The 106,579-nt window shown below is 32.9% G+C and overlaps 5 protein-coding genes across 7 annotated transcripts; 2 read left to right on the forward strand and 3 right to left on the reverse strand.

The window, feature by feature from the left end:
- Positions 1 to 6,940: 6,940 nt before the first annotated feature.
- LOC139511207 (pantetheinase-like) lies at positions 6,941 to 13,207 on the forward strand. The gene is made up of 2 exons (XM_071297784.1): positions 6,941 to 7,248; positions 11,188 to 13,207. The coding sequence occupies exons 1-2, from the start codon at positions 7,048 to 7,050 to the stop codon at positions 12,553 to 12,555; spliced, it is 1,569 nt and encodes a 522-aa protein (XP_071153885.1). The 5' UTR covers positions 6,941 to 7,047; the 3' UTR covers positions 12,556 to 13,207.
- Positions 13,208 to 20,016: 6,809 nt separating this feature from the next.
- Positions 20,017 to 45,654, reverse strand: LOC139511208 (uncharacterized). Of its 3 annotated transcripts, XM_071297785.1 has the most exons (22): positions 45,416 to 45,536; positions 44,894 to 44,915; positions 43,383 to 43,598; positions 41,842 to 41,994; positions 37,181 to 37,351; positions 35,756 to 35,926; positions 34,952 to 35,122; positions 33,978 to 34,148; positions 32,820 to 32,990; positions 31,902 to 32,072; positions 30,038 to 30,208; positions 29,385 to 29,558; positions 28,561 to 28,746; positions 27,748 to 27,951; positions 27,020 to 27,199; positions 25,701 to 25,880; positions 24,294 to 24,482; positions 23,886 to 24,074; positions 23,214 to 23,393; positions 21,976 to 22,149; positions 20,791 to 20,955; positions 20,017 to 20,117 (listed from the first exon to the last, which is right to left on the reverse strand). In XM_071297785.1, the coding sequence occupies exons 1-21, from the start codon at positions 45,458 to 45,460 to the stop codon at positions 20,792 to 20,794; spliced, it is 3,453 nt and encodes a 1,150-aa protein (XP_071153886.1). In that variant the 5' UTR covers positions 45,461 to 45,536; the 3' UTR covers positions 20,017 to 20,117; position 20,791. The 3 variants fall into 3 exon arrangements, with proteins under 3 accessions (XP_071153886.1, XP_071153887.1, XP_071153888.1); XM_071297786.1 differs by lacking the exon at positions 44,894 to 44,915 and having other exon boundaries at positions 45,397 to 45,654; XM_071297787.1 differs by lacking the exon at positions 44,894 to 44,915 and having other exon boundaries at positions 45,404 to 45,600.
- Positions 38,040 to 41,043, forward strand: LOC139511209 (E3 ubiquitin-protein ligase TRIM71-like). The gene is made up of 2 exons (XM_071297788.1): positions 38,040 to 38,116; positions 39,203 to 41,043. Exon 2 carries the CDS (start codon positions 39,204 to 39,206, stop codon positions 40,893 to 40,895), a length of 1,692 nt encoding a protein of 563 aa, XP_071153889.1. The 5' UTR covers positions 38,040 to 38,116; position 39,203; the 3' UTR covers positions 40,896 to 41,043.
- Positions 45,655 to 50,586: 4,932 nt separating the features above from the next.
- Positions 50,587 to 62,143, reverse strand: LOC139511211 (uncharacterized). Its single transcript, XM_071297789.1, has 2 exons — positions 61,914 to 62,143; positions 50,587 to 51,340 (listed from the first exon to the last, which is right to left on the reverse strand). The coding sequence occupies exons 1-2, from the start codon at positions 62,038 to 62,040 to the stop codon at positions 50,904 to 50,906; spliced, it is 564 nt and encodes a 187-aa protein (XP_071153890.1). The 5' UTR covers positions 62,041 to 62,143; the 3' UTR covers positions 50,587 to 50,903.
- A 1,750-nt stretch (positions 62,144 to 63,893) lies between these two features.
- Positions 63,894 to 80,095, reverse strand: LOC139510056 (uncharacterized). The gene is made up of 4 exons (XM_071296276.1): positions 79,948 to 80,095; positions 68,684 to 68,855; positions 64,774 to 64,890; positions 63,894 to 64,106 (listed from the first exon to the last, which is right to left on the reverse strand). Exons 1-4 carry the CDS (start codon positions 79,948 to 79,950, stop codon positions 63,973 to 63,975), a joined length of 426 nt encoding a protein of 141 aa, XP_071152377.1. The 5' UTR covers positions 79,951 to 80,095; the 3' UTR covers positions 63,894 to 63,972.
- Between the last annotated feature and the right edge of the window lie 26,484 nt (positions 80,096 to 106,579).

Here is a 106,579-nt window from a genome sequence, read left to right on the forward strand (position 1 = left end):
AACACTCAGAGCTTACTTGATCTTTAACTTGTCATGGTGTAAACTACATATCATATATCGAGTCAATATCTTCAAGCGTGATGAAAAATATGTTGAAAACTGATTATTTGTCTGAAAATTCTGAAGACCATAACACTACAAAAATCATCCTAACTGAACAAAACTTGATCTGTAACTTATTATGGTTAAACTATATAGCAAATATCAAATCAATATCTTTAAGCATGACGAAAAAAGGTGCGGACAAACTGAATATTAAATCAATATCTTCAAGCACAAAGAAAAAAGTGGAAAACTGATTTACCGGACTGACAGATGGAGAGACAGAGTACAAACCGAAAGTCCCCTTCAACTTCGTCAGTAGGGAACAAAAAATGACCAAATGTCGAAGAAAAAAGGCAATCATGATCACCGTACAGCCTACAATAAAAAGCAAAACCAAAACTGCATGGAAACTAAGTTATAAAAGCCTTTTGTGACATTTACCCTTGTGTTTCTTCGTGGGATTTTGAGGGATAGGAGCTCCGTTTCTACAAACAAATTAAAACATAATTCACTTCTTTTTTTTTGTTACTTGCACACATTCTGTTTGGCGGCATTTGGTTCAAGATTTACATCGTTATATCGTGCATATGGCAGCATTTAGTTTTAGGATATAGTTGCCTTTCTGAAATTGTTTATTATCTCACTCCCTTTTTAGCTTTTCTCATTACTTGGCGTCTGTCGTCCGTCGTCGTTAACCTTTACAAAAATCTTCCCCTCTGAAACTACACGGCCAAATTTAACTAAACTTGACTACACTCATCATTGAGGTATTTCGTTTGAAAAATGTGTCCGGTGACCTGGCCAACCAGCCAAGATGGCCGTTATGGCTAAAAAGAGAACATAGGGGTAAAATGTAGATTTTGGTTTATATCTCTGAAACCAAAGCATTTAAAGCAAATCTGACAGAGTAAAATTGTTTATCAGGTCAAGATTCATCTGCCCTGAAATTTCAAATGAATCGGACAACCCGTTGTTGGGTTACAGTCCTTGAATTGGTAATTTTAAGGAAATTTTGCTGTTTTTTGTTATTATCTTGAATACTATTATATATAGAGATAAACTGTAGACAGCAATAATGTTCAAGATAATAACAAATACAAATTAGTCAACATGAGCAAAATGTTTAGTTGACCCCTGAGGGATTTATTGCCCTTTATAGACAAATTTAACAATTTTTCGTAAATTTTTGTAATCTTTTACAAAGTTCTTCTCATCTGAAACTACTGAAACAAATTTAAATAAACTTGTTCACAATCATAATTAGGGTATTTAGATTTTAAAATGTGTCCGATGACCAAGCCCGCATATCAAGATGGCCGACATAGCTAAAATTAGTACATAAGGTAAATTGCAGTTTTTGGCTTATATCTTTGAAACTAAAGCATTATGGGTAAATAGTTATCAAAGGTACCAGGATTATAATTTAATACGACAGACGCGCGTTTCGTCTACATAAGACTCATCAGTGACACTCAGTTCAAAATAGTTATAAAGCATATTTAGATATTTAGGGTATTTAGATTTTAAAATGTGTCCGATGACCAAGCCCGCAAATCAAGATGGCTGACATAGCTAAAATTAGTACATAGGGTAAAATGCAGTTTTTGGCTTATATCTCTGAAACCAAAGCATTATGGGTAAATAGTTATCAAAGGTACCAGGATTATAATTTAATACGCCAGACGCGCGTTTCGTCTACATAAGACTCATCAGTGACGCTCAGTTCAAAATAGTTATAAAGCAAAACAAGTATAAAGTTGAAGAGCATTGAGGACCATGATTCCAAAAGGTTGTGTCAAATACGGCTAAGGTAATCTATTTGTGGGATAAGAAAACCCTTAGTTTTTCGAAAAATTTAAAGTTTTGTCAACAGGAAAGTCATTAAGATGACCATATAATTGATATCTATGTCAACACCGAAGTCCTGACTTCTGGTCTGATGATACCCTCGGGAACGTCTACCAGCAGTCGTATCGAACCAGTGGAGATTGAAATTGTTCTTTATGTCAAGATCTATCTGCCCTGAAATTTTCAATTACTTGAACTCTTAATGAGTTATTGCCCTTTATAGTCAATTTTAAACAATTTTCATCAATTTGAAAAATTTGTAAATTTTTACAACATATTTTCCTCTGTAACTACTGGGCCAAGTTCATTATAGATAGAGATAATTGTAAGCAGCAATAATGTTCAGTAAAATAAGGTCTACAAACACATCAACATCACCAAAACACAATGTTGTCATGAATCCATCTGTGTCCTTTGTTCAATATGCACATTGACCATCGTGAATGACATAGGCTCTTAAAAGCCTCTAGTTTATTGACATGTATTTACATTGTGTCATTTCAATTGATATTTTATAGTGTATCTATCTATGTTGTTTTAGGTAAGGGTGACGGTATATACTTATTAAACATTTAAACCCGCTGCAATTGATTGCAACGGTCTTTAGTAAGGAACCTGATGTTCAGTGGTTGTCGTTTGTTGATGTAGTTCATCAATGTTTCTCATTTTTTATATAGATTAGACCGTTGGTTTTCCCGTTTGAATGGTTTTACACTATAGTAATTTTTTGGGGCATTTTATAGCTTTCTGTTCGGTGTGAGCCAAAACACCGTGTCGAAGGTCGTATTTTGACCTACAGTGGTTTCTTTTACAAATTGTGACTTGGATGGAGAGTTGTCGCAATGACATTCATACCACATCTTCTCATCTCTAAGTATAACTGATTGACATAAATGAAACAAATGAATATCAAAAAAATAGTAAAAACACAAAAATACTGAACTCCGAGGAAAATTCAAAAAGGAAAATCAAAAATCAAAAGGCAAAATCAAAAGTCCAAACACATCAAACGAATGGATAACAACTGTCATATTCCTGACTTGGTACAGGCATTTTCTAATGTAGAAAATGGTGGATTGAACCTGGTTTTATAGATAGCTAAACCTCTCACTTGTATGACAGTCGCATCAAATTCCATTACATTGTCAACGATGCATGAACAAAACAAATAAAGGCAACAGTAGTATACCGCTGTTCAAAACTCATAAATCCATGGACAAAAAACAAAATCGGGGTAACAAACTAAAACCGAGGGAAACGCATTAAATATAAGAGGAGAACAACGACACAACACCGAAACGCAACACACACAGAAACGGACCAAGCAACAGACAAAACACCACGAGAATAACAAATATAACATCAAAACCAAATACATGAATTTGGGATAGACAAGTACCGTGCCACGTCTTATCTCAAAAATAAGAGAAAACACAAACGACTCAACGTTAAAATGCAACACACACAGAAACGAACAATATTATAACAATGGCCATCTTCCTGACTTGGTACAGGACACTTTTAAAGGGGAATAAAAGTGGTGGGTTGAACCTGGTTTTATGGCATGCCAAACCTCGCACTTTAATGGCAAAGTGAAATATAACATTGAAATGACAACATAATATTACAGGACTACAATACAAATAAAAAGGAGACCATATTAGACAAAGAAAAGCATGATTAATAGATAACAAAAAGCATCAGGTTTAAAATTCAATACGCCAAAAACGCGTCTTGTCCACACAAGACTCACTAGTGACGCCCAGATATAAAAGATCGAAAGTGAAAAAAGTACAAAGTTGTACAGCACTGAAGATCAAAAGTTGAAAAGGTTTTGCCAAATACGGCATTGTTTGTATGTCCGGGATAAGAACATTCTTATTATATAGAACAATTCATGCTATTGCAAACAGTAAATTTTAACAAATGAATATGAAAGAGATATACATAATGAAACTGAAGTATACTCAAAGAGTAAAAATGTCAAAAATAGGGGTACAACAGTCAATTTTGTGTTATCATCTTAATATCACTACATAAACAACAAATGTAACAAAGTAGCACAAAAAGGCATACATCAAATTTAACATTCTCATTTTGCTTTTCTTATACGGCTGAATTTATCTATGTAAAGTCTACCCATAAATGAAAGAAGGTTTTCATTACTGGTGTAAAATTGCGCGTTTGAAATTCGCACAGGTAGACATAAAAATAATTTTGTCGTATGACAGCATACATAAATGCAGACTCACGTAAAGTAGATATAACAAAAAACAGACTTACAGTAAAAATAATAAATAAAATAATGGTGTGGTTCAAAGTATGACGGGACACATAAGTACAGTTTCATGTCAAATACGGCTGAATTTATCTATGTAAAGTCTACCCATAAATGATAGAAGGTTTTCATTACTGGTGTAAAATTGCGCGTTTGAAATTCGCACAGGTAGACATAAAAATAATTTTGTCGTATGACGGCATACATAAATGCAGACTCTCGTAAAGTAGATATAACAAAAACCAGATTTAACAGTAAAAGTAATAATAATAAATAAAATAATGGTGTGGTTCAAAGTATGACGGGATACATAAGTACAGTTTCACGTCAAATGTATATCATAAAAAACAGACTAAACAGAAAAAGGAGTCTTATTGAATAAAATAGTTTAGTCATTCATAGTATGTCAAGATCCTTAAGTAAAAGTAATATCAATAAATGAAATAATTTTGCCGTTCAAAGTATGTGGTTTTACGTAACCACAGAGTCACTTCAAATGAATATCTAAAAAAGACATATAAAAGAATACTATAATACGTAATTAAGATGATAACAAACGTCAGTACGCAAAATCTATACTTCAAGACCATCTTGTATTATTTGTGAAGTTGATACGGAATATTTATCAACAAGTTCTGGGTATCTTCCGATGAACTTTTTTAGAAAAAGGACGAGACGTTCTTTGACATACCCCTGGTTCATCAATTTTCTGCTCAGACAATGGTGACGTTTTACAAAGTCTGAATAGGAGCTGCAAGCTCTTGAATACCTAATAAGTTGGGAAATGTATATTCCATATGCTGGTGAAGTTGGTATATTACTACTAAGGTGGGGGAAATTGATAATTTCAAAATTAAAATCGTCTCGTTTGTCATAGATTCTGGTACTGAGATGACTGTGTATGTCAAATTCGAGGTATAAGTCTAAAAATGAGGCAGAGGAAGCCGTGTCTGTGGTCTCTTTAATTTCTAGTTCTGGTGGGTATATTGGCAAAATGGCATACTTTTTACCATGTGTTCAATTCAGGCTCTTGGTAACCTATTATTTTGTAACTCTTTTGCTGTACATTACGTTAATTATTGTGTCCCGCTTAATGCTCTTCAAGTTCGTATCTATTCGGTCGTTTTATATATTTTTTTATTCGAGCGTCACTGATAAGTCTTTTGTTGACGAACCGCGGGTCTGGGGCAAATACAAAATTCAATCCTGGTATCGATGATGAGTATATTTAACGCGTTAAAAAATACCGGGCATTCTTCCTTCACTTACGTGTATGATTTAAATTTTACTAAACATTTTAAACAACATTATCATAGGTTTATATCAGCAATGTCGTGAACAAGTCCGAACATCAGACGCCTTTCAATTATTTCTAATAGAGTTATTAACTTTGGAAACATAAATTAGATGGAAAATTGCATCTTAAATGCTCCGGTGTGTACAATTCTAACCAGCTTTTAAGAACTTATATAATATATTTATATTCGAAATGTCTTGGAACTGTTCAGTTCGAAATTGAGTACCGATCAATTAATTATAATACAGTTAAAAAATTATAAATTGTACGCAAAGTGCATTGTTAGCGCTCTCATGTGTACAATTCCTGTCAGATTTAAATAAAACGTATATAAAAATTTATATAAGCAATATACTGAACGAGTTTCAGTGCTGATCAATTAATTTTCTAAAAGAGTTATGTCATAGGTAACATTACATTCATTGAAAGTTGTATCGTCAGCGATCTCATGTGTTCAAATTCTTGCCAGTGTTTTATGCAATGTTTATCATAGGTTTATATCAGCAATGTCTTGAAATAATTCAAAAATCAATGTCGATCAATTATTTTAAAAAGAGTTATGCCCCTATAAACCATACGGACAATTGCATAGAAAGCGCTTTTAAAAGTACAACACTTGTTAGAATTAAATGAAATTTGAATCATAGATATATAGCTTAGCAATGTCTTGCACGACATAATTAATCATTGATCAATTGATCATTAATGTAAAAACAAGTTATGCCACTTGAAAATTTCAATCATAATGGAAATCACATTGCATTTGCTGTGAAGCCTTCAGTCTTCCTCATATAGTTATTAAAAAGTTTTAAAGAAAAGAAAGTGTTTTATTAGTTATTGCCCTTGTACCATAGATAGATATAATACATGCATCGCGGGGAACATGTGAACTCTGTTCTTTTTCTTACTTAGTAAAATAAAAGACTTCTTTAAAAGAGTACATAAGTACTCATTCTATAAATATCATACATTTAACAAGATAGAACAAATGACACATATTTCTGAGAATGATTTTGTTTGTGAGATGCGCTGTCTATTACTTAACGTTGAAATTTTCCCTTGATACATAAATACATATCCACACGATAGCTTTCAAAAATAAGTGCAACTAGAGAAGAAATCAAAACGAAAGTCGGTACGAAAAAAATATTACCGACCCTTTGACATGTTTGACACAAAATAAAATATGTCACATAAAAGAGGGACGCAAGATACCAAAGGGACAGTCAAACTCATAAATCTAAAACAAACTGACAAAGCCATGGCTAAAAATGAAAAGGACAAACAAACAACAGCACACACGACACAACATAGAAAGCTAAAGAATAAACAACACGAACCCCACGAATAAGTAAGTATACTGCGACCCTTTTTTCAGTAAACAAATTATATACAGTGACGATTGTAATGCATTCACCTTATCATAATCATATACCATTTTGTGTAGGAGTCATCAGCCAATAAAAAGACTTATTGTAAGTAGAAATTTAAGAACACATAGTAAACTTCCAAAATTCATAAACTGATGTATCGCTAGTCTGACTGAGTCAAACTTTTGATTTTTTATTGACACGTTTTGATGGGGTGTATTTGCATTTACTTATTTGTGTTTGTTTTTTATCTTGTCGATGCTCAAAAATCAACCTTTAAAGCGGCAGTTTATGAACATGCGGTTATTATTCCTACCGATAAGGGACCGGCTAACAGGTCAACTGCATTAAAACATATGATGAAAAATATTGAAATTTACAAGGAACAAGCTACAAAAGCAGGCAAACAGGTATGTCATACATATTATTGAAAAATATTTGTAAAAAAAGTTGTAAAAGTAAACCAATGTGCTTAGTCTGTAGTTTTCTATTTGTGTCGTATGTACTATTATTTGTATGTTTGTCTTAATTTTAGTCAGGGCTTTGTCAGTTTATTTTCTATCTATGAATTTAAACGTTCCTTTCGTATCTTTCGCCCTTTTTTCAAAGTACGGCCTTCAACAGGGATCCTTGGCTCACACCGAAAAGCAAGCCATAAAGGGCCTCTAAAATAATTAGTGTAAAACATTCAAACAGAAAAACCAACGGTCTAATCTATATAAAATATTAGAAATGAGAAACACTTATGAAGCACATAAACAAACGACTGAACATCATGATCAGGTTATTCATTCCAAGATTGTTGGAATCCCAGTTCATTTTCTGTATTGAAGATAAGACGCATGTTCACTTTGTGGTCGATTAAAGTATCATGTAAAAGCAATTTCAAACAAACTTGTATATTAAGACACCAGAGGTAAGATTTTGTGTGTTTTAAACGTTTAAAATATATATTGTAACACAGTGTGATGTGTAACAGCAATCAATTACCGATATATTATTTTAGTTAACATTTACAAAAAATATATTATATATTATCATTGATATGGTCATAATTATAAATTTACTGTTTACAAAACTTCGGAATACTTAATTAGACTTTTCTACTTCATGATTAGATAACCATAGCTGTATTTGGCAAAACGTTTTGGAATTTTTGGTCCTTAATGCTCGTCAACTTTGTACTTTTTGGGGCATTTTTACAAATTTTGATTCGAGCGTCACTGATGAGGCTTTTAAAGACGAAACGCGTGTCTTGTGCAAATTTGAAATTTCTATCCTGAGGTGGTGTTCTCTAAAGTATTTTAAAATTTGTCCGAAGTCACACCCTTAGACCAATTTTAGGACTTAGCATGAATTTATGACACTCTTGAAGTGTCTCTCGAAGCTATCTCAGACGCATCTTATATTAGAACGTCCTTAACATATCCTAAGTGCGAAATTTTAAATCGTAAAAGTAATATTTTGATAAAACATTTATTAATGACGACAAAAATAAATAAAATTGTTTACGAATAATTAATTTTATAATTAAATAAATGATTTCAAATGTAACTATCATAATTATAGTTTTGCACTTTAAATTGAAAAGAGAATTGAATTTGAAGTGTCATTGTATAGTGAAACAAGGCAGTTCAAAGTTTAAAATCATGTACACCTCCTTTATACACGAGTAAACAACCGATGGTGCGTTTTATTTAATGTTCATTTTCACGTTAAATAATGAATAAAAAGCAAAATCCAAATAAGTAGGTATAAAGATAGGATGGTCTTAAGACAACTAATTAGGTGTCCTAAAGTTAAGACCACAATGTGATATACCTTAATCTAAGAGAGCATCGAGAACATGACTTAGGACAAAGACTTGTCCTAATATGGTCTTAGTACACGTCCTAATCCTAAGATAGATTCGAGAATACCACCCCTGGTATCAAGATGAGTTTATTTACTAACATTTATGCAAGAACCTATTCAATTTATTTAACATTAAATCACAAAAATACCGAACTCCCAAGAAAAATTCAAAACGGAAAGTCCCTATGTTCAAATAACACATTAAAAAGCTCAAACACATCAGAACGAACTATAAAAATCAGTTTGAAAAGGCTTAACTCATCGGATGGATACAAATAAAAATACATCTAAAATGTTTGATTTCTGTGTGCATGTACAAAAAAGCCGCTGCTAAGGTAGATCGTGTGCCATCTAAGATTTGTATCATATGTAAAGCTTATGTGTATTATAAGGCATATTTACGATTACAAATTCACCTTATCTCTTTGGTGATTTATTTTTTTATTTTTTAAGAAGATTCAGAAGAATTTCCATTGATAAAGATTTTTTTTGTGAATTAATCTAGTTTATTTGTTAGCAAGGAAACGAGTCCCGTTCCCCAATTAATTTCGTTCGTATTATGTTATGGAGATGTCAGCATCGACTCGTCGTACATTGCAAATTTGGTAGCCGGCAATAACTTTAATAAAAGTGTTTGAATCTCAATGCAATTTTGACACAAAGTTTTATATTACAATAAGAAGGCTGGTATTGATTTCAGGATTGTTGTTGTAGCTATTACTAGAGGCAAAAAAGGGGACTATATTGTCTGTTTCACAGATACTAACTCGTCTATACATTATAGAAAATAGGTTCCAAACCACAAAAGGAAATATAAAAAAGAAGATGTGGTATTATTGCCAATGAGACAACTATCCACAAAAGACCAAAATGACACAGACATTAACAACTATAGGTCATCGTACGGCCTTCAACAATGAGCAAAGTTCATACCGCATAGTGAGCTATAAAAGGCCCCGATAAGACAATGTAAAAAAATTCAAACGAGAAAACTAACGGCCTTATTTATGTAGAAAAATGAACGAAAAACAAATATGTTAAACATAAACAAACGACAACCACTAAATTACAGATTGATTTTGAGAGTTGTCGTCGCTGTTTATAAATAATGGACTTTTACTTATTTGAAAAGCTCGGCAAGCCTCGTGCTTAAGTATCAAAATTTACTTGAACCGTCTGGAGTGGAGAAATATCATAACACACTTGTTGCAGCGGTTGAATTTATATATAACCAACATTTTGTGAGAAAAAAAAATATTTGTTAAAAAAATTAATGGTTTACTCGATTTTACTAAATTTTCCTAAAAACCAAAATAAGTGCTATTTTGGGACTTCATGAATAGCACGCAAGTACGAATATTATCAACAAAAAGACATATGTTATAACTAGTTCTTGTATTAGCATTCATTTGTGGTGATATTAGTCAATACATTTGATTTGAAATTGTTTATATAGCTAGATATAAGGGTTATTTTAAATTAAGGCCTTATCGAACATTCTTCTTTAAAGTTGCCAGTCTCCATTACTCTTTTTATTGGAAATAAAAAAAAAATCAATTGTTCCCTTGGTAGACATTTTCAAATTTACAGATTCTAGCAATTCGTCACAATTATTCTCATCTTTGCTAGTTAAAAATTACGATCCACTTCCCTCCTCTCCACCGTTGGCAGATTAAGCCAACATTTGTGATAACAATGTTGTGCCATCTATCGGTAAATTAAACTCACAGCCATTCCGAATACATTATTCCTGACCAATGGTAGCACTTTAACTCTTCATTTTGGAGGTAAAAACACGGTGGCGGCTAGATTCTACACACTTGGTAAAGCAGGAAACGAAAATATAAGTTGACATTCATGCATTTGTGCAAGAAACGTACACAGGAACTTCTATTAATTGATCAAACATATTCAAATTCCCACTAAATGTAGTCGTATGCTTAGGGATGTAAAGACTTGTTGCACAATAAGCAAGTGGCAATTGTTTATATACACTTTCTACATTGACACGTGATCATGTTATAGGCGCGTTTTGATTGGATGCAGCGAGTTTCGACTGCAACCAATGAAAATTATTACCTTGTGTCTCCGAAATTCTATCTCAATCCGCCAAGGGTGGATAAGAGGGACGTGGATCGTAACCCTTATCTAGCGAAGAGGAATTATGCTGGGTTATGTACTTAATAGCAATTACAGCCTGGATATAATCATTATAATTTCATGTTTTATATATTGATAATATATATTATAACCATGACAAGAAATCCTCGCTAACAAATCCGATGGACCTCCTACGCACCCATTAGTAGTTAAAGATTTGATTTCATTCAGCAAATTAATTAGTGAACAGCATGTACGTGTAGCTAATATCACAGCCATATGCCAAATGGTCAATATTAATCATCCATGTAATTTGCTCTATGGGATGGTTGCAAAATTTCAACGGAGGCAATTTCATGATTACATTACGTATTTTTTTTTATCTATGATTTCAGAACGTGGAGATCATGGTTTTTCCTGAATATGGAATTTATGGTACTATGAAAATATCACGAGAAGGTATAGCATCATATCTAGAGTATATTCCTGATCCAGAAGAAAACTGGAATGCATGTCAACATCCAGACAAGTATGAAGACACAGATATACAAAGACATATAAGTTGTCTTGCAAAAGACACGTCAATGTATCTTGTGGTTAACTTTGGTGATCGCCAGCCATGTGATATTGGAGAGGATCCGAACTGTCCCAAAGACGGACACTATCAATTCAATACCAACGTTGTTTATAACCCTAAGGGTGATCTGATTGCAAAATACCATAAAATACAATTATACAACGAGAAACATTTTGACATACCGCCAGTAACAAAACTGGTGACATTTGAAACACCATTTGGTAAATTTGCTGTCTTTACCTGTTTTGATATTCTTTTCAAAACACCTGCAGTCGATGTATTGAAGTTAGATGGTGTTGGGAATGTTGTTTTTCCTACAGCTTGGATGGATGCTCTCCCTTTACTTGCTGGCATTCAGTTTCATTCTGCGTTTGCGGCTGGCGCGAAGGTTAATCTTCTAGCAGCAAACATAAACCTGCCAAAGTACAGATTTCATGGAAGTGGTATATATTCCCCAACAGGCTATAAAGCTTTCCACTACAGCGAATCCCACGGAGGAAAGCTTTTAATTGCTGATTTACCTGTTGTAAAGACAAACGCATTTACGACCAAATTTCAAAGACCAGATATTAAAATAGAAAGGTCTTCGGCTAGTCCCGGACAGTTCAAATCTGAAGTTCGACACGATCCATTTATGTTTGTTCCTATACAGAACAATAAGGGAAATGTGAGTGTGTGTGATGGGAAATTGTGCTGCTTTCTGTCTTATGAACGAGTTGGTAGTGACTCAGAATATTTTGCGTTTGGAGCATTCGATGGTCTTCACAAGTCGAGAGTACAACCATACTACTTGAAAGTGTGCACACTTTTAAAATGTAAAACAGCAAATAGAACTAGCTGTGGAGATCGAAATGTTAAAGAATCACTGACCAATTTCACGAGTATCAAATTAAAGGGGACGTTTGAAACTCGGTATGTATTTCCTGAAGTTCTTTTGGCAGATAATGGTCTACTAAAACTTTCTTCTGGAGACTTTTGGACATACGCAGATGGAACATTAGAATCGAAAAATGGTTTTGAACACCCTGTCTTATCCGTTTCATTGCTTTCAAGAGACTACGAAAGAGATAATGGAGACGTAATAGACGAAAGAGATCAAGGAAATAAAACAAATGATGGAAACTGTATCTATTCAAATCTCTTTCTTATAACAGTTGTTGCTATCGCTACATTTTGTATTGAGTAAAAGCCAGCTAAGAAAAATGCATAGAAGCATGTCACGTCAAACATAGATCCCTTTTCTTTTAATGTTTTTTGTTGTTTTATTTTTGATGATTTTTAGACGCCCGTTTACGGGACGTATTATGGTAAACTATTGTCTGTCTGTCTGTCCGTTGTCAACATGTTGGACATAACCTTTACAAACGTTTGAACCAATTTGCATTAAACTTTGGTGATTTGTTTATTTCTATTGGCGTGAGCTAGATTAAGTTTTTTATAAATTTTAGATTTTACGTTTCAGAGGGATTTTATTCATTAAAAATGGGGATCGCCAGTTTTCGAACAATTACTCAAGAATGCTTTCACCAACAGGCAAGAAGTTTTGTGGTAAATTGTTTATATCTATTGATAACATCGTAATGTGTCCTTTGTGTCTCAAGATTTTTGTTGTCAAACTTACAACTTCTACTTCGGTCTTAGTTATTCCATTTTAAAGTTATTTGAAATAATGTATCAGGAGGGTAACTGGAAATCATTGCACCGTGTTGAAATTTATCCTTTATCACTAAAGGTTAAATCACTTAACCACTGGCGATATATGAAATTGTCATATCATCAGCAAGAAACTTTATGATTTTAGTTTTAGTTTTTAATAAAAAAATGTTTTTATCTACAAATTTGTACTTAGTTTTCCCAGTATGTTGAAATATCTGGACACTCTAACGATCATCTAAAAATGGACACAAACTTAATTAACCACTTTGGAAAAAGTTGAAACATCCGCTTGATTTTTGAATCATACCGTACACGTGGGAAGCAATTTGAAAGGTCATGAATTGATTTCAAGTGGTATTTTCGTTTTGAAAATTTAAAGTATTCCAAGAACTATATTACACATGCAAGTATATTTCAATGTAAAATATTCTCGGTACACTACAAAATATGATAATGTGTCTTATTTATTAATCATTTTACAAAGTATGATAACGTGTTTTATTTAGAGTTTGTTTTAAATACCAGATAAACTATTTATTACATCAGCCACCTAGTGTGTCGTTCCGATTTTCTTTCCGCCAGTTTTCTAACTCAAATTACATACGCTTTTCTTCTCAATATAATATAACAAAAGAGAATAACACAATGTTGATATGACTGTTGTGCCCCTATTTAAAAAAATCCATAATATGTCTGTTGGTTTTTTTCGCACATTGTTGTCATTGTGGTGGAATTTATGCCACTGTCATACAAGTGAGAGGTTAAGGTAGCTTGAAAACCAGGTTTTTCTACATATGAAAATGTCAGATAGATCTGTGTTTTACTTGGTCGGATACTAGTAATAATAACTATATTTTAGTAACTATTTTCTATTCTCAAAACTACATATGTACAGTTATGCTACAAATCTACAACTCTCTGTCTATGGCTACACGTGCTGAACTTATCTTTCTTCATGCATTTTCATAACATAACAGTACTAAGTTGGGAATTTTACAGTTGTTACCCATGCTTTTGGTGTGTTTTACACTTTGATTTCCATTTTAAATTTTCCTCGGAGTTCGACATTTTCTAATTGACTTTTGATTTAATTATAAGACAACTAAACCAAAGAAATCAGTTGTTCAAAGCAAATCACTAAATTCATTTAACTGTTCATTCTGATGTGCAAAAAAATTGTTTCAAACATAACATGATTGATTGGAATGTGAAAAAAAGTTTCGCATATGGAAATATGTCACCTTTGTTAATTCTAAAATAATAAAAAAAAAAAACACTGCATACATTGTGAATATTGAGTTATATATTAATTTACAAAAATTACCATCTGAATGTTTCCTTTAGCAAGCTATAAAACTAGGTTTGATCCGCCAGGAAAATGCCTGTACTAAGTCAGGAATATGACAGTTGTCGTCCATTCGTTTGATGTGTTGCAGCTTTTAATTTTGCCATTTGATTAAGACCCTTCCTTTTGAATTTTTCCTCGGAGTATTTTTGTGATTTAACTTCTGTCTGAAGAATGTTTTATCCAACATTCTTCTCTGGTCTTAGTTATTCCATTTAAAAGCTATTTGAAATTTGAAAAAAAACTATCAGGAGGACAACTGGAACTCATTGTGCCGTCTTGAAATTTATCCTTTACCACAAAAAGTAAAATTGGATTGGCGATATACTTAACTATTTAATGTCATCAGCAAGACACTTTATGCTATTTAGTTTTAGTTCTTAATAAAGTTATACTTAAATTTAACCCAAAGTTTCTTTACAAACAAGTACGTAGATTTCTCAATAGTTTGAATATCTGGGATCTTTAACAATCATCTTGAAATGGATGAAAACTTAAGTAACCACTTTAATACAAGTTGAAACATCCGATTTTTTAATTGTAAAGCAATTATTAAAAAGTTCTTGAATAGACTTAAAGTTGTATTTTCGATTTGGATTTTGAAGTATTTTAATATCTGTATGGCATATCTAGGTATATTTCAATATGAAATTTCCTAAGTATTTTCAAAGTATGATAACGTGTCTTATTTAGAGGTTTTTTTAAGTATTAAATCACATTTTATCACATCAAGCACTTGGCTCGTCGTCCATCTTTCTTTGCGCCTGCGAATAAAAAAAATCATAATTTGATAATTTCCTTTTTCTGAAACAATCGTATAAGCACATGGACAAAACAAAAGTCCCTTAACCGTAACCAAATTGTCAAATTACGACACTTGATACAATGTTACGTAGTGTGATTGAAACAACAATAACTTTCCTCCAACATTTTTTAATGAGACCAAAACACCATTAATGATTAGGGGTCCTCTTACGGACTGACAACTTGATATTTACCTGTAATTCAGCTGTTCTTAACGACAATAGTGTTAGAATAAGGGTATATTTTGTAAAGATATTTATTAAAGCATTAACAATTTTACAATAATTGGTTTTGATTATTAAGATTTTAAAGTCGATATAATCTAGCACAGTTATTTAAATGTTTGTATTACTTTGTTTTCTTATTTGTTTCACTCTACTTTCCATAACAATGTATTATTGATGATACTGTTGCGATCTTGCATAAACATCAATATTTTATCTTACGAGAGCTATTATGAATTAAATTGAGAATGGAAATGGGGATGTGTCAAAGAGACCATAGAGCAGACAACAACAGAAGGTCACCAACAGGTCTTCAATGCAGCGAGAAATTCCCGAACCCGGAGGCGTCCTTCAGCTGGCCCTTTAGCAAATGTATATACTAGTTCAGTGATAATGAACGCCATACTAAACTCCAAATTTTACACAAGAAACTAAAATTAAAAATATTACAAGACTAACAAAGGCCAGAGGCTCCTGACTTTGGACAGGCGCAACAATGCGGAGGGGTTAAACATGTTTATGAGATCTCAACCCTCCCCCTTTACCTCTGTCCAATGCAGAAAAGTAAACGCATAACAATACATACATTAAAATTCAGTTCAAGAGAAGTATTTTGAATGATGATATATTTGTATTGATGATGAATAAATATGTTTAAACTAAGAGAAGTCCGAGTCTGATGTCAGAAGATGTAACCAAAGAAAATAAACAAAATGACAAATATACATAAATAACATATATATATAGAATATATGATAAGAGCTAGTCATTAAGTTTAAATGAAATATTAGTATATTTAAATTTCTCAAACGCTTAAGTGACAAATCGAGAATACTTGTAGCTCACAGTTCACCCAGCCATTTTCCCACGGTTAGACACTCTATAGTTATAACAGCTAGATGTACCCAATTTGTAGTTTTCCTTTTTGGTGTAAAACGTGGACAGAAGTACAACTAATTCTTCCATCTGCTTTGACAGCATACCAAGACACAACGAATACTATATCAAGTAATAGAATAAATTCCTGAATTAGAGTACAGACAGTGAACATTACGATGTTTCATGTTATTTTGAATAAAAAATCATATCAAAAAATAAATTAGGTTATATCCTAAATAAATTATGAAACTTTCAATATGATTTGAAATTTCCTTGCTTATTCAAGCAGTTTTTGAGAACTTACTTATCTTGTAATTCAAGTATAGATAAAAGTAATTACGTAAAAGAGAGGCGAAAGATACCGTATCCATAGTTACAGTATACGACAAAACAATATATATAAAAAAACAGTTATTGTAAAGAAAAAAGGTTTGTTAATATTCTAAATAAACTCATCATAGATACCAGGATTAAAATTTGTATTTACGCCAGACGCGCGTTTCGTCTAAAAAAGACTAATCAGTGATGCTCGAATCCTTAATAGTTTTTTTTTAAAAAGCCAACTAAAGCACGATGTTGAAGAGCAATGAGGACCAAAATTTTTCAAAGTTTTGCAAAATACAGCTAAGGTAACTATTCCTGAGGTAGAAAAGCCTTAGTTTTTCTTAAATTCAAATGTTTTGTAAACAGTTAATTTCACATTTATGACCATATCAATGATAACTACGGGGCTTGTGATATCCTCGATGAATTCAAACTCCACCTGCAGTGGTTGTAAATAAACTCATCATAGAAACCAGGATTAAATTTTGTATTTACGCCACACGCGCGTTTCGTCTACAAAAGACTCTAAACTATATCCATTGTTACATTTTTTAGCATATATCTTAATCTAGTTATGAACTAATTAAGTATAACAGGTAAATATCAAGATGCAAGTCCTTATGAGGACCCCTTAATGTTGTTTTTGTTATCAAATGTTATAGAAACGTGTCTAACCCAACCCAAATAGTTTCACTTTTCTTAATTGTAAAGTAAGTACACAAAGATAAAGATCGTACAAATAAAAGTATTATCGTGTATATACATAAGATAATTTTAACTCACACTGTTCACGGTAATTAATAATTTATCTGTTTGTGTAAACTGACGGAGATATTTGAAGCCTTTTGATCTAAATAAACATAAATTTATTGATGTTTTTATGTTTGTTGATAAGCTATTCCATAGAAGTGTACAACTCTGTGCAAAATATTTCATCTTTATATTTGAATAAAGGCAATTCATATCATCATTTCGCACAATTGTTCAGAGTTGAGTCCCTTTGACTCTAAATGATTAATTTTCGTTTGTCTACTGGTACAAGTGTGGACACAGAGGAGTGTGGATAGTTATATTATAACATTCAATTTTTTGTTTCATAATGTAATTTATTAGGTGTCATCATGATAGTATTACGATTATTGTGTCTCTTGATATTAATCAACAACAGAACACGTATATAAGAGTTGTGTTTCAGATATTCAATTTATTTTTTAAAGGTGTTGAGAAATTTCTTGATTTGTTCAATCAATCTGAGAAACGACAAAATAAAAAATTTCCATGTAACTGTAAGTAATTTCTTTTCTTTTATTTTCGGTTAATGCAAACTATATTTAGCTACAAACTTGAGCAACAAGACGGGTCAAACATGTGAAGCAAGATCTGCTTACCCTTTTAGAGCACCTGTTATCACCCCCAGTTTTCGGTGGGGTTCGTGTTGCTTAGTATTTATTTGTCTATGTTGTGTCATGTGTACTATTGGTTGTCTGCTTGTCTTTTTCTTTTGTAGCCATGACGTTATCAGTTTATTTTCGATTTATGAGATTGAATTTTCTCCTTGTATCTTTCGCCCCTCTATTGTAAATAGTTACTTAAAAATAAATTTTGTTTAGATAGTCACATTAGGTGTCTACATTTGGAGATATGGTTATCAAGAGTAAATGCCAATGAAAATAATGTGAGAAACATTATCTGTAAAACACTTATCAATCAAGTTAGTAGTTGTTTTCAAAATTTCCTTCAAAGAAGTAGTGGTATATGCTTGATTCAATTTTTTTTAATTTGACATTTGTAACAATGATTTTTGCATACAAAAAACAAGACTTGTCTGCCAAGATAACAATATGTCATCATTGAAATACAATAATGCATTATAACCACAGGTGTATATACGTCGTAGATTTTACTGTTCTTCTGAAATCATGACAACTTTGATTTATTCAGATAACATGACTATTGTCAGTTTATCAAATCGTAATTCTATTAAGCTGTTTTTGTGTACTGTCCTAAATTAGTTATTAGTCTGTAGTTAACATGTCGAAATGTACTATTATATTATTTTTTTAAGTAATTCTCTGTCTTGGGTGTTCTGACATTTATTTGTACTGTATTCCCGTCCTGTAATGTTGTAATTTTAGCGGTATATTTAACGTTACCATAAAGCGTGGAGGTTTGGCTTGCCATTATAACCAGGTTCAACTCACCATTTTGTTCTTCAAGCTAGGGATATGACAGTTGTTCCCTTATAGTTCGTTTCTATGTATTTTGCATTGTCGTGTTTTGTTGTTTTTTGTTTATTTACCTCAGTGTTCTGTTGTTTCGTGGTTTTCCTCTTATAGTGTATGTATTTTCCTCGGTTTTAGTTTGTAACCCGGATTTGTTTTCTCTCAATCGATTTATGACTTTTCAGTGATAATATGAGCAGTATGACTATATTTTTATAAGGATGATGAACAAAGCAATCGAGAAGTTAAATTTTTTTTAATTCTTCAGGAAAGACACAGATTTTATATCGCTATCCGAAAGTCAAAAACCAATTGAGATAAAACAAATCCGGGTTACAAACTAAAACCAAAAGCAATTCTCGCTACATTGAAGACCTGTTGGTGACCTTCTGCTGTTGTTTTTTTCTATGGTCGGGTTGTTGTCTGTTTGACACAATCCCCATTTCCATTCTCAATTTTATTCTAATATGTTCCTGTAAACACAACTTTTGAGTTTCGGTAGTACTTATACGCTCATATGAATGACACTTTTGAATGCAACAACATTTAATATGGTGAAGGAATATGATATGACAGTTGTAATTTTTAAAGTAATCAGGTATCATTTCCGCGAAAATTTTGGAAATTATTTGAAATATTAATTGCATGTAACCTCATATTAGCGGATTTAACATTAATAAAATTACGTGTTGTACTTATCTCTGTACGTAGTTAGTACATGACTGAATAGCAACCAATTTTTACTTTGAAAATTTGAACCAATTTTGGAAGTGTTGTCGGCTTTCTTTTTATATTTAATTGAGATTTGAAACCGGTTTAAAAAACCAGTAAAGTTCGAAACTAGAACATTTTCGCATTAAACTACGTCATCTGAACTAAATTTTTCTCATTGGCAATTAAACACATCTGCTTATTTCTATATCAATACAAATGATTAAAAAAAAAGCTGTTCTCAAGACAAGTTTGTCTTTAGAAGGGTTAAGCTTTTACTTCTCAAACACTTTGGGTTTTTTGCTCGTTTGTGATATTTTAGCCAATTTCTCTCTGTTCAAATTGTTTGATCTATGCTTTTCTGAGAAAAGGCAAATAAAGGGGGGAAATGTAGTTTTGTAGATTATTGCTATCCTCTTGTAGCAGCCGGTTTTGTTCAGCTTAGGATAGTTCAAGATTATGACTAATTAATTTACACAATGTTGATAATGCAGAATTTATTCTATGAATTAATATAATGATAAAAGTCTTTGAAGTAGATCGTGTCGTAAGGGTAGATGAGCCTTTCGTTTTCCATATTGATCTGAAAAATATAGTGTTACAAAATGTTCAATTAAATCCTATTTTTCTCCAGCCTTTGTTAACCGTTAATTATATGAAATCGTTCGGTTTCATTTAGGCAAGCTATTCATTCAAACATGTTTAGAGATGGAGGATACTGTATATATAAAGGAGGGGAAATTAGTGTATAACTTCATCTTACTTAAGCAATTACATGGTCATTTTTATTAATGATGAACAAAAAGACAACCTTCACATACAACTGGTAAACACACATTAAGGTAACGAATTCGTACATATATATAATGTCATGTTTTTAAAACTATTTTGTTGATTTCAGTGCTGTGAATGTTTCCTCCACAGTAGTTAGCATGGCGTTGCAATGAATTATCATTGATACGGTATTTATAAATTAAATGTTTAAATATTGTAAACTTTGTGCACTGTTGTGTTATGAACCTTTTTATTCGAGCGTTATAAGCCTGGTATCTTTAATGCCCTTCTTTTTAATTGCGCCAATACAGTAAATAAAATTAAACAACGATTTCATGGAACATATCGGTACTAAAGGTGAAATGACCGGGGGGATAAAGCGGCGAGGTTGTTTCTGAAGGGTCAATTGTATTCAATCGACATCATTTTTCCGTCTACGGCGTAAACGTTTATTGCTATAGTCTGATAGTATTGACACTTACCTTAAGCTTTGCACTTTTTCTCACATGCTGCCTTGTCAGGAAATCGATTATTGTTTCCTCCAGTTCCCTTGTAAGCAAATCGATAACATTCTTTGAGGTTTTTGTGATAGTAGTATTGTATAAGATAACCGTCACCTGTTCCTCTATCGAATTCTGACTCACAATCTGTAGAGAGAAATAAAAGATGATTATTAATACTCCCCGACCGAATTCTAATCAACAATAGTTTAAAAGAAACATTCAAAACCATTAAAACACATCTTATTGAATAGTTATCAAAGATACCGGGATTATAAATTTGTACACCAGACGCGCGTTTCGTCTACACAAGACTCATTAGTGACTGAACACTGATTCACAATCTTCTATCGAATTCTGACTCACAATCTGTAGAGAGAAATATTAGATAACTATTGATAGTCCCCTACCAAACTCTGATCTACACTTTTTGTTAAGGAACATTCAAACTCAGTGACATACATCATATTGAACGCTGACTCGCAATCTTTAAAATCATAATAAAAATTCTATGAAACAATCTAAGAACTATTCAATAATCACTGACAGTACCCCTATCAACCTTGAATTATAACCTGTCTTCAAATCACCTTATTGTTATTCTTTTACTTTTCTACATTGGCTAGAGGTATAGGGGGAGGGTTGAGATCTCATAAACATGTTTAACCCCGCCGCAATTTTGCGCCTGTCCCAAGTCAGGAGCCTCTGGCCTTTGTTAGTCTTGTATGATTTTAAATTTTAGTTTCTTGTGTATAATTCGGAGTTTAGTATGACGTCCATTATCACTGTACTATTATGCATATTTTAGGGGCCAGCTGAAGGACACCTACGGGTGCGGGAATTCTCGCTACATTGAAGACCCATTGGTTGCCTTCGGCTGTTGTTTGCTCTATGGTCGGGTGGTTGTCGCTTTGACATATTCACCATTTCCTTTCTCAATTTTATTATTATCACTGGTCGTCCCTTTATCAAATTACTAGAGATAATTGAGAAAAGTATTCAATAATTTGCGACAGTTCTCCCTGCAACCGGTAACTCACATTCGTTTGAGAAAAACTTTTTCAATTATTGTCGACAGTCACCATAACAAACGTCAAAATAAAAAAATAATTTTATACATTGAAAATATGCATATGAAAGTTTACAAAAAGCATGGTTTAAACTCACCGCTATAGTCGGTATGAACACAGGTGTTAAAACAGTCATTATAAGTGCCGAATCTATTCCCGTTTCCTCCCTGACCAGTGTAATCGAATATTTCACAACTCTTGGTCACTTTGTTGTAATAGAAAAGTCGTTGATAATAATACCCATTTCCTGCGTCTTTTTGGAGATCACAAACTGAAAAAAAGATGGTATTTCTGATTTCAATTTGCATCATTTTTTTTTTATCTTACCTTTTTTTATTTTTGTCGTCAACACAATTGTCTGTAATAACCTTGTATTGCATAATTATTACTTGTTGGACGCTTATATGTTAAAAGTTATCAACTTCAGTTTCGTTTCAGTACGTTGATATCAAGCATTTTATTGGCATCAGTGCATTAGCCTCACTACATTAACAACGGTTCCTAGACACGATACTTTTTACGTCTAACAACAAAGCAAAATACAGACACTTACTTCACATTATAGTTCATACTTTTGAGAGAAGAAAAAATAAAAAATAAAAATTTCTGTTGTTTTAATATAACATCTCTGACAAAAGGTAGACTCTGTTATTGCTTCTTTATTAGTTCTTGTTATATATTGTTCATACTTTAAACCAATCTCCGGCACATAGGTGATATTCGTTCCATACCTGCTTCGCAATACTTCTCTGAAAATGATCTCGTCATATTGAGTGTAGTTCTACGTATTATAGAACGGAATGGATATATGATCTCTGAGCATGAATAAAGGCAACAGTAGTATACCGCTGTTCAAAACTCATAAATCCATGGACAAAAAACAAAATTGGGGTAACAAACTAAAAGAGAGGGAAACGCATTAAATATAAGAGGAGAACAACGACACAACACTAAAATGTAACACACACAGAAAGGGACCAAGCATTAGACAAAATCCCACGAGAATAACAAATATAACATCAAAACCAAATACATGAATTTATGATAGACAAGTACCGTGACACGTCTTATCGCAATGTGAAATTACACTTAAAAATAAGAGAAAACAAACGACGCAACGTTAAAATGTAACACACACAGAAACGAACAATAATATAACAATGGCCTGTTATGAGATGGTCTATAAATTTCAAAATCGCAAACTAAAAAATCGTAGCCACCGTCACAGGGTCCTTTGTTGGCTACTAGGAAGAGAACTAGTCTCATAATTAATGTGTTTCTATAATCATCATAAACAATTAGTTTAGAATAGAATCGTAACATAAGATGACTTACCAGTGAGTTGAGGTGTAAAGCTTCCACATAAGGATTCACAGTCTGATTTCGTTAGGAAATTGTTTCCATTCTCAAAACAACCAGTGAATGTAAATTCCCTACATGTCTTCAAATAGTTATCGAAGTAATATCTTGTTATTCTCTGATGACAATTTCCGGTTTCAAATGGCAATGAACAAACTGTAAACAAATGAAACAGACATTTTAAAACAGTGCTCTGTTACACCAAAATAGGAGATATGATTGACTGTTTTCAATTAAATATACATCATTGCTGCTCATATTTTTGGATTTGAGAGTTCCTGGTGATAGTGAAAGAAAAAAGTGCTTCAAATGCAATCTACAGTCATAGATAATTATTTTCATTTTGGGTTAAAAAAAAAGGACACATTAGAAGATTGAGTTAATATATTTAAAGACAGAAAAAATATATGTATAGAAATATGAATTAAACAAAAATGTATTTTGTTGTTGCTGAAACTTCTTGTTGTGGAACAGATCAGGAACAAATTGCGATCAGTCATGTAATAATCGATTGCACAATGAAATCTCATAAATGTAAGGATCGACTTAATATCAGGGGACGGTTTAAATGACCCACACAAATGTTAGGATCGACTTACCATCAGGGGACGGTTTGAATGACCCACATACATGTACGGATCTACTTACCATCAGAGGACGGTTTGAATGACCCACATAAATGTTCACAATCCTCTTTTGTAAAGAATACATTGTCATTTCCACCGTAGCCATAATGTATGAACGTGTTGCATTGTTTTTTGTTCCAGTCGAAATACCAATATGTTGTAGGTGCTGTATGTCCCATGCTGTATCCGCTGTCTTTGGGCATATAACAAGCTAAAATCAAAAACACACAATGTAAACAGAACTCGTTTAGTGTTGAATTTATACAATTAAAAAAAAACACTGCCTGGTAAATGATATCTAATTATACCATTTTGTTGTGTTTCACCAACGAAGTCATTGTTTTTATTGTGTATCTGAACATATTATTTTTTAGAACAGAAACAGTTAAACATGAAGAAATTTCAATTTGTTTATATATTTATATATTACCTTGAGTTGGAGGAGTATATTTTTTACAAAACTGTGTGGTATAGTCACATTCCTTTTGAGATGTGAAGCAGTTTTCATTTCCACCTTGTCCTTTGTAATAAAACTGTTCGCAAGCACCTGTTCCTTTGTTGTAGTAATATCTCTCTAAATGATCCCAGCCAGAACCATCAGCTTTCGGTAAGGTACACACTGTAGTAGAATAATAAACAATTATTCATACACATGTTCTCCTGTATTTTCCGGTATTTGGAATTTTGAAGAATGTAGTAGACAGAGATGTAACATTAAAAGTCAATGTGCTAGTTGTTATATGTTTTCTCATTATTTCTTAGAAAACAGGAATAAGAATTTTGCATAGTACTGGTTGTAAGTAATACGCTGTAAAATAAGAGAAACACATTTACAAAAATTAAGAAATTGACTTGTTACATGCATCATATTATCTACAGATTGTTATTACTAACATATACTAGAAAGGCATATTTATGTTTCCTTTTAATTTCAAGGACGAGTTATGATTGTAACAACAAATTGCTGCCTTTATATGTGCATCTTTGTCCAATAACAATATTAAGGACTCTCCAAAAGAGAGGCGAAAGATACAATATTGATATCAAACTCATAAGTCAGAATATACTGAAAGAGCTAGGGCAAGAAAAGAAAAACGACAGCATACATAAAAATAAAAGAAACCAAAGACTGAACAACATCAACTCCAGGGCGATTCCGGAGAGGGGAACATAGCCTGCTTTATATGCGACACACCAACTGGCTTAATCTATTGTTGTAATTTCTACCAACCGGTCCTATATTTGATTTTAATAATGTAATTGCATTTCGTTCTAGTTATGGTGAAGTATGTACCTTTTTCACAACTGATTGTAATAAAATGATAATACAGGTATTGATAATACAAATTGTTGTTGTAGTTGTAGTGTAAATACTCCATCTTTAAGTAACGACGGTGACCATGTTTCAGAAAAAAAGATGGGATCATTTGCCACATTAACAATATTCGAAGAACGATGACATCATTCGCCACAGGTGACAATGTTAGAAGGAGGCTGAGGTCATTCGCCACAGGTGACCACATTTGAAGGAAATTTGGGTCAGTCGCCGCAAAGGGCAATGTTTAAAGAAGTAAAAAGGTCAAATTATACGCAACCGGTGACAACCTTATGAGAAACATGAGCTCAATTACCTACACGTGACAATGATGATGGAAGATGGGGTCATTGGCGACCAAGAAAGATGGGCGATGGTATAATTCCACACTGTTAACAATGTCTGATAGAAAGACATTCAGTAACACTTGAGTCTGTACAAGTGGCTACACAGGAACAAAAACATACCTGATCCGATAACACTTTTGTCTTGACAAGTGGCTACACAGGAACAAAAACATACCTGATCCGGTAACACTTTTGTCTTTACAAGTGGCTACACAGGAGTCTTCGTCATGGAATCTGTTTTGGTTTCCACCACTTCCTCCATATATGATCTTTTGACAGGACTGAGTAGTATAATCAAAATACCATTGATCAAACCCTTCATTACCACTTCCACGATCAGGCTCCAAATAGCACACTAGAAATTAATAACATGATATTAATTCTCAAACAATTATATGATATGTGAATAAAAAAACAAAGACTTTGAAAACAATATTGATTAAATAATAGTTGTTCAAACCCAAGGTGCATATTTAAACCATAATCATAGTGATAAACATGGAATATAAATATGAACCATGATTTCTTCAAATTTATACGTTAGATTTTCATTGTGGTCTTTTTATTATAGTTTGTTTCTGTGTGTGTTACATTTTAGTATAGTGTTTCTGTAGTGTCGTAGTTCTCCTCTTATATTTGATGTGTTTCCCTCAGTTTTAGTTTGTAACCCGGATTTGTCAGCAAGTTCTGATTGTTGTCATTATTACCAATAGACAACGATTTGTTTATAATTTTTTTCCAAGTATGTTGATCACCTTCGGTTGGGGGCGGGGGGGGGGGGGGGGGGGGTAGAACATCCTACAGTATGTTTTGTTTTATAAACACATACCGTAGGATCGATTGAATTTAGTTTACATGTTATGATATGCTTATTTGTTATAAACACATTCCGTTGGGATTTATTGGATTCAGTTTACATTACAATATGTTTAGTTGTTATAAACACATACCGTTGAGATCTTTTGGATTCAGTTTCCATTACAATATGTTTTAGTTGTTATAGACACATACCGTTGAGATCTTTTGGATTCAGTTTACATTACAATATGTTTAGTTGTTATAGACACATACCGTTGGGATCGATTGTTTTCAGTTTACATCTTACAAAAGGTTTTGTTTATAAACACATTCCGTTGGGATTTATCTGATTCAGTTTACATTACAATATTTTTAGTTGTTATAAACACATACCGTTGAGATCTTTTGGATTCAGTTTCCATTACAATATGTTTTAGTTGTTATAGACACATACCGTTGAGATCTTTTGGATTCAGTTTACATTACAATATGTTTAGTTGTTATAGACACATACCGTTGGGATCGATTGTTTTCAATTTACATCTTACAATAGGTTTTGTTTATAAACACATACCGTTGGGATCGATTGGATTTAATTAGCATTTCCCAAAATGTTTAGTTGTTATAAACACACACCGTTAGGATCGATTGTATTCAGTATACATTACAATATATTTAGTTGTTATAAACACATACCGTTGGGATCTATTGGATTCAGTTTACATGCTGCCTCACATGTGTAGTAATCGTAAAATCTGTTGTCATTGCCACCTGTTCCTCTGAACCATAAAGCCTCGCACGAATCTGTTGCCTTGTTATAGTAAAATTCTTTCACATGGAACTTCCCATATCCAGCATCCTTTGGAAGGTTGCATTCTGAATAATTGAAGAAATAGTTATTATGTATATACTACTGTTACATGTTACATACTATTTATAACAATAATAGTATTAATATTTATATGTTGCAGTACAGTTGGTTCTGTACATGTGCAGAATGCAAAACATGTCATTGTTTGTTTTGTACATTGGTTTAACAGAGAGTAAAAAAACATTTTGTAACCTATCTTATTCATGCAAACTCGAAAAAATGTGATCAATATCATGAGAGTATAGAGGGGTTTGCATTTTTTGAAGTGGTAGACTTATTCTGTGTTCTTCTTAATAATTTAGCACCACGTCATTCTCTGTCTTTTTGTTAACCCGTTCTTTTCTTTTCTGTGTTGTTTTCGATGGTGTAATCCCAATTTCGACCTTCATACCACATTGGTATTATTGATGAATAATATATTTTATTTTATGCCTACTTTTTATTATTTTTATCTAGGGTATAAACTTCAATGTTGGGTGTGCTGTTGTCCCTTTCTTGTATAAATAGATAACAATTGCAATTTAAACATTATATGTGTTATATTAATACTCACTATCACCACTATAGCTGGTATCGTACTGTCGTGTACATACACTCTCACACGTGACCTTGTCATGGAATCTGTTTAGATTGCCTCCACATCCGCTGTAGGTGAAAGCCTTGCATTGATTGGATGTTTCATCATAGTACCATTCACTGTATTCAAAGAAACAGTACGAACCGGAAGTATCTCCAGTGTTGCAGGGCAATTTACATACTGGAAAAAAATACAAAAGATGATATAAGAAAAATTTCAGGGTCTTTTATAGCTGACTGTGCGGTATGGGCTTTGCTCATTGTTGAAGGCCGTACGGTGACATGTAGTTGTTAATATCTGTGTCATTTTGGTATCTTGTGGAGAGTTGTCTCATTGGCAATCATACCATTTCTCCTTTTTTATATAAAAATACGTGTTTGTTAGATTGAATCATTAATTATTGAATCATATTCATATCTGCAAATTTATATTACAGGAAGCAGTGTAAAGTAATACAATTATTGCCGTCTGCAGACTTTAAATTATAAGGAACAGAAATTACTGAAGTCTATGCTATAGAATTGGAAATCTAAAACAACAAGGTGGATAGTTGCTTTCTTGTCGAGAAGTCTTTGTACGTGTAGTTTAGTACCATCTAACCACATTAAGGGGATAAAGTTAATAAAGCGCTCATCAGACGAACAGGCGACACACTAAAACTGATGTTGAAAAATATCGTTTTCTTCATTTCTTCTTATTTTATACAAACAATGATGATACTAATATTTCAACTAGTTGGATAATGAAAGATATTTTAAATCCCATAAAATGAGGTTATAATTGTCTTACCATCTTTAGTTGTTTTAGTATTTCTACATCTCTTTTCACATTCTTGTAAAGTATCAAAACGATTGAGATTACCCCCACAACCACCGTATGCCATGTATTCACAGGTATCGGTATGTTTATTGTAATAAAAGTATCGAGAGTACGAATTCTGACAATTTCCGGAATCAGGTTCCATATTACATACATCTGAAATGCAAAGAAAATTATATGAAATAGGTCTTTATTTTAGCAATAATAATCAATGACCAATTATGTTGTCAGTAATGAGAATTGATTCATTAACAAAGACATTAAAGATCCGAGAAAATGTCAAGAGTTCAAATACATTTTAAACACACGTGAGTAAATCACGAGTAAGACTATTTACTTCTTTGAGGGAAAAGCTTCATGTTATAATTACGATTGTTTTCCTTCAACTTCAGGGTATAATTCAATTAATTCCAAATTTTTTTAAACTACATGTTATCACGGCAGATATGTCTCCAATTTAAGCTTATCACGGCAGATATCTCCAACTAAAATACGGAGTTAGAGAGCATTAATGTTTACATAAACGGTACCAATGTAACTGCATCAGATGTGCATTTCGACAATTTATGTCTCTTCAGTGATACAGGACGCTATACATTCGAAAATCCAAAACTTATTCGAAAACTGAAAAGCTGTATAAACTAAGATCAGACAAAGAATCATAATTTAAAGTAGGTTCAACATCAAATGAATAAATATTCGTAGTTTTATGCCAGTACTAAAGTAGTTAAACTGATAAATTGTAACAAATATGGTAACGTTCAACTATGACTGTGTTATTGTATGATATATACCGTAGTCTTTAACATAATCATCACTGTATGGACAGCAATACCGTTGTGAACCAGAGCCAGGATAACACTGATATCCGTAAGGACATTTCTGACAGGATTCAGATCCTCCACAAAACAGAATATTACCATAGGAATCCAAAAGTGGTGTACCACCTCCTGGGCAACTTAAATCGGCTACAATTATATAAATAAAAATATCAAGGGGATAACATGAGAAATAAACACGGTTGCCTATAATTACTTACTTCCAATGTATTTTAACTTTGGTTGATAGTTTTCTCTTTGGCAATAATATAACTAACCTTATTTTATAAAGCCTTAAATAATTCAAATATTCGAATTATAATTGTTTCCCCCCTTTGCTAATGAGAAAAATAAACGTAGATCAAAACCAATATATATATATATATATATAAACACAATTAACCATGTTACTGCCTTGAAGTTCTTGTCCTCAGCTAAAATTCGACCAGTCAAGTGTTTTCGTTGGTTTGAAATATTATAGATATGTGTCGTTTAGGTAATGAGTGTTGCTCATCATTCAAATCCGTAAAGTGATCTGTAGTTGTATACATCCGTGTACGTAGGTATATATGGAGAATCGTTTTCTCAGTAGCGACATTTTTTTACATGAAATTCATAACTTGACTTACGTATGCAAGTCTCGACATAACAATCCATGACCTGATCTGAATCACTACCACAGGTGTGTCCTCCATAAGATGGAGTAGGATTGGTACATTTACGGGATCGTCTTGTTGTGCCTTTACCACAGGAAGCTGAACATGACGACCATTCACACCATGCTCCCCAGCCGCCGTCAACTGCAATATTTCAAAAGGTCTATATTCATATTTTCACAACAACTAAAAACGTTACATGCCCTGTATTAATCAATTTAGCACATTCACCGAATATGATACTCCCCTGATCAATAGCTATATGTACGTACGATCCCTAACGTAATATTATATATTGGAACTTAAAACTACAATGATATTTTTTTGTTTGTATATGCTGTAAATTACAGAGCTAGTGTATTACATATGCACATCAAGTTTTTCGTAACATTCCAAAATCAGTTACTAGATTCTGATAATTGACTTCAAGCTCACAATTCCCCGTTAATTGAAACATAAATGTGAAATTTAGATAGTGTTTGAATGTGTATTTCGCTTCGGTTCAATTCTACATTATAACATTGAGGTTAAAGATACCAAAGTAGTACAATTTTGGATTGGCATATTATACAGACACCTGTCAATTGAAGGAGACCGAACGCTGGCCTCTAGATGCCAGATTGTTTTGTTTTGGTTGTTCTTATAAGATTAGATTGTATACTCAAATATCTGTTTAATATGTATTGCACTTCACGTACAGAATGAGAGAACAGATTCAAATGCGTTATATGATGTATATGCAACTTTTAGTTTTTCTATACCAGATACTTCTTTTTATATGTTTTACATATAAGCTGAAGCGGATAAGAAATTTGGATAATGATACCAATGACCAGAAACCCCTAAAGCTATATGCATATAGGCTACAGTAGTTTACCGATGTACAAATATTATAAATCACATTAACAAGAATACAGGACAAATTGTTTGAAAAAAACAACAACAAAAGAACTGAATTTTAATGAACTATTTTATATTTCCAAGGTACAAAGACAATTACTGAAAAAATACATTTTTTGGTTCTTAAAACGTTTCCTAAATATCTGAGAGAGTAAAGAATGCCTCAGTTCAAATTATATGCGATTTCAATTAGAACATATATTTTCAATGGACACAACTCATTTAAAAAAAAATGGATATTAAAGCACTGATGTTCGACCGTTGCAGATTTAAACATATAATATAAATTTTATGGAAATCTTGCAAGAATTGTACAGACAAAACTCGAACAGTTCAATATTACATAAAATTAAAATGTCCAAGAGGCATCACTCTTTTAAAAATAATTGTCCGTCACTGTAAGTTCGAATCATTGCTGATATTAATCTATGCTGTAAGTTTTATAAACATCTAGCAAAAATTGTACATGTGCGAGCGCTTACAAGACCGGAAAGATGAATGGACGCGCAGTTTTTCTATGTTTACTAGCAACACGTTGACATTTTCTCGGCAAGAAGTATTTTGTCTTAGAATAATAATAAATGAAATAGTTTTGCCTACAAAAGTCCCAAAAATTGCACTCCAATCAAAATCATTGTAAGGATAATTCAATAACGAGGTTGAAGAGCAACAAAAATGAAAATTCTATAAAAGTGTCAGTATATCATCTCGTATCTGTTTGATTCCATAAACCCGATTTTTTTAAAACATATTTCTTGTTCTTCATAGATGGAAACCAACGTATCTGCTATATTTCTTTTTCCCTAATCTGTCTATTTTTCTCTTTCCCTAATTTGTCTTTTTTTTCCGAGTCTGTTTTTTTCTCCCTAATCTGTCTATTTTTCCCCCTAATCTGTCTATTTTTCTTTTCCCCTAATCTGTCTATTTTTCTACCTACCTCCACAGTGTCCTTCATTACAAGGATGTGTTTCCTCTATGTTTCCATTACAATCATGGCCTCCATAGCCTGGTGTGGGGTTATTACATACGCGTTTTCTGCTCATATAACCATCACCACATGTTACACTGCAAGCACACCAGGAACCCCAGGAGCCCCATCCACCATCGACTGTAATATTTTTTACAATGTATTAATTTTATAAAGTCAATGATGGTGTTTCTTACTTTGGTATTAACTAGATTGTCAATATACATTTACGTGCTCAATTTCTCATTCAAAATTTGTTGTATATTACCGGACGAAAAGAAATTGCACATCATAAAAAAAAACTGGAAGATAACTTGTTATGCTAATCTCAGCATAGATGTTTTTCATGGTTATTTAGAACGTACTTGCTTTTTTTTTCTAATTAACGAGAAAGTTTTGATATAATCAAAGAAATCTTTTCTCACGGCTTCAACAATCAAAATGAGTGCCTCTGTCATCACACAGATCTGACTTCTAGCGTTCTTATACCTTTTCCAACGGACACTTCAGATATAACCAAAAACAAATCTAGTCTTTGTGTTAATGTGTTCTTTGAATTTGATAATTGCTTCAGATGTTGATTAAAAGTAACTGAAAACTTTAGTTACAAGACATCAAAGCCTCAAAAAAATTAAAGAAAGCGCTTTTAAATGGTCGACAAGTATGCAAAATTCCACTGAACTGTTCCAGCTTTGATAATTATGACATTACAAGGTCAACTGATGGCTCGCTTGCGAGTGTTCAAGAACCAGTAGTAAGTTTCATCGAGGAATACTAAACTTAATGTTTAACATTTAAGTCAGTATGTTTGCTCTTAACCATGAGTTTTTACTAAACCACGAATTTGCACACTCCGTAAGTATGTTCTTTTTTAACTTATCATTTTACCGTGACAATGCCCATTATTGCAGGAGGCTGATTCCTCTATGTTTCCATTACAATCATGACCGCCATAGCCTGGTGAGGGGTTATTACATATGCGTTTCCTGCTCATATAACCATCTCCACATGTAGCACTGCAAGCACACCAGGAACCCCACGAACCCCATCCACCATCAACTGTAATATAGTATATTACTTTATATATATCATTTACTTTAGAGAATCTGACTGACGAAGGATATCTGTTATCCGAAATATTTATAAATAATTACATTTATAGTTCCTTTTTATATCATTGGTGTTGTTATGTACACTTTTTAGGCGTTTATATCATTTACTTTATATATATACACATGATGTTGTTTCTATTTGTGGTGCAAGCAATACTGTCAATAAACACTTCCCTTGGGAATTTGTCGTAAATAGTGGTTAAAAAATCTTTAGACCATACATAAAACTCCTTAATTCACGGTTTGTTTGAAAGGTAGTATAGATAGGAATCAAAATCTGGACTTTTGAAGATAACTTGTGAACTCATAATGATGATTTTTTGCATAATTGTATAAGACATGATTGTATTTTTTTTTTATTCAGGACATGAAACCAGCTGAAATATATTTCATCACATGTTATGAAAACAATGATATTGTTTCTTGCTTTTGGCATTAGCTATATTTTCACAATTACTTCAACATCAAATTTGTCTTTCATAAAATATATGCATAGAGAACATTCAAACAAAAACCAGGTTTGGTATCATATACTTTAAACCTTGCGCTTATTACAGTCTAGTTGTATAGTAATTGTGTATCTTTGCTAATCAATGTTCATTTTCCTTTATGAATTCTCTATATTCAATTAGAAATAAAATGTTTTTGTTGCTCATGTATGTTCAAACCCGGTGATAAGTCAGTACTGCAACTCAAATTACTGAGGATTCATTTTTTTTCGTGAGAACCAATTTTCGTGGATTAAGGAAAACGTCCATTTTCGTGGTTGTTTGATTTCGTGGTTTTGACGAACACAACAAACAAGACTACAGAAGATTTGTTATTCGTTAAACAATTAATTACGTTGTTCACTAGTACCCACGAAATCCACTAAAATAGGTATACAACGACTAATTATGAATCCACAGTAGTTAATTTTAATGTTCAGTAATACCTTGACAATGTCCATTGTTGCACAGATGTACTTCCTCAGTGTTGCCGTTACAAACGTGACCTCCATACAGTGCTTCCGGGTTATTACATATACGTTTCCTACTCATATAACCATCTCCACATGTAGCACTGCAAGCACACCACGAGCCCCACGAACCCCATCCTCCATCAACTGAAATACATTTTATTATATGACATTAAAGCAATGATCACGTGTTTGACATGATTGAAAATAAAAAATATAAAACACCTTCCCATACCTTAACCCCTTCCAGACCTTTTTTCATAATTCTTTGTTAACAGCAACCATCAATCAAGGAAACTGTTATTGTATAAGCAAGCAGTGGAATGTCGACCAATTAAAGAGTTATTTTCATTCTTTCTGAAAAGCTCCCGAATGTGGTTTCAATGGATAGAGTAAAAAAACTTTTTAAAAAACCTATTCGAAAAACAAAATTTACTTTTTTTTTGGATCTTAGATAAAACAACTTTTTTAATCTTTTGACAGAAGACAGGGAGATAATATTAACTTATCTATTTATTCCAATTGAAAATAGTAAGTAACACTTCCTCAATTTAGTGCGTTCTATTCGGTCACTAACGAAGATAAAAACGTTACATTAGGTACGAAAAAAATTTGTGAGTCAATTACTAGTAAATAATGAAATTTTGAAATTTAACCAAAAATGATTTTTCTATATAATTTTATGCCTGTACCAAATAAAGACTATGACAGTTTTTTTTTACTGTGTTTAAATTTTTGATTTTGCCTTTTGATAAAGGTTTTATAAAACAATGTTATCAGTCAAATGTTGACCAACTGTAGATATGTGTTAATTATTTGAAAGAACTCGAGAAATGTTTTAATCATTCTGTCAGACTTTGTATACTCAAAACTTTAACCTGAAAGTGCATTAACTTCCTAGGCAGATATCTGAAGAGTGTAGTCTCTCCAACTAAGATTCATGAACTCACCCATACAATATCCTTCGTTGCAAGTATGTGTTTCCACTCCATCCCCCTGGCACCCATAACCGCCATATCCTTGTACTGGATTGTTACATTCACGCTTCCTGCTCATAATACCTCCCCCACATGTCACACTACAGTCACACCAAGATCCCCAAGAACCCCATCCACCATTCACTAAAATAAATTACAGATGTATTCATAATAAGAGAAATGTTTTTGGTAAATAATCATGCATTCATACAATGTACTACTACTTTTTATGCGCATGTATTATCCGACATGTAGCTATACTTACTTAATATTGACTTCATTGTTATATAATAAGGAATATTTTAGACTTATGCAAGCTGTGCAATAGTACAATTTTTTGTGGAATTGCGTTTGAATGTTGATCATCTTACCTGTTTTTGAGTTCATACCTACGGCTGCCTGTGACTAGCAGCATCCTTGCAATTGGTGCCCCTTCATACAAAAATAAGTTCTAGATCACATTATAAGATAGGAAATAAACACGCTAGATACAGGTAGTGATGGATTTTGACTACATGAAATGGAAATTTTAAAATGGGAAAATTTATATTAATATTTGTTTCTCATAAATGTGTCCTCAACTACCTGCAAGATCTTTACTATCGTTTTGTATGTTTGAATTGTTGTAAAATACAGATATACGTCCGGGCCTTTGATAAATAATCATACGGAAATTATACTCAAATTGTTCATTACTCTGTCCTTTCGTCAAAAAGGCATATGACTTTTTTGTGTTTTAACAAGGACCCTTTACAGTTACACCATACAATTCCTTACCTTCACAATGCTTTATGTTACAGTCCGCCGTTTCAACAGTATCACCATCACAATCATGACCACCATATTCTGGCATCGGATTATTACATTCACGCCATTTAGTCATATGTCCTTGACCGCATGTGGCAGAACAACCTGACCATTCACTCCATGATCCCCAGCACCCATCAACTGTAAAGATTATGTTTAGTTTTTAATGAGATCATTGTCAAAATGGTTTTTTTATATTTTCTTTACAATAGGCCATCACTGAAAAAGGGGACACACACATGTATAGTAAAAAAAATTGAAAATATCTATAAATTGATCTATCAAACATTTCTTGTGGATTTAATCACCATAACAACAATGAATGGCCGTATTGAGGAGCTTTATCATTTACAATCAAGTAACCTATTCCTTATACAACTTCCATATGTACCAGTTACTTCTGACTTGTCTATTGAAGCTTCACATTTTATATTCACTAAATGTCCATGTAAAATGTGGGTAAAACAGGTTAGGTTCTTTAGTACGCATTTTCTATGGTTGCTTCATAAAGGTATTATCTGGTCGAATGCTTGTAATGACATTTCGTACATTTAAGGGACGCCATCACAAGTTGGTTGACCGTTATGGGATGTCTGTTTCACATATTATATCGGATATGTTTCTTATGTCGTAACTACGATTCCCTTCCCTTTTCCTGAATGTGACCTACCGCATCAGGCTATTAACCGGTTTTGTAGTAAATGGACAACACGACGGGTGCCACATGTGAGGCAGGATCTGCTTACCTTTCACCACACGTTTTGGGTTTTTTGGAAGAGGGGAGTCGTGTTGCTTATTCTAGTTTTCTATGTTGTGTCTGGTGTACTATTATTTGTCTTTTTGACTTTTACTTTTTAAGCCATGGCATTGTCAGTTTATTTTCGATCTATGAGTTTGAATGTCCCTCTGGTATCTTTCGCCCCTCTTTTAAAGTGCTCAAGAAATTGATTCGCTCTCGTGTTTAAATTGTAAATGAAAGATATTTTAAGATGATCATTTTTATAGATTGGTTGCCGTTTTGGGTAATGGTATGAAAAATACTGTGTAAAGTATTTACTGTACCAAATATATACGGACTGTGCAAGCATCAATCTTTTTTAAAATTACTTGCATCTTCGTTTACTATATTAGTATCAAACACGACATGTTTTATATAAAAAGTTGCGGACCAGAAATCTGCGGTCCAGTGTCATCATAGAGTTTTTTTGTGCGTTTAATTATTTATAAAGCATTTGTTCGAAAATATTTGATGAATGAGCGTTCCAGATGAAGTTTCAAATTGATTAATAGGATTTGAACATCAGTTGACTAAAATACAATACTTATTAAAGCTTAATATATTTGTTTTAGGACCATATTGACAAAACGTCTTTCGTGGAAGTTACAGAATCTTACCTCCACAATTCTGTGTAAAACAATCCATTGTCTCGGTGTCACTACCGTCACATGACTGACCACCATAGGATGGTAAAGGATTATTACATTCACGTGTTCGTCTACTCGTTCCGTGACCACATGACACAGAACAGGATGACCAATAACTCCATGATCCCCAGCAACCATCAACTATTAAAAATAATAGCAATTAAACGTTAGTTGGCATCACTGTGTGCAATACTTCTTTAGTTAGTGGCTAATACTGAATCAAAATAATAATGGTTTATATCTGGTATTAAAATGTAACTTCAATTTAGTATGACCGCTGCAGTGTTGTGTGCATTGTTTAGTTTGAATTTCAACTCCTCTAATTTGTACATCATGTTAGTTGATATGTTTGATAAAATGAAACAAACTATTTGCAATGCTTTTCCTGTGAAAAATACCCAAATAAAACAACACACTGGTGATAACTGCTTATTGTTTGCTTTCAATTATGTCTATGTTTAATTTTCTGAAATGACAATTTTTATGTTTATCTATCAAGGTATTGAGTAAGTGCAGAAAAGTATGCATTAGATGAAAAAAAATCTACCATAAAACACAGATGATTGTAGTTGCTCCGGACGCAGATCCTTCCCGACCGATATGTATAATCGTATTAAAGAATAAACGGGTAGCACATATATACTACTATCGTTGTAAGAGCGTATATAAATATGTATTGTACGTTGAAACATCGAGATTTATATTAAAAAATAAAATGTCGAAAAAGAGGGATTCAGTCCTAATCTCAATCAGTTTTGTATTTACTTGTAAAAGAATAGACAATAATCACGAATAAGCTTATAATTTTATATTTTACCGCGATATTACACTCAATAGGAAGTGTTTATGGGTCACGTGAACAAATACCTACCTTGTCTGAAAGGATCGACATTTTCTTTATCTCAGGTATACCTATGTTTGTTACACTTACAATGACATTCTTAACATGTAATTCATCCTTCTTTTTTTTTTTTATCAAATTGTGATTAGTTTCTAAATGTCATATTAGACTGGCTGTGCAAATCAATAAATCAAAGATTTTTTAAAAATTCTACTTTCGTTTTCGTTTTACATGTATCAATGTATATATAAAGTTTATCTAGAGTTATTGACAAAAAGGGACTTCATTTATACGGCATATTTTATGGGTTCGGGTAAACTTTTGAAAAATGATGAAGTCTTACGAAATACAACGCAATCTTTAATGGTGGTTACAAATTATCAAAGGTACCAGGATTATAATTTAACACGCCAGACGCGCGTTTCGTCTCCATAAAACTCATCAATGACGCTCAGATCACAATAGTTATGAACCCAAACAAGTACAAAGTTGAAAAGCAGAGTTAGCAAATGTATTGCCGACACCGGTTCTATCCTTTGCGGACTAAATGATGCATACTTAAGTTATATCATAAGTATTAGTATTTGTATATACAAACACCAGACAAATTACGGTTTTCTGTGAATTACTAGTGTTACGTATTTATCATGCCAACATAGCCTTTTTGCTCTATTTCGTATTTATCTGCTTCTTTTTAGTAGTAATGTCGGTAAAAAGTGAATAACGATCTTCTACCTGTCTCCAAGGCCCTTTTTTCAAAAATGATAAATGCTAGGCCTTCCTATAAAGTCTATTGTATGCAGTTTTACAGGAAAGAAGTATTATAAGTCTAACGGGAAATATGAGCGACTCCGAAAATTTTAGGAGTTGCCCCTTTTGTACATAAATCAAGCATATAATAATATGACATGCGCCAATATTATTTCAAATAAATTCACTGAGATTTGCAAGAATTTAAAATATAAGTTATTCGGTCCTGTTATAAACAAGAAAAAATAATTTATGCATTGCTTTTTTCATTAAATCAAAAAAATATTTAATAAACCTTAACATATAAGTATTTTAAGGTTTATTGTTTTACCGAAATTGAGTTAAACTTTAAAATTAAATTGAAATGCAAGCAAACATTTTAATTTTTATTCTTTTTGCAGCATGTCTTCGAGTAAACTGACTGTATGTGGAGTATGTGAATACCGTAACATCAACAAACCATCAGTCGTCTGGTGTTCGGAATGTAATGAAGGACTTTGTGAGGAATGTAAAGATCATCATGCAGCTTCGAGAGGGTCCAGAAACCATAGTATTGTTCCAGTCTCGGAGTACCAGAATCTACCTTCCGGTATATTGGAAATTACTCAAATATGTCCAACACACGATGACAAATACGTCATATTTTGTAAGAAGCATGATACTCCATGTTGTAGACGATGCGTTACTGAAACTCATAACGAATGTAAAGAGATAGATGTGATTGATGACGTCATTAAAAATGTTAAATCATCAAATGCATTCTTAGAGATAGAACACAGTTTGGCAGAACTTTCAGAAAATTTGCAAAGAATTAGGGAAGATCGGCAAGAAAATATAAAAAGTCTGATAGAGAATAGAGCAAAAATAGAAAAAGAGGTTCATCAGACTCGAATATCAATCAACAATCATTTAGACAAGCTGCAGGAAACTTTGATGAAAGAGCTGTATGTAGCTGAGGAAAAAGAAAGCACAAAAATCAAAAACATTATAACATCCATACAAGAAAACGAAAGAAAGATTTCAGAAAGCCAAACTACTTTCGATAAAATAAAACAGCATGCTTCAGACCTCCAGACATTCTTAGCTTTGAAACACATCCAACGAGATGTCATGAACAACGAACAATTTCTGGAATCTTTAAAAAAGGGAGAAAAAATGAACCATGCATGTATTTCTTGGAAAACCGAAAACGCTGTGGAGATTATACCTACCACGATCAAGAAGATGGGAATAATTACACTGGATACCAGGTCATATGATGCAACATTAACAAACAGGAAGAACAAACAAGCCCAGATAATGATGACTATTACACATATTCCTAATATTGATGATATCAAACTTACTTTAAGGCAGACCGTGAACTCAATAGGGAGTGATGTCAGTGATTGCACTTTACTACCTGATGGCAGAATTATTTTTTCCTGCTTTGGAAATTCCAAAATACACGTCATCAAACCCGACGGGACTTTAGATTTTACACTGGAGCCAGGATTTTCTCCATCTCATATATTCTATATCGATGAAAGCCAAAAACTTGTCGTTACATCTTCGCTTTACAACTATTGCATTTCAATTATCGATATCAAAAACAGAAAAACTGAGAAATCGATTAATGTTGGGTCGCACAATTATGGAATAGTGCACAAAGATGGAAAATTATTCTATAATGGATACACACATGGATTATGTGTTGTAAAGTTAGAAGACAACTCTGTAACAAAATTAGTTAACGTTCCTTTGTCTCCATTAAGCAGCATTGCTATATGGTTGGATAATCTTTATTTCATAACCAAGGATCGTTCACTTACATGTTGTGATCTTCAAGGTGGAATCAAGCGGAAATTTAAACTTGAAGCATATCTTAAAGAGCCACGTGGTATTACAGTAGACAATTACGGACGTGTTTACGTATCAGGCTTTGAATCTAACAATATCGGCGTCATTTCACCAGATGGAAATACACATCGAGTATTGCTTTCCGAGAAAGATGGTCTGAAAAATCCAAAGTCAATGTGCTTCGATCGCAAAAATAACAAGTTACTTGTTGCGAACATTCAAAATGTCGCATTCCTTTACGAAGTTTCAAGATGAATTAATACAATATCAATAAGATGAGCTTATCTGTTGTAAATATGTGTTATAAAAAAAACCAATGTGTTCGAAGTAAAGACATGCAATTACTATACAGACGTATAAGTTAACCACTGATCACATTAAAATGAATAATTAGCTTGTTAAAGACTATAGTATTATTACTATATGACGTGATTTTTCGAAGTTATTATGGTTGTTTGGTTGTTTTTGCTTAAAGTTCAGAGGCAAATATTCCAGGTTCAGATAGAAGCCATCCGGCACGAAGGTTTGGAAAATCTGGACTGTCACTTGAAAGTTAAGGCATAAATTTAGCCCTGCTACAGTCTACATTCTGCCCCCTAAAAGAGTTGTTGCAAGGACTCTCAATGTGCAAATACATTTGGGAAACTAAGCCATTTGTTTTAGTCGAATTACACCCGTGACTATATCATGCCAGATTCTGTTGTATCGGATCAAAATCGTTACAATGTCCTGCGTTTGTTCCTTACCCAATATCGGGTCGCATTCTGTAGAATCGGTACGCTGTCGGGCCATTTTTCGTCTTTTTTAATAGTGCGAAATATACAAATCGAGTGAGATTTGTTTTTTACCACGCGAAAGAAACAATTTGAAATAGATTATGCTTAAGAACGAGATAATTGGAACGCTTCATAACAATATCTGAGTTTTTTTATTAAATAAATTTCAAGCGTTCTGAAAATTTAGATCGGGAATGATCCTATCAAGGAGGGTAGTAAAATCTTTATGTGACGGAGGGTTAAAATCTCGACAAAACGGTTCTATTTGACGCTCTAACAATGAATATGAATTAATTTGGAACCCTTTTTGAATAAAAGGGTATCATTTTGGGGTGCGTCCAAAGTGCTTTTTTGGAGTTATCTAAATTATCAAAATATGAATATCAATGATGTATAAGAACTAAGACTGCTGAATTGCAATATACCTTTTGGATGACACCTCTTCTTGACTGCCTTATGACCTTCACAATCCAGTCCACCGTATTGCGGGACATTGCATGTTCTTCTTTTTATTGTAAATCCATTTTGGTTACATGGTCCCCAAGCAGACCAATCAGACCAGTAGCCATTAATAGGGGCTGAAATTGTAAATACATGCATGTTATTATTTTGTTTGATATTACCCTTATGTAATCGTTTGTAAAATTCGTCCTCATTCTGACAGAAATAATAAAATATGTATAAAGTTTTGCGTTATAAATAAAACATTCGTTGTCCTATGTTAAAATACTTGTACATGCAAAAGAAATTGTATACTCGTAGTTTGTCTATAACATTAAATTATCGCTAATGTCCTACGATAAGGGAATAACTATTAATAGACTCATCATTGGTGCCAAGTTTAACATTTTTTACGCCAGACACATGTTTTTATCTACAAAATGATCTTCCGTGAAGCTCGAATACAAGAGTCAAAAGGCAAAATAAAGTACAAGTTTGAAGAGCAGTGCAGACCCAAAGTTTCGAAAGATTTTGCCACATTCAGCTCAGGTATAAAGTATAGAAGCCAATGAGACATCTCTCAATCAGAGACCACATGACATTGAAGTTAACGACTATAAGTTGCCGTACGGCCTTCAACAACGAGCAAAACCCATCACCCATAATCATCTATCCTATGGGTATAGAATAGATGATTATGGGTGATGTATAGTGTGGAGTAGTTGTAGCAGTGAGGGTTTAAAAAGGATATAAAAATTACAAAAAAGGGCTGCTAGATTAATACTAGAAACAGACCCATTCGCTCCTTCTGCACCCTTATTCAAACACTTAAACTGGATGACAGTTGAACAGAGAATAAAATATCATAAGCTAGTGATGACATTTAAGTGCATTAAGTGTGATGCCCCATCATATCTTACTAACAAGTTTCATTATGTTTCAGACAGAAATCCATACCCCTTGAGAAATGCTGTTCAAGGAAACCTCATACTCCCTAACCAAAAAACAGAATTGTTCAAAAAATCTTTTATGTATTCTGGACCGTTCTTATGGAATAATTTGCCAATACCGTTAAGAAATATTACAAATGTTAATTCTTTCAAATATAAAATAACTGATTATTTATTGAAATCAACCTAGCTGTATCAATAATATAAAAAACTGATCATGTCATCATGTTTATTTTTTTCATCACATTTTAACAAGTTGTATTGAACATTATTATCATACTTGACTTTTTATACTAATGTATGCTATGTATATGTTTGCATTTTGTTTGATTTCTCATGATGAGGGCCTCAGGGAAGATTAGTTATATAGATAACTGTGTAACCCTCTTAAAATAAAGTATTGTTGTTGTTGTTGTTGATGGGTAGAAGAATCCTTTATTAATAAACGATCATGGAATTGTTGTGCATACGAAAGTCATTACACGTTATAAGGCTTCTCATTATTAAAAGAACTCGAATTTTAACTAAACAAAAAACAGACAGAATATGATTATTTGTCTGAAGGTATAACTTACTATTGATAGTTTCGCCGTGATATCCGTCTCCTAGTCCATAATATTCATGGGCACCTGATCCACACCGTGACATGCACTCCCCTTCCGTGTTAAAACAGTTACCGTTACCCCCGTCCCCGGAATAATCAAACTTTATACATTGTTGGGTGTTCGAGTCCCAGAAATATCTCCTCACACGTTCATGGCCGTTTCCATAGACAGCTGGTAGACTACAACCTAGAAAAAAATATATATATTTTCATACACGGAATTGTGTCTCAGAGTGTTCTACGATATGTTCATGACTCTAGAAAAAATACCGAACTCCGAGGTAAGTTCAAAAAAGAAAGTTCATAAACCTAGAAAAGATAACAAACATTAGACTATATCAGCAAACGGAACGAATGGAAAACAACTGTCATATTCCTCACTTGATACTGACATTTTCCGAATAAAATGGTGGATTGAACCTGGGTTTCTAGCCAACTTAACCTTCAAGTTCAATGACAAATCCCGAAATTATGAATAATTCATGACAAGAAGGAGATTCTTACTCTGATGACCTCCTGGCAATTCTTAATTTGATTTACCCGATTCCGATTTCTTTAAGTTCAAGTTTACAAAGATAGTCACATTACTGTCAATGAGACAACTATCCCGTATGACCAATGAGCAAAACCAATTAACCAAAATATAAAAGGAGAACGAATGGTGCACAATTTAAAGAGAAAACTGAGAGTTTTAAAAAAAATAATATTTAAAACAAAGACGATTACTTCAAACAACGACTACCAAAGGACTATATAACTGGAATTAAGTATATTTTAATGTCTTGAAATTGAAACAGTTATGTATTCAGATGCAATTTAAAAATCTACGACGTAAAATGAGGTCACAGGTTCCTGATCATTTCAAGACGCCCTAGGTTATGGGTACTTTATCTTCACTTTACGAAAAATCTGTTGTGTTGCTCCAGTGGACAAGTCTCAAACATGTTGGTTTTTTTTTTAAATGCAAGACCTATTTTTTAATGTCTCACTAAAGAACTTAGGATTCATATCAACATATCTCTTACAAATTCCTACAGTGGAAAAGGGTAAACTACGAACTGATCTTAAATTTAGAGATATTTTGATAAGAGACATTTACATTTAACTAAATGTCGAAAACAAGACTAGAAAGTATCACAAACAAAACCAGCATTAGAATTAGTGGTAGTAAATTAGATATTTAGCATGGTCGTTACGAAGATTTGTAAATTTTGTTCTTCAAATTCATTTGAGGATGAAATTCTAATGATCTGATGGAATGTCCGACATTCGAACAACAAGAACAAGTTATGTTAGATTCGGCTTTAAAATATAAATAAATCTAAATAAAAAAAGCAGATTTATTTGACTTTTTTCCATTTGAACAAGAATAAATATGCAAGACCGTGGCTTTAATTTGTTAACACTAGGAACATACTTGCTTACATATACCCTGCATCATTCAAGAAAGTAAACATTTTATAAAATAACATATGTACTTACAATTTGTTGAACCAGCTTTAACCTGAAAAAAACCGTAAATACATTTTTTTTTTAAAGAAAACAATATTTTTATTCATTTATTCTTGTCAAAAGAGGACTTCCTAAAATAGTAATTCTTTACATGATATTGATAAGAAAAGAAAATGTTACTCAGAAAATGAATAATAATCAAGTCGAAGTAATTAAAATATCATAAATTAAAACAGGAATTTTTACCCTTAATCGGGTCATGATCTTTGGTTGCATTCTTTGGTTTATTTTGTTTCAAATTTGCTGAATTGTAGAATAAAATAGTTTACATTTCTAACTTAATTTTTAATTGAAATTTTGATACAATTTTTTGGTAAACTTTTTTTTATTTAAATTTTTTGTGAATATAAAATATGTATAAAAATACATAGATTAAAACCAGACTAACTAAATTTTGCATGCGTTAATCTTTTTATGAAACTCTTTTTTAGAATTTTGAAATAAAACTTTTCCTCTGGTATAGACCAAAAGACATATTACAAGTAATCTAACCTGGTACGCTGTCAGCAGCAGGATGGAAGCAGCTATCCAGTACATCCTCTTTCAGTGTTTTACTCTTTTTTGGAAAATAAATCTGTATATATACCTTCGAAAAGTACAGTCAGCAAAACTAATCACTTTTTAATCATGTTGAAGTCAGAAAGTTGTTATTGAAAGGTTTGCGTCAAAAAAAGAATAAGTAAAATAAGAAAAGAAGTAGGAGGAACTGTGATGTCATGAAACGGAAAAGTAGTTTTGTTTTTAATTTCACCCGTGAAATATGAAAGGTTAATGTGAATCTTTTGTGAGTGTATGGTATCAAATATACATTTAGATTTCTCATTTGAACCAGTCTGCAAATTTGTTCTAGGTTGAGTGATATTTTATGGATATATACGTTCGATTTTTAATAGTTTTTTCTAGTTTCGTAAGGCTTTTCAAACGTACAAAAATACCATTTATTGGTAAAAAGGTGACATATGTTGTTTAAATAAAAATATAATAATTGTAAAATAATGTAAAATTGTAAATATATAACCTGAATTAAAAGTAATTTTGTTTTTTATTGTTTTAAAAGGCGGTACTGTACGATAATTCATTTCCACTTTTTGCTTACAATACGTTTAAAAAACCATTTGTCTTATCAAGAATTTCAATATAGAAATAAAAACGATACTTCTGCACGTAGACGTCATTATACTTTTGCCAAGAACATTGAACTTATTCCCATCTCTAGAACATTTTTCTCTCTCGTTTTTAAGCCAGCAGCTTGAAAAGGTTGAATCAGATCATATCAGACAACAAAACAAGAAATACATGTATAGAAAAACACAATGTATTTTAACTCCTTATATTGTAAAACCTTTGTTATATGTGAAAATAAAAGTTGCAAGAGAGGCTGTGTAAAGAATATCGACTGGTCCATCAAACAGTTACGAAAAAATCCATTGTTAGTTGTTAGACTACAAATTAATAAAGTAAGACAGAAGAAACCAGAGGAACGTGTTTCAATGTATCAGGAATTGACTATTAGTAGACTCGTAGAATGTCAAAATGTCTAACACAGTACAACTCAATATTGCGTCTCAAAAGGTATAGGTTGCTAATAGTTGAAGTCTGTTTTGTGACTTGTCCTTTTGTCCGCGGTGGGTATAGTCTTGTTGTTAATCTAACCAAGTTTCCTTATTTTGTATTTTTTATCATAAATTTCCTGATCAAAATAGGAAATAAACTGATACGCATTTGTATCATTCACAATTGTCAGTTGATTATGTGTTCTGCAGGAATCGGCGGTTCTTCATCCGATACCTTAATTACTCAAATATATGCTACATAGTTTAAGGTTTAACATTAGGCGTAGGCACTATTATGTTTTAAATTCTGACTGCTTTCTTGTTTGTTTTTTTCTTTCCGGTCCAATTAGGTGGAGATTTTTTATCTTACAAAGTCTATGCGAATTATTTTTGCATATAATTCCGCTCAAGCCGGTGCTAGGGACAGTCTTGAACATGCAGTGAGAGCGGAGTTTTTTATTTTTTTTTTTTTTTTGTTGTTTTTTTTTTTTTTGGCTCCGTGCTCAGAAATTATTATAAAAATTTAGACTTTCGGTTACCAAGAAAAATCTACCCATCTGGCAGATCTTATCAGTTATCAAAGGTACGAGGCTTATAATTTTATAAGCCAGACGAGCGTTTCGTCTATATTATAATGCCGGCGTCACACATTGGCGTATGAACCGATCGGTACCAGACGTACAGAGAAAATTGACAGAGTCTGTATACGTTATGTTCTTGCAAGAGGAACGCTATGCAATCGTTAGACTCGCGTTGCATAAGTTTTAAGTACGTCGAAATACAAGGGTATGCGGTTAGTGAAGGCTTTTACTCCAGTACATTTTTATGCAGCATAAAATTTTCATCTAGATCTAGCGTTCTTCAAGCGTATACCTAATCGCTACACTCACGTTATACCTACGTTACAAGCGCGTTTCTAAACACTACAGATAAGTTTGAGACACGTTGTATACGCCGGGCGTGTTAAAAATTCATGTACGCTGCCAACACGCTAGTAATTTTGGATGCATTCAACCTTTCAATCATATCTGTAACGTGTGCCCAACAAGCTTTAAGCGTGTATTGGGCGTACGAGAAGAGTACCTAAGCGTTTATCGGGCGTTCTAGAAACGTATGTTGGCGTATGCCTGGCGTTTGTCTAACGTAGATGGAATGCACGCTACGAGGGAAAAAAGTTTCTTGAACGTATTTGAGACGCGTCCCGGTCGTATCTTGGACGTTCAATTATTGGGTGTTTGTTTCAAACACATCTGCATACGTTTTATTAAATCAAACGACCTTGTTTTCAACGTGCTTGTGGCGTATGTATTACGTGCAGAAATATGTGATGAAAGTTGTATAAGGGCAACGGATGGATAATTCTATGCAGTTTGTCACTTTATCCGTTATTTCAGGGAGAAAGGTGCAACGTATGTATCAACTAGAACCATTTATAAAGAATAATAATTTATTGTTTGATCTCTAAATCAAAAATAAATACCGACTACCATCAAAATTTTCAAATCAACAGAAAAAACACTGCCCTGGCATTAACAAAGACTTCTTAACCAGAGAAGATATTTATATAAGATCAAAATAAATGGAATCTTGTAGAAAAATATTTCGTCTTGCATGTTATATAAAAATATACACACAGAAAAAGGTTAAAATGAAATGTTATGGCGTTTCTAGTGCTAATGCAATAACTTTAGTCGCATAAGAAAAACTCACGATCGACTCTAAGTGTTCAGGGAAAGTAACAGTTACGATCGACTATAAGCGATCTGGATAGATAACTATTACAATCGACGAAAAGAGGGGCGAAAGATTCCAGAGGGACTTTCAAACTCATAGATAAAAATAAATTGACAACGCCATGGCTAAAAAGGAAACAGACAAACAGAAAACCAATAGTACACAAGACATAACAGTGAAAACTAAGTACTAAGCAACACCAACCCTACCAAAAACTTGAAGTCGGATCTCAGGTGCCCCGGCAGGGTAAGCAGATCCTGCTCCACATGTGGCACCCGTTATCAAGCTTTCATAGTAAGTAACAAGTGTATTTGTAGTTTCCGCTTAAGCACGCGGTACCTGTCTTGGCAAAGACATAGATAAACAGACAAACAATAGAACAATAGAACACAAAATTTACAATTTAGTTGTAGCAATCCAACAATGGGTTGTTAGATTCGTCTGAAAATTTTAGAGCAGATAGAGCTTGACCTGATGAACATGTGCCAGATTTGCTCTAAACAGAAACATAAAACACAAATTCATTATATTTACCCTAAGGATCAGTCAGCTTAAGTTTGGTTGGAATTGATTCAGTAGTTTCAGAGGGGGCGATGTTTGAAATAGTTTACACCGGACGGACGACGGACGACGACGAATGCCAAGTGATGGCAAAAACGCCCATTTTATTTGGAGCTAAAAAACAAATTGAGCCTCACCCAACATAATGTTTGGTGAACTAAAATATGAAACTATGGATTACTGTAAGACCATCAACAATGAAGTAAATCAATACCGCTTAATTCCGTAGTCAGATAAAATGCTTTGCCATGATGAAATGTGTAACAAATAAAACTACTTATTTAAGACGCAACATAGCAAATACTAGTAGATCCATTGGTGGCCTTCGGCTGTTGTCTGCTCTATGGTCGGGTTGTTGTCGCTTTGGCACATTCCCCATTTCCATTCTCAATTTTATTAGTAAGACAGCAACAACTTAATTTTAGGCTTCTGACAAGCGACAGGCACATAATGACAGTGGCGGGACCATACCCGTTTGTGCGTAATTAACCCTTAACTAACTTGGGTCAACTGTGAAACAGAACAATAGAACAAAAAGTTAAAATCTGTTAAAACAAATATTTACTGAAAACTAGTCCAAAGCCGATACCAACTTATAATTCAGTTGGTTGACCGTTATGGAATAACCGTTTCACAAATGATATCGAATATGTTCCTTACGTCGTAACTACAATCCCCTTCCCTTTCATAAATGTGACCTACCTAATTAGACTATTTGCCGAATTTGTTATGAAATGAGCAACACGACGGGTGCCACATGTGAAGCAGGAACTGCTTACCCTTCCGGAACACCTGAGACCACCCCTAGTGAGGTTCGTGTTATGTCATGTGTACTATTGTTTGTCTGTTTGTCTTTTTAATTTTAGCCATGGCGTTGTCAGTTTATTTTCGAATTATGAGTTTGACTGTCCCTCTGGTATCTTTCGTGCCTCTTTTATAAATGTATCCTTCTCTCACTCTAAGGTATCAACCAATAGACATCCAATAGATATATCGTAACAGTTTAATAAACACAATGGTTGCATGACCTTGTAAAATGCCAAAATATAGGCACACAGCATATACATACTGTAGGATCATAAGATTCAATAAATGTAGAGCAACACATATTTAGTTATGTTATAATATATCAAAAACAAAATCAATATTAGTACCGATTATGGAACCATTTTCAAAGATTATAATAAGGCATTAACATGTTAAGTGTTCAATCTTTAACGATAAGTTTATGCAAATGTCCAATGAAGTAAGGTTGATCATATCGTAATTGACGGGCTCTATAAATAATTAACATCGGCGTAAAAACTGGAATTTGATGTCCCGTCGTATCTGGGGGCATTTGAAAGATTTTGATAAAAGGTCTAAGATATTTTTAAGAATTCCCTTACTATCCAATTATACGTTCATTGGAATCTAAATGTCACTACGCAAGGAAAGCCTAACACCATATAAGAATGGACCAAATGGACATCAACGTACAAAAAAGGAAAAGAAAGAAAAATAGAGAAGGGAAAATCGGCTCTTTTGTGACACATTTTAGTATAGAGTTTCCAGTTTGAAACTAAATTAAATTAGGCCAACTATTCCTTTGAAAATGTAAGGAACTAGTAATTTATAATTTGCTTCGAATAAAGAGAATTGTATTGAGGGTAAAACGAATCAATATTCTTAGTCAAGAGAACAATACTCGGGAGAAATTGGTACTAAACACAAAGCAGGAGTGCTCATTTACACAATAACACAATTACAGTTGCACGGACTCACACACACACACACAGAGTGTCAATGTACAGAGAAATAGGTAGCAATCTCAGATGATTTTGTTTTTTTCTTTATTAAATTGCAATAAAATACACAAGTGGAGGAATTATAGGGCACACCGATAATATAGGGGACGGCAATAAAAAATAAATACGTACTAAACACAAATTGCAATCACTAGAAACAGGGCTCAGTCAGGTCCCTTTAAACCGCCTCTAGAACCGCCCCTTTTTTATTCCCTTTTCTAATGTATCCTCAATACCTGCAGAATAAGTTACATGTAAAACAATATATTATAATCATGTAAAAACAAAAAGTCTATAATATAATAAAAATATTATAAGCGTTATTGAATTTAATTTCCATCGCGATTATCCCCATGGACAGCAAACCTGTGCGATACTCTCTAACGAGTACGTCTGCCCATTGACCGTTATTTCATGGTTTAGATTGATTCCGTGGGCCATTGCTGCTTGTAGTTTAGCACAGTAAACTTTGAGTTCTTCAGTTGTCATTCTCTGAAGCCTTGCTATTTCTTCACTAAGAACTCTATCTAAGGTAGCCCTTGTCTCGTTACTATGGTTAATATATTTTGCATAGTCAAACAACTGATCAAGATACTGATTAGACAGAAACATGAGATAGTCCCGTTCGACAAGTTCAAAGTTTGGAGGTGGTTTTATTTCCCTTTTCGTCAAAATTCTCCTCTCATTTACATGGTTGTCTCTTTCATGACCGTCGTTGAGTATGTGGTGTACTCGCGAGTGGATTCTGGCGAACCATGTTCGAACAAAGTCAGTGACGTCATCTGAAACGAAAAATAAAAACAGAAATAATAAACTTCTATTATGCAGAATGAGGAAATATAAACATTTCATAAATGTCATGTGTCCTTAGTACTTTTCTGGATTCATCAAATTCGATTATTTGAAAGACCAGAGAAGTACTGAAATAGTTGAAGAGCTATATGAACTTAAAAACATACAATCAAATAGCCAACCCATTTTAGGTCAACTTTGCTTCAGAATAGTTGCAATCATGAAAAATTTAACATCGATTTAATTCTACCATGCAAGTCGTTCTCCTTGAAATTCAATCCAATAAAGGGATAATGGTTTATGTGTGCTTTATTCAGAATACTTAAGTTTGATGAATTTCTTAAGTATCTGTAAGGAAAGTATACGAAAGAATCAGATTAAGGTGGTACCTAACACTACAGGGAGATAACTCTGTAAAATCAGGTAAACGCTTTAATTACCTTGTGTTGTTTAGGGAATATGTATCTTCTCGATTATCAAAATAAGTGCTTGTCAAACTGCTATATAACCAGTGTATTTTTTTTTTCTGATAAAACAGTTGGTTCAAATTTTTTGAATTTTTAAAATTTTTGTTAAAGGGTCAAAGTAAATACTTTGTCAAAATTTTATAAAAATTAAACGAGCAAAATTTATTTTAGTTAAGGTGTTGGGTACAACCTTAATCGAGGAGATTTGTTCATCTCGCAGTTGTTGTTATTAAATATATTTGTTTCTGGTGGAGAGTTGTTGAATTAGCAATACTACCAAATCTTCATATTTTTATATGTATAAAAATTTGAAAAAGTAAGAATATATTCTAAAATAGATAATGATAATTTTTCAGTGCGAATAATCTTGACATTATACATGTTCCCGTCTTTGATAGTTACTATTTGACGTAATTTTGGAATTGTGTGGCTGATGATATAGGTGGTCGTTACCTGAACAACACACCTGCTCTCACCAAGTTCAATGCTTACTATTGTTCCACCCTCCCGATGATATTTGTTTGATTTATACCTAGACTAATGAGGTTTATTTGACATCGTTATACTATGTTTATAGTAACATTACATGCTACAGTTAAACAATAGAGTAGTTAAAACGTGGATATAGATTTATAAGGGTACGATAGCACCTACGATTTTTAGTTTTGTAAATAACAAGCAAAAAATCGGGTGTTGATGGTAACAATACATTGTCAATGGAAAATGATAAAGTATCGATTGAGTTTCATGGCACACTATTCATATTTGATCATTTTTTGTTTGTGGACGCTGTGAAAATGATCCATCATGATATCTTATTTTGAAATCTACAATTGTAACCTCACATGTAAATAGTTAATTGGCTGAATAAGCAAATTTAGAAAAATAAAAATATTAACAATCTAACGTGTTTTTTGGACGTTTTTTGGTTTTTTTTTTTTTTTTTTTATCTTTTACTTAGATATTTATCAGCTTGAAAGACATTTGTTTTTTAAAAAGTAAAAAGATGATATTTTGTTTAACAGTATGGCTAACATTATGCTTGCCGTTAGTTTTGTACCTTACAAGATTGTTAAAGTTTGATTAGAGCCGAATGGTCACCAGTACATGGTCAAGACTACAATAGCTGACGGGTGTTTTTGTGAAAATACATTACATTGTTATGTCCAGCAACAATTATCACTCATAACAACATTGTCAAAATGGTAACCCCCATAATTATCCACCAAATACCTTCAGAGTAAAAGCCGTGAATAAAGACATAGAAACTGGAACTTGCCCCCGCTTACATAGACAACACAGACCTAATAAAATCTAATTACTGTTAAAACAAAAGCCACCATAGAATACCTTGATTGGGCCGCCTTGATTAAAAAGGATTAATGAAAATATTCATATAAATCCATTACAAAACACCACCAAGCCTTTGAATGTTTTTATCTATTGTTATTAATCTAGGAGACATTACACTGCACTTTTCTTAATCATTTTATTCTTATTTTTTTTAAAGATGCGTATAATATTAGTATAAATAAGACATTTTAGTTTATGATTTAACATAAATTATGAATTGATACTTATCGATCAAAGGATACTTATTCAATTAAAAAAAACATAAATCGTTTGTATTTTCTTTTGAAATGCCTGTAGATATCGTAATTGTTTTTCATGTCCTTCATTTTGATTTGAAATCATATTATATTCGTTTTATAAAAATGTAATTCATCAATATGAAATAATGTCTCGTTTAAAATATATTTGTATGTAACAGTAAATTAAAGGTCTTTTTACAACAACAAAAAACAGCATAGTTTGACCTACAATATTAGGCACATCGTAATTTTATATAAATCACTCTAACCATATAAAATTATGAAAGCTACTTTGTATGAACGAAACATTACACATTTTATTACTTTTAAATTATATGCATTCAAAATCTGTATACTATAGTCCAGAAAATAAAAATATCACTCAGACGGTCATAAAATCGCTTTTAGCTCTGACTGCCATCCTGACATCGAATATATATCGAATTTTCATTAAAAATGTGACTAAGGCTGCTGTATCAATTGTTAATGAATACTACATGTCTTCGTATTATACAGACAAAACTCCGGGGTTCTAAACTAAATATTTACTAATATACAGTATTTATACATTGCTGAAAAAGTTATAAAAGTTTGTTAGTATGTCAATTATCTGAAATACCAAGTTTATAAACATAAAAATAAAGAGATTAGGGGCGGATCAAGCCTTTTTGAAAGGGAGGTTCCCGACCCAGGATAAAAGGTGGGGTTCCAACCATATATCCTATTCAAATGTATTGATCGTTCCCGGCATTGTGAAATAACATCATTATAAAAACTGAAAAAAACATGAAAAATAAAGATTTCAAAGTTACAAAAGTCTGCACAATTCTAACGGTATAAAAAAAGCCCCAGTCACACAGTCACGTTTCAAGAGCTACGTTTTACTACGTTTTGAAAGCGTAGCGAAACGGGAACATACGTAACGAGGCGTATAGAAACGTAGTGATCTTCTGTTCAAAACGGGACCTGCCCCGTATGTTTTAAAAATTCATCAACAAACGTAGCGAAAATTGAAACGAAGTAGAAACCTAGTAAATACGTATCAAAGCTTAGCGGAACGTAACAAAACGTGCTAACTACGTATCGAAACGTATCAATGCGTGGTGCAAACGCGGGTCTACACGTACTTATACATGACAAAACATGATAAGAACGTAGAACAAACCTAGTAAAACCTAGCTTTCAAAATAATAGGACATTTTTATTCAAAACGTAGTTGAAACGTAGCATTTTAAAACGTAGTAAAACGTGACAGTGTGACTGGGGCTGAACGGAAATTCGAATGGAATCAACTAATACATCATTGACACGTAGAACCTGGTGAAGTGATCATGTCAGTCGTCAAGCGTAATAACCTTGCTGAAATGATTGCTGAGTCGTTTATAAATACCACTTTTAATCAATTCGCCAAACTAATATAAAAGTTTTAAAATAAAAACGTTTTAAGAGCATAGATATAATAAAAATAAATAGAAGTAATAGAACCAGGGCTGATGAAACCACCACGGACCAAGAGTCCGCCAATGGCAGAAGCGACCACGTGTTAACGTTTCTGAAATAACTGTCAATTTATGCACTAGAAAAACTAGAAAGGCCAATAAAATATAGGATTATATTATTGATGCCTTAAAACTTGCTTTCGCACAATTATTTAATTTGATAGAAATAACAAACAAAATGCACAATCTATTAAAATATCCAATCCATGGAAAAATCAGTTTCAAAAAAATCTTTGATATCTATAGAACAGAACACCAAATTTTAGATACATATAAATCAAATTTGAATCCCAAATAACACCGTTCCACAGAAAGTCACAGGTACTGACACGTGGGTACTGATTACTGATATAATAAAGATATTCAGCATTGGACTTTTTGGTCGACCGCTGTACATAAATATGTTGTTGGTTTTCGAAATGACTTCGAACTTATTCTTTACTTACAATCAATAAGAACGAACTTATATGTAGGACTTTTTTCGACACGTTTGATTGCACTATTGCTAAACTGTAAAATAAAAATTGTTGAAAAGACCGTTAAATCGCGAACAAAGTACGATCGAATGTAACATTTTATCTTAGTTCATTCAACAAAAGAACGTTGCGGTCGATAGAAATAAAAAATATCCATATATAATACATGGTATAATAATCAAATTCTAATAACGAATTTCAATTGCAAATATATTGTTTTTAAATTGCATATTAGGCCTTCGCAAGGGTGGTGTTGACACCCATTAAAACATTAAACTGTAAAATTTGTATTATAAAACGTATACAGTTTAGATATTCTGCGTCATCTAGTTTAGAATATGTATAAATATAAGTTTTGTATCAACAACAACAAAAATGGTTAAAGTTCCCTTCACCTTCATAATCATATCTTTATCATAATTATATTGTTATAAAGGGTCAACATTCTAGCTTAGGGTCTTCTTATTGACATCTTCCTAATGTTACAGCAATCAATGGCTACACACAGATACATATAGGACAGTAATCGATTTGTTAACTTATGTATTTGACTGACAACTCTTAATTACCTATCAAAAAGTCCATTAAAGTCATATGAAACTTCAAATTAAAAAAAAATATTTGAACATGTTTTATATACTTGAATGGCTAAGTTTCACATTTTTGTAAAAGGAAATACTTTTTATATTACCAAAATCTTCAAAAGTGTACTTTTATTCAAATTTATTGTTTTCCCGTATACGTATTCGCTGTTATTTTCCCGTATGTAGTGACATTAACTACGAGACTTCACGACTTGTAAGAACTTTGGCTACCGCACAGCACAAACCGTGATGAAAGAATGTATAGAAACGTTCACTAGTATGTAAACTTGGTAAAAAGAAATAAATCAGTGATTCTTAATGAAACAAATTTAATACAATTAACCATGATAAGGAAAAGTTTGATTTACAAATGGGAACCTATGAAAATATGAAAAATAAATATGACTCCATCAATCATCTTTGTTTTCATGTCTGTCACGTGCTTTGTGTTGAATCACGATCCGGTAACTTCGGCAACACACTCCAGTCGGAAACCCGGTTGAAATAGAACAAAAGAATTGAAGCTCTTTGTTAGAGAAGGCGATACATGTGTACTGTATTGTTTACTTTAGTGACAATAATTTTAAAAGTTAATAGAAACAAACAACATTGCAATTTTCTTCTCAATTACGAGGTGTTTTATTTTAAAAACACCATTTGCATAAGTTTTCAATTTATCTAGTACATAGTTAAGCAGAACAAGTAGATTTCAAGTCGACGACATGGGTATCTTTCAAGTTGGATGAAGAAAATGCATAACCTCTGATTTTTTTTTTTAAATACCACAGCCGGAAAACATATCAATCTATTAGTTCAAAAATGTTCGTGTCTGCCCTTCCATTATATGACTCAAGAAAAAATTCCAAAAAATAAGTAACAATTGTATCGAAAAGAGAAAATCGAGTGCACCTTTATGTTAGGGCGTGTTTGAGTTGAATATTTTGTCTTGATATCGTACAAAATAAGATTATTTCATACATCGTCTCGCTTCAGATTCTATTATTTTTTTATATCAAAGCTACAGATTGACTTTTTAACACAAAAAAATAACAGTACTAAAAGATGAAATATTTGGGTCAAGTGAAATACATATCTAATGAATCACAAAAACAGAGAAGGTGTGTTCGAATAGCCATTTTTTTTAGTGAAAGTACTTGACGACAGTCTTTCAAGTTGGATGATGAAAATGCATATCTTTGAAAAAATATAATTTTTGGTGTGTGAAAACTAGGGTTTCTGGTCTTTATACACTAAAAAAATCTAGTCTGCCCTTCCACGAAATTTTTAATTAGAATTTTTTTTAAATGTTTATGAATTTTCGAAAAATCCACCTGACAACCGATCAGACAATAGTTTTAAGTTGAATCAATGCAGACAAGATCATTACCTGATGCTCATTAGCTAGTTGATACATTTGTCTTTTAAAATACAACTGACATATAAGGGTCGTAATGGTGCAAAGTGGATAAATTTATCGGTTTCCATGAGAAAAATTGATAGCGCATCATCCCTACAATGGCTTCCATTTCTACGATTGTGAAAATAAACTGGCGTAATGGGGAGATAATTTTGACGAAGTAGAATCCTGACTGACTCGAAAGCTAATTAGCTGGTATCAGCAATCACTGAATGAAATATCATTTGTTGATAATTCGTCATAAAATTGTAGTAAAAAAAAACGTCCATACAGAGCTTAGTCTAGTATTTATATATATGTTGTGTCCCTTGGTCCAGTTTCACGAAGCTGTCTTAGGACTAAGACATGTTTTATGATGGTCTTATGACATATCTTAGTCCTAAGTGGATTTCACAACGTGGTCCTAAATTAGGACATCTCTTAAAGTTGGTCATAAAGTTAGGACTACACGAGAGGTGTCTTATGATGGTCTTAGGATAATCAAAAGTTTATTTATATAAACTACACTAATTTTTTATATTAATTTTGCAATTAATCTTGATATTATATAATTATCTATTCTCCTTTTCCTGTGTATAAATTTAACTTTATAGATTGACGGATTATCATGATTTGTCAACAATGAAAATACTATATTTAAGAATTGAATGCTTCTTTTTGTAAATTTATTGGGTGGTAAAAGCGTTGACCGAAGTACATTTTGTATGAAGCGCGGAAGCGCTTCATTCTAAAAATGTACGCACGGTCAACGCTTTTACAACCCTATAAAGTTTCAAAAAGAAGTATTCAATACTTATGATTACTTTTTTTTTAGCTAAAATCATGAAAACACGATTTTTATCCAGTCAAGTTTATTTAATTCACCTGTGCACTTTTTTGTGGGACCTCGTGTTATCATGCATAATAAATGTTATTGTCTGATGCAATTGTTTACGGAATAACATGTTAGCCAATCAGAATAACGTATTATAATGAAACTTACATCTAATGTAATTATATTGATATAAAGAATGCACGAGTTTATCCTTTTACCTTTTATAACCGATACAGTGGAAAATGAATCCAACTCACTTTTACAAAAAACAAATGTCATAATTTTATTCTTTTTTTTTTTATCAATTTTGTAATAAACATTTCATATAAATATATTTGTGAATTATTTATAATAGATAATTATTATATAAATTACCTCTTTTTTTATAAAATTTTCTTAGGATAGCTTCGTGAAACCGGCCAAAGATGTACGTTTGTACACATTATAATTTGTACAGGGATTTTGTACAAGCTATAAGTTTTTTGACACACTTTTTTGCAAGAAGTGGTGAACGTTTATCTTTTAAAATGTACCTGAATAGTTTAAATTAAATTTTATTTTTCTCTTTATATGAAAATCATTTTCAGTAAAAGTCTCTTTGTGTTCTTATAATGCTTTGTGTATCAATGTTATTTATTAAAATTGAGAATGGAAATGGGGAATGTGCCAAAGAGACAACAACCCGACCATAGAAAAAACAACAGCAGAAGGTCACCAACAGGTCTTCAATGTAGCGAGAAATTCCCGCACCCGGAGGCGTTCTTCAGCTGGCCCCTAAACAAATATATACTATTCAGTGATAATGAACGCCATACTAATTTCCAAATTGTACACAAGAAACTAAAATTAAAATAATACAAGACTAACAAAGGTCAGAGGCTCCTGACTTGGGACAGGCGCAAAAATGCGGCGGGGTTAAACATGTTTGTGAGATCTCAACCCTCCCCCTATACCTCTAGCCAATGTAGAAAAGTAAACGCATAACAATACGCACATTAAAATTCAGTCCAAGAGATGTCCGAGTCTGATGTCAGAAGATGTAACCAAAGAAAATAAACAAAATGACAATAATACATAAATAACAACAGACTACTAGCAGTTAACTGACATGCAAGCTCCAGACTTCAATTAAACTGACTAAAAGATTATGATTTCATCATATGAACATCAGGCACAATCCTTCCCGTTAGGGGTTTAGTATCATACCATCATAACATATATGAGAAGAACATAACCCGTGTCATGCCAACAACTGGTTTTTTAATAAATGTGTTTAGTTCCGATGCAAAGACCCTATAAGTGAATCAATATTAACGCCAAAATATGCAATCTTTAGTGACCTGACAACAGTATCGTAACTATATCCCTTCTTAATAAGTCTATTTATAGGTTTTGTTAGTTTTTGAGGTGAATACTGACACCTTTGTGCTTTATAAAGAATATTTTCATAAAAAATTGGATGTGAAATACCTGAACGTATAAAAAGTCTGCATGTTGAGCTATATTTACGAATGATGTCCTTATACCGATGATAAAATTTAGTAAATGTTTTGACTAGTTTGTGATATCGAAAACCCTGGTGTAATAATTTTTCAGTAATACATAAATTTCTCTCGTTAAAATCTAAAACATGGTTACATACACGAGCGAATCGTACAAGTTGAGATATATAAACACCGTAAGATGGTGACAAGGGAACGTCACCATCTAAAAATGGATAATTAACGATAGGAAATGAAAAATCATCTTTTTTATCATAAATTCTAATATGACGTCCTTATTACGCTTTGTAAACAAAGCCGTGTTCTAATGAGCACAAAATATGTTTGACACATGCGCACAAATTTACTGTTTATATTAAAGTGATTTCCATCGTTATCCTATACAATATACACATTCAAGTAGCTTACATAAACTTTTATAATATATGTTATATCGAACAACATATATTTACCCTACTCGTATTTTTTAATCTTATCAAACATGAAATGTAATGTACAGACTCCTCGGGGAGGAAACGGGAACAGCTGAACATTTTTACGGTATTTTCTTACGCTTCGACCTATAAAAATACTGTATTTGTCCTATTAGAATCGAAATAATTCCTTCATGTCATGCTCTATGCTCATTTTAACATGGATAGGCATTATATTTGACAACATTTTACACCTCGCTAACGCTCAGTGTAAAATATCGACAAATATAATGCCTATCCATGTTAAAATGAGCATAGAGCATGACATGAAGGAATTATTTCTTAATTTTAGTATTCAGCTTTCCGTTAGTGATATAGATATCAAGATCGAGGAAAGGACAGTGGTCATTGTTAGTATTAGCTTTATTTAAAGTAAGTTCAGCAGGATAAATTTCTTTAATATACATACTGAAGTCGTCATTATTGAGAGCCAAAATATCATCCAAATATCTAAAAGTATTAGACTGTATCATGTAGTTTAGGAAATATGAAAGAAATGTTCGAACCAAAAGACTGTGTGCTTGCGTCATCTATTTGTATAAAGCTGTTCACAAAACCCTGATAACTTGTACAAAAATCTGTACAGTACACATTTTAATTACATTACAATTTGTTCACAACATGTACATTCGTCTGTTTAATAGTTTAGATAACATTAAAATTCAATGAACCTAATTTCCTCTGACTTTAAGATATATAATAGTAACTATTATGTAAAAGGTTATCGTTCAGTTTGATGATGTACATGTATGTAATATTTAGAAGTTAACATTTACCTCTATACCATTCATTATACATGCAGATCAGTGTCGTTAGTAATTGTTTGGTTTGAGTCCGAATACTTTACTACTAAATTTTGCACGATATAAAATTGAGAATGGATGATACAAATACATTTAGAAAAGTAGATAGTACCCTTTTCAAGCAGAACTTAACTTCTTTACATACGTGTTGTATTGATAAAATTGGAGTTCCTACACATGTACAGACAAAACAAAAATCTGAGCTTCAAAGTTATTGTAAAACCCACCTCTTGATACAATATAACATATGATCTCAACACCAGTTTACAGAAATAGTATCTTCCAATGAGTGCGATATTACAACGCAATTGCAAGCCTATACGATTTCATAGATGAATGTTTCTGCTTGCAAGCAAGCTACCGTTAGCAACACGACGGGAGTCTCCGTAGTGGACCAGTAACTGCTTATTAATTAGGAAATCGTGGATTAAAACTGGTTTTATAGGTAGCTAAACCTCTCACTTATATATCAATGTGGACTTTCTTATTTATGTATAATATGGATATCTCCTTTTGTATGTTATATTTTTTTATCAATCATAACAAAATGTCGTGTCAAATATTTCATTTGTTGTTGCTATTTTTAGAAATATTGATTAGATATCGTTTTAATATACAACGCAATGACGATGACATTTACATCACTGATTCGGATTATAAAAGACCTCTTAAAGTTTGCATCTTTAAAATTCTTTATTGGTATAGTCCGAAGTTCGTCACCAGGTTGTCTTTGACTCTACCATAAAAAATCGAAAATAGTCGCAATATTTGCCTCGTATGATGTCCCAAGATTTGAATATATAATAACTTCGACATATCAATGCAAATATTTGTGTTTTTGTTAAATAGGTCTGATGGCAAGTTATAGGTTAAAGAGATTAATATTTAAAAGGTCATTAGTGCGTTCTAGTTTTTTATCGGTCAAATATAACTCACCAAAGGAGTTGAACAGGTCCCGTCCGATAGTTTCCACACGTCCACCAGTTCCGGTTCTTACAGGATCCCCATAAACAAAGGCTAAACTAAACAATAACGTTATCCAAACATTCCTATAGAACACCATATTTGTTACTACATAAGTATAATGTCCGAAAAGTAGATAATTTGTCACCTAAGATAAACCAATTGATAACAGCGGATAATTGGAGCACCTGCAACCTAAATGTCACGTGTGATATCACCCTAATTCGATCATTCATTTAATTGAACTTGGGTAATGCATATGAAGCAACTTTTTATGACATGTAGTTTATAAAATGATATGTTGGGTAAATGTCAAAACAGCAACCCAATAAAGAAAATGGACCCACTAATATTGCTAAATACTGCTTAAATCGAATACGCAATACCTTAGGAGATCTTATGATATTCTGTTCCAAATAATACATGAATATTTTTAATGTTATTTATACTTTAAACATTAAGTTCTGTCTATCCTCTTGAAACATCTATTACCGTAAATCGGCAAAGGCTATACGTGTAGATATTGGGATGATATTGGGATGTTCTTTATTTCATTTATGTTTGGTTTTTGTAGAAGATAAAGACATAACACCTAAGTCAGCGATAAGTTGTTCAGCTAGCGAAGTGCTACTCTAGCCGAGTCGTTAAAGCGCTGACTTGTAACAATCCTTAAATAATATAAAGATATAGAAATGCCCAGTGACCCCCCCCCCCCCCCCCCCCCCTTATATTGTTAAACACTGTGCTTGTTGTATTCTTGTATTTGTGTTGATAGATATTTTTTTTGGTTTATTTTTCTTTTATAACATTGTGTCTTAATCATATTGAATCACTTGTAATCATTTGTATGTAATTAATGTTGATTGTTCTGCTCCTTGTGGGCGCTTTGATTAGCAATAAAATATATTTGAATATTTGTAACAGAGAGGTTTCATGTTCGATTCCCGGAGTAGACAAAAGGATGTAGTATAGAGAATCTTGGTTACTGATATATAGACTTGCTGGCTTCTGACTTATACTGTCAAGATACACTTAACTATATGGCGAAATTCATGTTTTAAATTAATGTTTCTTCAGATACTGTTTTTTTTTCTCTTTCTATTGAACATCCATGATCATATTTGTTCATCCTCAACACATACCCCCCTGCCGCAAGTTCACCATTGATGCTTCTTATTCCGATGATTTGTCCAGCCTTCATACTGCTTGAAAGGATGATTCACTCAGTTGTCAATTCAAAGCTGACTCTTATTTCTTTGTTTATAATATTTGCCTCTTGAAAACAAAATAGTTGTACTAAGCGTGTGTTGTTTTCATAACGTCTGGATTTACTTGATACCCTGTAAAAAGAAATTACCCCCTCTCATTTTTTGTATTGTTCCCCTTCGGGCATTTTAGAAAACATGTTATGGTAATTGCTGTTATATTTTTTTCAGTTTTGGATGGTGTTTCGTCTTTTTATAAAAGAGAAGATGTGGTATGATTGCCAGCGAGACAGGTCTCTACAAGAGACCAAATGACACAGAAATTAACAACTATAGGTACCGTACGGCCTTCAAGGCAACAATGAGCAAAACCCCATACCACATAGTCAGCTATAAAAGGACCCGTAATGACAAATGTAAAACAATATATTCAAATGAGTAAACTAACTGCCTAATTCATGTACAAAAAAAAAACGAGAAACAAATATGTAACACATCAACAAACGGTAACCACTGAATTACAGGCTCATGACTTGGGACAGGCACATACATTGTTTAGTTATTCAGCATTTGATTGTCACTCTGGTATTAACTAACATTTCTTTGACAAACACTTGTTTTATCACACACAATTTTAATTCATTGATATTTGATGACGTACATGATAGGTAAATAAAGCGTTTAGCTCCATATTGAACTATAACTTAATAATGTTTCATTTATTTGCAACATTAAATGCAAACCAATATTTCTTGTACAATTTAATTGAAAATACTAAGTAAAACTTGAGTTTCAATGAAATTCATTAGGTTAAAGTTCATTTAAAATCATCGTCCAAACCGAAGACTTGACATTCTAACTTTTGGGCTATCGATTTGTCTAGTTTTAAGTCCATTAAGCAGAGCAGCCACTTTGTCAGCAAAAGCACTATTGATATTGGAGCTTCTCTTCTGCTCTTTCTCTGGAATAATAAAACAGTAATAATGTTAGATGGTTATATATAATTAATTTATTGAAGTGTATTTTTATCTTATAATTTCAAGACACTACTTCATTTGATGGCGTCACCCGTTTCACGACGTCACGATCATTAATTCCTACACATGCGATACTTATTTCTGGAAATGTCGATATTGAAATTACAAATAATTGGTAAATAATAAGTCTATTGATGTGTAAACTTACAATACAATTCCGTCTCCCTCTCCGCGAATGTAACCTTCCGAAGTAGACTTTATATTACAGGGTTTGTACTACAATGATGATCAACACGGCGAGTGCCACATGTGGAACAGGATTTGCTTACCCTTTCGCTGTTTTTTTCGTGGGTATCGCGTTGCTCGGCCTTTAGTTTTCTATGTTGTGTTGTGTGTGCTGTTGTTTGTCTGTTTTCCTTCTTAGCAATTACTCTGTCAGTGTTTTTTTTTAACTCCAACATTTCAAAACCAATTCAGTGTTTGTGCGAGTTGACCGATCTTTCCTCCATATAGCTTTCCCTATAATTCAAGTATATGGTGTGCATGCTTATAGAAAAAATCCATTTTAAAAGTAATGGGATATTCAAGAAAACATATAACATAGAAATGCTTACAAAATATTGTTATTAAAAAGTAAACATTATGTCTTACCTGATGTATCTAAGGGTGAAAGGTCATATAGTTTTGACAGCTCGTCATATTCACGTGGATATGAAACATCTTCTAAATCACGAAATCTAAGTTTCTTTAGTATCAATTTTCTTAAATCTGAAATAATGGAACTACTGAATTTACCAAAAATAAAACATTTTAAGTCATTTCTTACATACACATAAATGAACATAATAATACAGAAATGTTTTAACTTTTTTTTATCACAACTAAACACCTTCTTATAAAATAGGAGGATGAATATAAGGATGAACCAGTGTGATAATTTTTCCAGTTTTTTAGCAGTTAATGTACATGCAGTTTCGAAAATATTTAAACTTCCTGAAATACATGTATAATAATGAAATATACTCAGAAAAAAGAATGGCGATAGATACCAAAGGGACAATTCAACTCATAAGTCGAAAATAAACGTACAACGCCATGGCTGAAAAAGAAAAGGACAAACACACATACTCCGCGTTTGAGGCCGTTCTTTAACCTATATCGGTTTACTTTTTACAAATTGTAACTTGAAGTAAGAGTTGTCTCATTGTGGCAATCATATCACACCTTCTTATATCCAAATAACACTACACAAAACACAATATAGAAAACCAAACACTATAAGCAACACCACAAAAAAACTTCTCTGGTGCTCCGAAAGGGCCAAGAGATCCTGCACCACATGTGAACTGGTATAGTTTATGTAAATTTTCAAAATCGAGTCCAAAAATATTTCATTGCTTTGCCTTTCAATAGCTGAAGTGTTTTTGTTGGCTCTATTGGATAAAATGTTTAATACACACAATGAATCGATGCCACTGCTAGTGAAGGTGTAGCCCTGAGAGAACCACCAGCCGTGTAGTCTTATATTGACATGAATCGATGCCACTGCTAGTGAAGGTATAGCCCTGAGAGAACCACCAGCCGTGTAGTCTTATATTGACATGAATCGATGCCACTGCTAGTGAAGGTATAGCCCTGAGAGAACCACCAGCCGTGTAGTCTTATATTGACATGAATCGATGCCACTGCTAGTGAAGGTGTAGCCCTGAGAGAACCACCAGCCGTGTAGTCTTATATTGACATGAATCGATGCCACTGCTAGTGAAGGTGTAGCCCTGAGAGAACCACCAGCCGTGTAGTCTTATATTGACATGAATCGATGCCACTGCTAGTGAAGGTATAGCCCTGAGAGAACCACCAGCCGTGTAGTCTTATATTGACATGAATCGATGCCACTGCTAGTGAAGGTGTAGCCGTGAGAGAACCACCAGCCGTGTAGTCTTATATTGACATGAATCGATGCCACTGCTAGTGAAGGTATAGCCGTGAGAGAACCACCAGCCGTGTAGTCTTATATTGACATGAATCGATGCCACTGCTAGTGAAGGTATAGCCCTGAGAGAACCACCAGCCGTGTAGTCTTATATTGACATGAATCGATGCCACTGCTAGTGAAGGTGTAGCCCTGAGAGAACCACCAGCCGTGTAGTCTTATATTGACATGAATCGATGCCACTGCTAGTGAAGGTATAGCCCTGAGAGAACCACCAGCCGTGTAGTCTTATATTGACATGAATCGATGCCACTGCTAGTGAAGGTGTAGCCCTGAGAGAACCACCAGCCGTGTAGTCTTATATTGACATGAATCGATGCCACTGCTAGTGAAGGTGTAGCCCTGAGAGAACCACCAGCCGTGTAGTCTTATATTGACATGAATCGATGCCACTGCTAGTGAAGGTATAGCCCTGAGAGAACCACCAGCCGTGTAGTCTTATATTGACATGAATCGATGCCACTGCTAGTGAAGGTGTAGCCCTGAGAGAACCACCAGCCGTGTAGTCTTATATTGACATGAATCGATGCCACTGCTAGTGAAGGTATAGCCCTGAGAGAACCACCAGCCGTGTAGTCTTATATTGACATGAATCGATGCCACTGCTAGTGAAGGTGTAGCCCTGAGAGAACCACCAGCCGTGTAGTCTTATATTGACATGAATCGATGCCACTGCTAGTGAAGGTATAGCCCTGAGAGAACCACCAGCCGTGTAGTCTTATATTGACATGAATCGATGCCACTGCTAGTGAAGGTGTAGCCGTGAGAGAACCACCAGCCGTGTAGTCTTATATTGACATGAATCGATGCCACTGCTAGTGAAGGTATAGCCGTGAGAGAACCACCAGCCGTGTAGTCTTATATTGACATGAATCGATGCCACTGCTAGTGAAGGTGTAGCCCTGAGAGAACCACCAGCCGTGTAGTCTTATATTGACATGAATCGATGCCACTGCTAGTGAAGGTATAGCCCTGAGAGAACCACCAGCCGTGTAGTCTTATATTGACATGAATCGATGCCACTGCTAGTGAAGGTATAGCCCTGAGAGAACCACCAGCCGTGTAGTCTTATATTGACATGAATCGATGCCACTGCTAGTGAAGGTGTAGCCCTGAGAGAACCACCAGCCGTGTAGTCTTATATTGACATGAATCGATGCCACTGCTAGTGAAGGTATAGCCCTGAGAGAACCACCAGCCGTGTAGTCTTATATTGACATGAATCGATGCCACTGCTAGTGAAGGTGTAGCCCTGAGAGAACCACCAGCCGTGTAGTCTTATATTGACATGAATCGATGCCACTGCTAGTGAAGGTGTAGCCCTGAGAGAACCACCAGCCGTGTAGTCTTATATTGACATGAATCGATGCCACTGCTAGTGAAGGTATAGCCCTGAGAGAACCACCAGCCGTGTAGTCTTATATTGACATGAATCGATGCCACTGCTAGTGAAGGTGTAGCCCTGAGAGAACCACCAGCCGTGTAGTCTTATATTGACATGAATCGATGCCACTGCTAGTGAAGGTATAGCCCTGAGAGAACCACCAGCCGTGTAGTCTTATATTGACATGAATCGATGCCACTGCTAGTGAAGGTGTAGCCCTGAGAGAACCACCAGCCGTGTAGTCTTATATTGACATGAATCGATGCCACTGCTAGTGAAGGTATAGCCCTGAGAGAACCACCAGCCGTGTAGTCTTATATTGACATGAATCGATGCCACTGCTAGTGAAGGTGTAGCCGTGAGAGAACCACCAGCCGTGTAGTCTTATATTGACATGAATCGATGCCACTGCTAGTGAAGGTGTAGCCCTGAGAGAACCACCAGCCGTGTATTCTTATATTGACATGAATTATCATGATATATGTTCACAATTGTAATTAAAGTGTGAACAAAGCTTTGGATTTTTCGATACACTAATGATTTTCTACCCTAGAATCGACTACCATGGCTGTATTTGGCAAACCTTTAAAAAAAAATGGGTTTTCAATGCTTTTCAACTACGTGATATATTTCAAATAAACATAATTGAACGAAAATTGATTAATCAAATATTTAGTACATCGTAAAAAGTACTGAGCACATGATCATAACGTATCATATAGTACACAGGCGCTTGGGTCTATGATACAGATTTTTTTTTTTTTTTTTTTTTTTTTATTAAGATATTCAAATTTCTATATTTATAATACATATCTATCACTTCTGTGCATGCCTCACCTAGTTTCGAGTGATTTGAACGACCCAGAGAAAATACCCAATTTTACTATCCATACTAAGAAAAATTATGGATAGTAAAATTGGGTATTTTCTCTGGGTCGTTATGGATAGTAAAATTGGGTATTTTCTCTGGGTCGTTTAAATCGCTCGAAACTAGGTGAGACATGCACAGAAGTGATAGATATGTATTATAAATATAGAACATTGAATATTTTAATAAAAAAAAAAAAAAAAAAAAAATCTGTATCATAGACCCAAGCGCCTGTGATATAGTATGCTTATAGAAAAAATACCCATAAAGCTTCAGATACTACATAAACCTGATGTCTTTTTAATTACTACCGTACCTTCTTCTCTAATACGTTGTTCATTCTCGCCCATCTCTTCTTCTCCGATATCTCGCGAGAATTTGTCAGCTGATGTTAGGAAGCCATGAAATGGTACACCGTTACTACATTCAATAAATATATATGTCCATAAACACAAAGAAGCAAACAATTTACACGTTACAGCATCCATCTGAAACATAATTAAACAGAAATGTGAACACAAGATGTATATTCAATCGAAAAAAGTAAAATCACAAACTCTTAGGAAAATACAAAACGGAAAGTTACTAATCAAATCAAATGGCATATGAAAAGCTCAAACAAATCAAACGAACGGACAGCAACTGAATTTTCTTGACTTGGTACTTCTTATGAAAAAAATGGTGGATTAAATCTGGTTTTATAGATAGCTAAACCTCTCACCTGTATGACATTCGTGTGAAATTTCATTAGACAAATGTACATGAAATCGGCATCATCAATCGGAAAAATTTAAAACAGAATTTTGTAAACAAAACATATATTCACTCAGATGACTATTTACAGTGACAGCATCTTTCTGAAAAGATTTAAAAGATTGTGAACACAAAATGTCGATTCACTCAGAAAACAATTTACACTCTCTACAGTATTTGATAACACAAGATGTCGATACACTCAGAAAACAATTTACACTCTCTACAGTATTTGATATGACAAATATCGTGTGTCTACAGATTTAAGATTTAAAATTGGGAAAATGGTGCCTTACGATAAAAACTCGCGCGTATTCTAACAAGACTGCAAATGTAGTTTTAATCAAAATGTACCAAATAACGGATGGGGGAAAAGGAAATAAATTGTTATTTGTAAATATCATGTGTCTATAAATAAACATTAAGATACCACGCGCAAAAGGTCTAGTAAAATGTTATTATTTCAAAACAAGAAAAGACAAGACAAATAATTTAAATATTCACCTCGATATTCACATATATTAATCGATAAAACGATAAAATCACATATATTAATACGCTTATCGATAAAATCACATATATTAATACCCTTATCGATAAAATCACATATATTAATACGCTTATCGATAAAATCACATATATTAATACGCTTATCGATAAAATCACATATATTAATACGCTTATCGATAAAATCACAGCTTATCGATAAAATCACAGCTTATCGATAAAATCACAGCATCATTTTAAACAGCCCCTCTAACATGTCTAAAAAGAGTAATGGAAGACGAAAAACGATTACTACTAAACACACAAATACATGTTTGTAAAGTAACAATCATATGCAATTCTTGTTTCTTTTTTTTGTAATTACACACAAAAGCAGATTTGGGCTATTAAATGACACACATTTTCACCAGTTAACAGCAACCTGAATTCATCAACAGCCAACTTGTAACTATAGATTAAACGTTGTAGTAAACATGGTAAATTGGTACTTGTAATTCTGAACAAAAGGATAACCACTAAACTGATAATTAAAATTGATCTTGTTAGCTGATCCATAATATTATTGTTTTGTAGCTACTATAATTAAAATGACGATATAAATTTCGATCAGGTTCACGGAGAAAAAGATACCATATAAGTTAAACTTGCACAAAGGGGGATAATTCAATATTTTGAATACAATACACTTTGTAAATTCAAATTTTCTTTTTTGTTTCATTCATCAGTTTAAAAGCATGTGTGTAACTGTATGATAGTAGCGATCAATGAAAAGTTTTTTTTCTGCTTTCAGGAAATCGTGGGGTGCATATAAATACTTTTGAAAAACCTTATTGATTGTAAAGAGTGTTTGTTTTTATTTTTGACCATTTGTGTCAATTGTTTTTACTTTTGACCATTTGTGTCAATTGTATTTATTTTTGACCATTTGTGTCAATTGTTTTTATTTTTGACCATTTGTGTCAATTGTATTTATTTTTGACCATTTGTTTCAATTGATCAAATATAAAACGCAGTACGGATACCAAACATTTTTCAAGTTTTCTGTCATGAACAACAAAGAACTGAAATTTATCTGTTTTTTTTTCACATTCCACATGTATGTATTATGTATAAAACTAACACAATATTGTATGATTGCAAATAAGAACACTCTCAAACGCAGACAAAATGACAGAGATGAACAACTATATGTCACCGTGCGGCCTTCGTCAATGAGCAAAACTCATACCGCATTGTCATATATAAAAGGCCCCGAAATGACAAATGCAAAACGAATAACACGGTCTGATTCATGTACCAAACAATAAACAAAAACAAATCTGATGTACAGCAACACACGGCATTCTCTTTTATATCATATTTGATTCATATTCATTATTAGGGAGCTACCATTTGATTTTTATGGGGGGGCAAGGATGAAAAATTTTGTCCTGCATTTTTTTTAGCTGTAATCTCTGTCCTGTCTTTTTATTTTTCACTCTGTTCGGTCCTGCCTTTTTTTTTTTTAGTTTATCCTGACTTTTTTTTACCTAAATTGTCGACCTGACTTTTTTTTTGCAAGTGTCTCATCCTGCCTTTTTTTTTTTTACTCAAAACTCCTGTCCTGCCTATTTTTTTCAAATTTCATCCTAGCCCCCCTCCCCCCCCCCCCCCCCCCAATAAAAATCAAATGGTAGCTCCCTTACTATCATATTTATTTTAAATACGTATCAGTAGTATACGTCGCTAGAGATACATCGTTGTAAGCAAGTTTTTAAATGTACTGCTTTGTACCTTACCTTCTTTGTGAAAGAAGTCCGAAAAAATGACATTACAGAATAAAATAATTGTATTTATACAAAGATTTTGTATTGATTGATACCACGAAAACGCAACGATCACACATTAGTATAATTGGACAGCTAAACTAAAAATGAAACAAAAAGACTAATACGGCAGATGGATGGCTCAGAATAATATCAAATATATCATACATAATAGATTGCCTAGGTGTGTGACGAACATTGCATATATCGTGAGAATTGTCTTGGAAACAATGAATGGTGTACATTTTCCTTTTTTTCTTATTTGAGGGGGCTTCGTGATGTTGTTATCACAGACAAACAAGTTGTTGTATTGACGCACTTGTCAGGAGGAATATAAAAAAGAAGGTTTCAATGACATAGGATAGACTAAGACTTCTTCCATTAGTGGAAACTATTTGTTACCCACAGCAGGCGCGGATTCGGGATTCGATCTTAGGGGGTGCTCCTATAAGAATGACAGATATGTAAGGGTAAGAGGCATGCGAATAAAAAGCTGTTATTGTATCTATATAATTTTTAAAACAACATTAAACTTTTATTTATCAAATATTGCTTGTTACAAAGACCATCAATACTCGTGCTTTTCTTGACTAACCCTGTTACGCTTCACTGACTACCCAGGGAATAATCAGCTGATTAAATTTATTGACATATATATTTTGTTATGTAAAAATTAACACTAAAATATCAATACTAGAAATTATTAATGTATTATGTTTCATTTAATTTTTAGAAACTTTTGAATTTATCTTATGTCCATTGATATTTGTGTGCTCTCTCTTATTAAATTCATTCAAAAATCAAACAAATTCTGTAGACATCTACATTTTATGTTTTATGCTCAGATACATAGTACGACCTGGGAACAGTATATCAATGTATATTTTCCTAGTATGATTTATAAATGCAGAAACTAAGTATTGTAATAAAAAAAAAGAGTATTGAGTAATACGTCTTGTCTGTGATTTTGTACCCAAATATTTAAAAGTTTTGAAGTTTATTACAAAATCAATATAATTTCTATTTAAGAGATCATATATGTGTTTTGTATATTGTTCAACTGTAATATCAATACGTGAAACTTGAACAAAATAATTTTAAACGACTAAAACATTATTTTAGTCATAAGAATGTACCAAACATCTTTGACGAGACAAATTAAAAGGAAATTTAAAGAAAGAAATTATTTCAATAGTGGGGGTAGAATATGTTTCTTTTAATAAATATAGGGTGCAAAATTGATTCAACATTTATTCTAGCTACAAAATTTAAGGAACTTTTAATGTACATTTTTTTCATTTTTAGACATGGCGTTGTCAGTTTATTTTCGATTTATGAGTTTGACTGTCCCTTTGGTATATTTCGTCCCTCTTTTTTTAATGTACAATGATTGAAAATATGATAAAAATGCTCCAAACTTTACCCATTTGAAAGAGACTACTATTTTAAATAGACGCTTGTACAACATTTGAATATATAATATATCAATGAGATGATATTGTTTTATCTCTGTTTCTACTTTAAATGGTCTTGTTATCAGATTGAAGTCGCATCTGCATCATTGAGCACTGGACAGTGATAAATAGTGTGACACTGGACAATGATAAATAGTGTGACACTGGACAATGATAAATAGTGTGACACTGGAAGCATCTGCATCATTGAGCACTGGACAATGATAAATAGTGTGACACTGGAAGCATGATGCCAGGATGGATATTTTGTACAAAAGACGCATCAGTGACGCTTAAACCAAAAAAGGAATTTGAAGAGCATTCCGAACCAAAAATGACAAAAGGTTTTGTAACAATAGTTAAGGTAATCCATTCCTAACGTATTTTAAAAATCCCTAGGTTTCCCAACAAAAAATCAAATTATTTCGCCCTTCTTTGAGATGATATTATTTTGCACTAATTTTTGTTCAATTAAATGTGCCCTGTTCTTATACTAGTATACGTCATTGATAATTAAACTTGAATGTGCGTAATTGTGTTTTTATGTGCCATGTTCGTGTCTTCTGTCTAATAAAGTCGTTGATAACCTGTTATTTCTTGTACATGTGTTTATTTTTGCACATTTGATGTGTCTGTGTTTACACTATGACAAATGTAGATATCGTAAACATCAATATGATATGTACTTGATAGTTATACGGTGTTAATTCCTGTTTTTAATTATAGTAATAGACAAGTAAACAAGTACTCATACAAGATAATTGTTAGAAAAGTTGGTTTATATTTCATATTACATTGCCTATATATGTGATTTTTGCATTTAGAGTCGTTATATAACATGTTGTAATACTCAAATATCATTGTTATTTATTCTGTGGTTATGAATATTTTATGCGTTACTCCTGATTTTCAATTTTTTGCTTGGAAAATATTATTTATGGTGCATGCATAAAAGGTTTGTTATGACTGATCTGTCAATGTAGATTACATACTCGTAAAACGATAGCGATGTCTGAAAGGCGAGACATGTTTAACATGAGAATCTCCATTCAGGACAGCGAGACATGTTAAACAGGAGAATTTTCATTCAGGAAATTGCATAGAACTTAAAAGTTTTGTTTTATTCACATCAACGTCAGCAACGTCTAAAATTAGCACGTACAGAGAAAGCAACTACACGTTTTCTCACACGTACTACTTATCACTTTTTTATTTACAAAAAAAGAAACAAAATTGGAATTCAATTATATAATTTAGCAAAATTAGAATGTAATTATAATCTAGCACATTGTGTGTGACTCATATTTATACCCCTCTGATTAGCTGGGGATGAGTGTTAATTTGAACAAGCTTGAGATACAATTTCAATCATGACGACAACGTGGCTCATGCATTTAACAATAAGCAACGTTGGCATCTCGAATTATACTCATAGAACGGGCTACTGATGCTAAGTCGGAACATAACGTACTTGTTGGATATTTCTGAACAAATATTTGTACGAACTGAGCATAAGCTTTTGAACCCAAATAGAAAAAAAACTCGTTCACGAGAGAGAAAGTTACATATCCATCCCAGTTTTCATTTAAAAAAAAATTGCAAGTCAAGAATAAAATAAAGATAAATAAAATTGAGAATGGAAATGGGGAATGTGTCAAAGAGACAACAACCCGACCATAGAAAAAAACAACAGCAGAAGGTCACTAACAGGTCTTCAATGTAGCGAGACATTCCCGCACCCGGACGCGTCCTTCAACTGGCCCCTAAACAAATATATACTATAGCTAGTTCAGTGATAATGAACACCATACTAATTTCCAAATTGTACACAAGAAACTAAAATTAAAAAAATACAAGACTAACAAAGGCCAGAGGCTCCTGACTTGGGACAGGCGCAAAAATGCGGCGGGGTTAAACATGTTTATGAGATCTCAACCCTCCCCTTATACCTCTAGCCAATGTAGAAAAGTAAATGCATAACAATACGCACATTTAAAATTCAATTCAAGAGAAGTCCGAGTCTGATGTCAGAAGATGTAACCAAAGAAAATAAACAAAATGACAATAATACATAAATAACAACAGACTACTAGCAGTTAACTGACATGCCAGCTCCAGACTTCAATTAAACTGATTGAAAGATTATGATTTCATCATATGAATATCAGGAACAATCATTCCCGTTAGGGGTTTAGTATCATACCATCATAACATATATGAGAAGAACATAACCCGTGTCATGCCAACAACTGTGTTTTAAATAAATGTGATTAGTTCCGATGCAAAGACCCTATAAGTGAATCAATATTAACGCCAAAATAAGCAATCTTTAGTGACCTGACAACAGTATCGTAACTATATCCCTTCTTGATAAGTCTATTTAAAGGTTTTGTTAGTTTCTGAAGTGAATACTGACATTTTTGTGCTTTATAAAGAATATTTCCATAAACAATTGGATGTGAAATACCTGAACGTATAAGAAGTCTGCATGTTGAGCTCTATTTACGAATGATGTCCTTATACCGATAATAAAATTTAGTAAATGTTTTGACTAGTTTGTGATATCGAAAACCCTGGTGTAATAATTTTTTAGTAATACATAAATTTTTCTCGTTAAAATCTAAAACATTGTTACATACACGAGCGAATCGTACAAGTTGAGATATATAAACTCCGTAAGATGGTGACAATGGAACGTCACCATCTAAAAATAGATAATTAACGATAGGAAATGAAAAATCATAAAGTCTATATCGTAATAAGCTTTTATCTAGATTTCAGTAACTTTAAACAAACAATGTTATACTCGGCAATGTTATATATGTCTGTCCCTAGTGTTTAGCCTGACAATGTTATATATGTCTGTCCCTAGTGTTAAGCCTGACAATGTTATATATGTCTGTCCCTAGTGTTAAGCCTGACAATGTTATATATGTCTGTCCCTAGTGTTAAGCCTGACAATGTTATATATGTCTGTCCCTAGTGTTAAGCCTGACAATGTTATATATGTCTGTCCCTAGTGTTAAGCCTGAAAATGTTATATATGTCTGTCCCTAGTGTTAAGCCTGAAAATGTTATATATGTCTGTCCCTAGTGTTAAGCCTGACAATGTTATATATGTCTGTCCCTAGTGTTAAGCCTGACAATGTTATATATGTCTGTCCCTAGTGTTAAGCCTGACAATGTTATATGTCTGTCCCTAGTGTTAAGCCTGACAATGTTATATATGTCTGTCCCTAGTGGTAAGCCTGACAATGTTATATATGTCTGTCCCTAGTGTTAAGCCTGAAAATGTTATATATGTCTGTCCCTAGTGTTAAGCCTGAAAATGTTATATATGTCTGTCCCTAGTGCTAAACCTGACAATGTTATATATGTCTGTCCCTAGTGTTAAGCCTGACAATGTTATATATGTCTGTCCCTAGTGTTAAGCCTGAAAATGTTATATATGTCTGTCCCTAGTGCTAAGCCTGACAATGTTATATATGTCTGTCCCTAGTGTTAAGCCTGACAATGTTATATATGTCTGTCCCTAGTGTTAAGCCTGAAAATGTTATATATGTCTGTCCCTAGTGCTAAACCTGACAATGTTATATATGTCTGTCCCTAGTGCTAAACCTGACAATGTTATATATGTCTGTCCCTAGTGTTAAGCCTGAAAATGTTATATATGTCTGTCCCTAGTGCTAAACCTGACAATGTTATATATGTCTGTCCCTAGTGTTAAGCCTGAAAATGTTATATATGTCTGTCCCTAGTGTTAAGCCTGAAAATGTTATATATGTCTGTCCCTAGTGTTAAGCCTGACAATGTTATATATGTCTGTCCCTAGTGTTAAGCCTGACAATGTTATATATGTCTGTCCCTAGTGTTAAGCCTGACAATGTTATATATGTCTGTCCCTAGTGTTAAGCCTGACAATGTTATATATGTCTGTCCCTAGTGTTAAGCCTGACAATGTTATATATGTCTGTCCCTAGTGTTAAGCCTGAAAATGTTATATATGTCTGTCCCTAGTGCTAAACCTGACAATGTTATATATGTCTGTCCCTAGTGCTAAACCTGACAATGTTATATATGTCTGTCCCTAGTGTTAAGCCTGAAAATGTTATATATGTCTGTCCCTAGTGCTAAACCTGACAATGTTATATATGTCTGTCCCTAGTGTTAAGCCTGACAATGTTATATATGTCTGTCCCTAGTGCTAAACCTGACAATTCAGTTATTGTTGTTGGTTGATTTCAGTGATATTTGACTTTCGTTTGTAGTTGGCTGGTTTTTTTTTTTTTTTTTTTTTTAAATTTGTCATATCAAGTATTTCATAACTGAGCATACGGTGTGTGGTTTTTTTTTATCAATGTTGAAGGCTGTACGGTCAGCTGTAGTTTTTTTTTTATCAATGTTGAAGGCTGTACGGTCACCTGTAGTTTTTTTTTATCAATGTTGAAAGCTGTACGGTCACCTGTAGGTTTTTTTTATCAATGTTGAAGACTGTACGGTCACCTGTAGTTGTGTTTTTTATTTATCAATGTTGAAGGCTGTACGGTCACCTGTAGTTGCAAAAATTGGCTTCATTTGGATTCTGTTAGATATTTTTTTTCATAAAAATTTGCACAACATTTACTTATTTTATATTACAATCAGAATGATTGTTAAATGCGTAACGTACAGTGGAAAATATTACAAGCATGTTCAGGGCGAGGTTATAATTACGATATTAATCGGTTCCCATTACCATATTCTGAATTGTTCTGTACTTTTAGACGGTTATCCGGCCAAATAGCTAAAATATTTGTAACTCCTCTGTAAAAATTAAAATTAAAAAATGTTGCAATTAAGTCAGGAGTCTAAAGTTCAATAGCTATCGATGATTCATGTCTGTCATATTTGTTTTTATTGAGATGAATTGTTATAAATTATGTCGTTAGTTTTCTAAATTGAATTGTTTCAAATTTTTCAGGTTTGACCTTTTATAGCAGATTATACGGTATTGTTTTTTTCTCATGTTGAAGTCCGTACTGTGATCTGTATTGCTTATATCCACTTTATTTGAACGCTTGATGGAAAGTTGTTTCACTTGCAATCATACCACTTCCTATTTGTAGCATGCTTGGTCTTTTACTGTGGAATTACTTTTGTATAAAGTTTGTGTGACGGTATTGAGATTTTGTTGTAAAAGTAAAGCGGATGCAGATGTTTTGTACCGGAACGGATTTAGACGAGTCTCACTCTTCCCTTTTTGTGTCAATATAATGTCCTCTTATTCCTAGTTCTTTGGAGCGTCCCCCTTTTATTAAATCCTTGTTCCGTGCCTTTTTTTACAGCAGTAAATGTTTCGTTATCGATTTAAGCATTTTGTGACGAAAATTAAAAAAATTGTCATCAAATTAAATTTGTGACCAGGGTAGAGATCATGTGAGGGAGGTAAAGAATCAGTGACCACAATTATGATCTATGTTGACAATGTTAAAGCAGTTATGACTGTAATAAAGGGACAACTAAGCATACATGTATTTATTTATAAAGACAAACTTAAAATAGCTAAAATTTTCGTTCCATGCTAGACAAACTTAATTCTCAATACATATGAGTCTTGTAAATTTCATTGCAAAATTTGTATATCAAGAAAATATCAGCTTTTTTTATTATTTCATACATAATTAATACGGAGATTCAGAATATTTGGGGAAATACTATTTTAAATTTACTTGATTTCGTTCATAAAAAAAGGGGGGATTTTCCTGTTTTCGGACAATGCTTTGTGCAGTTATCATAGAACTTTGGTGACTGGTTCATATCTATGAAGATAACCTCCCTTTAGTTTTTCATGATTTTCTGATATTGAGAAGTTATTGAACTTTATTCTTTGAAATAGTGACGGGCCTATAGTTATATTTTGATCAAAATATTTTGTTTTTGTTTTTTGTTGCAATAACTGCATTTAACATATACTTTGCACCAGGGACGGAAAAGTAGTTACTTTTGTCAAACATTTACAAATAGCTCTTCAACGGTTTCGGTACTTATACATCTTCGGATTTCAAATGTTTGGCTTTGAGCGTTCCTGATCCAGAAAAGCGCTTCGGACGCAAGAAATTAATAACGTGTTGTTTTCAATATTTTACTATCGCCTATTTTATATATATTTTTAAAATAATATAAAAACATTTAGAAAGACACCTTATTATTACTAAACAAACAACCCAATAAGTAACAAAAATAAAAAGTTGGCTAAATGAGAATACCTTATTTTAAAAAGTTGGATAAATGGGAAGACACCTCAAGGAGTAACATCGTATTATGTAAACATTTATGATTCGATAAATCAAGAGATATATCAAGTGCTGTTTAATGACTGCCAAAAAAAGGAAGGATTCGTTAACCTGTTGAAAATTGCAATAATTAAATTGCAAATATTGATCACGAAAATAATTAAGTATGAGTTATAGTATCGTTAAAAATGATTCTCTTGAATTAGATAAAAAGTAAAATCACAAAACCTAACTACGAGGAAGATTCAAAACGGAAAGTCCTTTATTAGAAGAAACTGTTTTCAGTATCTAAATAGAAAATAACAGTTTCCATGCCGACTAAATGTAAACTGTAAACGCTCTGAAATTTAGGAGATAAATAAATCCAATGTGTAATAAAAAAAACGCAAGATAAAGAAAAACACGAATTAAAAGGAGCAGACAAAAGAGGTCAACCGAACAGTTAAAATTTAACAAAAAATCACAAACGCCACGAAATACACGAGGGAACTCAAGTGCCACAATAAAGTAAATGAGGTTTGAAATTGAATAAATAAAAATGTATATAATTAGTTATACGAAAAGTAACAAAAATTCTCTATTGACTTTTATACTATTCCCTCTTCATAATACTACATATTTTTGTAAAGTAAAGATGGATATAACCCAGCATCGATGTTGTAATTAAAGTTCCCCAAAATTCAAACAGGTATGCAATTCCATCTTGATACATGTAAACATGTATTTAAAAATGTAAGGTACTAATCTTTTAACGCTTCCAAATAGTTTAAATGTAAAACAAGAACTTACCATACAATTATCAATCCTCAAATGTTCTTAGAAAGGACAGATATGAAATATTGTCTACTTTTATATACATTATCATATGCAAAATATTTGTATAAGCGACCAATCGAGACCATCCTGTTCATTTAGTGCTGATTAACTTGTCACTATAGTTAATGAAACAATGACAGGAATTACAGAGTATTAAAACGTAAATCCGATTCAGATTTTATCAGACATTTCAAAATGTATAAGTGACATCGTTCGATATACACTTAAAATATGAAACAATGCTTATTTTTGTCTGGATATTGTTTTGTGTACATAAACTTAACTCCAACGCGTGACCATTTGAAACTAACATTTCAGTTACAACGCAAAAACAAATAAACATGTTTGCTTTTAACACAAACGTTTTCGAGTTTAATTAACACCGAGTATTAAATTTCATAGTTTGAGAGTTCAAGTAATGAAATTTAATGGATAACAGGAAATGACCATTTCAAGTCGATGGAATTCATATGTTTGGAATTGAATTGTATGACAAAAATAAAATGGCATATGCCAGGATTTAAAAAAAAAATGGTAAAATTGTAAAACAAACGTCATTCAAACTTTTAAGTTTTAAAGTTTATGTAAATCATGGAACGCACCTACACAACGCCTCGTTTTGGTGAAAATATTTCTATGCTGAAATATATAACAATGGTTAAATACGAGTAAAGTTCGCGACGGTTCTTCGTCTGGGTTTCGAATTTATTAAAAATGTGAATATGAACAAAATAAGAACTGGTATCTTTTTTATATGACATATATAAAATGGAGAATGGAAATGAGGAATGTACCAAAGAGACAACAACCCGACCATAGAAAAAAACTACAGCAGAAGGTCACCAACAGGTCTTCAATGTAGCGAGAAATTCCCGCACCCGGAGGCGTCCTTCAACTGGCCCCTAAACAAATATATACTAGTGCAGGGATAATGAACGCCATACTAATTTCCAAATTGTACACAAGAAACTAAAATTATAATAATATATGCCTTTTTGTGCTTCTTTGTTTTATATTTGTTTGTTTTTATAGTGATTAATATTACGACACAATGTTGACTGCTGTACCCCTATTATTGACTTTTTGACCTGCTATGTCTGCATGTTTTGTTCACGCATCGTTGTCAATATAATGGAATTCGATGCGACTGTCATACAAATGAAAAGGATGGCTAGCTATAAAACCAGGTTCCATCCCACATTTTCTAAAAAATAAAATGCCTGTACCAAATCAGGAAAAAGACAGTTGTTATCCAATCGTTTGATGTTTTTGAGCTATTGATTTTGCAATTTGATTAGAAACTTTTCGTTTTGACTTTTCCTCGGAGTTCAGTATTTTTGTGATTTAACTTTTTAGTACGAATCGAGATGCATATTCGTACTGCATTTACATGTTATCAGCCAAATATGCATATTTTACTGATCACTGGGCGTTAGACAACAATCATGAATTGGTTTTTTTTTATCACACATCAAGGTGGACAATATTCTTAATTATAATGTTAAGTCATTTAAAAAACATATCTTCAGAGATTTTGAGAACAAATAAGAATAATATGTAAGGCATAAACAAAAATGTGTGATACGTTTATATCAAAAATTAAATTTACTATTGCAACTGTCAGATGGACCAATAAACGAAGATTTAAACGTATTTTAGACACTGCTCAAATCTGATTATTAAGAAATAACATTTTAATGACAGGAGGTTCTATAAGACAATGTAATCAACACAGATGTATAAAACGTTTACATAAGATGAAAACAATGTTCCAGCGCCCACCAATGATTTGAAGGCGCTTTAACGTCCCCGAGTGTAATCAAGTTGTAAAAATCAACACATCACCGAATACTAATATATGAAATTATCAATAAAATGTGTTACAATCCAATAACTGTGTATCGAAAGATGCAATTGACATTATATTATTTGTATTTATTTTTTATTAGAATAACAGACAAGATAATACAAACTTCTCCCAAAATTAGCATATTACATAATGAAATTAATGCCATGACTTTGTATAGTACAAGATGAATTAACCGATTCCAAGGATTGTACAACCAAATTTATCAGTATTTTTTGTGCTGGAATGACAAAAAATGTTTGATTGTAATATTTTTGTCATAAAAATGATAATCACATTGGAATATTAAAGGATTATACCTCTCTTATACAAAGCATTGATTCGGTGTTTGTGTTTGTCTTTACTTGATGTATTTTAGGATTTTAAAATAGTATGACAAGACTTCAAATATCCACATTCGCAACTGAGACAGTAAAATTGGTTGTGTGAATGTCATTTCAAAAACCATTCAACCAGAACTTAAATTATTTGCACTTATTTATACTTCTCATCTAATTTTGAAATGTTGCTTCCGTTGAAAATAAAGTTTAAATCCATGTTTTAATCACGCACAGGGAGTTGTTTCATATTGTTGTCCATTCGTTTGATGAGTTTGGTATTTTTGTGATTTTACTTTTTTGTAGAGGGCAAAAATACTAAGATCTTTTGAGCTTTATTAAACCATTCCACAGTAATAGAAAAATAAGTGGCAACCCACTACCTTAAACTCGTCTTGTTCCATCATCCGATGTAATGTCCACTTTTTAAATAGTAAATGATCGTATCCAAAAGCTATGTAATGTTTATATAAGCTTCCCATTTTATGATTTCGTCAACCAATGACAGGAAAAACATTTTCATAATCCGCATTTGGTAAATTGATGAAGAAGGAACGAGTAGACCTCGGAAATGTACAATTCTTCCATCCATTCAAAATTATGTTAACTTAATTGATAATGAATATGATCATGTCATTAAAATGTCGAAATTAACTGTTTTGACATAAATAAACTCATCATAGATACCAAGATGGAAATTTTGTATTTGCACCAGACTCGCATTAAGTCTACAAAAGACTTACCAGTGACGCTCGAAAAATGAATAAGGCCAAATAAAGTACGAAGTTAAAAAGCATTAAGGACCAAAAACGCCTGAAAGTTTTGCCAAACACAGCTAATGTAATCTATTCCAGAGGTAGAAAAGCCTTTGTTTTTCAAAAATTCAAAGTTTTTATAATTATGACCATATCAATGAGAATTCATGTCAATGCGGATTTCTGGGCTGGTATGCCGGGGATTAAAACTCCATAAGCAGTGGCATCGACCCAGTTGTTTTGAATAAACTTATCATAGATACCAGGATTGAAATGTTGTTATTGCGCCAGAGGCGTGTTGATTACCTGATTTAGAGATAAATCTTATATGGAAAACACCAATCTGATTCGAACAAAAAATCTTCGAATTGGTTTGAAAGCTATGGAATACTTGTGTCACTTATGACCACAGATATTCCCAAATGTCGTAGCCGCTGCCCTGTTCTCTTTTCCTCGATTGTAACAAAACCAATAAACCCAACATTGAGTTTGTACACTTAGCATGAGCGAGCAAAACAACGGATAGAAGATATGGAATAAGTACAACTGAGAATTCATGCCTTAAGAAATTTCTAGACTGTTATTCGTTTGTAACTTCTATGAAGTGATTTTTAAGACTTGTCGACGTTGTTTTATATAACGCCATGGTGATGTCGGTTTCTTGTTGCCTTATAAATTTTGTTTTGTCTATAAGGTGTCTCCAACTTTTTATAAAAAGTATTTTGCTCAATTTGAAGCGCTTGATCGATATTGCTGATGATTGATAAACAAGTTCCCGACGGCATCAAAAGCCCAATAGTCATGTTTTCGGCACTTCCATGATTAATAAAATAACATAAATTGAGAATGGAAATGGGGAATGTGCCAAAGAGACAACAACCCGACCAAATAAAAAACAACAGCAGAGGGTCACCAACAGGTCTTCAATGTAGCGAGAAATTCCCGCACCCGGAGGCGTCCTTCAGCTGGCCCCTAAACAAATATATACTAGTCCAGTGATAATGAACGCCATACTAATTTCCAAATTGTACACAAGAAACTAAAATTAAAATAATACAAGACTAACAAAGGCCAGAGGCTCCTGACTTGGGACAGGCGCAAAAATGCGGCGGGGTTAAACATGTTTGTGAGATCTCAACCCTCCCCCTATACCTCTAACCAATGTAGTAAAGTAAACGCATAACAATACGCACATTAAAATTCAGTTCAAGAGAAATCCGAGTCTGATGTCAGAAGATGTAACCAAAGAAAATAAACAAAATGACAATAATACATAAATAACAACAGACTACTAGCAGTTAACTGACATGCCAGCTCCAGACTTCAATTAAACTGACTGAAAGATTATGATTTCATCATATGAACATCAGGCACAATCCTTCCCGTTAGGGGTTTAGTATCATACCATCATAACATATATGAGAAGAACATAACCCGTGTCATGCCAACAACTGTTTTTAGAATAAATGTGTTTAGTTCCGATGCAAAGACCTTATCAGTGATTCAATATTAACGCCAAAATATGCAATCTTTAATGACTTGACAACAGTATCGTAATTATATCCCTTCTTAATAAGTCTATTCAAAGGTTTTGTAAGTTTCTGAGGTGAATACTGACACCTTTGTGCTTTATAAAGAATATTACCATAAAAAATTGGATGTGAAATACCTGAACGTATTAGAAGTCTGCATGTTGAGCTATATTTACGAATGATGTCTTTATACCGATGAAAAAATTTAGTAAATGTTTTGACTAGTTTGTGATATCGAAAACCTTGGTGTAATAATTTTTCAGTAATACATAAATTTCTCTCGTTAAAATCGAAAACATTGTTACATACACGAGCGAATCGTACAAGTTGAGATATATAAACACCGTAAGATGGTGACAAGGGAACGTCTCCATCTTAAAACGGATAATTAACGATAGGAAATGAAAAATCATCCCTTTTATCATAAATTTTAGTATTCAGCTTTCCATTAGTGATATAGATATCAAGATCGAGAAAAGGGCAGTGGTCATTGTTAGTATTAGCTTTATTTAAAGTAAGTTCAACAGGATAAATTTCATTAATATACATACTGAAGTCGTCATTATTGAGAGCCAAAATATCATCCAAATATCTAAAAGTATTATTAAATTTGTTTATCAGATGTTGTTTCGATGGGTCTTTGCTTATTTTTGTCATAAATTGTAACTCATAACAATACAAAAACAGGTCCGCAATAAGTGGTGCACAGTTAGTCCCCATTGGAATTCCGATAATCTGACGATATACGGAATCTCCAAAGCGAACAAAAATGTTATCTAGTAAAAATTCAAGGGCATATATAGTATCAAAGCATGTCCAATTAACATAGTTTTTTTGTTTATACTTATCTTAAAACTTCTTGGATATAATTATAATTTATTAAGGAGCTACAGTTCCGAAAGCCTTTGATATTATTATTCTCTTCGTGTTCCTGTAGGTCATGCAGTGCCGTAAATATACAGCTATTATACCAATGTAAATCAAGCAATGCGCTTCCAAAGCACTAGATTAACAACTTGTTTATTTTTTATTGTATAGTTTTCCTTAAATAATATTCGATAAAATGTATTCGGAATGATATTTTTTTTTAAATTTTATATTTTGACGACATTTTCTAGCACACTAAAATAAAGACAGAAGATACCAAGTATATATTATAATGTATAAGTCAAAATGTAATGTTCTAGCTCATACCTAATATATCAAATAAATATTATAATGTAGAAGTCAAACTGTAATGTTCTAGCTCATACATAATATACCAAATAGATATTAGAATGTATAAGTCAAAATGTAATGTTCTAGCTCATACCTAAAAAAAATATCCGAATGTATAAGTCAAAATGTAATGTTCTAGCTCATACCTAATATATCAATATCGTAAAATTAGTATCTCCCTGACAGTTTAGGTAGACACAGATTTGAAGGTCTTGTTGTACAAGAATCTATAAAATATTTTGGGATGCTATGAAAAACAAAGTCAAGTGTGGACATCACAATATAGCAACTAATTACATATCAATTGATTATATAATAATTATGTCATAATGAAATAATCACAATTTGAAAGATTAATCTTTCTTCCTTCTTTTGGTACCTCATTTATAAAATATAAAGAAGGATGAAATGAATTATTTAGTCCTGGTATCTATGATGATATAAAAAAAGAAGATGTGGTATGATTGCCAATGAAACAACTATACACAAAAGACCAAAATGACACAGACATTAACAACTATAGGTCACCGTACGGCCTTCAACAATGAGCAAAGCCCAAACCGCATAGTCAGCTATAAAAGGCCCCGATAAGACAATGTAAAACAATTCAAACGAGAAAACTAACGGCCTTATTTATGTAAAAAAAAATGAACGAAAAACAAATATGAAACACATAAACAAACGACAACCACTGAATATACAGGCTCCTGACTTGGGACAGGCACATGCATAAATAATGTGGAGGGGTTAAACATGTTAGCGGGATCTCAACCCTCCCCCTAACCTGGGACAGTGGTATAACAGTACAACATAAGAACGAACTATAAAAATCAGTTGAAAAAGGTTTAACTCATCAGATGGACAAAAATATAAGTGGAGTTTATTTACATCAGTTTAAAGTTGTCTGATTGGGAGTGAACTAATCTTTGTATTGTGCTTCCTAACTATTAAATATCGTAAATGGTAAAAAACTTAAAATTTTCACATTCCACTTATCAAATGATTAAGTGTTGATACTAGTAACTAGACGGCCTCTCGAAGTAAACAATTATTCTGGAAGACAAAACAAAAGTACGTCAACGGTTTGTACAATATCTTTAACACGTCATTATAACGGTTTTCTATCTATTGTCGCCTAATTTGCATGTCATTTATTCATGGTGCGGATGTTAAGATCTTTGAAGATTATAAAAGAATTGCGATTCGTTGTAAAAAAAACTAAAATTAACGTCATATAATATTTTAAGCATATAACTGCCTTTCATATAGGTTGTTGTTCAGATTTCGTAAAAAGCCTTTTTTAAATGGTTGAAAGAAAGACATTACATATTAGTAAACTGTACTTTTATGATTTTAAAAAGAATATTCTGTTGATATGTTGATAGATATAAATATTTGTTTTTAGATATACGAATCTTTTTTTATTCAAGGTTGTGTGCTGAATATCAAATACCAAAAGTAAGGTGCTCTTGAATTACGACGGCTAATGATCAGATACCTAATGACTGTTGATGTTATATGGTTACTTTCTGATACCTAATGACTGTTGATGTCATATGATTACTTTCTGATACCTAATGACTGTTGATGTCATATGGTTACTTTCTGATACCTAATGACTGTTGATGTTATATGGTTACTTTCTGATACATAATGACTGTTGATGTCATATGATTACTTTCTGATACCTAAAGACTGTTGATGTCATATGGTTACTTTCTGATACCTAATGACTGTTGATGTCATATGGTTACTTTCTGATACCTAATGACTGTTGATGTCATATGGTTACTTTCTGATACCTAATGATTGTTGATATCATATGGTTACTTTCTGATACCTAATGACTGTTGATGTTATTTGGTTACTTTCTGATACCTAATGACTGTTGATGTCATATGGTTACTTTCTGTTACCTATTGATTGTTGATGTCATATGGTTACTTTCTGATACCTAATGACTGTTGATGTCATATGGTTACTTTCTGTTACCTAATGACTGTTGATGTCATATGGTTACTTTCTGATACCTAATGACTGTTGATGTTATATGGTTACTTACTGATACCTAATGACTGTTGATGTCATTTTGGTTTCTTTCTGATACCTAATGACTGTTGATATTATATGGTTACTTTCTGATACCTACTGACTGTTGATGTCATATGGTTACTTTCTGATACCTAATGACTGTTGATGTTATATGGTTACTTTCTGATACCTAATGACTGTTGATGTTATATGGTTACTTTCTGATACATAATGACTGTTGATGTTACATGGTTACTTTCTGATTGAATTCAATTTACCTTTCAATGATCATTGATTTGATAGAGAAATATATATGTAAATAAGTGAAAAACAAAACTTAGGCACAGAGTTCTCAACTGCATTACCATTGATTTTAATATATATATATGAACGTAGAAATAAGCAGAAGCCACTGAAAGATGAACAGAAAAAGTTATCGTACAGCAATTCACCAAACATGAGGATAATTTGAAAAACAACAACAAAAAAATGTACAAACAGTTCATACAAACATACATGAAGCTTACGGCGATAAGATCTCCCGTATACATTTTTGTGAAATCGCCTTCCTTGGTTTATCGTTATTATACCTTACCTCGCATGCTATACCACTCTTGAAACTTAATTGTACTTACCACTTAACCAAGTATTATCAAGTTGAGAACTGAACAGTCAGGTTCCATGTTGTAAAGAATTAAAGTCTATGTAAAAACATTACAGCAGCGCCTGCATACAGAGTATATATCTCCCAGTTGATTCGATATCCAAAAGTTTGCTTTTCATATCAAGATTTCTTTGATTGAGATTTGAATCATGAAGGGATGTTACTGAACCAATAATTTAATGAGGACAATCGGAGTCATGTGTTCGAAATATTACGGATGCTATCACGAAGTGTTTGACTGTATTCAATGTCTGGTTGTTCAATTACTCTTGACCTTAATCTCTTGCTCTTTTCCTCTATTATGATACCACGAATAAGACTTTTCACATATGCATTTGTGTATAAAGCAACGCAACGAATGAACTGTTTAACCCTCCGGAATGCCTGAGTTGTAACCGGAGTATGTTTGCTGTTCGTTATGCTCTGTCTTCGGTTTTTATAGTAGCTTTTTGGGTTGTTTTTGTGTCGTCGTCGTTGGTTTTTTTCTTTTTTTTTTGTGTTTTTTTTTTCGATTTATGAGTTTGCTTGGTATTCACCGCCTCTTTTCTACTTAGTACTTTCGTACATGGTGTAAATGCAAGTGATTTGTCCCTCTCGCTTAATAATTATAAATATGGTAATGAGGGTAATTAAACGACATTAAAAATAGGAATACCCGGATATCTTAAAAACCGAAATGTTATTGATGTTACCAAATAACTTTTTTTTATATGGTTAAAATTGCTAATGTTGATAATAAGACAAAAGTTTGGTGATATTATCACTTTAACTCAATAAAAGTAAAGTTTAAGTTCCGGAACACTATTTTAATGTCTTTGAATTCGTACTGCAATCCTGTACAGATATTTAAAATGATGTCTTAGATCATAAGTGGTAACTACATGATATCGTAACAGAAACAGAAAATTTGTCTATTCGAATCAGTCGCACATTCGATTTAACCACTTAGTTCTTTAAACAAGTAAATATCCCAAGGTCAAGTACAAAATTACATTTAGGAGTCAAAACATGACCTTTTATAACACACAAACAAACGACACCAGGCTTATATATCTAGTTCACTTGGTTACACGATTATCTACTTTTTATGTTAAATCGGAGGACTCATGCTGTATAGACTCAGAAAAAACAGCTTCTAAATACTCATTACTTTTAAGCACCGCTATTTCATGGCTTCCACTTTTTATTGATGGAGGAATTGGGAGTGCCGGAGAAAACCATTGACCTTCGATAGGAAAACTGACTATCCTAGTCATTTAAGATTGGAGTCGAGTGCAACGGCACGAGCAGGGTTCGAACTCATAACCTCCGTGTTGACTGGATAGTGATTACAGTAGTAACTACTTAGACCACGCGGGCACCCAGGCATCTAAATCCTGTAACAGTGAATATACTGAGAAATAAATACAAATCAAAAGGCCGATAAAACAAAAACATGGCCAAAAAAGAACGTACGTGAGATTCATAATATCAACTTTGAAAATGAGGTTAATATTAAAGATAAATGCATTGGAGCCTACATTTTTAACAATTTTGTTCATAAAGGTCAGACGTTATGTTATATTTTTGCCAATAATTTATATGAGCAAGTGTCGTTAATGTATTACACAATGATTTTATATTTGCAGCATCATCTTTTGATAAGCCAGGGTGTTCCGAGGTAAGTAAAATATGAGACTCACCGAAAAATAAAGGACAAGATTACAAAATGAATCAATTCAGTAACTTTATGCAAATTTGAAAGACTAATTCTAAAATGTCAATACTAATATCTGACAGATGAAAGTCAAGGAAATATCTGATCAAAGGGAGGTCAAAGATACTAAATGGGTATGCAAACTCATAAGTCAAAACAATGTCAATGCATAAAAACGAACAAAGAAAAGTACACAACCAGTTATAAAATCACAAAATACTTAACTTGGAGAAAAAATCAAAAAGGAAAGTCCCTAATAAAATGGCAAAATCCAAAGCTCAAACACATCAAATGAATGGATAACAACTATACTGAGTGCCAATGAAAACGCAACACTTGGTTTTTCAAAAATAAAATTTATATTAGAAATGATCATCTTTCAAAATAAATTGTTCTTGAAAATTAACAATTTTAACAATAGATCGATTTCAAACAAAAATGTTTCCTTGCAATTTTTCGGGCGCAAAAGGTAAACGAAACATCCAATGTCGAATCATCAACTCACAGTCCTAACAAAAAATGTTCCAACCCCGTGGTGCAGCGCAATCTCGACAACGCCGTGGAATTGATCAACCCGGAAGTTTAATGTGATCCCAAGGAATGTTTCTCCACTTGTCCCGCAAAGAAAACTCAAGCTGACTTTATGATATTGGTGGTGGTTTTCATCGTCTAAACCATGTCAAATTTGATGCAAAATTTGCTCGATCGGACAAAAATCCGACGAAAAGCATGACTTTTGGCCAAATGTCTATGTAACCACCACTGACGGTTTTTGGTACATAATGAATGATTTTTGGTCTACAGAATTCAATATTTACGCCAGACGGCCGTTTAGATGTCACCAAGGAAAGACTGTGGTGCTCTTTAACAATTTCTACGCAAATGGTGCTTTACTGAAATTGCTCCAAAGGTTCTACCGTGACCACCATTGAACTCTCGTGACCTTTGGACAGCCATCAGAGTCGATATCGGATATGTTAAAGACCAAATGTATCGGTCTTGCTGAGTGTTTCTTACGTTTTGTACCCCGGGATGTGGCTTATCATTAAATGATCCATTTTGGTTGAATTTGTGGATGATTGGTGTTATTGTAGAGTCTATAACTTCAGTCTTCTTGTAATTGTATGCTGTGAAAGGCTTCATTGGATCATGCCCAAAACTGCATGTCACTGGTTGTCAGAAAGTCCTGGCATTTACTCAGATGTTTATTGCAGTTTCTTAACAATAAGGGCGGGAAAATTCATGACATTAGCCAAGCTTTAAATGACAAAATCGTGAAAACGGTGCGTATGTTGAAAAGCGGTGAACTCGGTGTATGTCCGTTCAAAATAACCCTTAGTTCGCATTTGTTCCAAAAATCACTCAACCGTAAAATCGTCGAAAATTGTCTTAAAAGTCATTTTCAACCAACTATACAAAGTTCTAATATAAATAAAACAAAAATTTTAAGATTTTTTTCAAAAACAAAAGTGTTGCGTTTTCATTGGCACTCAGTATATAATATTTCTAACTTGGTACAGGCATTTTCTTAGGTAGAAAATGGTGGATTGCACCTGGTTTTATAGCTAGCTAAACCTCTCACTATAACAGTCGCATATAATTCCATTATATTGACAACGATGCGTGAACTAAACGAACAGACATAATAGGTATAAATGTCAAAATTAGTGGTACAGCAGTAAACATTGTGTTATAGTCTAAAATGCCAATAAAACAAACATGTTTGTCGATAAAGAAAAAACAACACACGTTATCAACAGATAAAAAATGACATATGTTAACAAATTATATTTTGTTTTTGAAAAAGTAATGATTTTCTATCTCAGGAATAGATAACCGTAGCTGTATTTTCCAAACTTTTCTGAATTTTGGGTCCTATAAATGATCGTCAATAAAGGCATAAATAAAATTCATAAATCGATAGAGAAAAAACAAATCCGAGTTACAAACTTAAACTGAGGGAAACGTATCGAATATAAGAGAACTGCGACACAACAGACACAACACCGAAATGTAACACACACAGAAACGAACTTTAATGTAACAATGGCCATTTTCCTGACTTGGTACAGGGCATTTTATGATGGTGGGTTGAACCTGGTTTTGTGGCATTCCAAACGTCCCGCTTTAATGGCAGTGTTAATTATAGCATTAAAATCAACCTCGTTCTTTATTTTGTCTTTTTAATTTTTTTTATATGAGCGTCACTGCTTAGTCTTTGTAGACGAATCGAGTATTGAGTACAAAGACAATAACAATCAAAACATAGGAGTAAACAACGACTCACAAAACCAAAGGACATTTACATCAACAGTTATAAATAATAAATAAGAAATAACACGAACTCCACTTAAAACCGGGAGTGAAATCAGGTGCTCCGGAAGGGTAAGCATTTCCTGCACCGTATACGGCACCCGTCGAATTATTTCTTTGTTCAGTTCGGTAATTATGGAAGGTTCTTATGACTATCAGATATGATTTCTGATACAATTTTGGCATAATGCCCAATCAGCTCATGATGGCGACCGTAAAATTTCTTGAGTGATGACCTTAATTTAATTGGTTCATAGCCCTGTCTTAGCAACTTTTGATTTAATCCTGATGGGTTTATTGACAGATTTACTATTTATTGTCGACAATATGTTAAGACAAAAGATATATTTTTTTCTTTTTGTTCGCCGATTGAGTTTCATGGACACTTTTTTATGGTACCTATTATCAAACTTGCCAACGCCGTGTTTGTCGTGACGTTTTACATTTCGATGGCGGTAATCTGTGTTTAACTGCCATTACATTAGATTTTTTATAGATTTGATTGTGAAGTTTGTCTGTCCTTTGAATATCTTAGGGCAGACGGGATACCAAATTTCAATGTTTACGGCGATTTTGATTATTTCGGTACCATTTTTATAAACATGTTGACACTTTGAACAGATTATTCAAATATCACTGGGGTAAAGCTGATGACCGTAACTGCATTCACGGTCATCCCAAGATGTCGGATGAAAAATTAGGTCAGTTTCTGTATTGTCTGTTAAAGTGTTTCTATATCATTTTCTTTACAAATCATACATTGAAACGATGTAAATTTATAAAAGAATCACTCGGAAATCAATAATTACTTCTGAGAAATGTGCATGATACGGGAAATTCGATTTGAAAAAATCGCCAAGATGACCTTTAATCACAATCGAGATGACCGTAACAGAATCAGCGATTCATAACAAGGCTGACCGTAACTGCTTTTAAGATGACCGTAATTTGTAAATGATGACCGTAACTTTTAAAGGATGACCCTCAATTCTAAGAAATATCCGTATTTATATAACTATCTTTTTGTATCAAATGATTAATCGTGTTGGTATACACATATTAATATGAAAGTTTTATCCTATAGGTAGAAGAAAATAAGACGTGCTTCAAATGCAAAGATTACCATATGTATCTTTTTTACAGTAGAGGGTTCAATTTTTAAAATGAATTTGCCAAAAGACATGCGGTGCACAGCCCTCAACTGCTCGACAAAAGATTTTGTTTTGTTTCTGGGATTCCTTTTAATGACATATAATAAATACACATTTTTAAAAATGCCAAAAAATTGCATGTACACCCATTGATATTATATCGTCTTTCATTTTGTCATGCAAATAAAATAACAGAAATATTTTGAAAATATCATTCGAATAAACTAGTGAAGGTGAGCTCCAGCAAAGTAGATCCTTAAAATAGTATTGTACGAAAAGCGTATCACAAGGCGGAACGTTGTCAATTTGTATATATACAGAAATGTTATTCATACAGTCAGGATTCTACTTCTTCAAAATTATCTCCCCATTACGCCAGTTCATGCTCACAGTCGTAGAAATGGAAGCCATTGTAGGGATGACGCTCTGCCAATTTTGCTCTTGAAAACTGATAAATTTATCCACATAGCACCATTACGATCGATCGTTATATGTCAGTTATATTTTAAAATACAAATGTATCTACTAGCTAATGAGCATTAGTTAATGATCTTGTCTGCATTGATTCAACTTAAAAATATTGTCTGTTTGGATGTCAGATGGAATTTTTGAAAATTCTTAAGCATTAAAAAAAATTCTAATTAAATATTTCGTGGAAGGGCAGACTAAACATTTTCAGTGGTTGAAGATTATAAACCCTAGTTATCACACACACATTTTCATCATCCAAATTAAAAGACTGTCGTCAAGTACTTTTAGAAAAAATAGCTATTCGAACACACCTACTCTGTTTTTGTGATTCATTAGATAGGTATCTCAATTGACCCATATATTTCATCTTTTCGTACTGTCATTTTTTTACGTTATAATGTCAACCTGTAGCTTTGATATATAATAATGACATAATCTGAAGCGAGATGCTATATAAAATACTCTTGCTTTGTACGTTTTAAAGACAAAATATACACCCCAAACATGCCCTAACATAAAAAGGTGCACTCGATTTTTCTCTTTTCGATACAATCGTTACCTGTTTTGGGGATTTTTTTCTTGATTCACATAATGGAAGGGCAGACACGAAAATTTCTGAACTAAAAGATTGATATGTTCTCCGTCCGTGATAAAAAAAAATCGGAGGTTATGCATTTTCTACATCCAACTTATAGATACTATATATAAAAAAGAAGATGTGGTATTATTGCCAATGAGACAGCTATCCAGAAAAGACCAAAATGACACAAACATTAACAACTATAGGTAACTGTAAGGCCTTCAACAATGAGCAAAGCCCATACCGCATAGTCAGCTATAAAAGGCCCCGATAAGAACCATGTCGTCGACTTGATATCTTATTGTTTTGCATTACTATGTAATAGATACATTGAAAACTTATGCAAATGGTTTTTTAAAATAAGAAAATTGTCGTTTTATTTGTTTCTATTAACTTTTTAAAATTTTGTTACTATATCAAACATTACAGTTAACTTTTATCGCTTTCTCGATAAACGCAGAGCTTCGATTCTTTTGTTCTATTTCAAAAGTGTTTCCGCCTGCATATATCAAGACAAATTAAGATTTTAATCTGCTTCCTCTGGACCCATACACATGGGCTCGATTACCAAATATTCGTATGTATTATTAATGTTTTTAATGCTCCATTTATTGGCATTATGTTTTTCTGGTCTGTGCGTACGTTCGTCCGTTCGTCTGTTTGTTTGTCCGTTTGTCCAGCTTCAAGTTAAATAAAATTGAAACTTAGTACACATTTTCCCTATGGAATGATCTTTTTAATTCTAATGCCAAATTACAGTTTTATCCCATTTTCATAGTCCACTAAACATAGAAAATGATAGTGTAGATGAGGCATCCGTGTACTAAGGACACATTCATGTTTCTTCAAATTTTCGTCGTATCGCTGTAAATTTGTGTTAAAATTTTAACGTCGATATCAATAAATATTTCATTGTTTACGAGAAATATGCAATTTACTATCATTGTTATAAATCCTAAATATGGCCAATTATATTATAGTTTAAAAAAAGAAATTTATGAAACATATTTATATCCGCTAACCGAGCCCCTATTGAGATCGACAAACTCAACAAAAAAGCTTTGAATGCAATACGGATATTTCTTAGAATTGATGGTCATCCTATAAAAGTTACGGTCGTCCTATATAAATTACAGTCAGTCTTTACAAATTACGGTCATCCTTTACAAGTTACGGTCATCTTTTTACCAATCACGGTCATCCTTGTTTTATGTTACGGTCATCTTGAAAATATTTTGATTATGATTTACGGTCATCTTAACGATTTTTTCAAATCGAATTTCCCGTTTCATGCACATTTCTCGGAAGTAATTAGTGATTTTCGAGTGATTCTTTTATAAATTTACATCGTTTCAATGTATGATTTGTAAAGAAAATGATATAGAAACACTTTAACAGACAATACAGAAACTGACCTAATTTTTCATCCGACATCTTGGGATGACCGTGAATACAGTTACGGTCATCAGCTTTACCCCAGTGAAATATAATTCGTAGCATTTTTTTTTAATATTTAATGACAAGTTAAACGTCAAAGCAAATGACCTAAAGATCACTATATGCCATATGAAATGGTAGGTGTTTGCGTGTTTCTGGCTAAATATAGTAAATACAACGCAATAAAACAAATATTACATTTGCACATTCGACTTTATAACTTAACTGTTAATTATCGCTTTCTACTAATTCACACTTAATTTTCTTGTTAATCTTTGATTCGTTCGTCATTCCATAATTTGACTTGGAGCACTAATTAGAATGTTTTTTTAAAGAGAAATTCTACTTTTTTGTTTGCTATTTCGGTTGTAAAATTATATATTTTTCTCCTTAGATGTGCACATGATGCAGATTTATATAATGTGAATGGCTAACGGTGACCTATAGATGTTAATTTCTGTGTCATTTTGGTCTCTTGTGGAGAGTTGTCTCATTGGCAATCATACAACATCTTCTTTTTTATATTTAATCATTTCAAAAGTAAGTTGATTACTTATGAGATTGAATTAAATTAACTAGTATGAACATCTGTAATTCCTTACAAAATATTCTGCAATGTCGATGTTATCTATTAATAGCAACAACAGTTTACCGATGTTCATTTCTCATAAACAGTATAAACCATGTTTGTCAAGTATGAAAATCAGAAGCAGGATCTACTTAACCTTCCGGAGCACTTGATATCACCTCTTAGTTTTTTTTGGGTTCGTGTTGCTTAGTCTTTAGTTTTTTATGTTGTGTCTTTTGTACTATTGTCTGTTTGTCTTTTTCTTTTTTAGCCATGGCATTGTTAGTTTATATTTAATTTATGAGTTTGAATGTCCTTCTGGTATCTTTCGCCCCTATTTGAAGGTCATCAAAGTGAGAGGGTTAGCGCTATAAAACCAGGTTTAATCCACCATTTTCTACATTTGAAAATGCCTGTACCAAGTTAGGAATATGACAGTTCTTGTCCATTCGTTTTTGATATGTTTTGTTATTTGATTTTGCCATGTGATTATGGTCTTTCCGATTTGATTTTCCTCTGAATTCAGTATTTTTGTGATTTTACTTTTTTTTTTCTTCTCATATTTGATGTTTTTCCAACGATTTTAGTTTGTAAGCTTGATTTGTTTTTCTCAATCGATTTCAGACTTTAGAACATCAGTATACTACTGTTGCCTCTGTTCAGAACAGAATAGGTCAATTTATAAATATTCACTAGATGTTTAACACATGCATATCGTATTAGTCAAGCAATTCATACATGCCCGTAAAAGTTATATAATGTCGATTTCAGTAGATTGTCTTCATTCTTTTGGACTTGCTTTAAGAAGCTCTGCGAACTCTTAGTGTTCAATGTCGTTTTCGTCTGTTAAATTCAGATCTGATGAGTTAAAGTAAAAACACAACTATTTGGTATCATTGATAATACGACAACTAATCACCAGAAATCTATCAATATGCCTGTCTGTCTGTCTGTCTGTCTGTCTGTTTGTTTTTATTTTTGTTTTGTATTTTAGTAACAATCCTATTGTTTTGATTTTATACTAATAAAATTCTTATTCTGATTCTTATAATGGTACGGATATAAGCAAATATACGTCACCGTTCGACTTTCGACAATTAGCAAAAACAATAACAAGCTAATGAATTAGGACAGGCATATAAAGATGTTTTGAGCGCTCAAACGTCTTTCCTAACCTAAGACGGATGTCAAACAGCATAACATAAAACAAAACATCAGTTGAAAATGCTCGATTCGGATATTTCATATACACACGAGAAACTCAATACACAAATTTACGACAGAATGGATGATATTTTGCTCAGTATTGTTAATTTACATTGAATGTCAGGTGATATTTCTGTTGTACAATCTAACGATGTCTACATATCTCAATTCGTTCGCCAAGCCCATGTCCGTATTTTATATTTCAGTGAAATTCTCTTATATCAATGGTAAGATTATTAAGTCATGGATTTAGTTACAACAATTACTCAAAACGTTAACTAAAATTTAGAATGGAAATGGGGAATGTGTCAAAGAAACAACAAACCCTCCCAAAGAGTAGAAAATAGAATTCTTTCACTGGTTCAAATATTTGGCTTGGACGTTTGGATGTATGTGTAGAAATCGAGATGTCGTAAATTGACTGTAGTTGTATACAACCTAACTAACAGTGGTGGTATGTGTTGGGTCGTTATGGCATTGGTAATCCTATCACTTTTCTTTTTGTTTGCATATGACAAAAGGCTTAAAGGTCAATTACACACAGTTGTGAAAACATGTAAGAAATGTGCAAAACAAAAGACTGGGTTCTTGCATCATCCATTTGTGTTAAGCAGTTCAAAAAGTCACTGATAACTTGTACAAAAAGTCTTGTACAACTTGTACACAACATTACATGATATATACTATTGCGTATCAGTGTTAGTCTTAATAAATTAGGATAAGTCTGTTCCTATCATCCTTGTGTTTCCATCTCCAATATTAGTTGCCAAAGTTTGTTTTTTTTCATGTCTTTTGATTTACATCATTTGACGTACCTTCATCGTAGCCCGGAGAGTACCGGATTCATCCGAGGATTGCCGATTGATATTTAATCTTCACCATATTTTTATGTGTTTGTCCCAAGTCAATGGAGCGCAATTCCGTGTTATTATTTCTTTGTTCTTGTCATATTTGTTTTTCGCTTCTTCGTCGTTGAGTCGTCGAGGCAGAGTTGTCTCACTAGCAATCATACCATATTTTCCTAATGTTTATACAAGTTATAACCATGGCGTCTTTCGATACGTATAATAGCTCTTAAATATCCGAGATACCCTAGATTTAAACTGTATCTATAGGCTATAGTAAATAGAAATAAGATGTGGTATGGGTCAAATGAGAAAACTCTCCATCCAAATCACCATGTGTAAAAGCAAACAGTAATATCATAGTTTACTTTTATAAATTGTTACTTGGATGGAAAAATATCTGATTGGCACTAATAACACATCTTCCGATATCTATATGTCAAAGTATGGCCTTCAACACGGAGCTTTGGCCTACACCAAACATTAAGCTATAAAGGGCCCCAAAATGACAAGTGTAAAACCATTCAAACATGAAAACCAACGGTCTAATTTATTTAAAACGAGAAACGAGAAACCGCATCAACAAACCATTAAATAACAAGTTCCTTTACCTACTACAGTTACTATTCTATAGTTACTGGGGTTTTATTTTTAGAGAGAAGAAAACTTAATTTGTCCCTTCCTTAGTATATTTCATCTGCATGTTTTGTCCTTCCCTAATACATTTCATCTGAATTTTTATTTCCCTAATGCATTTCATCTGAATAATCATTATACTCCTAAATAAAGGCAACAGTAGTATACTTTTATTATGACGATGTTTACAACATGGAAACAATTTATACAAATATTCATCAATTCAAAATGTTATATGTAACATAACAGTTCCTGCTGTAGTCAATTTTTTTTCAAAGAAATTTCAAGAAATTACATGTTTCTATATAACAAAAATATACTGCAGAACCAAAGGGTACTTACTTAAGTTCGAAGACAACAAAGTTTATAAATTTGATACTGTTTGAAATGTCCTAACATGTTATTTTTATATACATCATTTGAATTTTCCACTTTTTGATTGTGATAACCATTATTGTATAAAATTGTCGAATATGACATGATTTTTTGTCAGGCCTATAAAGTACTCACGTGATAATGCAATATAGTCAATTTCAGTCTGTTTCAAAACATTACTGCCGCCATATTTGTTTACATTTACCAATCGCTTGCAGACGCAGAAATATACATTATATAAGATTAAGATTTGAATGAAAATCAACACATAGAATGTCATGTATTACTAAACATTTCAATGATGAGAGGGATCTGTCTGATTACCGAAGCTTCTAACAACCCTGTTATTTCTTTTAAAGCATTGGAATGTCAGTCGATCTCGAACTTCTTTCATTCTTAAAATGTAAACAAAGGGGTCAAACAATGGATTCAACAGCAAAAAAACATTGACTGCATCATGGACTGACGACACTTTCGTGTAGGTATCTGGTCTACTCTGAAAATACAGCCCGTAAATACATCTCGGTAGTACCGCACAAAGAGTAATGGCGACTATACAGCTTAATGTTACTACGTTCCTCTGCATCTTAAGTGCTGACTGTTTCTTCTGTTGTATCTGCAAGTCCGTCAAACCATCAGATTCCGGTACTTTCTTGTGCTGTTTCACCATTCTAACTATAATAGCAATGTAACACGATGCTATTACTGTCACGAATACCAGGCTTGGTATTTCGTTGAAAAGCAAAAACTCTCTCTGAAATGAGTAAGTTGGGTCGCAGCCTTTAGGTTTATCTGAGTTGCCTTCACTATCAAATAATTCAACACCACATCGTAGCGAAACATAAACATGTGTTATGATAAAACCAATGCCGACCGCAAGATTGCTGGTCAGGTGTTTTAAAATTATATTTGATGTTGCAAAAGTTGCATTGAGTCTTTCGAGACAAATAAACAGAGTTTGAAGAAGTGAAAACAGAATCGTGCCTGATGTTAAATGGCTCAGGATGGTGCATTGGTAATGACTGCTTTCACTTGCGTTTACATCACCACCTATGCTGGCATGCCAAATTGATTCAACCATCATCGCAGCATCACTGATGCTTAAAAATAGTGCTAGGCAAAGAAAACGTTTGTCCGACCATTTCTTCGTCGTCATAACAATTCCAACCACATACATATGTACAATAAAAAGTATGGAACATAAAACAATAGCAAATATCCCAGTTTCCATTGTTATATTGCCTCACTCGTACACAATAGCAAACTTCCGGACGCTAAGGCTGACTTTGTTACTATGTCCTGTTTTTTTCGTATTTCCATTGTCATATTCAGGATAACATCACATTTGAGTACATGTAAGTTAAAACTCTCACCAGAAGTAAGCCAATCGAATTGTAACAAAATGTTATAATTCCTCAGTCGCACATATCACACCTTAATTAATCAAAGCAAACCATGATACCACCAAAAAATACAAACATACATTTCATTTCCATGTTTAAGTTTAAAATTCATGCATCTATAATCAATGTCGGATTAAACAAATGTCTGCCTAAATGAATAATTATATGTGTCGCACTACACACAACCAACACTTGCGTCATCGTCAACATTTAATATGTACCTGTATTTTTCCACTGCTATTTTTTTATATCTTTGAGAAGGTACTAATTATGTGGTGTCAAGCAGATTTAATGAAACACAATGTATTTTCTCACAACAAAGAGATAATTTCTCTCAATAATGGTAAGTAAAAGAATTATCACTTCGCACCTTAAAGAATACAACAATGGTATACGAAGGCACTGTCAATTATATGGCTTCTGAGGATGACAAACAAGTGCATAATAGATATAACCTATTGGTCCTTTCACTTTTTTTTTCTTCTAAATTATAGTATTGAGCCTCCCTGTCAGGTGCTTGTTCAATGTGTTCTTCTTATTCAATTTTACGTGCATCGTGATTTTCAAATGCTTATTTTACGTGCTCGGTATTTTTCAAATAAAATTCAAACATTTGGCAGGGATCGTCAAGAACAACTGTTTTTTAAGGCGTAAACCAAATAAATCATAAATGTATAAACTAAATCGGGAATATCAAGTAAATAGTTATCAAAAGTACCAGGATTATAATTTAGCACGTAAGTAAAACAGAGAGTTAATATATACAAGAAGACAGTGTCTCAGTCACAAAAGGTTCACATCAAAGTATTAATTTTTCGTGCAACGTTCATAACAGAAATTATGTCTTATTTCACACTTTTATTTGTGCAAGCATCCCCCTTTACCACCCTTTTTTAAAATTAGATGTGTGATTGGAGTTTTTTATGAGGTACGAGGCAGAGTGATATATAGGGTAGAACAATCAGAACTTTCACCAATATGATCCAGCAATTTATCATTTTCTTCAAACGAAATTTTGACACTCCAAAAAGAATTATTTCCGCTATTTTCAAAAGCCTTAGTTAAGCAATGTATTTTCAGTTTTTTGATTGCACCAAGTGTACTAGTTAGTAGAATAGTCAATTTAGCAGTGGAACAATGGGTTAAAGTCGAACCAATCTGTCTTTGTAAGGTGTGTTGTGCAACTTCAAAAGCCAGTACATAGTTGGAACTTTCATGTTATTCGGGTTTGTAAAAAAAAAGTTTAAAAGTTTATGTTTGTTACAGATGTCATTTTTCGAAAATGAAGTCAATTGGAATGCTGGTGAACTCGTGATTGTCTTTTGCAAAACCTCAATGTAAAATTTACGTCAAACAAACATTCTATTGGTGGCAGTCTTATCATCAGGCCTTTTCTTTAAGCCTATAGGTATAGGAAGATGTGGTATTAGTGCCGATGAGACAACTCTCCATCAATGTCATAATTCGTAAAAGTAAACCATTATATAGGTCAAGAAAGATCTTCAACACGAATCCTTAGCTTACACCGAAAAACAAGCTTTAAAGGATTCCAAAAAATTATTAGCGTAACACCATTCAAACAGGAAAATCAACGGTCTAATCTGTATAAAAAAATAATGAATTGATGTTTGATACGAAAATAGGGCTATTATTACTACTGTTAGGAGCAAATTCTTTAAAATGCTAAATACGAATATCAACTATGTTCATTGCTGTTTTTAAATAAAAATCAAACGATTTGTTTTCTTCTTTTTTTCTCGTTTTATCCATTTCGTGCAGTAAGTACAGAGTGAGTCGTGGATTATGTTACGAAACTAGATGCAATTGATAATTGACGGGCACGATATTAAGGTCCTTTACTGAGGAATGATTTCAAATCTGGGTCATGGACGATGGTAACAAATAGAGATCTGAGAGTTCTCGTAATTACCTGAAGCTAAAGTTCAAAGCCAATAATAACTCATAATAAAAAGTTACGAATCTTAAACTTAATTATCAATCAGTACATATCTAATATCCAATAATTAATATGCTAAGTCATCCCCATATGTTTAAACTCTCCTACCAGACCCGGTATACTTTGGCCTAAATGTTGTTTTATTAGGTATTTTTGAAAATCATGCAAAATAATGTTTTTGTCTCTTTCAACAGAATAATTTGTTAATTGTCAATACACAAAGAGGTGTGTAGGCAAAACGTTAGAATATATCGGAAAAACTTGTATAGGAAATTAGGGGATTGAATTATTACACTAATATAGAAGTTAGCTTAATTGATCAGACGGAACAAGACTGAGATTATTTCCGGGATAAAGCTTTCAGGCGGGAAAACTGACAGATTGCAAAGCGTGCCTGTCATACGCGGGATCAACCATATATATAAGTTAGGTATTGTCATATATATCGATTGTCAAATCATTCATAGATATCACGCATAACAATCAGTGTAATAATGAGGATATCTCTAATGAAATGAGTATCACCCTTTCAAGAACACTGCCGAGACATATAGGATAGAACGCGTGTGTATGACGTTCTTCGCGATGACGCGTCTTTAATGATTTCACGAGAAAATGTTTTGGCAAATTTATAGTAATGTTCAATAAAAAAATTTAAACATAATATCAATATAACGTTATATTTTCCCTCTTCTCTTAATCGAGAAAACGGTGAGAAACCACAGGCTATAACACTTTTGCGTGACAAAGATTTGAGATGTATTTTATGGAAGTATATATATTTTTCTACTGGTTTGTAAACGTCTCTCTTAACACGCCAATTATCCGTTAATGTAACAGCTACGCAAAAGAGATAAAACAGTAAAAAAAAAACAATTTTAACAAAACCGATGTTTGTACAGCAAGTATTAGCACAGTGAATTTCAAACAAATGGCAACTTCAAGATAAACTATAAGAAATTGACAAAAATCGAGAGGACCTATTCTTTAAATTCTAAAAAGGTGATTGATTAACAGCACTTTCGACTCTCGTACGTTATCAAAAAGGCATCATAAATTAGAATTCTGCAATAAATGTAGCTCTGTATACTTAATTAATAATAAAGGTATAAATTATGGTCGGCACTTAAAGTTATCAATCGGGAGACGTTAACCACCGAGAGCCGACACGCCAAGTGCACCTATGCACGCCTACTTAAGGAGCTCTTTAGTATGAAGATAAAAAAAGTAATCAGCACAGAATTTTACACCGGTAAAAGTTATCCTGGTGTAATCAGTGGTGTACAATATTTTACACCGGTATAAAAATTAAGATTACAAAAATACTGAACTTAGAGGAAAATCAATTCAGCAAGTCCATAATCAGATGGCAAAATCAAATAACGTTATCCTGGTGTAATCAGTGGTGTACAATATTTTACACCGGTATAAGTTATCCTAGTGTAATCAGTGGTGTACAATATTTTACACCGATGGTGATAATGCATACACCATAATGTGCATAATTATATACAATGATTAGAAAAAACGGTCTTATATAATAACAACACTATAAAAAACAAACAAATATGATAGACAGCATTCATGATATCACTTAATTGGATCGCGCACAATTTAAAACTCTTGCTAAAGAGATATAAAAATATGTCTAAACGCTCAAAGTTATGAAAAAATATGTTACATGTGTACCTATTGACATTTCAATTTAGAGAACATAAGTTAAAAGTTGGCTTTGAGCAAGTTAAACATTGGCTTTTGGGCAATCTTATTAAAAGAGCGACGAAAGATACCACCGGGACAGTCAAACTCATAGATTGAAAATAAAACTGACAACACCATAGTTAAAAATAAAACAAACAAACAGACAGACAGACAGACAAATAACAGTACAGAAGACACAACATAGAAAACTAAAGACTAAGCAACAAGAACCCCACCAAAAACAGATGTGGCACCCGTCGTGTTGCTTATGTTATAACAAATCCGGTAAATAGTCTTATTTGGTAGGTCACATTACTGAAAAGGGAAGGGTATTGTAGTTACGACATAAGGAATATAACCGATGTCATCTGTGAAAACGGTTATTCCATAACGGTCAACAAACTCTTGGTTAAGTAGCTTCCTTGTGAGCAGCAATTCTCTATCAAAGAAATCATGAAAGGATATACAAGCACGAGAATATCGAGATATATACTCCGTATGCAGGTGCTGCTGGAATGTTGCTACATAGAAATGGAATACTCACAATTGGGAAGCTGAAATCATCTCTTTTGTCGTAAAGTTTAATTTTTAACCGACCCTCATTGTCAATTTCTAGATGTAAGTCAAGATATGAGTTAGATTTAAATGTATCTGTAGTATCCTTTATCTTTAGTTCGATGTTTGAATCAGAGTGATCCTTTACAAAGTAGGATTTATCCATCTCCAAGACATGATACTTGTATCTACATTGTCCATTCTTTTTAAAGAAACAGAGTTATACCAACTTTTCAATTTGTCTTTTAGTTTGGAATAGATAATACTTGTGTAAGGTGTAGAAAAGTTAAATGTTTTAATACTATTGCAAGATGAGAGAGTCTTAGATTGTATGTACTTTGATCTTTGGATTTTTTTTAGTATCCACATCTGATTCACGCCATCTCTAGAATAGGCAGTTTCACAAAACCTTTGAAGCCCGGATTTGATTGCTGATAAAATAGATGTTAATAAATAATAATAGAGGTTAATAATAATTAACAATTGATGAATAAAATTCATGCATCCATACACCGTGACAAACTAAAAACTGAGCAAAATGAGCCCCACCAAAAACTTGGAGTGATTCCATGTGCTCCGCAAAAGGAAAATATTCCTGTTCCATATGTGATGTCAGTCGTGTTACTAATGTACGTACACATACGGTGATAAGTCTACATTGATAAATCACAAAAGAGGGACGAAAGATACGAAAGGGACAGTCAAACTCATAAATCTAAAACAAACTGACAACACCATGGCTAAAAATGAAAAAGACAAACAAAAAACAGCACACATGACACAACATAGAAAACTAAAGAATAAACAACACGAACCCTCCAAAAAAACTAGGGGTGATCTCAGGTTCTTTGGAAGGGTAAGCAGATCCTGCTCTACATGTGGCACCCGTCGTGTTGCTCGTGTGATAACAATAGTCTAATTCGGTAGGTCACATTCATGAAATGGAAGGGGATTGTAGTTAGGAACATATCCGATATCATTTGTGAAACCGGCGAATAGGATATGGGATTGTAGCTAAGACAATTGGGAAATATCTGTCGTCATCTGTGAAACAGATATTCCATAAAGCTGCTAATAATATTATTAATGTTTGACGTAAATTTTACATTGAGGTTCTACAAAAAGGAATCACCAATTCACCAACATTCCAACTGACTCCATTTTTAGAAAACGACATCTGTAACACACATTAACTTTTAGCTACCGCTTTACAAGCAGAACCAAAAACAATGAAAGTCCCAACTATGTATTGGCTTCCGAAACTACACAAAACACCTTACAAATATAGATTTATTTCGTCTTCTAGCCATTGCTCCACTACTAAATT

The sequence above is a fragment of the Mytilus edulis genome, chromosome 2, assembly GCF_963676685.1.
Source record: "Mytilus edulis chromosome 2, xbMytEdul2.2, whole genome shotgun sequence".
Taxonomy (NCBI): Eukaryota; Metazoa; Mollusca; class Bivalvia; order Mytilida; family Mytilidae; genus Mytilus; species Mytilus edulis.

Bases quoted from the DNA above. Each gene is read 5' to 3' on its own strand.
- LOC139511207 (XM_071297784.1), top strand. From the start codon at position 7,048: ATGGGGTGTATTTGCATTTACTTATTTGTGTTTGTTTTTTATCTTGTC. The intron at 7,249-11,187 runs GTATGTCATACA...CTATGATTTCAG, and splicing joins CTACAAAAGCAGGCAAACAG to AACGTGGAGATCATGGTTTT.
- LOC139511209 (XM_071297788.1), top strand. From the start codon at position 39,204: ATGTCTTCGAGTAAACTGACTGTATGTGGAGTATGTGAATACCGTAAC.
- LOC139511208 (XM_071297785.1), bottom strand. From the start codon at position 45,460: ATGTACTGGATAGCTGCTTCCATCCTGCTGCTGACAGCGTACCAG. The intron at 37,352-41,841 runs GTATATTGCAAT...TATTTTTAATAG, and splicing joins GAAGAGGTGTCATCCAAAAG to TTGATGGTTGCTGGGGATCA. The intron at 35,123-35,755 runs GTAAGGAATTGT...AATTTATTTTAG, and splicing joins TAACATAAAGCATTGTGAAG to TGAATGGTGGATGGGGTTCT.
- LOC139511211 (XM_071297789.1), bottom strand. From the start codon at position 62,040: ATGGTGTTCTATAGGAATGTTTGGATAACGTTATTGTTTAGTTTAGCC. The intron at 51,341-61,913 runs GTGAGTTATATT...TTTTCGTTTCAG, and splicing joins GGACCTGTTCAACTCCTTTG to ATGACGTCACTGACTTTGTT.
- LOC139510056 (XM_071296276.1), bottom strand. The intron at 64,891-68,683 runs GTACGGTAGTAA...CCATTATTTCAG, and splicing joins ACAACGTATTAGAGAAGAAG to ATTTAAGAAAATTGATACTA. The intron at 64,107-64,773 runs GTAAGACATAAT...TTATTATTCCAG, and splicing joins TTCACCCTTAGATACATCAG to AGAAAGAGCAGAAGAGAAGC.